The 114,418-nt window shown below is 37.9% G+C and overlaps 2 protein-coding genes across 4 annotated transcripts; one reads left to right on the top strand and one right to left on the bottom strand.

Annotated features, from left to right (window-relative positions):
• Positions 1–9,248: 9,248 nt before the first annotated feature.
• Positions 9,249–36,391, bottom strand: TRMT10A (tRNA methyltransferase 10A). Of its 3 annotated transcripts, none has more exons than XM_019962407.2 (8): positions 36,234–36,391; positions 29,018–29,214; positions 24,796–24,958; positions 20,641–20,712; positions 19,505–19,579; positions 16,772–16,921; positions 14,242–14,347; positions 9,249–12,766 (listed from the first exon to the last, which is right to left on the bottom strand). In XM_019962407.2, exons 2-8 carry the CDS (start codon positions 29,200–29,202, stop codon positions 12,501–12,503), a joined length of 1,017 nt encoding a protein of 338 aa, XP_019817966.1. In that variant the 5' UTR covers positions 29,203–29,214; positions 36,234–36,391; the 3' UTR covers positions 9,249–12,500. The 3 variants fall into 3 exon arrangements, with proteins under 3 accessions (XP_019817966.1, XP_070647265.1, XP_019817965.1); XM_070791164.1 differs by lacking the exon at positions 36,234–36,391 and adding an exon at positions 35,637–36,007; XM_019962406.2 differs by lacking the exon at positions 36,234–36,391 and adding an exon at positions 32,816–35,624.
• An 11,379-nt stretch (positions 36,392–47,770) lies between these two features.
• MTTP (microsomal triglyceride transfer protein) lies at positions 47,771–104,517 on the top strand. The gene is made up of 18 exons (XM_019962404.2): positions 47,771–47,926; positions 54,502–54,689; positions 56,055–56,198; positions 63,000–63,107; positions 65,463–65,579; positions 65,870–66,009; positions 68,056–68,206; positions 70,960–71,117; positions 78,938–79,106; positions 80,086–80,193; positions 83,403–83,615; positions 85,285–85,496; positions 87,185–87,282; positions 87,384–87,505; positions 88,882–89,109; positions 98,095–98,219; positions 101,292–101,462; positions 103,031–104,517. Exons 1-18 carry the CDS (start codon positions 47,866–47,868, stop codon positions 103,200–103,202), a joined length of 2,685 nt encoding a protein of 894 aa, XP_019817963.2. The 5' UTR covers positions 47,771–47,865; the 3' UTR covers positions 103,203–104,517.
• The last annotated feature ends 9,901 nt before the right edge of the window (positions 104,518–114,418 follow it).

Here is a 114,418-nt window from a genome sequence, read left to right as displayed (position 1 = left end):
CCAACCTAGATGGCATAATCGGAGAAGGCAATGGCACCCCACTCCAGTACTCTTGCCTGGAAAATCCCATGGACGGAGGGGCCTGGTAGGCTGCAGTAGGTGGGGTCGCTAAGAGTTGGACACGACTGAGCGACTTCACTTTCAGTTTTCACTTTCCACTTTCATGCATTGGAGAAGGAAATGGCAACCCACTTCGGTGTTCTTGCCTGGAGAATCCCAGGGATGGGGGAGCCTGGTGGGCTGCCGTCTACGGGGTTGCACAGAGTCGGCCATGACTGAAGCGACTTAGCAGCAGCAGTAGCAGACAGCGTATTAAAAACCAGAGACATTACTTTGCCAACAAAGGTCCGTCTAAGTCAAGGCTATGGTTTTTTCAGTGTTCATGTATGGATGTGATAGTTGGACTATAAAGAAAGCTGAGCACTGAAGAATTGATGCTTTTGAACTGTGGTATTGGAGAAGACTCTTGAGAGTCCCTTGGACTGCAAGAAGATCCAACCAGTCCATCCTATAGGAGATCAGTCCTGGGTGTTCACTGGAAGGACTGATGTTGAAGCTGAAACTCCAATACTTTGGCCACCTGATGCAAATTGCTGACTCATTTGAAAAGACCCTGATGCTGGGAAAGATTGAGGGCAGGAGGAGAAGGGGATGAGAGAGGATGAGATGGTTGGATGGAATCACTGACTCAATGGACATGAGTTTGAGTAAATTCTGGGAGTTGGTGATGGACAGGGAGGCCTGGTGTGCTGCGGTTCATGGGGTCACAAAGAGTCAGACACGACTGAGCGACTGAACTGAACCGAGGGCCATGCTATGTTCTTCTTTCACTGTATTGCTGAATTCTATCTACCAATTAGCCAATCTTTTGTTTAGAATGTTGGCTGTGATATTGAAAACAAAAAATATTCTTATAAATTTCGTGTGTGTATGCATGCTTGCACACAATCTTAATACTAACACATACCGCATTTACTGTGTGTCAGGAATCATTCTAAACACTTTAGTTATAGTAACTTATTTAATTTTCGCAGTAACTATTTGAGATCACTATTATTGATATCCTCCCCCTTTTTTTTTTTTTAAATAAGAAAACTAAGGCTCTGAGAGTTGTACTCACTGGAATGAGACAGAACAGTTGTAACAAATGTCATCATTCAAATACAACAGAGGTTTTTTCTGCATGTGTCTGAAGTGTGTGTTTTCAACCAGCAGATGACTTCACTTCACTTGGTGATTCACAGGCCCTTTATCCTTCCACCTTGTGCCTCTACCATCATCAAGGTTTCACTGTTAACTTCACCTTCCTGGAAAGAGAGGAAAAAGTAAAAGTGGAAGAAAGTATTAACTTCCAATAGCTGCTATAGTAAATTACCACAACTTAACTGGTAAGCCAACACATATTTAAATTCTTAAAATTCCAGGGCTGAGGTCCTAAATAGATCTCCTTGGGCTAAAACCAAGGTGTTGGGAGGGCTTCACTTCTTTTGGAGGCTTTAGGGGGGAATCTGTTTCCTTGTTTTTTCCAACCTCTAGTAGGTACCCACACTCCCTGGCTCATGACTCCCTCTGTCTTTAAAGCCAGCAGGGGCTGGTTGAAGTCTTTCTTGTAACACATCACTGATACTGACTCTTCAGCTTCCCCCTCTTCCACTGTTAAGGATCCTATGGTTACACAGAGCCTGTCTGCTATCCAGGTTATCCAAGATAATCTTAAAGTCAAATAATTAGCAATTTAATTCCCCTTTACCATGTAACACCATAGGTTCCAGGAATTAGGATCTCTGGGAGAACATTATTCTGCTTCCACAGGGAGGGGACATCTGCTTCAAGTCTTGGTCTTGAAATGGGAATTGTTACTTCTGGTCACCTTCCATGGTTGAGAATTAGTCTAGCTGAAAGGAGGCTGAGAAAATTATTAAGCAGGAATCGTATTTCCAGCTACAACTATATTCTGTGGTGGACAGTTAACTCTGACACAAAAGTGACTGGTTTAAAGTGTAGCTGGAATCTATTTGCTTAACCAGTAGGCACTACTAATACGTATCAAGACTATGCTCCTTCATTAAATTCATTTCAAAGCTTGCTCTCTCTCTCTCTCTTTCCTGTCAGGGAGAGGTTGCAATAGCATTGTAGATTCCTTTTCCTTGCAAACTTAAGTAAAATTTGGGCTTCCCTGGTGGCTCAGAGCGTAAAGAATCTGCCTGCAGTGTAGGAGATGTGGGTTTGATCCCTCAGTCAGGAAGATCCTCTGGAGGAGGAAATGGCAACCCACTACAGTATTCTTGCCTGGAGAATTCCATGGACAGAAGAGCCTGGTGGGCTATAGCCCATGGGGTCACAAAGAGTCAGACACAACTTAGTGAGTAATACTTTCACACTTTAGTAAAATTCACCTATCAGACCATGTAGGTTTGGTGTCTTGGGAGTGGTAGTCCTTTGACAATTTTATTTCTTCTGTGATAACTGGTCAGTTTATATTTTCTGTATTTTGGAGAATCAATGTAATACAGCACATTAACAAAATCAAGGACAAAAATCACACCATTATTTCAATCAATGCAGAAAAAAATCTAACAAAATTCAACACCTTTTCATGAACAAAACGTTTCAACAAGCAAGGAATTCACGGAAAGCTACCTCAACATGCTGCTGCTGTTGCTAAGTCGCGTCAGTCGTGTCCGACTCTGTGCAACACCATAGACGGCAGCCCACCAGGCTTCCCCGTCCCTGGGATTCTCCCAGCAAGAACACTGGAGTGGGTTGCCATTTCCTTCTCCAATGCATGAAAGCAAAAAATGAAAGTGAAGTCGCTCAGTCGTGTCCGACTCTGGCCACCCCATGGACTACAGCCTACCAGGCTCCTCCGTCCATGGGATTTTCCAGGCAAAAGTACTGGAGTGGGGTGCCATTGCCTTCTCTGTACCTCAACATAACAGAAGCCATATGTGAAAAGCCCATAGCTAACATGGAATTCAACAAGGGAAAGTCTGACAACTTTTCCTTGAAGATCAGGACCAAGGCAAAGATGTCCATTCTAACTACTTCTATTCAACATAGTCCTGGAAATTCTAACCAGAGCAATCCAGACAAGATATAAAAGGTATACAAACTGGAAAAGAATAAGGGGAAGAATATAATTAAAATGATTTATTTGCAGATGATATGATCTTATATGTAAAAAACCTTAAAGATTCCACATACAAAAAAAATCCCCTTTAGAACTAACAAATTCAGCAAAGTTGAAGATGTAAAATCAACACTTAAAAATCAGTTGCATTCTGATACACTACAATGACCAAATCAAAAAGAAAATTAAGGGGAAAAAAATCCCACGTCCTATAGCATTAGCAAGGATAAAATACTTAGAAAAAAAATTAACCAAGGAGGTGAAAGACTTATACACTGAAAGATAAAAGACAATGCTAGGAGAGATTAAAGAAGAAAGGAAAAAAATGGAAAGACACTCCACATGTATTGACTGAAAGACAATAATGCTAAACTGTCCGTACTACTCAAAAAGATCAACAGATTCAGTGCAATCTCTGTCAAACTCTCAATGACACTTCTTATAGAAATAGAAGAAAAACTGTAAAATTCATATGGAATTTTAAAGGACCCTGAATAACCAGAACAATCTTAAAAAAAAAAAAGGCAGCTAGCAAGCCTCAGACTCTTTGATTTCAAAACATATTACAAAGCAACAATAGTTAAGACAGGGTAATACTGGCATAAAGATAAGCATACAGACCAATAGAAAAGAATAGAGGGCCCAGAAATAAACTTGCATACATGGCCAGATGATTTTCAACAAAGGGCTGAGACTACAATGGGAGACAAATGATGTTGGGAAAACCGGATATCCATATGCAAAGGTATAAAGTTACCTTATACTTTATAAAAAATTAACTCATTTGATTAAAGACCTAAATGTATGAAGCTATGAGTCAAAAATAAATAAATAAATAAATAAATAAATAAATAAATAAATGTAAGACCTAAAACTATTAAGCTCCTAGAAGAAAACAGGGGAAAAACTTTAGGACATTCAATTCAGCAGTGATTTCTTGGATATGATACCTAAAACACAGGCAATAAAATTAAAAGATAAATGGGACTCCATCAAATTTTAGAACTCCATGGCACAAGAAACAACATAGTGAAAAGGCAACCTATGGGATGGGAGAAAATATTTCCAAATTATATATTTGATAAGGGATTAATATCTAGAAAATGTAAGGAAATTTTATAACTCAATGATAGAAAAGAAACCAATTTTAAAATAAGCAAAGGACTTGATTAGACATTTCTCCAAATAAAATTTTACAAATGGCCAATAAATATGTGAAAAAATGTTCAACATCACTAATCATTAGAGATGATCACAATGAGATATCCCTTCTTTTTTTTTTTTTTTTTATACCCATCAGAATGGCCACTATCAGAAGAACAGAAAATAAGTTTTGGTGAGATACAGAGAAGTTGGAATGCTCACACATTGTTGATGGGAATGTAAAATGGTACGTCTATCATGGAAAACAGTATAGATTCCTCAAAAAATGGAATTAACATACAATTCACTAATCCCATTTGTGGGCATATATGGAAAAGAAATGAAAGCAGGATTCAAAGAGACAGATGTACACTCATGTTCATCACAGCATTATTCAAAATAGCCAAGAGGTGGAAGCAATCCAAATATTCATGAACAGATGAATGATAAAGAAAATGTAGTACAATGGAATACTGTGCAGCCTAAGAAATTCTGTCACATACTATAACTTGCATGAACCTTGAGGACATTATGCTAAGTGAAGAACCAGTCATAAAAGGACAATATTGTATGACTCCACCATATGAAGTATCTAAAGTAGTCAAAATGATAGAAAGATAGTTACCAAGGACTGGTGGGAAGGAGGAAGGGAAATTAGTGAGTATAGAGTTTCAGTGTTGCATGATGAATATGTTCTAGAAAGCGATTCCCCAACAATGTGACTATACTGGGTTGGCCAAAAAGCTCACTAGGGTTTTTCTATATAATCTCACTAAACCATACACTTAAATTCGATGTTATATGTTTATCATAACAAAAACCTAAAGTGGAAAATATATGACTTGAACAGCATAGTTAACAAACTTCATAAAATGAGTGTTCCCTCATTTTTAGTTCTCTACAAAGAATCTGTGTAAAATAGGTATTTGCTTTTGGTATGTCTCACAGATATTCCCATAAAACATTTGGTCCTGGATTTTATGATACTAAATCAAATTACTTAGAATTATAAAATTATTTATGGTACTAAATATTTTTTGGTGATTTTAATTTTTATAAGTCATTTCACATAAACTTTCATGTGTATTGACACAAAGTAGTTTATAATTCCCATTTGTTTACGATTTAATATCTCCATCATTTCTATACTGTCTTGTCTCCTTAAAGTTTTCTTCTTTAAAAGAGTATTATTTTTTTTAAAAAATTGTTGCCTTCAGCCTCTTAACTGTATGTTTGTTTTACTTTTAATGCTGATTTTATCGTTTCCCTCTTTCAACTTTGAATTTTATTCTGTTCTTTTATAACTTGTTAAATTAAATGCATGGCTCAATAATGCTAGTCCTTCTTTTTCTAACTTAATGGGCTATAAATTTTCCTCTAAACTGTTTTACTACATTCCACAAGTTTTAATACAGATTGTTTCATTAAATTTACTTTTAAATATTTTCTAATTTTTTCTTCTGTAACCTATAAGCTGTTTTGATAAGCCTTTTCAAAAAAAATTTCTCAAACATATGCTTTTTAAACTTGTTGTATTTTTTTTAATGATTTATAATTTAATCGCATTGTGATCAAATAATATGATAGGCAAAAATGATCCACAATAATTTTCTTGTGGGTAGCTTTGAGGGTTAGCATATGGTCAATGTTATAAATGTTCCATACAACTTGAAAATAATGTGAATTTTAAAGTCGTTAGATACACAGGTATATCCATTAAACCAAGCTTGTTAATTGTGTTATTCAAATCTTACATATCCCATCTAATTTTTCTCTTCATGCTTATTTTCTAACTATTATGGTAGATGATGTAGTTCTGTGGTCTTTGTAATTTTGTTCACTTTGATTCATGCATTTTGAAATGACGTGTAAATGTAGTTTAGAATTTTATAATTAAGTTATAAGAAATTATCTGCAATATTGTTTTTTATGGTTCTAGGTTGCAAGCCTTTCCTCTTGTCACACAAGTTTATTTTCTACTTTTACTGTTATTAGAGAAGTTGCCTATATTATTTTTACTTTTGAAATTACTTTCCTTTGTGATTTAACAGATACTTTTATGAATGTCCCTTATGCACTGGAAAACTTTTCACCTATAGAACTGGATATATATCAATTATATCTCTTATTAATTCTAGCATTTACATCTTCCATAAATTTATATTTTGTCTGCCTGAGCTATCATGTATTGCAAAGAATGAATTAAATTCTCCTTATACAACTGCATTTCTTAATATTTCATATAATTCTCAGTTTACTTTCAATGAATTTGAATATTATGCTACCTGGTGCACAGATATTCATAACTATGATATGTTCACTAAGGATTACTTTCTTGAACACTACAACATGCCTTTCTTTTGCTTGTTTCACTGTAAAGTGTTGAACCTTGCACCCAATGTTAAAACTGTGACTTCTGTCTTCCTTTTTATTATTACCCTGATACGCTTCTATTTTAACATTGCTGAGTAAACTTACTAATACAGCAAATACAGCATAAGTAATAAAGTAAATACAGTAAATACAGCATAAGTTTAGGTTTTGAGTTTTTAAAATCTCATCTGAGTGACTTTAGACCATATCTGGTGATGGGACAGACAGATATTGTCTTGTGTGGTCACTGTTTTATGTTAGTACTGTTTTTTCAATGTTTCCTAAAGCAACTCTGACTTCCATACTTTGATAAATGTTCGTTCTAATAATTTAGAAAGTTTGAATATTCAGAATCTTATCAATTCAAAATCCTTAAAGCAAAGCCTAAAACAAAGGGTTTTATTATTCCTTTTGGGGGGCAGGCAATGTCAAAAAGGAAGAGTGAGAAATGAAGAAAATGAGACAAGAAGTGAAGGGATGTCAATATGAGAAGGTATTATCAAGTTAGCTGCTGTTTGGTTTCAAACCAGTTGACTGCTTAACCCTAAGGGATAGGCTAAATGGGATAACATTCCCATTTTACAAATCAGGACTCTTGAGACCTAAAAAGGTTGAATAACTTGCCCAAAGTCACACAACTATCATGTTGCAGTGGGGAGATTTAAACTAACTCTTTCCACTAATTGTATTATCTCTTGATTCTGTCACTGGTTCTCCCCTTCCTATTTAAGTGCCTACTATATGTGTCTAGCAAGAAGCCAAGAAAACAGAGATAAACATCTCTTGCTAACTGCAAGAAATTTCAGTGAGCGTTCTAGAACACTGCTGTCATTAATTCTAATCTCTGCCATTCTTTTTTCTTATTTATTCACTTTTTACAACAGTTGTCTGTACTATTCTTGGCGCTGTATGGACAATTCTTGCCTTCTATCTATATCATCTCAGTGACCATTCCCAGCTATAAGGTGAAATAATATATAATTTTACCTTCTAATTATAATTGGTGGGTTTCATAATTGTTCATTCACCTCTTAAAGCATTCCTAAAAGGAATCTTCAGAATGGCTTTCTTTTGGCTTTTCCAAAGCCAAATTAAAATTCTCCATAGTGCAAACACTCTGATCTCTGGAGAAACAGTCTCAACAATGTCCTTTCCCTTAAACAGGAGCTTGCTTTATAAAGACCATGCATTTTTAAAGAAATGAAATGAGAAAGCAGCCAAGATGGCGGAGTAGAAAGACCTTGAGTTCACCTCTTTTTAGGAGCACACCAAAATCACATCTGCATAACAATCACTGATGAAAAAGACTGGAAGCTACCAGAACTAAACACATCAAGAAGGAACCACAAGAGGGCCAGGAGGGGCAGATTCACAATATAATCAAATCCCATACCCTCCAGGTGAGTGACCCACAAACTGGGGAATAATTAGGCTGTAGAGGTTCTTGCACAGGAGAGTTCTGAGCCCCACATCAGACTCCTCAGCCTGGAGTCCGGCACTGGGAAGATGAGTTCCCTGAACGTCTGGCTTTGAAGAAGGAGCAGGGCATGCAGTCAAGAGCCCTATAGGACTGGAGGAAATAGAGACTTTACTCCTAAAAGGCACACACAAAGTCTTAAGCACACTGGGACCCAGAGCAAAAGCAGCAATTTGATAGGAGCCTGGGCCAGACCAACCTGCTGGTTTCGACCAGTCTCCTGGAGAGGCAGGGGTGGCTGTGGCTCACACTGGGGGCACAGACACTGGTGATGGACACACTGGGGAACATCCAGCCTGGTGAACACTGTTGCTGTTGACAGTTAACATCTTGGCTCATTAGCACCAAGACCATCAGATCCATCCAATAGCCTGTGGACTTCAGTGCTAAGATGCTTCAGGTCAAACAACAAATTGGGCAGGGACATAGCCCCACCCAACACAAATAGGCTTCCTAGAGAACACTCAGCCCAAGCCTCTGGACTCACCTCTAGACACTGCCCAGCCCACCAGAGGGCCAAGACAAATCAAAATCAAACAAACAAAAAAAACCCAATCAAAAACGTACAGATAATCTAAATAAACATGTCTCCAAAGAAGATATACAATAGCCAATAGGCATGTGAAGAGATGTTCACATTGCTAATTATTAGAGAAAAGCAAATCAAAACTACAATAAGTTATCACCTCACATCAGGCAAAATGGCCATCATCAAAAAGTCGACAAATAAACGCTGGAGAGCATGTGGAGAAAAGAGAACCCTCCTACACTGTAAGCTGGGCATGTAAATTGGCACAGCCCACTATGGAGAACCGTATGGAGGTTTCTTAAAAAACTAAAAATAGTTACCTTAGAACTCACCAATCACACTCCTGGGCACATTTCCAGAAAAGACAAAAACTCTTAATTCAAAAGATACATGCACTCCAGTGTTTGCTGCAGCACTATTTACAATAGCCGAGACACACAAGCAACCTAAATGACCGCTGACAAATGAACAGATAAAGAAAATGTGGTGTGTGTGTGTGTATATATTTAACACAATGGAATGTTAAAACAGAATGAAATAATGCCATTTGTAACAACACTGATGGACCCAGAGATTACCATACTAAGTCAAGTAAATCAGATAAAGACAAATATCACATCACTTACATGTGAAATCTAAAAAGTTATACAAATGAATTTATTTACAAAACAGAAACAGACACAGAAAGCAAAATTAAGTTACCAAAGGGCAAAGTGGGGGATGAGATACGTTAGGAATTTGAGATTAACAGATACACACTACTCCATACAATATAGATAAACAAGGACTTACTATGTAGCATAGGGAACAATATTCAATATCTTCTAATCACCTATAGTGGAAAAGAACCTGAGAAGGAATAAAAAATATATTTTATAAATATAGTGTGTATGCATAACCGGATCACCTTGTGATACACCCAAAATCTTGTAAATCAACTAAACTTCAATAAAAATAAACTTTTAAAAATTAAAAAAAAAAAATGAGAGAAAATCCAATTATTTCAGCAGACATATCTCATTTTGATGCATTTAAATACTAACTAAATTCCCCACCTTTACTATGTTCCAATACAAGTGACTTTAATATTACTTAAGTTTTTAAATAAAGTACCTCAGATAAACCAAAACAATTTTGAGAACATAGTAAAATAAGAAAAACTTACAATTATTTAAATAAAAACAAAATTTTAAATATCTCAGAAATTAGTCATTTCTAATTGTCATCTTCACCTTCTTGTCATCAGCAATCCAAATTAGATATGGACTTGGAGTGAACAGAATTGTATCCACCCAAAAGATATAGTTCAAATCCTAATATATGATACCTGTGGATGTGAACTTATTTGAAAACAGTTTTTGTAGATAAAATCAAGTTAAAATGAAGTCACAGTGGATAATGGAGAACCCTAATCCAATCACTGGTATCCTTAAAAGGACACAATAGAAGCACAAAAGACAGAGGGCAGAAGTCCATGTGATGACAAAGATTTAGGTGATGCAGTTTCAAGCCAAGGAACGCCAAGGATCGCTGGCAACCACCGACAGCTAGAAGCAGCCAGGAAGGAATCTTCACTAGCCTTCTGAGGGAGTATGAGCCAACCAACACCCTGATTCTGGACTATCAGTCTCCAGAACTATAAGAGTACATGTCTTTTGAGAATAAACTACTGTTGTTTTAAAATAAACTACTGTTGTTTTAAAATAAACTACTGTTGTTGGCAGTATTTTGTTACGGCAGCCCTGGAAACAAATGTAGGGCTTATATAATTAGTGAAAATTAAACTACATGGTGCTTGTAATGACCTTTCCCCACTTTTCAATATCAAACTGAGCCTTATTCCATATGGAATGATTTAAATTATAAGCCTAACATTTCATGCTACTAACTATACTTAGAAAAACCTGTAACTTTGAAAAACACAACTTAAGACACAAGCTCTATTCTTCTACAACTGTGGGGGCTTTTCTTTATTTACATACATTTCTCACAGACCTTTAAATGGGTTACTGTAATAGATTACTAAGAATAAAGCAACAAAAGAGACAGTGAATGTCAATATTAAATTCAGTGAATTTTCGATCAAATATGTATATAATCTGAGATGCCAATAAGTAAAAAAAAAACAGAAACTTAATTTATCCAAACCTAGTAACTAAGGCTTCTGAAGTGTTACTTTAGCTGTGACAAAGAATAATCACGTTAAATATAACTGCTCTACATTTACTGGCAGGAACTAAAACATCTACTAGCTCCACCATCTCTTGCCAATGCCCTCATATAAATGTTTGGTTATAGATATTTACATTTCATGAAATTTAAATTCCTTAGTGTTTTTCAGCACATTCACACAAATAATATAGATATGGCAACTCAATCCTATCATCAATAACAGAATTATACATGATGTGGACAGACACATGTATATACAATTATACACATATTTTCATACATGCTTATAGTATTTACAGAAACATATTTACATTAGCTTAAATATTATTATACGATAGACAGATGCACATATAAAGTTAACTTTATTTGCTTAAGAACCAACATTATTTTAAAGAAGTACATATGGAAAGAAAAGGATAGCTGCCAAGGGCTACTTTTTTAAGAGCTGTTTCTTTTTAAATTTGGGTAATGACAAAAATGGATCACTACGCCTTTTTTAAAAATAAGTTTATGTATTTATATTTGATTGGGCTGGGTCTTCACTGCTACATGTGGGCTTTCTCTAGTTGCTGTGCATGGGTTTCTCATTGAAGTGGCTTCGCTTCTGGAGCACAGGCACTAGAGCACGTGGGCTTCAGCAGCTGCAGCTTGAGGGCTCTGGAGCGCAGGCACAGTAGAGTGCACGTGCTTAGTTACCCAAGGCATGTGGAATTTTCTCAGACCAGGGGTCGAACCCGTGTCCCCTGCATTGGAAGGTGGATTCTTAAGCACTGGACCACCAGGGAAATCCATCAACAGCTTTTTAAAATAATCTAGCCTGAAAAATGGGCTTCTCTGGTGGCTGAAAAATTAATTTTGTAATTGAAATCATTTACCTTGATTATTTAAATTAAGAAAATATATTAAAGTCTTAAGTCCTCAGTGCTTGCCTTAGAACCACAAAATGCATCACACACACACAAAAGGATAGAGATGGGTCCATATTCCAAAAGACATCAATGTTTGAATATAATTCAAACAAATTCAATCGAATCCAGGAATACTGGAATGGGTTACCTTTTCCTTCTCCAGGGGATCTTCCTGACCCAGGGATTAAACTCACGTCTTCTGCACTGGCAGGTGGATTCTTTACCACTGAGCCACCACAGAAGCCCCTTATCAATCCAATACTTCTTTCTTCCTAAAATCACTATATTCCTTTGAAATAATTAAAGTGAATATAAAAGCTGCAAATAGAAGGTAATTTCCCATTCAGAAAATTTTGTTAGACTTAAAGGAGATTTAGGATACTTGCCTCCACAAATAAGTAGGCAATAAATCAGAAAGACACTGATATAAACATATAGTAATAAAACTGAAAGGTCTGAAGGCACATTCTGAAGAACACAATCTTGTAAATAAAAGAACATAGATTTACTAATAGGGTAATATTCTCAAGTAATGCTTGTTTGAGGCTTAGAAAATTTTTTATTTTACATATTTAACTCTTATGCAAAAACAAAAAAATGCTTTCTTATGAGTACTTTTTATCACTTAATTCAAAAAGTTAAAAAAAAATTCACAACAGAAATAAAAGAAAATGAAATTTCTTTCCAATTCAAATATTCTGTGAAACACCTCACTTTCTCCTGATTATTCCTTAAACTTAAGGAAAAAAAAAAAAAAAAAAAGTGGTATTAGTGTGGTACAGAGTTCACTGTAGATTCAGTGCTATTTTCTTTATCCTGCTTTTCTTCCTCGTGCGTTGAATCTAGTTCATGCCTATTTTCCTCCTCACTGGAATCACTGTTTAATCCACCTTCAACTCTGGCGAATTTCTTGTCATGTGAACAACTTTCACAGGCTTGGTCTGTGGGAACAGCTCCTTTCCTTTGGGGTAAAATAGTGAAAAATGCTTCTTGCCAGTCTCTTGTCTCCAGGTATTCCAAAATAATCTCAAACACTGCAACGAAGACAAACTCCGTTTGTTTCTTAGCCTAGCTCATCACAATGCTGTATACTTTAAAATACATTGCTTTTGTGTTAAGAGTGCTAGCATGTCCTAATAACTACTTTGTTCTTATTACTTTCTTCTCCTGTATTAGCTGTCAGAGCTAATATGTCCCAAGGCTCTCAAGGCTGCTACTTTGTAGCTTTTCCTCATATCCTTTCTTAACCACTCAGAGGTTTATCATTATCCATTGTCAATTATAATTAATAGACAGAGGACCCCTCTTTGGTTTCCTTCTTATTCTTCATTCCTTCCATATCTCTATCCTTTATATGCAAACAAACAAACAAACAAAAAAGGTGGGGGAGAGCTACCATTAATCTAAATTTCTTCTAGCTTTCCACTCACTCTGGGGAGTGTCTTGTCTCCCTTTTTTTTTTTTTTAAATACTGTCCCGCCAAGTTCTTCTCACTTTTAACACATTGATGAAAGGGTAAATTTGGATTACTTTATGATAGAAAAGGAATCCATTATATATCAAAAGTCTTGGAAGAGGTTCATTCCTTGAATCAATAAATTCATTTCTATAACTCCCTAGAGCCTGCTACAGAGAAATTTAAAAAACCCAATTAATAGTTGTGTACTAACAAAAATCTCTACTAAAAAACATTTCAAAAAGCAAAACTCCAGGCAAAGACTTAAGTCTGAGGATATCTATTATAATATTCACAGCATATTATAAATATTATAATATTTACTATAATGTAGTAAAAAGAAAAACATGTCAACAGAATGGCTGTATTATTGTATTGATATATTCAGATGAAGAAAAAGTTACACAGCCATTAACAATGATTCAATAAATATAAACGGAGGGAAAACACCCCACATTTGTAACATTTTATGTAATAGAGTAAGAATCCAATTATATAATAAAGGATATATATGCATAGGAACGGAGAAGGCAATGGCACCCCACTCCAGTACTTTTGCCTGGAAAATCCATGGACGGAGGAGCCTGGAAGGCTGCAGTCCATGGGGTCGCTGAGAGTCGGACACAACTGAGAGACTTCACTTTCACTTTTCACTTTCATGCATTGGAGGAGGAAATGGCAACCCACTCCAGTGTTCTTGCTGGGAGAATCCCAGGGACGGGGAAGCCTGGTGGGCTGCCGTCTATGGGGTCGCACAGAGTCGGACACGACTGAAGTGACTTAGCAGCATGCATAGGAAAAGAACTTGGAGAAACACCAAAAAGTTACTATGAAGTATTTCTGGGTAGTGAAATAACACCTACTTATTTTTCTTTACACTTTTTTATACCTTCAAAACTTTCTAAAATATGCATGTATCAGTCAAACAAATCATAAATGACTACATTTTAATTTTCCAAAGGTATATATTTTCTATTTTTACAAAATGTGAATAGAAGGTTATTTTTCAGTGTTCACTCAGGTAAATTTTTAGCTTATAAGCTTATGGCTTACCATGATTAACTGCCAAAACTTTTCTACTATTCATCTTCACAAAATTCCCAAGGGGAAGCTGTGCATGATCAATTCCATGATCTGATGCTTGTTTATACGTGAGTCCCTAAAACAAAGACATCATCACCTGGACTAGAACATTATATTATTTAAACTTAAGTCTATGACAGAATAAATAATTTTTAGGAAAGACTTTAGTTCAGAGAATGTAATCTGAATTTGTGTGTGTATATTTAACAGCTAATTTGAAAACATTCTCTTGATAATAAGTATAGTCAGAATGTTGCTGGTATTTATTTTAACCAAACGAGGAAACCAAAGACATTAAGCTGTCTATCCTGTCACAAAGTTCGTCAGTGGCAGAACCAAAGGAAAAACCTGGCTCATGCCTCCTGACTCAAGCAGCTTCTCATCACTCCACACTGCCTTATTCTCAGCTTATTCAAACTGAATTCTTATAGAAGCATCATCACTCTTCTCATGAATCTGAAAGATAGAACTGTTTCAATTATATAGCACTAAGAGGCACAAGTGGCAAAAACTGATGAGATAAAAACCTGAATGAAAAAAATTTCCTATTGTCCATAAATTTTATTTTTTCATTTCTGTCAATTAAAAGAATGCTGAATTATGGGGGAAAAAAAAAAAAAAACCCAAAACCCAAAACCCAACCTTAGCATGGTAGCATGGTAGAATAAAAAGCTTTAGAAAGGAAATCAACTTAAATCCTGTCTTAGGACTTTGCTTTAATGAAATGTAAACATTTTAGAAATTCTATTAATGTTACACTTAATTTATGTGTGAGAAACAGAAAAGTAAACAAATAATACAACTTTCAGTGGAACAATACTTACTGGATGCATGAATTTCAACTTAAAAAAAAACGCTGAGTATGAATTTTCTTCCCAAAATTAAAATCCTTAAAGCCTGGGTCTAATCAGGACTAAAAGAGCCCAAAGACATAACACAGGAGGAAAAAGAGCTAAATTTCTTAACTAATAATTTGCATTTTCAAAAAATAATCATTCATTTATTGGCCACTCCATGCTACACAGCTTGTGGGATCTTATAGTTCCCCAAACAGATTAAACCCAGGCCCTTGGCAGCAAGAGCACAGAGTCCTAACCACAGGACTGCCAGAGGAATTACCAATAGTCTGGATATTTTAAAGGCCAATATTTGATAATAGATCAAGTCAGGTCTTTTTGAAAACAAAATTGTTTTACTTCAGAGAAACATACAACATCAAAGAAAAAAACTAGTTCTACAGAAATAAGAAAACAGAATTTTTCTAAGGAAAAAATAGGCTAAAGATCATTCTGATAAAATTCCCTACGATGCTATAGAGCTGTACTGCCCAACTATAGCCACATGTAACTATTTAAACTTATTATAATTTTTAAAAACTCAATTTCTCAATCATACTATGTACAACTCATGCTCAACAGCCAATGGGTTACCATACTGCAACACGATGATATAAATACTTCCAACAATGCATAAAATTTTCCTGCACAGTGGTGCTATATGAGAATAATGAATTACTGTGTATTATTCTGCTGACAACATTTCAGCAGATACTTAGCTAAATAAGTTGAGCTTAACTTAGCACAATGCAACATAACTGGAAAAATACAAAATAATGTTTTCTTTTAGAAAGTGTATTTCTATAATTTTTCTTTTTTTTATTATTATTTTTTTTTACTTTACAATATTGTATTGGTTTTGCCATACATCAACATGCATCTGCCACAGTGTACACATGTTCCCCATCCTGAACCCCCCTCCCACCTCCCTCCCCATACCATCCCTCTGGGTCATCCCAGTGCACTAGCCCCAAGCTTCCTGTATCCTGCATCGAACCTGGACTGGCGATTCATTTCTTATATGATATTATACATGTTTTAATGCCATTCTCCCAAATCATCACCCCCTTCCTCTCCGACAGAGTCCAAAAGACTGTTCTACACATCTGTGTCTCTTTTGTAACTTTTCATTTGAATGAGGGTAAGGAGGTGGGAAGAGACAAAGTACAAATTAAAGAGGACAGAAAACACATCCCATATAATTACATATTTGAAAATGGGCGTAAGTTTACCAATTTGGATATAAATTTTGGTATAAATTAATATAAATTTTACCAGCAGCCTAGAAATTGATTAGCAAAAGCAGCATTTATCAATACAGAAAATCATTTAAGCACGTGGGCTCCAGAGCAATCTGGAGTTTCAAGTGTCTACTACCTATTATTATTGATTTTAGATTTAATTTTAATATGCCTCTGGTTCCTCATCTGTAAACTGTGTGTACTAACAGCACTGACTTCACTGGGTTGCAGTAAGGATAAAGCAAGCTAACATATGTGAAATGCTTTGCTTAGCTAGAAAGGTGACCAAAATATCACTGTACTCAATAAACATAAGCACTCAGTACTTACTATCAAGAAAATTAACATTACTATCAAGAACACTGGTACAGCAATTTTTTCAAGTATGAGCAAAAGCAAAAATAAAAACTTAATAGTATGTACCTTGTGATGGTTGTGATCTACTAATCCTCCAATCACATAGGCCTTTGATTCATCTAATTCCTTTAATATATTAGGTGAATCTGATGTAAGATAAATCAGGTCTTCTTTCTGTATGAATTCACTATAGTGCTCTGGTTTGATATGGATATCCTTTAAAACACAAAGAGAAAGATGCTATTAATAGGATTTTGTGAAAATTGGCTAAAAATGATTATTTTCTTTTCCCTAGACAAACCCACCCAAAAAACATATGACAGGAAGTCTGAAAGAATATTTTAACAATGTCTTATTTAGAACCTATCACTCGAACATCTTTTCACCTCACATCTCAATTATTTAAGTAGCCTCCTGATGCTATTTCCACCTCTAGCCTCAGATCCCTCCAATTTACTTCCTCACATGGCTGGGGGGCTCGTTTTCTGAAAACACTATTCTCAATGTTTCATATTTATCTGTAGGTTATAATTCAAGCTCCTTAACTTAGTAACTCTCACCTCAATACAGCACCAATCTATCTTGCTAACTTTCTGTTCCAACAAAACAAATGCATTTGTTATATATTTGCTCACATTGTTCTCCAGCCAAAGAATGCCTTCTCCAATTACTTCCTTCTCCATTTATATGAATCATCAAAAAGAAAGGGCTTACAGATTTAATAATTTTCATGTATCGACTTCCACAAAAATAGACATTTGAAATCTTCTTTACCAAAACTATCAGGTCAGAGGTACAGGCTGAACAACAGTAGGCAGAATTTTGCAAATTGCACCAAAAGAAAAAAGGAAGATACATCACAAGGTTTAGATGGCACGTCTCAATAATTTTTGTGGAAATAAAAAAATGAAGCAGGAGACCTCTCACATAAGTGTATATAGCCTATTGATTAATAAGCAGCCATTTTTCTGGAAAATGATATACGATAAATATGATGCCTATGCTTAATAAAGGCCCCAAGAGGAATGTGCATAATTAGAAACTTGTGAACTCATATGTCTCTGGAAAACTGGTGGTATAAAGTAATAAATTTTACAAGCTATAACTGAAATAACTGAAAGTACGCCTACTCTAACTCATTACAGTATTTCTTAGGAAAACAGGCATGAACATAAAACTTGGTAAATTTACTATACTTTAGAACTTAAAAAGACTTTTGAAAATGTTTTATACTACAGACTATTAATAAAATAAAAAATGCAGTCATTATAGGATTAATGAGTGAGACAGGGAAAGTCTGTCACAATGAAAACTGGCTTGGAGAAAGGGAAAAAGTATAAGAATAACCCACCACTTCTCTGAGTAGAATAGGATTAAGGTTCCTTAGGGATTGGTACTAAAGCCAATCTATACATCTGTGTCTCTTTTGCTGTCTCGCATACAGGGTTATCGTTACCATCTTTCTAAATTCCATATATATGCATTAGTATACTGTATTGGTGTTTTTCTTTCTGGCTTACTTCACTCTGTATAATAGGCTCCAGTTTCATCCACCTCATTAGAACTGATTCAAATGTATTCTTTTTAATGGCTGAGTAATACTCCATTGTGTATATGTACCACTGCTTTCTTATCCATTCATCTGCTGATGGACATCTAGGTTGCTTCCATGTCCTGGCTATTATAAACAGTGCTGCGATGAACATTGGGGTACACGTGTCTCTTTCAATTCTGGTTTCCTCGGTATGTATGCCCAGAAGTGGGATTGCTGGGTCAAATGACAGAGTAGTTTAGTTCAATAGAAAAAAAAACATGTGAGCCACATACGTAATTTGAATCCTTCTAGTAGCCACATTAAAAAACAAATGACAAGGGGCTTCCCTAGTGGTCCCATGGTTAAGAATCCACCTTGCAATGCAGGGTACATAAGTTTGATCCCTGGTCTGGGAAGATCCCACATGCTGTGGAACAACTAAGCCCATGCACCATGACTACTGAGCCCCAAAGCTGCAACTACTGAAGCCCTAGTGCCTAGAGCCTGTGCCCTGCAACGAGAGACGCCACAGTGATGAGAAGCCTGCACACTGCAACTGGACAGTAGCCCCCGCTCACCACAACCAGAGAAAGCCTGGGCCCAGCAACGAAGGCCCAGCACGGCCAAAAATAAATAAATAAGAAAATTTAAAAAGTGACAAGAAATACTTGAAATTAATTTTAACAATACATTGTATTCAACACAATATACCTTAAATGTTATCATTTAACTTATAATAAATGTGTTTTTTTCATTTTAAGCAGATATCTTACATTCTTTCTCTGTTTTGTACTATCTTTGAAACCCAGTGTTTATTTGACATTTATAGCACATCTCAAATCACCAGTCACACTTCAAGAGTTCAATAGCCATGTGTGGATAGTGGACATCAGAGGGTATAGAACAGATTTAGGAGAAAACAAATACATTTCCAAATTTTAGAGTGACTTCACTCTTATAAATAATGTATAGCTAGTTTGCTGGGTTGAGATTGCATATAGACCTTTAATTCTTTCTTTTTTCAAAAAATATGTTTTAAAGTTGGCAGTAAAATAGCAAGTGAGATTTCATGAAAGAAGGTACAAACTATATCTCAAGTCTCTTAGCGTCTCTCCTTGGTAAACTTAGACTTAGGTACAGTGGTACACAGGGTTTGGAGCTGCTGACTCATATTTGTTAGCACTATGTAGAACTCAGGTAAAAAATGTAGACCTTTAAGCCTAAAAATACTTTGTATTATATGAGAGTTAATCGATTTTAGTTACCTTCCAGTTGACCCATCCTTTGTCATTTTCATCCATATTCTTTTTCAGCTGGCCTCCATGGCTTGTCAAATAAAACTGATAAAGAGATTGGCAGGCATAGAAAGAGAGACTGAAAGACTATTAAAGCCAATATTTTATTTCCTCTCTCACTAATTTGACTATCAATGAAACACAAAATATTTTCATTCTGGACAAAAATTAATTTATGACATTAATTTAAAAATTAATTTATGGCTTTAAACATGACAAGATTTATCTTTGATAGAAATGTGTATTTTTGTGCATCTCCTAACCCACTAACTTCTGTATTCCACTTACATTTTCATTCCATTTTCTAAGCAGTTATAATCTGCCTCTTGTTTAATGATCACTTTTCTATAAAATTCCTGCTTCCATGTCATTTCCCTTCCCCTTCTTTTGCCACTACTGTTATTTTTTACTAGTCCAAAGTCTTCATAATTTTGCTTTGACTTTAAACCCTGAAACCTATTTGAAATCTAATCAAGGGTGAAAATAATCTAAAGTGTGAAAATATAATATTACTATCACTTGATAAAAAGAAAATATCTAACCACAATTTTAACAAGATTTTCTAGTTTTTAACATCAGTGAGTCAGAGTTAATTTTTAGCGCACTTAGAATTAAAACAATAAGAAAAATGACCCTACTCTTACGAGCAGTCAATTAGTCTCACAAATCACTCCCTCAATCCTTCAAAATTATCAGTGACTCAAAATCCTTTTAAGTAGAGAAAATCTGGCCAACAGGCACAATGGCACGTATCAGCCTGGGGCAGTTCCCCTACTCCCCAGAAAGGAAGGATTGAGAGCTGAGAAACTGGTATGAAAATATGCGTGTGTCCTTTAATGACGATGGTCAACTATACAACAATGAACAGGTCAAGATGTATAGGACTGATGACTGGGTACAGTGTGTTTGAAAATAATATATGAAAAACATTTAAAATATTCTCTTTTTGTAGAAAAATAGAACATTTTCCCAAAGAGACATTTAGCTTATTAAAAAATATTACCTGTAACACTCATTCTTGTAAAGGCAATCAGGATTATGTATGCATTTTCTGAAGGAAGATATAAAAGGAAACTGGAAGTTTGTTTTAAATTTCTCAAACATACCTGCACAGGGTGCAGTGCTCGTCGATTTTCTGCATAACATCGTTGAATCTGCTTATGAAGTTTCTTAATGTCCTATAAAAGAGTGCAATTTTTAAAGTAATATTTTCAAAATTACCTGTGGCCATTTCATAATCTGAGTGGAACAGAATAAGCAGGAAGGATAACTAGATAGGTACATTTCTTCTTTAGAAATATAAGTCCTTTCTGACTAATTTCCATTCAATTTCCTAACATATTATTTAAATAATTAATATAAGTCAATACTCTGTAAGTGACCCATAATTTCATATTTTGTATCCACTTAAAATATAAGTTCACGAAAACTTTCACTCTTCTTAGGAGACAACAAAAGAAAAAAATAAAACTCTTAGAGCCATAGTATTAAAATTTTCACAAGTTAAAAAAGTTTAGAAAGTAATTAAAACATAGTAGCATTGTTTAAACAACCAAGTTTCTCAGACTATTAAATAATCCTCTTAAGCCAATCATATTTTTCCCATTTCTTTCAGTTAGGATTAATAACAAAACCCCCTACAGCTCTTTACAATTAGTATGCAGTTACTGAGTTTCATAATCTATTACAGTACCTGTCTTTCCCTCTGTCTATACATATACATATAAATAAAAGCAAGTTATTAGCTATTTAATACTTTAATTTAGGGCCACAGATTTTGAAAAGCTTAACTTAGGAAGCATTTTTTAAGGAAAAAATTTAAAAAACAATTTTTTTAAAATCTAAAAGTTGGTTTTTTTTCTGGCCACTCTGTGCAGCATGTGGGATCTTAGCTCCCTAAGCAGGGATCAAACCTGTGCCCCTCCACATTGGAAGTGAGGAGTTTTAACCACTGGACCACCAGGCAAGTCCCAACTTAGTATGTAAAGCTGGTTTGGTGGTGCTGACTTCTCTTAGCTTTTGCTTGTCTGTAAAGCTTTTGATTTCTCCGCTGAATCTGAATGAGAGCCCTACTGGGTAGAATATACATTCCTATACTCTAACAACAGAAGATGAGAAAGAGAAATCAAGGAAAGAGTCCCATTTACCATCTCATCAAAAAGAATAAAATACCAGGAATTAACCTACCCAAGGAGGGAAAAGACCTGGACGCAGAAAACGAGAAGATACTGATGACAGACATCAAAGATGTGTGACACAAACAGATGGAGAGATAGTATACCATGTTCTTTGATTGGAAGAATCCATACTGTGAAAATGACTACACTCCCCAAAGTAATCTACAAATTCAATGCAATCCCTATTGAATTACCAATGGCATTTGCCACAGAACTAGAACCAAAAAATTTTACCATTTGCATGGAAAAACGAAAGATCCTGGAGAGCCAAAACAATCTTGAGAAGGAAATATAGGGCTGGTGGAATCAGGCTCCCTGACTTCAGGTTATACTACAAAGAAAGCTACAGTCATCAAAACTGTATGGCACTGGCACAAAGACAGACATAGTGATTGATGGAACAGGACAGAAAGCCCAGAAATAAACCCATGCATCCATCATCAACTCATCTATGACAAAGGAAGCAAGAGTACATGATGGAGGGAAGACAGTCCCTTCCATATGTGGTGCTGGGAAAACTGAATAGCTACAAGAAAAAGAATAAAATAGAACACTTCCTAAAAACATACACAAAAATAAACTCAAAATGGATTAAAGAGCTAAATGTAAGGCCAGGTAGTATAAAACTCCTAGAGGAAAATATTGACAGAACACTCTTTGACATAAATCACAGCAAGATCTTTTCCAATCCACCTCCTAAAGTAATGAAAATAGAAACAAAAATAAACAAATAGGACCTAATTAAGCTTAAACACTTTTGCACAGCAAAGGAAACCATAAACAAAAAAGGTAACCCTCAGAATGGGAGAAAATATTTGCAAAAGAAGCAATTGACGAGGGATTAATCTCCAAAAAAAATAGAACGGCTCTTGCAGCTCAATATCAAAACAAACAACTCAAAAGATGGGCAGAAGATCTAAACTGACATTTCTCCAAAGAAGACATACAGATGGCTAAAAAGCACATGAAAAGATGCTCAACATCACTAATTATTAGAGAAATGCAAATCAAAACTACAATGAGGTATCATCTCACACCTGTCAGAATGGCCATCATCAAAAAATCTACAAACAATAAACACTGAAGAGGATGTAGAGAAAAAGAAATCCTCCTACACTGTTGGTGGGAACATGAACTGGAATAGCTACTATGGAGAATAGTATGGAGGTTCCTTAAAAAACTAAAAATAGAATTACCATATGATCCAGCAATCCCATTCCTGAGCATACATTCAGAGAAAACCATAATTCAAAAATATACATATATCCCAATGTTCACTGCGGCACTATTTACAATTACAATAGGACATGCAAGCAACGTAAATATACTTCATCAGATGAATGAATAAAGACGATGTGGTACATACATACAATGGAATGTTACTCAGCCATAAAAGGAAAGAAATTGGGTCTTTTGTAGTGATGTGAATGAACCTAGAGTCTGTCATACAGAGTGAAGTAAGAAAAAGAGAAAAACAAATATATTAATGCATATATGTGGAATCTAGAAAAATGGCACTGACAAACCTATTTGCAGGGCAGGAATAGAAGACACAGATATAAAAAATGGACTTGTGGACACAGGGGGAAGGAGAGGGTGAAACTGAAAGAGTATGCACGACCACATGTAAAACGAGTACCTAGTGGGAAGCTGTCGTGTAAACACAAGGAGCTCAGCCCAGTGTTCTGTGATGACGTAGACAGGCGGGATGGACGGTTCAAGAGGGAGGGGATATACACATACATATAGCTGATTCACACTGTTGTACACTAGAAACCAATACAACATTTTACAGTGATTATACTCCAGTTAAGAAAAAAAAGAAGACATGGTACATTTATATAATGGAATACTACTCAGCCATAAGAAAAGAAATAATGCTATTTACAGCAGCACGGATGGACTTAAAGAGACTATCATACTAAGTGAAGTGAGTCAGGCAGAAAGACAAATGTGTGTCACTTCTATGTGAATCTAAAAATATGACATAAGTGGACTTATCCACAAAACAGAAACAGACAGACAGAGAACAGACTTGTGCTTGCCAAGGGGTGAGAGAGAGATAACTGGGGATCTGGGATTTAGCAGATGCAAACTACTACACACAGAATGGATAACAACAAGGTACAACCGTATAGCACAGCAAACTATATTCAATATCTTGTAATCATAATGGAAAAGAATATGAGAAAGGATAAATGTGTGTATATATATACATATATATAAATGCATAACTGAGTCACTTTACAATAGAAACTAACACAACATTGTAAATCAACTATACTTCAATAAAATAGTTTAAAAAACACATACACACAGGAAACCAACAAAATAGCCTAGAGATGGAAGCAACATAAATGTCCACTGACAACAGATGAATGAATAAATAAAAAGTGGTTTATATATACACTAAAATAGTGTTCAAGCTTAAAACGTAAGGGAATCCTGACACACACTACAATGCAGGGGCTTCCTAAGGGGTGCGGTGGTAAAGAACCCGCCAGTCAATGTGGGAGACATGGGCTCCATCCTTGGGTCAGAAGATCCCCTGGAGTAAGAAATGGCCACCCACTCCGTTATTCTCGCCTGGGAAATCCCATGGACAGAGGAGCCTGGTGGGCTACAGTCCATGGGGTTACAGAGAGTTAGACATGACTGAACAACTGAGCACAGAACAGTGAAGACATAATGCTCAGTGAAAAAAATCTGTCACGAAAGTAGGATTCCACTTATATAAGATACACAGAGTAGACAAATTCATAGAGACAGAAAGTAGAATGGCGATGCCAAGGGCTCAGGGAAGGGGAATGGAAATGGTTGTTCAATGGGTATAGAGTTTTAGTTTTGTAAGATGAAAAAGAGTTCTGGAGATTGGCTGCACAACATAAGTGTACTTAGCGCTATTGAACTGTACACTTAAAAGTGGTTAAGATGGTAAACTTTGTTATGTACATTAAAAACCACAATTAAGAAAAAAAGATGCATTTTAGTACATAAATTATATCAAAGTAATATTACATATTAAAGCAAGAGTTATTAAACCTAGTTCAGCTACAGGATTTTTCTGACAATGATTCATGATACCTTTAATACCATCAAGCTGTCAAAACTGCAGTCAATGATAAGGCGGAGTGGGCTGTGAACAACATCTCTTCGAATACGTTTTCTGTCACTTCCATCTGAATTTGACTCAGGTTGACATTGTCGCTCTAATTGCTTTCTCTTGCGTTTTTCCTTCCGTTTTTGTCTAAAATTAGTAGAAAACAACTTTTTGTTATTTGGATATTTACAAAACTTTTCTAAACAAAAAAAAAATTATTTTAAAATCAGTAGGCTAAATCATAAAAAACTGCTACTTCTGTGGATCAAAAATTGTCAAATACCAGAAATTTTAGATAGTCTAAAAGTTTTACATAATAAATGAGTCTGCAAAAGCAAAATATTTTTTACACAGATCTGAACTATAAGTTCATTTATTATTGGTAGCACGTTATATGGGGCTTCCCTGGTAACTCAGCTGGTAAAGAATCCACCTGCAATGCAGGAAACCTGGGTTCAAGGTTCGATCCCTGGGCTGGGAAGATCCCCTGAAGGAGGGCATGGCAACCCACTCTAGTATTCTTGTCTGGAAAATTCCAATTTCAGAGGAGCCTGGTGGGCTACAGTTCATGGGTTCACTAAGAGTCAGACACAACTGAGTGATTAAGTACAGCACAGCACACAGCCCATTATATGTACTTAGAAAACTTAAAATACTGAGTTTGAGAGTTATAAAAAATTTTACTTTTATCATTTCCCTACATGATTTTCAAGCAACAATTATAACCATATGTAAAAAAAAGTAAAATTGTTATTCAACATAGATTCAGATATCCTAGCCACAGCAGGCAAAAGAAAAAGAAATAAAATGAATCCAAATTGGAAAAGTAAACTGTCATTGTTTCCAGATAACACAATGTTGTATACAAAAAATCCTAAGGATGCTAAAAGAAAATAACTGGAGCTCAACAATGAATTTGGTAAAGTTGTAGGATACAAAATTAATACACAGAAATCCATTGCATTTCTACACACAACAAACATCAAAAAGAGAAATTAAGGAAACAGTCCCATTTTACCATCTCATCAAAAAGAATAAAATGCCAGGAATAAACCAACCTAAGGAGACAAAAGACCTAAACTCTGAAAACTATAAAACACTGATGAAAGAAACTGGAGATTACACAAAGATATACCGTGTTCTTGGATTAGAAGAATTAATATTGGGAAAATGACCATATTATGCAAGCAATCTATAGATTCGGTGCAATTCGTATCAAAATATCAATGGCATTTTTCACAGAACTAGAACAAAATTTTCTGAAGCTTGTATGGAAACACAGAAGACCCTGAATAGCCAAAATAATCCTGAGAAAAAAGGATGAAGCTGGAGGAATCATCTTCCCTGACTTCAGACAATACTACAAAGCTATAATCATCAAAACAGCATCACACTGGCACAAAAATAGAGGCACATACATCAATGAAACAGAAAGCCCAGAAACATGTCAATTAATTAATATCAATTAATCTATGATGAAGAAAAGAGTACAGGAAGGAGGAAAGACAGTCTCTTCAGTAAACGGTCTTGGGAAAACTGAATAGCTACAAGGAAAAGAATGAAACTAGAACACTCCCTAACACCATACACGAAAATAAACTCAAAATGGATTAAAGACCTAAATATAAGGCCAGATACTATAAAGCTCTTAAGAGAAAAATATAGGCAGAAAACTCTGACATACATCACAGCAAGATCTTTTCTGATCCACCTCCTAGAGTAACAAAAATAAACATAAAAATAAACTTAAAAGCTTTTGCACAGGAAAAGAAACCATCAACAAAATTAAAATACAACATATGGGCAGGGAGTAAATATTTTCAAATGATGTAACTAACAAGAATTTGCTTCCAAAATAAACAAAAAGCTCATACAGCTTAATATTAAAATAGAACAAAACAAAACTGAACAACCCAAACGAAAATGGAGCAGAAGACCTAAACAGACATTTCTCTAAAGAAAATATACAGATGGCCAATAGGCACATAAAAAGGAGCTCAATGTTGCTTTGGAGAAATGCAAATCAAACTACAATGAACTATCATATCACCTCACACCAGTCAGTATGGCCATCATCAAAATGTCTATGAATAACAACTGCTAGAGGATGAAGAGAAAAGGGAGCCCTCCTACATTGTTGTTGAGAATGTGAATTTGTGCAGCCACTACAGAAAACAGTATAAAGATTCCTTAAAAAACTGAAAATAGAGTTACCATATGGTCCAGCAATCCCACTCCTGGGCATATAGCCAAAGAAAACTCTAATTAAAAAAGATACATACACCCCCAACATTCATAGAAGCACTGTTTACAAAAACCAAGACACAGAAGCATCTAAATGTTCACTGACGAATGGAGAAAGAAGACGTGGTATATATACACAATGCAATGTTACCCAGCTATAAGCAAGAATGAAATAATGCCATTTGCAGCAGCATGGATGGATCTAGAGATTATCATAAGTGAAGTAACTCAGACAAATATGTTAGCACTTACATGTGGAATCTAAAAAAAGTGATATAAATAAAGTTATTTACAAAACAGCAGTAGACACACAGACACAGAAAAGAAACTTATGGTTATAAGAGTGGATAGTAAGGGCGTAGGAAGAAAAGTTAGGAGTTTGGGATTAACATACACATTCTGTGCTCAGTCACTTCAGTTGTGTCCAACTCACTGCAACCCTAAGGACTGTAGTCTGCCAGGCTCCTCTGTCCATGGGATTCTCCAGGCAAGAATACTGGAGTGGGTTGCCATGCCCTTCTCCAGGGGATCTTCCCAACCCAGGGATCAAACCCATGTCTTACACATGTTCTGCATTGGCAGTCGGGTTCTTTACCATTAGCACCACCAACAAGGACCTACTGTATCACACAAGGAACTATATTCAATGTTTTGTAATTATCTATAATGGAAAAGAATCTGAAAAAGTATGTATGTATATGTATATATGGGGCTTCCCTGGTGGCTCAGATGGTAAAGAATCTGCACAGAATATGGTAGACCCAAGTTTGACCCCTGGGTCGGGAAGATCCCCTGGAGAAGGAAATGGCAACTCACTCCAGTACTCTTGCCTGGAGAATTCCATGGACAGAGGAGCATGGCGGACCACACTCCATGGGGTCGCACAGTTGGATACAACTGAGCAACTAACATATTCACTTTTTCATATATATATATTTCACATATATATATATGTGAATTAACTATGAAAAATAAAGTGTTAGTTGCTCAGTCGTGTCTGACTTTTTGTGACCCCATGGACTGCAGTGCGCCAGGCTCCTCTGTCTGTGGAATTCTTCCAGTCAAGAATACTAGAGTGGGTAGCCATTCCCTTCTCCAAGGGATCTTCCTAACCCAGGGATCAAACCCAGGTTTCCTGCATTGCAGGCGGATTCTTTACCCTCTGAGCTACCAGGGAAGCCCATAAAAATAAAATGAAGAAAAAAGTGTTAGTTACTCAGTAGTGCCTGACTCTTTGCAACCCCATGGACTGCAGCCCACCAGGCTCCTCTGTCCATGGAATTCTCCAGGCAAGAACACTGGAGTGGGTAGCCATTCCCTTCTCCAGGGAATCTTCCCAACCCAGGGATCAAACCCAGGTCTCTCACATTGCAGGCAGATTCTTTATCATCTGAGCCACCAGGGAAGCTCTTCAATAAAAATAAAAGTTCTTTTTTAAGAAAAAGCTGCTCCCATTTTTTTAAAAGTAAAATTATGAAAAAAAAAAAAACCTCAGGTTTTTCTCTCATCTACATCAACAATTAATTTTCTAATAAATTTTATCTTTCTACAATAACAGCTTAAGCCTAACTGCTCTTACCAAAACCTGTAATAGTTCTAGCAAAATCAATGTTAGGCCCAAACTTGACCTTTCTGAGATGATTATTTTTGTTCCATATCTAGGACATGGATGCTAACTATATCCTTTTTATAAACTGGTTACTTTAGAAATTGGGGTGCTACTCACAATATGTGTGGGTGAGAAAAGTGTATTGTGTAAATTCAGCAACACTGCTAAAAAAAAGAAAACAATTTAAAACAGTTTTAGTAGCCAACTGACAAAGTGAGCTAACAATATGTACAGTCCCAATTTAATTAACATAATTACTATTGCATAATTATGTAACTGCATAATTACTATATTGAAGGTTCAACATTCCATATCTCTAAATAGGGGTAGAATATATGCATTTTTATACATACTTGCGGAGTTCTCGTTGTTCTTCCCATTGTTTCTGTTTCATTAGCTTCTTCATTTGCCGTTTAGATATTGGTTGAAACCTTTCACTTGATCCGGGCTTCTGATTTTGCTCTCCATCTTCACTTAAGTTTTTCTGTCTTTCAACATTACAAGTCTCACTAAATGCTGGCAACATTTCAGATGACATTATTTGATGCCTCTGAAAAATTGAAAAGCAACTCTGACATGAACAGATGATTTACAACCAAAAAAAAAAAGTAAAAAAAAAAGACCAAAGGATGCAATTAAAATGAAACCATATTAGTAATGAAAAAAGTGCAAATTTAGGCAATCAATCGTCATTTACTGGCAAAGATCATTTGATGAAATGGGCTATTTTCATACACTATTGGCAGCACAGAACAATTTTCCCAGAAGACTACTCAGACCTGTACGTTTGAAGAGATTTAAAATGTTGATACTCTTTCTTACAATAATTTATTTCCTTAGAATTCCTGTAAATTAATTAGAAATATAAACAAAATTAATAGAAAAGAATACATGTATTACTGCTATTTTTAACAATAAAAAATTAGAATATCACCAAATGGGGACTAAATATAAATTACAGTTCACCTATAACACTGGATTGGAATACTAAGCAGCCAAGAAAAATGTTTCTCAATATTATTTAGTGATAAAGGGAAATAATTATGTTAAATAAGAAAATCAAAACAAAAAATGTTCAATTTTCTTTATATATATATATGTGTATATATATACACACACACACACACACACACACACACATATACACACATGTTTTAATTCTGACCCACCCATGGCTTTCTGCATTTTCCAAATTTTATATAATGAAAATATAGTTTTATAAAAGAAAAACATTATTTTTTTTAAAGATATGGAAGGCACATTTTTGTACTTGTTTTTAATACTGTCATACAGGAAAAGTGCTAATTTCACTATCTGGGTGGACACTCAACAATTGATTTTTGACACAAGGTGTGCTATACATTTCTAAATTTTGGACAGTACAGAAAACAAATTGAGTTGCCCCCCAACATATTTCATTATAAATATGTAATTATAAATTTTTCACTTAAGTCACAGCTGAAAAACAAAATATGTAAACTGACTCTGTAATCAGTTTACATAATATGTAAACTGACTCTGTAACTCAGGGCCATCTAAAACATCTTATTTAGATTTAACCACCCACTCTGGTAGCTCAGTTGGCAAAGAATCTACCTGCAGTGTAGGAGACCCAGGTTCGATCTGTGTGTCAGGAAGATCCCCTGGAGAAGGAAATGGCAACCCACTCCAGTATTCTTGCCTGGAAAGTAAAGTCCCACAGACAGAGGATTCTGGCGAGCCACACTCCATGGGGTCGCAAGAGTCAGACACGACTTAGCAACTAAACTACAACCCACATCTTTACATCCACTGTTTAGAGCTAAACTTGCCTTTAGAGCAGGGAAAATGATAGAAATACTGAAATATCTTTTCTCTTTAATTATTAACACCATAGCTTAAGAATATGTGTTCTTTATCCCTATCAAAGACTAAGCATGAAGTCTGCAATATTCTATCAGTCTTACACAAAAATGGGTAGTTCTTCCCTTTCACAGGGATAGCTAACAAGTCTGTGCAGAGAAGCCAACATCTAAAAGGAAAAAGAACAATCGCCACAATTCAGAGACTGGAAAGAAAAGAACTTCACAGAACATAATTTGAGCAGCAGTTTCATTACATGGTTCTTGCCTTCTTTAAACATGCAATGATGTAATAGGACATATGGGGTACCTAAGAAAAGTTAGAAAGTTTATCAAATTTTGACTGCAAGACAAGAAATTTTAAGATGTATGATTTAGGGGCTAGAGCAAAGCCCTGACATGTTACTTCACTGCAAAATTACTAAGAGGGGGAAGAATCATCTAGGAATACAAGAGTTCACAAGTTTTCTTTATGCCACCAACCACTTTTTTCCACTGGATCATAGAAAAAACAAGAGAGTTCCAGAAAAACATCTATTTCTGCTTTATTGACTATGCCAAAGCCTTTGACTGTGTGGATCACAGCAAACCATGAGAAATTCTGAAAGACATGGGAATACCAGGCCACCTGACCTGCCTCTTGAGAAACCTGTATGCAGGTCAGGAAGCAACAGGTACAACTGGACATAGAACAGACTGGTTCCAAATAGGAAAAGGAGTACATCAAGGCTGTATATTGTCACCCTGCTTATTTAACTTATATGCAGAGTACATCATGAGAAACGCTGGGCTGGAGGAAGCACAAGCTGGAATCAAGATTGCTGGGAGAAATATTAATAACCTCAGATATGCAGATGACACCACCCTTATGGCAGAGAGTGAAGAACTAAAGAGCCTCTTGATGAAAGTGAAAGAGAAGAGTGAAAAAGTTGGCTTAAAGCTCAACATCAGAAAACTAAGATCATGGCATCTGGTCCCATCACTTCATGGCAAATAGATGGGAAACAGTAGCTGACTTTATTTTTCTGGGCTCCAAAATCACTGCAGATGGTGACTGCAGCCATGAAATTAAAAGACGCTTACTCCTCGGAAGGAAAGTTATGACCAATCTAGATAGCATATTAAAAAGCAGAGACATTACTTTGCCAATAAAGGTCCATCTAGTCAAGGCTATGGTTTTTCCAGTGGTCATGTATGGATGTGAGAGTTGGACTGTGAAGAAAGCTGAGCGCCCAAGAATTGATGCTTTTGAACTGTGATGTTGGAGAAGACTCTTGAGGGTCCCTTGGACTGCAAGGAGATCCAACTGGTCCATCCTATAGGAGATCAGTCCTGGGTGTTCACTGGAAGGACTGATGTTGAAGCTGAAACTCCAATACTTTGGCCACCTCATGCAAAGAGCTGACTCATTGGAAAAGACCCTGATGCTGGGAAAGACTGAGGGCAGGAGGAGAGGGGGATGACAGAGGATGAGATGGTTGGATGGCATCACTGACTCAATGGACATGGGTTTGGGTGAACTCTGGGAGTTGGTGATGGACAGGGAGGCCTGGTGTGCTGCGATTCATGGGGTGGCAAGGAGTCAGACACGACTGAGAGACTGAACTGAAACACTTCTTTTAAAGGAGATCATCTCCTAGAAATGACAACTCAACTTTGACTCTCCACTGGAAAGTTCACTCGGCAGGGCTAACATCTGCTTTTGCCCAACGTTACACTGGCAACGCTAACACAGTGCCAAGCACTTCGTAGACGCTTATTACGTACAGGTAGAACGAATAAATGAGTGAGTGTGATATTATAAAGGGCTTCTAAAGGCAATGAAAATTGTAACATCAAACATTTATTAATTCTTACTATACTTAATAAAAAAGTTATTATCTAATTTACTCTCTTAAAAACCCTACACACAGAAGTCGCTCAGTCGTGTCTGACTCTTTGCGACCCCATGGTTTGTAGCCCACCAGTCTCCTTGGTCCATGGGATTTTCCAGGCATGAATACTGGAATGGGTTGCCGTTTCCTTCTCCATAAAAAAAAACCCTAAGGGGAAGTCATATATGCCTACTTTGCAAAGGAAGAGGTACAAAGATTACTTGCCCAAAGTTACAAAGCTCTTATATAATTCCTAAGAAACAAGGCACCTACAGCAAATGTTGCACAAAATAGGTCCGCAAATACTTGTTGAATGAAGTAATGGAGCGAAGATTCAAGCCCACATCCAACTCTACTGTATTCTAGAAATCCAAAGTCTTATTTAGAAAATGGGAATTTCCAAACAATGTTAAAGAGCTGTGTTGCTTTCACCCACCTGCTGTTGAAAGGCTCGGGGAAGACCTGTGTCACCAAAAGGTAATGGACGGGAAAAACCCTTTGGTTCTACTTGTATGCCAGTGCACCAAAAAAAAAAAAAAAAAAACAATCGGGAAACTTCCTAGAGATCACTGCCAAAAGTTTATGTCTGTGACATCCTGCCTTCCAAGCTTGCAACACATGACAATGGCAGATAAAATATTAAAAGGGGAAACAAAAAAAGTATAGCTTTTCTCAAAATTAAGAACAAGGTCTGCTGTGTTAAAACAGCTGAGAGTTTTCCTATCTTTAAAGAGAAAAATAATAACACAAGACAGAGGATGGGAGACAGATGGGAGGCAATTTAAGATGAACCCTTACACTGGTGTTAGGGGTGAGGCTCCTCTTTCCAAGAAAAAATGCCTAACAACAGGTAAAATTAAAGATAGCTTATACAAAGCTGACTACTTGGGGGAAACAGACACCAGCCTTTTGGCTACAACCTGGGCCCAGATATGAGGTGACATATGAACGTACAATATGACCGAAATTCTCAATCACAGATATAGGCTCTGCTATTGGTCTGAAGCACTGAAAAGGGTCATGGGGTGGAAGGAACCACAAAATCAGTAGCAGACAGAGGTAGTTTGGAAAGGAAAGCTATAATTCCATTCCAGATGAGTCTGCAAAGCAAAATTATAAAAGGACAGGAAATGAGGGAAAAAAAGAGTTAATGAAGAGTAATAACCATAAAAACAAAAATTGAGAAATTGATACACAAAAACGGGCATAAAAATAGCAAAACAAGAATTCATTAAAAAAAAAAAAAAGGACCAATTTGGAAACCAGGAAGTGAAGTCATAAAAATTTCAACATACGAGGCAAACTCCAGATTACTTGGAGTCCAAGAGGTAATTGATGAATTAGAAGACAACCTCACAATCTGATTCGGAGTTCAGACAGAAAAATAAAATGAAAAAAATCGTATGTCTGAGCATTTAAAAAATGTGAGTAACAGCTTGAGAGAAACATAGGCCAAAAAGGTAACTGGAGGTAAATGTAGAACCTTGAGCACATTAATTAACTTTTTTTAATCTAGAAAATAAGGTTACTACTCAAGAAACAGGAGACAGAGGGAACACAGTAAGCCTGAAAAGATAAGAAAAATTTTAAACATGAATTGTGATTCCGAGGATCACTTTTATTTCCTTTCCAAAAATAAACACATGAATAAAAATTAGCAATGAATATATCCAAAACAATATAGAAAACATAAGCTAAACCTGCCCCTTAAGCTAAATGTGCGGGTTTCCCAGGTGGCACTAGTGGTAAAAAAAAAAAACTAAAAAAACCTGCCGGCCAACACACCATGGGTTCCATCCCTGGTCAGGAAGATTCCCTGGACGAGTGCATGGCAACCTACTTCAGTATCCTTGCCTGGAGAATCCTCGCACAGAGGAAACTGGGCTACAGTCCACAGGGTCGCAAACTGTCGGACACAACTGAAGCGACTTGGCATGGAGGAACACAAGCCAAACGTGCAGACTTTAAGGCACAATTAAAAATCAGAGGAAACAAATTGCTTTCTTCATGAAATTGATTAATATTGTAGGAGAGAATATTTCTATCATCAGTGGCATCGGTTTTCACTAGTTTCCTACTATGATCAAAAGAGCAAGTGTTGATTGGCTCTAGACTGTGAAAATTTTAATATAACAAAGTACAGTAAAATTTTACAACTCATGCACACCAGGGGGAGCTTTCGCCTTTCCCAAGAAGTCCAAGTTAAATTTAATTTGCTTATCATTGCATACTAATATTTTTAAAAAGCCTATCAAATACAAAGGTCATGAGCTTGTCAATATCATTATCACTGCTATTTTAAAAGTTATTTTCAATTAAGAAAAAGGAATGTAGTAAAAGAAAAGTTTTTAAAGCTTTGAATAAGCTAGATACATTGCAGGGAATGATGCAATGATCAAGCATCAAATGATGCTAGATTGAGATCCTTTCATTATTGCTTTCAACACACTTTACAAAGACATATACCAACTCCTACTGCCTGTAACATACGGTAAGCATTTAACTATGCACTAGTTTGTTCAGATTAACCTGTTAAGTAAAATATAAACACCATGGCAGAGTTTGCATTCGTCCCTCACATGCAGTGCTATTCACTGCACATTTTAATTCATTCACCAGGTTCAACCAACTTTGTAGCAATTACAGAAATAATTGTGCCAAATTTAGTTTACTTGAGCACTGAATTTTTTTAAATGGTTCGTTTAGTTAGATATAGATTATCTGGTGGTTTTATGAAACTATGGATAAAGATGACTAAGGCAATTTTGTGTGGGATAGATTAAAAAAATTGTATCTCTATTATCCTTGTATTTCCACTTCTCAGCACAACTCCTGGCAGGGAGATTACACATTATGAGTGTGACTGGCCGAAAGTTTAAAAAAAAAAAAAATCATGGCTTTATTGATTGGGCTAAAGTCTTAATTTATAACACAGCCTCCTTTCCAGAAACATCCAAAGGAATGTCGAAATAACCGCAGAACGGAATTAAATGACCTAACGGTGGTAAAGAAGGAATATCCTTTTTTAAAACGCGAGGGCCAGATTTGCAATAACGACTCGGTTCAGCTGTGAGGTCCCTTAGGCAGAGGCCTGGGCCATGATGGGGAAAGGCGGAGGATTTATAACAAACAAAAAAGCGAGAAATGTGCTGTTGCTATCCTCTGTGTACCTCTAGAAAAATTCCTGAATTTAAACACAAAATGTTTCAGGGAAATTCAGTAACACCTTGGACTTCTTAAAATAGTCCTCAGCTCACCACGGTGGGGCCTAACAGCACCTGCAGCAACTTTCCCCTGGCCTCTCGCCACATTTCACAGCGCTCAGAGACATCAGCCCTCGTAGGAAAAATGAGGAAAATGAGGAAAAACGAGGTTTAAAGACGAAAAGCGACTTGCCCACGGTCACTTTCCAGTAAGTGGCACAACCACAACTCGTTTTCCGGCCTTTCAGAGTCCAGATTTCCCTCTCCCTTCATTCTTGGGAAGCGAACACACTTCACATACTAGGACCGTATCTTGACCCCAAACAGAAGTCGACAGCAAGAGGTCCTATACTAGTGACCAGAGCCGAGCCCGACTCTCGCCTCCATGTCTCAAATGCGTGGACGCATTCCAGAGGCGGGGTTAATTTGCAGCCGACGAATCAGAAAGCTGTTTGGCGAGCCGAAGGGGCGCGCTCTCTCTGACGACACTTCCTTCCGGAGCTGGGTCTTTGCTACCATTTTCCATTATCCCACTTACCTCTTGCCCGGAAGCCCTATTGCTAGTGGAAGGCGGGATCGGCACGCGCTCCTTTTGCTCCCGGATTATATCAAAAGGTAGATGAGCGCAAGCCTCCGCGCCAAGACACTTACCGAACAGAGGAGTTGTCGGGAAATCTGATAACCTCTCAGAAGGCTTTTTGTAGTGGTCTTTACCACTCGAGAAGGTCCTCTTTCGGAAACTTCAACTCCCAGAGGCAGAGCCGGTAGCTACACGTAGAAGGCTACGGAGGTTACGTCTTACGTCAGCCCACTGCGCCAACTCCGGACCCGCAGTGGGAGAAAGGGGCGGGGTTTGTGTGGGGCGGGGTCTGGGGTTAGCGTTTCTGGAGTGGGAGGTGTTTGAGTAATAATACCTGTTTTTCCAATTCAAGGCAGGCATACACCTGCCGGCATTTATTCATTTATCCTCGTGGGCATGGCGAGGGATGTTAAGACATTCCTACTCTTAAAAATGACCAACACTAATAAAGGGCTTATAATTCTTCCACGTTTGAGATGAGAAGAAAGCATCTCTTGCCTAAATTATTTGTATTTATAATACAGGAGGTTTTCAGTATCACATAATTTTACACAACTCAAGTGGAAAATTAGATTTTAAAAGTGAATCAAGCTCCCAGTAAGAGGTAATTAAATCTAGAATGTTTACGCCTTTTCTACCTTACAACCATAAATCTTACTCTCCATTCATTCTTTGAGCTGTTTTTCATATACTGTTTTGTAAGACATCGGGTGACGTTTCATTGTTTATAATGCCTGACTTTCCTATGTAATCTTTTTGATATATATATAGATCAAGTCACCTGAGGGAGAGCTGTAACCTAATCTGGTTGATGGTCATTTTCTGTTTAGTTTTTAATTTGGTCCTACTTCTAATAAGTGATTATTGCAGAATTCGAAGATAAGAATGATGTTTGAATCAGTGAATAGAAGACTGCCCTCTCAGTATGGAAAGAACTCTGGAGTGATTTATACTTGATATTTGGAAACATTCTAACATGTTTAAAGGTTTCTGTGAATAGGAAATTAAATTCCAGATTTGACTTTTCTGAAAGAATTAAAATTTCTGTAAATTTAGTTACAAAACTGAAATCACTCTTGCTTTAAACCGTCGAATTTTACTTGAAAAACTGTAACTGCAACATGGTTGTAGGGCACTCTTTGTTTCCTCATTATGTCAAGTCGAAAAGATCTTTTAACTAAGAATTGGCAAGGAAGTCTGGATCCATTTCTGATCTGTTAGTAGGGCATCTTTTTTCAGCTACCTCCATATCAGGCCAAAGAGTAGCTGAGGGAGGATTAGTAATTGGATATTTAGCCCTTCACATGTAGGTCATTAAGCTCAGGCTGGCATAGTGATGTGCCAGAACTTTCAACAGCTGTTCAGTTGCCCCTCAGGGATCTGTTTTATGAATAATTATATATTTTTCAGGGCTAATACCTGATAGCCTTATTAAAACAAAAATTTTAAGTTACTTACATGTTTTCTTTTGACATAGCCCTTTTTATAGTCATAGGATGTGAATTTTAAAATGATTCTAGTATCATCCAAAGCAAGCACTAGCAAAAAATGGACAATTTAACCAAACATACAGAAAGCATATAGAAAATACAGGAAGGCAAAAACCATAATATGAAACAGTATTATTTTCATTAATTTGTAAAACTCATTTATTTATTTGACATACTTATTGAGTCCCATGTTTTTCTGTCTTAGTATTGTTGATACAAAGATAACTAAATCGTGATCTTTGTTCTTGAGGAATCCTTAGTCTAGTGGGAGAGCTGGTGTTAAATATCATACAGTATAATGTACTTGAGATGCCTGTACATGGAAAGGAGCAACTAAATGTTCCTGGAGGTGAGTGACATAGTTTCAGAAACTGAATAATTTGTTCTATCTTAGAAAGTAAATAGAAGTTCTCCAGTTATCAAGATGGAAAAGTATTTTAAATATTGGGAACAGTGAAAACAAAGGCATGTCATAGTTTGGTACATGACTGATAAGCAGTGGGTAGGATGAGAAAGGAGGAGGAAAGACTGACCCTAAGGGTTTTTCTAATTTAGACAACTGTGTTAGCCCCTCAGTCATGTCTGACTCTTTGTGACCCCAGGGACTGCAGCCTGCCAGGATCCTCTGCCCTTGGGATTTTCCAGGAAAGAATACTGGTGGGTTGCCATTTCCTTTTCCAGGGGATCTTCCCAATTCAGGGATTGAACCTGGGTCTCCTGCATTGCGGGCAGATTCTTTACCATCTGAGTTCTAATTTGGACAACTGTAGGAATGTAATTCTGTTAACTGGATCATTTGGCAAATAGTAGAAGAAAATTAGGTTTTTAAAAAATTAGTTTGGTTTTGAATATATGGGTTCTGGGGAGTCTGCAGAACATCTAAGTAGAAACAGATCTAGAAATTATCAGCACATATTTGGTATTTCAAGCCAACATCAGAGGTTGAAATCAGAGATGCTAGATCATAGGTTACAAACCTTTAATGTCTATTATGACTAGAAGGTAAATGGCACAAGCTGCCTAGAAGAAAAGTGCCACAAGCCTGAGAGCATAGTCTCTGTTTAATCAGGGAACAAGTTCCAAGTAGTGGGCCTAATGCCATCAGAGCTCAATTTTTTAAGAGCAGCCAGAGGTCTGGTCTTCTATATGAAATCTGATTTTTAAGTGTTGGTAACTTATTTTGTTTGTTTTTAAGTACTAAGCAAAGCATGTCTTGGACCACATTTAGACAGCAGCCAGTTTGTTAAATTGGACTGTAGATCACAGGTCCCCAACCCTCAGGGCCATGGACCAGTTAGGAACCAGGCTGCACGGCAGGAGGTGAAGGGTGGTAGCAAGCAAAACTTCATGTACGGCGCCCAGTGGCTCACATTATCACCTGAACCAATTCCCCCTCGGTCCCCCTCCCACCACCACCATCCATGGAAAAATGGTCTTCCACAAAACTGGTCTTTGGTGCCAAAGAGGTTAGAGACTGCTGCTATAGATTGTAGAGAAGAGGGCTACAGATAAAATCAGAATGTTAGGACACAAATATGGTAATAAATAAAGTGATGAGCTCCTCCAAGATGCTTGGCCTGAAAACATAGAGCAGTCATCACAAATTATTTTAAGCCTAGTTCTGATGTTTTATACGTATGATAGTACTCTTCAGCAGGTTGGGGTGGTATGGGAATAGAGTTATACTTGTAGGTATATTAATTTGAGGCTAAGCAAAAAAAAAAAAAAAAGGCCTATTTTAAATGACATGAAAGGTATCTAAAAGGCAGAATCAACCTATCATCTGTAATCATTTCAACTTGCATTTGGATTGCCTTCAAAAATATAGAAAAAGCTTGTAAAAATGTTTTTAAAAATACCGTATCCCCCACCATCCTGAGTAATATGTGAATATTGAAGACTATAGGAAGACGACTGGAGACAGTGTGGTCTGAATCTCCTCATAAAACAGATAGAGCATCTAGGATAGCAAAACGACAGTAATTACAAGAACAAATCATGGCTACAACAAGAAAGAATCCTTTTAAAGTTCAAAATGTGAACAGGTGGGAGCAAACCTCCAACTTAATATCAGAATCTGCGTAAGAGGAAATAGTGGGAAGACAACAGAGTAGCCAAAGGCCATGAGAACCTCTGACTGCCAGCAGGTATTCACTGACAAGCAAGGGAGATCAATATGAAATTAGCAGCAGAACTGACAGACTCTAATTTCAGAGTGAATACAGACGGATGAGCAGGAAGGTCTGAAGGTGCTCATGGGGTGTGGGGGGGTCTATGAATTCTCAAAACTTAATAAACCTGAGCTTCCTTCTTGGAAAAGAGCCCAACACTAAGGGGAAACTTCTGGGAGTAGAATTCCAAATTAGATAAGAGACCATAGAAGCAGAGAGAAAAGGTCCAGATGACAGTGGGAGAAGAGAAGACAGAGCTAAGAAATGACCAGAATATAAAAGTGTCGTTTTATGAAAACATCAGAAAAGGAAGCTCTGGAAGCTAGAAAATCTATCCTACACACACCTGTCTCTTAAAACTATAGAATAGCTTATTTAAAGTAAAAATGTGCCATGAAAAGAATTATAATTGAATTCTATGTAAAGCTGTTATAATAAAAATATGAAACAGCAAAAAAGATGAAAACTGTAACCCAATATTTCAAAACAAGGGAAATTTTTTTAAATGCTAGAAGATAGAACAACATAAACCAGAAAAACTCAGAAATAATGTGATTGGAGAAAAGATTTGAAGAGGAGTAACAGAACTCAGAAAATATGAAATATAAAAAGTACATAACATACTGAAAGTGTGAGCAAATATAAGAGGAAAAGGAAATAGAAGTAAAACTGTTCTCAAGTGACGTGATTGTCTATGAAAAACATCCCCAAAAAACAAAAACTACTCATGGAATTAATAATTGATTATAGCAAGGTCACAAATGACGAGGTTAATTTAGGAAAGTTCCTGTCTACCATCGATGAACAGTTGGAACTTAAAATTCAAGAAAACATTAACACCAAAAACAAAGGTATGCATCTAACAAAATATACAGGATCTATATGAGTGAAACTACAAAACTGATGAAAGAAAGATCTAAATAAATACAAGATTCTGAGTACATGGATTAAAAGACAATATTGTAGGGACAAGCTCAGGTCTTGCTTTCCCATACCATTTTCCAATAAAAGGGACCAGAGCTCCTTGGAGAAAGGGCTGACTCTAGGATTGGGGTAAAAACATACAAGATGAGCCTGGAGCATGTTGTAGGACCAGAAATGAAGGAAATGCTTGAACACACACACACATACAAAGATGGGATATGTCAAAGGAACATAGGAGCCAACTGAATGAGCTCCTGATGGCTAAAGCTGGAACAATTGTAGAAATAAATTTAAAAGTCATATTGGATTATAACCCCAAATATAAAATAAATAGTTGTTCTTTTGCTGTTATAAATCATAAATAAATATGGAGGAAGAGATCAATCCCTCATGCAAAGAAACTCCAAATAATTTATATAGATGCTCCATCCTCAAGGAGGAGGAATATAACTCCTTAATCTTTAGGTATGAGCTGCCCATAGCACTTCCTTCCAGAGAGTTCAGTATGGAAGAGAAGGTTTTAAAAAAGTAACTTTATAGTGGAGAAGTCTGACAACATTTGTCAGGTGATCAAGGTCAACATCAACAGTGATAAATCATACCTTTGATATAGTATGATGAAATGGCACCTCTATGGTCTTCCTCCAAACCTACAAGCCAACTCATCATAAGAAAAAATATTCCATAAAACTAATAAAGGAGCATTTTATAAAACACCTGTCCTGATCCTACAAAACATGTCAAAGCTGTCAATGCCATCAAAAATGGGGAAAATCATGATATGTGGAATCTAAAAAAGGAAGGGGGCAAAGGAACTTACCTATAAAATAGAAAGAAAGTTACAGATATAGAAACCAAACGTATGGTTACTGGGGGGGGGGGGGGGAGGAGGGGGACAGGGATAAACTGGAGGATTGGGATTTACATACACACTATTATATATAAAATAGGTAACTAACAAGGACCAGCTGTGTAGCACAGGGAACTCAACTCAGTACTCTGTAATGGTCTATTTGGGAAGAGAATCTGAAAAAGAGTGGATATATGTGTAACAGACTCACTTTGCTATGCACTGGAAACTAACACAACATTGTAAATAGTCCCAGAAATTTTTTAACTGAAGAAAATTAGAGAAACTCATAGCTAAGAAACGCCTAAAGGTACATGACAACTAATTTTAATGTAACCTGGATAGAATCTTGGAACAGAAAAAAGCGTTCAGATCAGATCAGATCAGTCGCTCAGTCGTGTCCGACTCTTTGCGACCCCATGAATCGCAGCACACCAGGCCTCCCTGTCCATCACCAACTCCCGGAGTTCACTGAGACACACGTCCATTGAGTCAGTGATGCTATCCAGCCATCTCATCCTCTGTCGTCCCCTTCTCCTCCTGCCCCCAATCCCTCCCAGCATCAGAGTCTTTTCCAATGAGTCAACTCTTCTCATGAGGTGGCCAAAGTACTGGAGTTTCAGCTTTAGCATCATTCCTTCCAAAGAAATCCCAGGGCTGATCTCCTTCAGAATGGACTGGTTGAATCTCCTTGCAGTCCAAGGGACTCTCAAGAGTCTTCTCCAACACCACACTTCAAAAGCATCAATTCTTTGGCGCTCAGCCTTCTTCACAGTCCAACTCTCACATCCATACATGACCACAGCAAAAACCATGGCCTTGACTAGACGAACCTTTAACATTAGATTAAAACTAAGGAAATCTGAATAGAGTATGGGTTTTAGTTACTATGTCAATTATTAATAAATATACCACATTAGTGTAAGATATTAATAATGACAACTGGGTACAGTGTATATGGGAAATCTCTGGAATGTCTTAGTAAAAAAAATGATTCTGATCAAAATTTAAGCTTTGTTTTCTTTACAATAGTTCATTGAAAGAAAGCCATCAGTTTTCTTCCTAAATGCTAGAAATTCAGTTTGTGACCAAAAATAAAGTTAGGCTCCTCTTAGGGTGAATATTATTGACCCACAACGAGTTTTTGGTTGTTGTCAAATACATGTGTGTGGAGGTGTGGGAGGTAAAGGTAGAGTTTGTTTAATAACTCCATTATGCAAAAATGATTATCCTTTTTGCAAGTCTTGGATTCCATATATTTCAAAACTGTATCGTTTATTCTTTTTAAGGAAAAGCATTTTCCTCAGTGCATTTTTTCTTTTATTAAAGAGAATTCTTAAACAATACCTTTAAAAATAGTATATGTATTCTCATATAATTTTTGCTTAGTATAAAAGAGAGCATCACTTTATGAGACTACAGTCCCTAAATTAGGACTGGAATTGACATATACATATTACTATATATAAAATAGTTAGCTAATAAGAACCTACTGTATAGAACAGAGAATTCTACTCAATAATCTGTAAAGGTCTATGGGAGAAAGATCTAAAAAAGGGTCAGTCAGTTCAGTTCAGTCACCCAGTCATGTCCGACTCTTTGCGACCCCATGAATCGCAGCACGCCAGGCCTCCCTGTCCATCACCAACTCCCGGAGTTCACTCAGACTCACCTCCATCGAGTCAGCAATGCCATCCAGCCATCTCATCCTCTATCATCCCCTTCTCCTCCTGCCCCCAATCCCTCCCAGCATCAGAGTCGTTTCCAATGAGTCAACTCTTCGCATCAGGTGGCCAAAGTACTGGAGTTTCAGCTTTAGCATCATTCCTTCCAAAGAAATCCCAGGGCTGATCTCCTTTAGAATGGACTGTTTGGATCTCCTTGCAGTCCAAGGGACTCTCAAGAGTCTTCTCCGACACCACAGTTCAAAAGCATCAATTCTTCGGCACTCAGCTTTCTTCACAGTCCAACTCTCACATCCATACATGACCACTGGAAAAACCATAGCCTTGACTAGATGGATCTTTGTTGGCAAAATAATGTCTCTGCTTTTGAATACGCTATCTAGGTTGGTCATAACTTTCCTTCCAAGGAGTAAGCGTCTTTTAATTTCATGGCTGCAGTCACCATCTGCAGTGATTTTGGAGCCCAGAAAAATAAAGTCTGACACCGTTTCCACTGTTTTCCCATCTATTTCCCATGAAGTGATGGGACCGGATGCCATGATCTTCGTTTTCTGAATGTTGAGCTTTAAGCCAACTTTTTCACTCTCCACTTTCACTTTCATCAAGAGGCTTTTAAGTTCCTCTTCACTTTCTGCCATAAGGGTGGTGTCATCTGCATATCTGAGGTTATTGCTATTTCTCCCAGCAATGTGGATTCCAGCTTGTGCTTCTTCCAGCCCAGCGTTTCTCATGATGTACTCTGCATATAAGTTAAATAAGCAGGGTGACAGTAGATATGTGTATATGTGTAACTGATTAACACAACATTGTAAATCAACTCTGCTCCAATAAAAATTAAAAAACAGACAAATTGAGAAAGTATTAACTGACAAAAGGCAAAGACAAAAACTACAGTCCTCTCAGTATCTGTGTGGGATTGGTTCCAGGATCCCCACAGTCAGCAAACTCTGTAGATGTTCAAGTCCCTTACAGTTGTCCCTCCTGGGTATCCCCTGGTTCCTCATCTGCTGATGCAAAGGGTGGACTGTATTCCTTACCTACCAAAAATATTTTTTGCAGGATTCCTTGAGAATGCTAATTCCCTCATTGAATTGAAAATACTAGTAGAATTTATTATGACCACTTAGGGATAACTTGAAGAGTCCCTTTAAAAAGTTTTTTTCATTAGTGTTGCTTCTTTCTAGGACAAAGTAAAGTCTGTCTTTACTTCCCTCCATAGATAGCTATCATACATTTTGACTTAACTATATCTAGAAGGGTCGGAGAAGGCAATGGCACCCCACTCCAGTACTCTTGCCTGGAAAATCCCATGGACGGAGGAGCCTGGTGGGCTGCAGTCAATGGGATCACTAAGAGTCGGACACGACTGAGCGACTTCACTTTTACTTTTCACTTTCATGCATTGGAGAAGGAAATGGCAACCCACTCCAGTGTTCTTGCCTGGAGAATCCCAGGGATGGGGAAACCTGGTGGGCTGCCGTCTATGGGGTCGCACAGAGTCAGACGCGACTGAAGCGACTTAGCAGCAGCATATCTAGAAGGGTAATACATTTCCTTTCAGCCTTTAGTGGGGTAAAGTTCATTCATCTTCTAATCTAGGAAATGAGTTAACTCCTAGCAACCTCTGATACTTATTAGAAACACAACTGTACTTTGGAATTAGTTAGCCGTTTTTATTTCATAGTCTCTTATTATCACTGCCAAATAGAATAGCAGATATTCCATACTGCCATGTACTTACCAATGGATTTCATTGAAGAGCATTGTTTTAAAATCTATTACTTGATTGTGACCTGACTAGCACAGATCAGTTTTTTCCCGGAGACAATCTGTTCAGCCTGGAACGTCTAACCACAGCAATTTAGCTACCTGTTAGCCTCCACACAAAAGTGTGATGGACTTATTAAAAGACAGTCTGAATTGATAATTCTATGTCATACCTAATAAATCAATTTTCTACCTCCTATCTCTAATATTGTTTAAGTAAAGGAGAAATTGGATTTAGGTTTCAATGTTTGTTTTTCTATGATCCTTAAATCATTTTACTAAATTAATCTGAATGTCATTTTGCTAACATGTGAAATAATGGTTGTTCAGCTATACTACAAAACGTTCAGTGCTTGGCATAGTGTATTAACCTAGTAATTGTACCATAGATGGCAAGCTCTTATTTTTGTATCTTGCTGTGCTTCTCCATTGCTTCACATGCTGTGTAAATAGCTGATTTGCACATGATAAGATTTGGAGGTATCTCCCACAGTATTATAAAATGTCACTTTGCTTGGTCAACAGACTAACCAAGGAGAATGCCTCTCCTTTGGTATACAGAATTCACTGGATATGAAAAGGCTTTGGCAATCTTATTTCATCTCTGAAACTATCTTAAGAAGTCTTTCAAATATCTTTGTAAAAAGTTAAGGATGATGGTTTTTATTACCAATAGAAGTAGCCTTATTTGAACATCCTATATTTAAATGACTACTTAATACAGTGACTCATAGGTGCTTTCTAGTGGAAAGCAAGTGCTCAAATGAAACAAATTTTGTTAGGCAATAGTGATATGCTTTTAACTGGTTAGACTCTGGTAAACACCTGACAACGAATAGTACTTTAACCGAATAGACACGTGTCATGCACCACATAGTCGAACCACAAGCATGTAGCTGTAAACCTCAAATGAAAACAAAAGGCTGTTCTCATAAAATTTAAAATAGTCCTTAATCTAAACAAAAAAGTGTGTAACGTTTAAATGGCTATAGTGGCTTCATATCACTATACATGCAATGCAGAAATTGTGGGACTACATTGAAATCTATTCAAATGTAAAGCAATAAAGCACTTTCACGTTATCTCGTATTTATAATACCTACCATTCATAAAAACTTATATTTCTTCAACAGTTATTTTTCTAAGAGGACAACTTATTATTTTCTATTTACCCCAGGACAACTTATTATTTATAACTTTAAAGTGAAAGTAATAACCAAATATTTTATTTTTGTATAGGTACTTTAGCCATGATTTATATATAAAACATGATAGCAAATGAAGTTTTAATCTCAATAGAGGATAAAGACAAACAATTTTCACATTTCAGTTCTTTATAAAAAATATACATATTTCAAAAGGAAGTATGCTTAACTTTGAGATTTTATATTTTAGATTTCATCTTGTGGCCCTATCAAGTTGACTATCTTTACCTGTGTTGTCTAGAAGATTTAAGCTTAAGGTTAGGGTTCTAGAAAAGGGTTTGGAGAGAGATGAGGTTAGATTTAAGAACCCGTTATGCTTAAACCTGGCCATACTGCTGCTGTTTATGCTAGGTCATGTCTGATTCTATGACCCCAGAGACTGTAGCCCATCAGGCTCCTCTGTCCATGAAATTTCCCAGGCAAGAATACTGGAATGGGTTGCCATTTCTTTCTCCAGGGGATCTTTCTGACCCAGGTCTCTGGCTTGGCCAAGAGGTGAATTCTTTACCATTGAGCCAGCAGGGAAGCCCCAAACATGGCCATAAGAATTTTCAATTTTATTTGAAAAATCCCTTTACCAACATATTATTCCTTCCTTTGCCAAAGCATCCCCACATGGTTTCCAAATCACCTCATCTTAGTAGGTTTTATTCATAGCAAGTTTCTCTTGCTGAAGTTTACAAGAGCAGAGCTGGTTTAGTTAGTGTGGTCTTAGCCATTCTAGGGTATTCACTTTAATTCTAGAGAAGTGTCCTAATTAATTTTCTGTTGCAGAAGTAGTAAGGACTGGAATCCCCTTTCTGAATTTCTGCCTAGAACTGGAATCCAGAAAGCACAGGGAACTCCAGCCAGCCAGTCTGAGGATCCAGACAATTGTTTATTGTCATAGCTATAGCTAGAGGTCTACTATCATAAACTCAGTTGCCCGCTAGTGTGTTAATGGTCGACAATGCTGATTCACACGTAAGAAGAATCATCTAGTTTTAAGAAATGAATGTTGAATCTATTCTAACATTATTTTGAAGTGATTGGTGGTGGTACAAGTTAAAATTTTAAAATTCAAATTCTAAAATTTAGAGTGATTTTTTTAATAATAGCATACCCATGGTATAAAAAATTTCAGATGACCATACAAGAGAATAAAATTCCATCAAGTTTTCCTGAGTTCGCAAATCCTCACCACCCTCCCACATCAAATGGTAAATGTGAAGACAGGCATTTAATGATATAGGCATGTTGATGATTATGTGCTGAGCAGAAAAGTATCATCCCCAGTTTTCCTAGATTGCCCCTCTGTGCTTCTGAATTTACAGGATGGCAACTGGTTTAGTTTAGCTCTCAAAAGTGAAAATTTTCTTGATTTTTCTTATTGAGTAAAAAAGTAAAAGAATGAGAGACTGAAAACTATAGCCCACCTAAGTTTAATCATTAATAGTGAGCCCTTCTGTGAACTTAGGTCCTGATTTTGGAGTTTGGAATCTGACCTTTCTTCCAAAGATAAACATTGTTGCAGGTTCTGAGAAGGGTCACTCCCTTGCTGCCATTGAAAGAGTCCACTTCTCAGAGACTTCTAGCTGGGAACTGAATGCATTAAAGGGTAGCTGAATCAATATGATTCTTCTCGCTGTGCTTTTTCTCTGCTTCATTTCCTCATATTCAGCTTCTGTTAAAGGTAAGTTTGTGTTGCCTTCTGCTAAACTTTAATTTTAATCGTTCAGGGGGAAAAGTGTGTGTATGTGTAATGAAAGAATTCTTAACTAAGTGATCCTCAAACCCATGTAGCTTTAGAATGCTGGTGAAGGCATGACTGGGTTGGAATGAAAACTAAATTCGAATTCCTACATACATTAAGAAAACAGAGGTTCCTTTTAGTTTCAGTCCTTCAGACTAGCATGCTTCTTGCTTCATTCTCTCATTCATGGTTTATTTTTAAAGGGGAGAAAAAAGATGCCAACTATTGTTATCTGCTGCTGCTGGTCACTCAATGAATGCAGCTCCTTCATTTGAATTGTAAAAGTAGATTTTAAAAAACCAGTTCTTAAATTTCCTTCTAGTTGCCTAGCAATGTGACATCAAAAAGAATTAGACTCAATGAAAAAGGCATTTAACTTACCAAAGGATTATGAATGAAATGGTAAAGCCTGTATTTTATTCTATAATCATTCAAAAAAGATAAGATTATCATAGTTGGTGGATTATAGAAAATAAAACTCCATGACATAGATTTGAGAGATAACATTTATCTTTGGAAAAATAGTGTTGCTCATTATAGTTTCTATTTTAAGATAATATCTATTTAAAAACATACAAATTGCTAACTTTCAGAGCAAACAAACTTTTGAGTAACGATTTCAAAAAGCTGTATGAAATATATTAATATGTAATCTTGTTTTAAATCAGCTAATTTATGCATGCCTTGAATTTCTAAATATTGGGCCTGTAAAATGATCGCTTTTTAGAATCTCTTAAGAGGACTCTCCATCAAAGTCAGTTGCCCTATTATAAAACAGCATGGTAGTGTCCAATTTTAATAACTGTGTACGCTAAGCAACTGATATAAAGCAATTCACTTGTAAGCTTCTAAAATCCTCTTGAGATAACTGTGGCTTTTTTTAATAAGGTAAAGTTTGTCTCAAAATTTTTTGCATGGAAAATTTCCACATGAGGAAAAGAGACAATTTTTGCTATTGGAACAATAAATTTGGGGGGGGACTAAATTATTTCACCTAAGCAAATTACACTTCAGATTCTTTAAAGATTATACATATATTTATATGCATATATATATATATATATATATATAACTATTTTCTAAAATGTTTGGTAAAGATACGGCCCTTACTTGGATGAAAGAAAATTTTAATGAGAAAAAATAAAGGTTTGTAAATTATATCTGACAGAGAATTGTGAAACAGCTTGTATTTTATCTGTCAAATACTGCTAAATATTCATAATATGACCAATTTATGCACCATGAGATCAAACCTAATACCATGATTATTTTGAGAAAAATGATTGAGCTATTGTGGGCTTCTCTCTTTTCCCTTACCTACATAGAATATTGGATAACTTGATGTTTTCAAATACATGCATTTGTAAAGATTTAAATACACACATATACACATACAGAAATGACATACAGGAAAATATGACTGAGAACATAATAGATAGCTACAGTTTGTTGTAAGTTCAGTGACAAATCCAGAATTTTAGAAACTGAAGCTTATACAATTTAGGCTCCATTTTTGAGAAAAAAGTAATCTACATTTTCACAAAAAATATTTTACTTTTGCAAATATTACTGAAAAAAAGATTGACATGTATGCATAACACTAGGGTCCCCTTCTAAGATCTTGGAAAAGGCCTGGGCAAGTGGGGGCTGCAAAGCTTAAGTGTTATTAGTGTTGTGATACAAGCTGTTTGTGCCAAATATCGTGAATAAAAAATATAGGACTTGGCAACTTTCTCTTACCCAGATGGGTAACTTCTTATATTATGGTGCTTTCTTCACTCAGTTGGGTCCGATTCTTTGCAACCCCATAGACTGTAGCCCACCAAGCACCTCTGTCCATGGGATTTCCCAGGCAAGGATACTGGAGTGGGGTGCCATTACCTTTCCCAGGGGATCTTCCCAACCTAGGAATTGAACTCTAGTCTCTTGTGTCTCCTGCACTGGCAGGTGGATTTTTTACCACTAGTGCCACTTGGGAAGCTGTGTATTACAGTATCATGGTTTAATAATCATAGATTCATTGTCCTTTAAAATGATTGATATTTAATAAGCGAACTAGTTGTGAAGAGTTTACTTTAAAATCAGGCCATTATAAATTTGGGATGTTATGCATCACTTCAAAACTCATCTCAAAGTTAATTATCGATGCAATTATTTAGCAAATCTCCAGATCTGGGTGGATGTTGAGAGCAGATTGGACTGTAAAGAGAATGAAGAAGGAGTTAGTAGAGAGAAGAGATACGCTGACTCAGTGTTTGGAAGACTCTTGTTTCCTCTTTTTCTAAATAATATTTTGTAATTGTGGGTCTATTCTCACTACCTTCTTTGGGTTTTCTTCATAATGCTTTTCCTTTCGATAATCCACCCATATGTACACTTTCTACTTAATCTTGTTACCTCTAAACCTGAACTGTTCCTTCACACGAGTCTTTATTTCCTGGCCTGACTATACTTTTCAGTCCATTCACAACAACCATCTTCCATTTTTTCCCTCCCTTATCCTTCATCCTACTCTTTTCTTTCCAGCCTTCTGGGTTTCTGTTGGATTCCTGCTGCTGCTGCTGCTAGGTCGCTTCAGTCATGTCCGACTCTGTGCGACCCCATAGATGGCAGCCCACCAGGCTCCCCCGTCCCTGGGATTCTCCAGGCAAGAACACTGGAGTGGGTTGCCATTTCCTTCTCCAATGCATGAAAGTGAAGAGTGAAAGGGAAGTCGCTCAGTCGTGTCCGACTCTTAGTGACCCCATGGACTGCAGCCCACCATGCTCCTCTGTCCATGGGATTTTCCAGGCAAGAGTACTGGAGTGGGGTGCCATGGCCTTCTCCAAAGTCCCCTTATCTTTCATCCTTATCATTAATGCAGGTCTCTTCAAGCCTCACCTTTACTAGCTTATTTCTATTTTGTCTTTTTGCTTAAGTCAATTAGCTGTTATATTGATCTGAGTTTAATAAAAGAATACTTGAAGATATTTTTTAAAAAGTTTAAAATTAAAAGCTTTTTTCTTTTTGTGGTAGTAAAAATATATCTCTCAAAGGAACACATTGAAAAGGTACAGACTCCTTTGGGGGCTAAAAATTGATTTGCTCATTTAATCTACCATCAAGTCCTGTTGCCCTTCTGCATACTCTACAGAGCAACACCCGAAGACAGAAATTTAGTCAAGATATATAAATGGAACATGCCCCCACTTGCCAGTATTGCTGGATCTCTTAGTAACATAAACAGAGAAATACTTATCAAAGAGGAAAGGACAGCCGGGACAACACTTCAGCACCATCCACTTATTTAAAGGATGTATCTTTAAATCCTTTTTAGGATGTATCTCCTATTGAAAGAGGTAGGAAAAGTTGTAGAACAAAGCCATTCTTTCCTCTACTTTATCACTTCCAAGTCATCGTCAGGAACTGAAATATATTGTCCCTTTTCACATTCTTTGGACCAGTCAAGTAAAAACAAACAAACAAACAAAAAACTCAACATGACAGTTTGGAAGGCTTTGGCATTAAAGAGAAACTTTTCATAGTTATTTTAATCAGAAGCCACTTCAGGTTGTCCGCAAAACTTGAATTTTAGTATATTCCTACATCAAATTCCGCATTGTATCTGCTACATTGAGTTAAACGTGGAGTCAGCTTTTCTTAACTGCCCTATAGTGCTTACCTATCAGAATTGCTGTAAGGGTAGATAAGGCAACAAGTATTTCCTTTTTGCCCTTTGTGGAGTTTGATAGGTGTCATAAAAAAGAAGGCCTCTTTGACCAAAATATCTTCCTGGTCAGAAAGCCGGTGTTTGAATCTGCTGCAGTATCCCCAGTTTGGGGAGGCTGGAGAGACTCACAGACTTTGTTTCCTTCAAGGTTTTTCCTGCCTTTGTCTGCCTTCCTTATCTCATACCTGAGGTTCTGCCTGACTTGGTGTTTGGACACAGCCTGTTTTCATGTACGCATTTAGGTACCCACTCTGTTACTTCCTTCTGGCTTTTCTGTTAAAATCCTCATCCCCTTTCATTGAAGTTTTGTCAGATCATGTAACTTCACCACCCAAAACTTTGCAATAGTTTTTCATCTCAGTCGAATTCTAAGTCTATGCAAATACCTTCCCCCCTCACCCACCATCTCCCAGCCACTCATGGGTGCCTATTTGACCTCATCTTTTTCAGCTTTGTCTTTTACCCAATCCCAGAGTCTTTGGCCTCTCTGTTGTTCCTCCATTACTCCTCTGGGAACTCTCCTCAGGGTCTTTGAACTTGTTCTCCCTTCTGTGGGGGGATGGAGTGGAGTGTGGGGGTGAGAAATGGGAGGAAGAAGGGGTGGGCAGTGCCCTCTCCACAGATATCCAAGTGACTAGCCTAATGTCCTCGCCCAGAATATTACCTTCTCAATAAAGATTTTCCCCTCAGCATCCCCATTTCCTTTCTTATTTCATTTTTCTTCATTAGCATTTCTAATATTCTTTATAATTTACTTATGTACTTTTCCAATGAGTCAACCCTTCGCATGAGGTGGCCAAAATACTGGAGTTTCAGCTTTAGCATCAGTCCTTCCAATGAATATTCAGGACTGATCTCCTTTAGAATGGACTGGTTGGATCTCCTTGCAGTCCAAGGAACTCTCAAGAGTCTTCTCCAACACCACAGTTCAAAAGCATCAATTCTTCGGCATTCAGCTTTCTTCACAGTCCAACTCTCACATCCGCATGTGACCACTGGAAAACTATAGCCTTGACTAGACGGACCTTTGTTGGCAAAGTAATGTCTCTGCTTTTTAATATGCTATCTAGGTTGGTGGGGGTTTGGGGGCAGGAGGAAAAGGGGACGACAGAGGATGAGATGGCTGGATGGCATCACCAACTCGATGGACATGGGTTTGGGTGAACTCCGGGAATTGGTGATGGACAGGGAGGCCTGGCGTGCTGCAATTCATGGGATCGCAAAGAGTCGGACACGACTGAGCAACTGAACTGAACTGAACTATGTACTTGCTTTTTTATTGCCCTTCCCCCCTCATTTAAATGTAAATGCTGCAAAGATAGACCTGTTGTCTGCTTGTTAACTGGTATAGCCCCAGAACCTAGAAAAGTGCTGACTACCCAGTAGGTGCTCAGTACATCCTTGTTGAATGAATGAATGAATTCCTAGCTCACTCCCCAGGAATGGAATAGGTCAACCTAAAGGTTTATATGTATAGTGTAGGTAAGAACATGGTCTCTGGATCCAGACAGGGTGTTAGAGGCTTCACCACTAATTTCCTGAGTGATCTTGGGTAAATTGTATAATCTCTGTATCTCTTTGATTTCCTCATCTATAAAATCAGGCTAATAACAGTACCTACCCCATTAGATTTTTATGAGGATTAAATAAGTTAATATGTAGGAAAGACTTAGAACAGATAGTAAGGAGATTTTCTTAGTTTTTGACTTTTCAAGTAATTTTACCTCCTTTCTCAGCTGCCTCACTTCTCTCCTACTCATCTCAGCCTCGTTTTCTGTCCCTCTCCCATATGCATATTTTCTGTGGGGGGAAAAGAGACATGGTTGCTTGTTACAGTTAACTAGTCAATTCTGCCCGGTTAGCCCTGACGAAAAATGCCTACTGAAATCTTTTTTTACTCTTTCCTGAGAGCTATGAATAGAAGATTTATCAAAAGACTTTGTATGACCTCAGTTCATCTTTGGGAAAGACTGGATGCTACTCTTTTATGTTTTCTTTGGGTTAAGATATACTGTTTGGAAAGTGTATGAACTCCTCCATATATCTTTTTTTTTGGTTATGATGCTGACTTGTATTCTATTTGACATTAAACGTTAAGTTGTCCCTTCCAAATTAAAGCCTGTGCTGGATTTTATGTAGGAAAACATCATTTTATTCAGCAACAACTAATTTAAATTTACACATGTGTTGCCTTGAAATGTACTTTAATACTGAAAGTTTGCTAATTTAATTAATAGGATAAATTACCTTGAAGGGATATTTTTTAAATGTTCAAAATATCCAATGTAAGGGACTACCATCTAACTGCTAAAATTTCTTTGGCTTTGACCTGTTGTATTTTAAATATGTTAATTGCAAATTATCAAGCAATCTCTGGCTGAACTTCTACTTGAAATCAAATTTTATTATTTGATTTAAAGAAAGCTGGGCAGGGAGAGGGGAAGAAATAATATACATATAAGTTAAAGCAATACGATGATATTTATTTAAAAATATTCTATAGTTCAACCAAGGCAATATTTAGATAATCAGATTATTATTTAAAGATACAAACTAAGTTTTCTGAAATGGAAGCTTATTTCTTTGTTAGTTGTTGTTTTTGTTGTTGTTCAACCAATAATTTCAGCAGATGAAGAAGTAGAACCATGTTTCACTTAGCAAAGATTTACTCCCCTTAACAAATATAAGCTCCCACTGGGTACCACTGTGCTGGAGAAGGAATGTGTTGATGATAAGATAGCATAGTCCCTGGCCTGCTGGGTGCCTTACAACTAAGACTTGACTTGTATCACTGTCTTTTTTACAGGTCACACAACTGGTCTCTCATTAAATAATGACCGACTATACAAACTCACATACTCCACTGAAGTTTTTCTCGATCGGGGCAAAGGAAACCTCCAAGACAGTGTGGGCTACCGAATTTCATCCAATGTGGATGTCGCTTTACTGTGGAGGAGTCCTGATGGTGATGATAACCAACTGATCCAAATTACGGTGGGTATTTTCTACCAGAGAGATGCAAAGATTAGATGTTAGCAAAGTTTTTGAGACGTGTACCATTCAGTAGCACTTGTTTGTGCTGTTGGTCATATGTTCATTGAATATTATCCATCACTAAAATAAGTAGATATACAGTTTTGAAGTTTTGCTAATCAAAAATTATCTGATCTTTCCAAATTATTGAAGCAGGCAAATGAAGGTGTCTACTGGTAACTGAAGTATTATGTTCAGTTCTATATGTCATATTTTGTTGTTGTCCAGTAGCTCAGTTGTGTCTGACTGTGATCCCATGGACTGCAGCATGCCAGGCTGTTAATATGTCATGTTAATAGGTACAATAAACTAGAATCCATTTGAAATGTTCTGCATGTAAGGAGTGTAGAATCAATGTCATATGAAAAGCAATTGAGACCACTCTAAGTGAAGGAGGAGACAAATTGTGACCTTCTAGCTTTCCTGTGTTCCTTGATCTGACAGGTGGAATCACCAATGAGGGAGTAACTTATTCTGCTTTCTTCCTGATGACAGAACCAGGTGCTTCCCTGAATGGCAGTGTTTAGTCAGTTATGATGCTTTAGATTTATGTGTTGACAAAGAAGGTCAAATTAGATGGCCTTTGGGGCCTCTTCCAAATTTAATATATGATTCCACATTTGCTTTCAAGGACCTAAAAGCAATAGATTTCTTTAGTAAAGTCAGTTCTCCTTCTACATGTCAGTGTGAAACAGGTACCAGGACCAAGATTTTCCTCATTGTAACTGGTAAGTAGTTGGTAATATACTTTATAATGAGGTATCATTGCAATACATTTATCAAGTGATCTTTGCTTCTTTGGTTGTCTCTAATAGCTGTGTGTGTTTTCCAAGTTGGATCAAAACTTTATCATCCACCTCCCCATTTCTCAGTAGAACAGTATTCTGCAGAAAACATTCTGTAGCTCTGTGTTCAGTAATCAGATTGTTAATGCTTAATTTTGTATGTATAGATGAGGTACAATGGGGCAGGATACCTTTCAAACAAAAGTTACAGAAAGTGAAGAGAGTAGGCAGATAGCAACAGTTCAAAACAAATGAAGAGAGTGAAAACAACATTAAAGAGCCATATTCCAGCCACAGTTACTATAAACCTGAAGTCGCAGGTTCCTTTAATGTCAGTATTTTTACCTAATTCAAAAATCTAAGTTTTGAATACCTTCTCCTTTCTTTTAAAGATGATGGCTAGGTACTGTGAATCATGTGTTGAATAACAGAAGAAATTATGGCCAACCCTGTTTATTGCTTTACCATTTTATTTTCTAGGAAACTCTGATGGAAACAGGTATAGGAAGTTTTTCTAATAGGTTTCTTTCCGTGATTCCAGATGAAAGATGTAAACCTTGAAAATGTGAATCAACAGAGAGGAGAGAAGAGCATTTTCAAAGGAAAAAAGTCATCTCAAATCATAAGAAAGGAAAACTTGGAAGCAATGCAAAGACCTGTGCTCCTTCATCTAATTCATGGAAAGGTAAACGAGATTTTTGGAGTTCCACATGTTTTTTTCCCCCCAACTTCATATTTTTCTTCCTTAGGTAGATATTAATATTATTTTAGGTGATCATGGTGTCACTACTTTTGTGAAAATGGAGTTTTTTAAAAATAACTAATAAATGGAAGTCACAAATTAAATGTTTCAGAAGTAAGTCAAGGCATTGGATTCACTTATATTACCTAGCCATTTATATTCCCTATTTTTATGAGAAATCTTTATAGTAGAATCAAGTATTTGTTTATTGATGAGAGACAGTATTAAAAGGTACATTCATTATTAAATTAGAAAGGATTAAAAAGCTACTGTAACACAATAGGTCATCATAGATGAATGGATAAATTCAGGAAAGTAGGCAAATTATAAGAATGAAATGATCTAAATTAGATAAGTGATATGCATTTGTCATAAGAGTATCAATAACTGGCTCAAGTACAAAATTGAAGCTTTTGAAGGGACATGGCATTTCTAAGATAGAGTTGATTAAAAAAACACATTTAGAGATTATTTTAAAGTTATGACTTTGAAGAGCATTTTATATACTAAAGTAATGAATGAGCACTATATGTTGGAAATTTGCTCTGAAAATTCTGTAAATGTGATTACTACAATTTGAGTCTCATCTCTTAAAATTATCTTAGTATTTTTGGAATTGAAACACAATTGTGATCTGTGAATTTTCAGGCATTAAATATGGGTTTATGAAGAGTATAGATATTATATTGACATGTTAAAACATACTATATTAGTAAAGATGAAAGCTTACTTTCAGGAATTAATGTAGAAAAACAGAAAGGGACCATTAAAACTTAAAATCTCTAAAATTTCTCTAGATCAAAAATTTCCAGATTCAAACTAAAAATGAAAACAAGTACTTTAAAATACAAATTTAAGACATGTAATATGTTGCTATTCCTGATGCTCATTTTTAGTAAAGTACTAAAAAGGGATTCTCAAGAAGGATTATTGTATCATCACTCTCTTACAACCAAATATGAATCACCATTTCAGGAATGCTTTTCTCTCCCTTCTCTACTTGTGAAATATTAATACTTATTATGCTTCAAGCTTTGCTTACAGGCCTTTTCTTTTGTAACATTCACACCCTTTTAACCAGCTGGAAATAACTATCCCTCTTTAGAAACTTCTTAGCACATTATAGCTCACTCATAGCCCTTATCACTCTCCTTTTGACCATTTGTGTTCATTGCTAGATGATAGGTTTTGGTGAAGAAACTTGTTTTTCCTCTTTATATTCCAGCCCTTCTACTCTCTTCCTGCGCAAAGCAGTCAGAACCAAGTCTTACACTGACTGATTTGGTGTTCTGGAAGCCTTTCCCAACCCCTATGCTCCCCTGAGCCTACCCAGGTATTGCTAGTGGTAAAGAACCTGCCTGTCAATGCAGGAGACATAAGAGATGTGGGTTCGATCCCTGTCGGGAAGATCCCCTGGAGGAGGGCATGGCAACCCACTCCAGTATTCTTGCCTGGGTAATTTCATGGACAGAGGAGCCTGACAGGCTACAGTCCATGGGGTCACAAAAGAGTTAGATACAATTTAGCTAAAACATACTTAACCCTTAATACCTGTACTGACCGAAGGTATTACATGAATTTTCTCTTTTATCTCCATAACAGCCCTGGGAAGCAGGTGCTGCTTTTTCATCCTCTTGTAATAGATGAGGAAATCAAAGTTAAGAGAAGGAAAGAAACTTGCCTGCTGCTGCTGCTGCTGCTAAGTCGCTTCAGTCGTATCCGACTCTGTGTGACCCCATAAGACGGCAGCCCACCAGGCTCCCCTGTCCCCGGGATTCTCCAGATAAGAATACTGGAGTGGGTTGCCATTTCCTTCTCCAATGCATGAAAGTGAAAAGTGGAAGTGAAGTCGCTCAGTCATATCCAACTCTTAGAGACCCCATGGACTGCAGCCTGTCAGGCTCCTCCATCCATGGGATTTTCCAAGCAAGAGTATTGGAGTGGGGTGCCATTGCCTAGGGTCAAACAATTAGCAAGTGGTGGAGCTGGGATTTAAAAGAGAGGGTCTGTGTGGAAACGTCTGTGTTTTTACTGTCTTTTCTAGCTGGAAAGTATTTGGGGGAAAAAACCACGTCTCTGGTTGCTTTGTAGTCTTCTTGTCACTCTTCACTGTATGTATTAACTCAGTTGATTTTCATATGGCCCAACTTTGTAAACAACAGGAAATACTGGTATTTTTTTCTTTGGCATTCCATTGTGGCAACATGCTTGAGCCATAACTTATTAATTGCATTTATAATCTAAGTGTGAAATGTTAGTCACTCAGTTGTGTCCAATTCTTTGTGACCCCATGGATTGTAGCCCACCGGGCTCCTCTGTCAATAGAATTCTCCAGGCAAGAATCCTGGAGTTGGTAGCCATTCCCTTCTCAAGGGGTTCTTCTCAATCCAGGGATCAAACCCAAGTCTCCCACTTTGCAGGTGATTCTTTACCATCTGAGCCACCAGGGACGCCCAAACCAGTCAGGGCTAAAGGAAATCAGCCTTTCCTTTCGTTGAAAGGAAATCCTTCTTTGATTGAAAGGATGCTGAAGCTGAAGCTCCAACACTTTGGCTAAACCACAACCAATCATTTTATAGCCCTGCGGGTGGCAGTTGAGTACAAAGTCTTTGGTTGGACTCAGTGCCTCCCTGTACAAAGGCTGGGATGGAGCTGCCACATCATTATTTCAGTGACCCCAACGTGTCATTTCTGCAGGAGCTGTTTCCTGTGATACAAGTTAAAGTACATTGTGGTATCTTTCATTTATATGATAAAGTACTTGTTGGAAAAAACATGACCCTGGAGATAAAGAAGCCACGTGGAATTTTTAGCCACTTCACTGTCAGAAATATCATTATTTTAACTATCACATCATCTTACTATGGGAGAAATTATGAAAGGAAAGTCTCTACTGCTGATTGGCAGTTTTCTCAGAGAGTATTTTCTATCCCAGACTCAATTTAAGTTTTACTCCCTGAAATTTCTTTGATCTCAAGGTTTCTCACCAGCATGTATTTTTGTCTTCTCAGAGTCCAAATTCACATTATAAAAGATATCCCATGAAAACACACAGATGCATGTTTATTGCACATATGTTTTTTTCCATCTTCCCTTACTTAAATGTTTGGGTATGACTCTAATTTATTTACAAATTAAGTTGGAAACATGACAGTTTTCTACTTAAGACTGACGTGCAAAAGATGGCTCGTTACCACATGGATTCTTTTTTGGCCTGAAATGCTAATCCAATTAACTGGAATATTACCAGATTTCTATTTCTGGTTTTTACTCAGTATTGATTGAATTATGTGGCTGCTGAGTCTGCCCTTCATTTTTGTTGTCCTTAGGCATTGATTTGCTCTCTGAATCTGGCAGCGTGGCTCCTGTATCCACACCCAACCTCCAAAAGAAAAGTGACACCTTGAAAGCCTCCTAATTCTTTGTGTACTTCTTCACTTGTCTGTTTTACAAGGTACCATTTCCTAGCTATGCTCTTTCTTAGGTACATATGAAAGAGACATACATGGCTTCAGCTAAGAAAGTAGACCAAAGAAAGTGACTAATCTCTGTTTGCTGTGATCCTTTTTGTTCAGTTTTGCTCTTTGGCCGGTTAATTAAGTTTTGCTTTCTCTTTTTCGTAATGAATGTGTAAATTGAAGGAATGTATAGAAGCATTTTTTTCTTTAAAAAATATGAATAATCCCTACTGATTTCTAGGGGAAATTGGCCCTCAAAGTTTGGCCAAAAGAAGCACTGCATCTCCTTCGTCACAACCCACCCTTATCCCTCTATGTTTAGTTTCCTTGGGTTGACGGCTTACTTTGTGATGACTATGCTGCTCTTTGGAAGCTTCAGGGACTGTGAATTTAGATAAGAGTCCTGTGCTCTTGGATATTCAGAGCTCATTTCAGAACTGAATGAAGTAATCAGATTTATGGCCTGAATATAGTAAAACTTACTCAGTTCCTGTTGTGAAATAATGAATTTAAGATTGTGTCAGCCACATGGATTAAACTTCAAAGTTCTGACTTTATTATTTTCTTAATTACCAAAAGTCCACTTTATTCTAACAGTTTTGACATTTATGGACACAAGTGCTCTCTTCCCTCTGGGTCTCAGTGGTCTGCAACTAAAGGGAGGGAATGTAGGCCCCAAAGGTTAGCAGGCACATGAAAGGAAAAAGAGACTTGTTGTCTTTTCTAGTGCTATGGAGACAATAAAAACTAATAGGAGGAATGAAAAAGAATTTTCTGTCTCACACTTTGTGTTGTTCAGCCTGCCAGGAAAAAAAGTCTGTCACACCGTTTTCTTAGGGATATAGCAGTCAAGATCAGAAGAAGGAGTAGGAGGGGAGCATTTAATCTTATATGTGAAGATTAAATCTGTCAACTGGGTTCCTGAAATTTTAGGGAAAACTTTATAAGCAATTCAGGCATATTTTATAGCTTGGAAGCAAACTGAGGGTACCGATCAAGTACAAGTATGGTAGTACTTTTCCTACTTAACGGATCCTCTCACTTTCTGAGGTATTTAAGGCTCAGGCCTAAAATGTCCCAGACCGTAGGCATGTGCATATTGCTACCGAGCCCTTCTGACTGTGTATGGGCTCAAGAAATCCAGTTAGGATCCTTTAATAGTCCTGATATTTGGAGATTAAGTACTCCCAAATATTTGCAAGGAAAGTTACACTCTAATTCCTCAAAGGTAAGAAGACCTAGTTTACAAAATAGAGCATCAGAAACTCAACCTTGGTTCTGAGAAATTGTCAGTGATTTGTTTGAGAATATGATACCGTGGATTTCCAGACGTTGAGGTCACTATTCCAGTTCCCTTTTAACCTGGACAAACACAATCCCAACATTTATAGGTTCATCCAGTGTAATGACTAAAATTGATTGCCGGATAAAGTACCCAGTAAATCTGTCCCTAGGCAAAATATATGTAGAAAATAAAAATAGAAAATTTGAGTTTGAATTATTAGGCAAAATATTTTCATCTAAGGTATGAGGGAGTTTTCATGTACACTAAATTGTTCAGATTGGTATTAATTAAATTTATTGCATAATGACTGAGCTTTCAGTTTTACTTGAGAAGTCATGGTTGGTTTTTTTTTTTTTTTTTTTTCATGGTTGGTTTTAAAGAGAGATAGGAAGGCATTCAGGATATTTCTGGTAGACATGCATCTATAATTACCATAAACTTTGGGAATTTTTATAGGGAAGCTATATCCATCCTCTCCATTTCTAAATCATGTGATGTGTTTGAAGTCAATACAGGGTAAAAAATGACAGCCTGCTTTCCAGAAAATTCTTTGTATTTTTATCCTTGTTTCTTAAACATGAGCTAAATGGTCAAAATGGTATGAGACATAGTTATTGTCTCTGTGCCTGTAAATGTCAAGGATGAAACAAAGCTAAGATAAGCCGTTTATTATTGTAGCCAAATCACAGTCCCCTTCCTCATTCTAGCCTTTTTCCTGCTTTCTGAAGAGAAACTCAAAGCAGTACCTGTGGCAGGCTATGCAGTGTTAGCACCCTAAACCTCAAATCTTCCAACCTTCTATGTCTCCTCATAGCCAAGGCCAACAGGAATGCTCTGCAGGGCCAATGAACATCAGTCTTGTGGAATTTTGTCCATGGGCATTTTGGCCACGTGTGGGCCCTTATCATAGCCCTTAGAGGCCATGCTGTCTCAGGATTCTCAAGCATGGTGATTGCCATTCTCTACAAGAATCTATTTTTGTGCTGCTGCTGCTGCTAAGTCGCTTCAGTCGTGTCCGACTCTGTGCGACCCCATAGACGTCAGCCCACCAGGCTCTCCCATCCCTGGGATTCTCCAGGCAAGAACACTGGAGTGGGTTGCCATTTCCCTCTCCAATGCATGAAAGCGAAAATTGAAAGGGAAGTCTCTCAGTCATGTCCGACTCTTAGCGACCCTATGGACTGCAGCCTACCAGGCTCCTCCGTCCATGGGATTTTCCAGGCAAGAGTACTGGAGTGGGGTGCCATTGCCTTCTCCCCTATTTCTGAGATGTTACTTTGAAACTTGATTAGTTTTTTTAATTCTGTTTATATATTTTTGACTGTGATGAAGACTTGATTTTTGTCTTCGCTGCTCTAAGCGGGAATTCTCTAGTTGCAGGGGCTGCTGTTCTGTGAGGTGCAGGTTCCTCATTGTGGTGGCTTCTCTTGTTGCGGAGCATGGGCTTTAAGTGCATGGGTTTCAATAGTTGTCGCATGTGAGCTCAGCAGTTGTGGCACTCCAGCTTAGTTATTCTGAGGTATGTGGGATCTTCTTGGACCAGGAATCAAACCCATGTCCCCTGCGTTGGCAGGCAGGTTCTTAACCACTGGACCACCAGGGAAGTCCAAACATTGGTTAATTTTTGTTCCAAGCAGAATTATAGCTAGGGAATATGTTGACATGCTTGAAGAGAATGTTCCTGATTTCTCTTTCTTGGGCAATCCTTGTTTTCACAGAAACCCCATCCTGTATCAGTGCTTTTTTTCCTTTTCTATGTTATTCCCATCATAGCCAAAGCCTTCATTATCAACCTCCTGAAATGTCATATTTTGGTGGTCTAGCCTTTTGAAATGTAAATGGCTTCTTTTCACAAAAAAAGAAGTCCCAGCTTTAAACTAACAGATCTCTTTCTCCCAGAATTGATAGGAGTGAGAATCTAACCTTTCCTGCTATTTATTTAACCAAGTCTCGTAAATGATCCATTTCTGCTCTATTTATGTTTGTTCTTTTTTCACCTAGATCAAAGAGTTCTACTCATATCAAAATGAACCAGCAGCCATAGAAAATCTCAAGAGAGGCCTGGCTAGCCTATTTCAGATGCAGTTAAGCTCTGGAACTACCAATGAGGTACTTAGTAATATTATTAAGCATCTAGAATCTTATTTGTTAATGTAGTTACTAAAATTGTTTATATGGCTTTCTATTTGGAGAAATTTAGTAAAAAAAAAAAAATTACTCCTATGGTAATGATTAGAAAAGGTGAGTTGGGTAGTTGTCTCATTTACATATGAAACAAATCATCCTTTACCCCAATTTGTATTTGAAGACAGGGGAAAGGAAGTTAGAAACAGTTATACTAAGGAGACCAATAGAGTGACTGAATGATCAGTTCAGTTCAGTTCAGTTGCTCAGTCATTTCTGACTCTTTCTGACCCCATGGACTGCAGCACACCAGGCTTCCCTGTCCAAACCAACTCCTGGAGCTTACTCAAACTCATGTCCATTAAGTTGGTGATGCCATCCAACCATCTCATCCTCTGCCATCCCCTTCTCCCCCTGCCTTCAATCTTTCCCAGCATCAGGGTCTTTTCAGATGGTCAGTTCTTCGCATCAGGTGGCCAAAGTATTGCAGTTTCAGCATCAGCATCAGTCCTTCCAATGAATATTCAGGACTGATTTCCTTTAGGATTGACTGGTTGGATCTCCTTGCTGTCCAAGGGACTCTCAAGAGTCTTCTCCAACACCACAGTTCAAAAGCATCAATTCTTCTACACTCAGCTTTCTTTATAGTCCAACTCTCGCTTCCATACATGACTACTGGAAAAGCCTTAGCTTTGAGTAGACAGACCTTTGTTGGCAAAGTAATGTCTCTGCTTTTTAATATGCTGTCTAGATTGGTCATAACTTTTCTTCCAAGGAGCAAGTGTCTTTTAATTTCATGGCTGAATGATAGAGACCCAAAAAACTTTGGAGAACATTCCAGTGACCTCACTGTGCATCCCTATTCCATAAGGAAGTTATAATACCTGGATTATAACTTCCTGGATTCACTGCAGAGATTCTGGTTCAGTAGATTAGCATCTGTATTTTAATAGTTTTCTCAGCTAATGTAGGTGCAGTCAGTTTGAGAAACTACTAGTCTGTATGAACCCTTCCATTTAATAGATGAAAACAAAGGTGAAACGACAGAAGTTTAGTGGCTCCCCAAGTATTATATCTAAAGCAGAGCTGAGTCCAAGTTTTCTTGTCTGAATTCAGCCAGTTCATGAGCTGGTAAGAAAATCTGATGGCAAGTCTGGGCCAAGAGAATGCTGGTTAGCTTGCTGAAAAGACTGAGGGTAGAAAGACTGGCTTGTAGAGGCCAAAGGGACGCCTCAGAGAAGCTATACAGAGTCAGTATTGAGATGTATTTGCCTACATTCAAATTATTGATGTGCCTTATGGTGAGCTGAATTAATGCCACAGGTTTTAAAGGACTTAGCTCATCAAAGCATGGGTGTGTTTGCATGTATACATACACACACACACACACACAGCCTACACATAGTATTAAAAGTCAACTCCCCTCACCCCATAATTACCCATTTGAGTGATTTTGACTATGACTAGGTCATTTTTGGGGGTTCCAAAATCACTGCAGATGGTTACTGCAGCCATGAAATTAAAAGACGCTTGCTCCTTAGAAGAAAAGTTATGACCAATCTAGACAGCATATTAAAAAGCAGAAACATCACTTTTCCCACAAGGTCTGTCTAGTCAAAGCTATGATTTTTCCAGTAGTCACGTATGGATGTGAGAGTTGGGCTACAAAGAAAGCTGAGCGTCGAAGAATTGATGCTTTTGAAGTGTGGTGTTGGAGAAGACTGTTGAGAGTCCCTTAGACAGCAAGGAGATCCAACAAGTCCATCCTAGAGGAAATCAGTCCTGAATATTCATTGGAAGGACTGATGCTGATGCTGATACTGCAATACTTTGGCCTGATGCAAAGAAATGACTCATTTGAAAAGACTCTGATACTGGGAAAGATTGAAGGCGGGAGGAGAAGGGGATGACAGAGGATGAGATGGTTGGATGGCATCACCAACTCAATGGACATAGTTTAAGTAAGCTCCAGGAACTGGTGATGGACAGGGAAGCCTGGTGTGCTGCAGTCCATGGGGTTGCAAAGAGTCGAACGTGACTGAGCAACTGAACTGAACTGAACTGAGGCCATCTGTCCAATTCCTATTAGACATTAGAGAGAAGTAGGAAATCATTTATTATTCCTGGGGCAATAAGAATGTGCTCATAAGACTCAAAGAGGATGGAAAGGAATCCACATGCTGCAGGAAACACTGAATTCTTCTGTCTTCCTATCTTGTCAGAGAAAGGAATCCTGCATGATGTATTAGAACCCCAATTTTTAAGCTACTTCCCACTGGAATTCAAATGGTTCATATGAGAATCCCATCTGAAACATTGTATTTTGGCTTTTCTTTTTAGGTAGACATCTCTGGAGATTGTAAAGTGACCTACCAGGCTCATCAAGACAAAGTGACCAAAATTAAGGCTTTGGATTCATGCAAAATAGAGAGGGCTGGATTTACGACCCCACATCAGGTATGCTGCCTATCACTTTCTTTGAGGCAACCAAGTTCTTTTTGTAGAGACGATTCAGAAATAATAGGTGAATAAAGCAGCAATATAATTTGGGAACACTTGTAATTTTTAGTTTAGGGTATAGTATTATATAATATCAAATGAATGGATTTATTTTAATATATTGTAGGTTTGTGTGTTGAAGGAATATGAAGGGGGTGTTCTTGTAAAGATGAAAAGATAATTTGCTATTTGGCTTGATTCAAAGATAAAAGGCTGATTGCTTGTTACAACCACATTTATTTATTTAGGTCTTGGGTGTCACTTCGAAAGCCACATCTGTCACTACCTATAAGATAGAAGACAGCTTTGTTGTAGCTGTGCTCTCAGAAGAGATACGTGCTTTAAGGCTCAATTTTCTACAATCAATAGCAGGCAAAATAGTATCGAGGTAAGATAATGCTTAAATTTTCTTTACTGTTATTTAATGTATTATTAAAATTTAAAAATATATATGCATATATATACATGCACATGAATTAATATATTTATTGCTTCCTCATTTTGACTGTGAGCTCCTTTAGAACAATTATTATGTCTTGTTCATCTTTATTTTTCATATTGTCTATAATAATATGTGGCATGAAGTAAATACTTAATGTTTTAAAATAGGACTTCATTAAAAATAAATTGTTTATTGAATAAAATTTAAATTTTTAAAAGGCAAACACTTTGATTCATTCTTATTTATTTTCTGATTTCTCTATCAAATGCTTTTAATGTTTAGATTAAAAAAGTGGCATTGTGTATTCTCTCCTCAAGATTATTTTTTTGTCATTGTTGTTAATAAACACAAAAATGTTCTATCGTAAAGTGATATGACAGAATTTTTGCTGTGATTTATAGTACTTACATATTCAAGACTGTTATTTCAATTTGAGAAAATTTCTCTGGTCAGCATAGTTCCCACAGGCTAAAGGACTAAAATTTCAAATCTAAGAGTATGTCTTATTTTCAGATTTTAATTTAGAATAACACATCCTAGCATTAAATGTAAGTTATATCTTCTGCTGTTATTTCTCAAATATTTCTTCTGAAGTAACCCTAATGTCAGAGGTAAATGGTTAAAATCTTGGTAGAAATGCCTCAAACCACAAATGCTTGAAATTTTATTGAAGTCTCCTCTGGATTAGAACCTTGCATTCTACTTTGTACCACATCCATCTTGTTTTCATATAAAATTAATATTTTAAATTTAGGTTTATCAGGATTCCATTGTTCTATAACACACCACTCCAAACTTAGTAGTATAAAAAGCAGCAATCACTTTATTATTTTCTCTCATACTCGTGACACTTGCCTTGATCCTGCCTTGCTTGGTGTGTGCTGTGCGGTTGCAGAGCTGGTTCAGAGGCTGCTCCCTCACCTATCTAGTGTCTGGGCTGGAGATTCACACTCCTTAGGCTCCTTATGCATCTCTCTTGATCTCCATGGGGCCTCTCAACATGGTAGCTTCAGTAGCCAGACTTCTTACATGGTAAGAAGGTATGTGCTGCTAGCATGCCAGATGAAAGCTGAATTCCCTTTTGTGATTTATTGTTGTTCAGCCACCCAGTCGTGTCTGACTCTTTGCAACCCCGTGGACTGCAGTACGCCAAGCCTCTCTGTCCCTCACCATCTCCTGAAGTTTGCCCAAGTTCATGTCCGTTGCATCATTGATACCATCCAGCCATCTCATCCTCTGATGCCCTCTTCTTCTGCCCTCAATCTTTTGCAGCATCAGGGACTTTAGCGATGAGTCAGCTGTTCACGTCAGATGACCAAAATACTGGAGTTTCAGCTTCAGCATCTATCTTTCCAATGAGTATTCTGGGTTGATTTCTCTTAAGATTGACTGGTTTGATCTTGCAATCCAAGAGTCTCTGAAGAGTCTTCTCCAACATAAAAGGACTTAGCCTTACAAGCCATATATTGAAACTTCTAGTGTTCTCTACAAGTCCTGGCAGTCACAGAGTCCTGCCCAGGTTTAAGGAGAGGGATGTAGACTCCACCTTTTGAAGGGAGAGAGGCAAGCTACTGAAAGAGCATATCAGATTATTGAGGCCATATTTACAAAACAAGATTTCCTAATTGTCTTAGTAAGTGACATGTGGTTGTCCTGAAGATATCATTTTTCAGAGAACTGGGCTAAAGCCCAAAGAAGTGACATCATATATCTTGCTCAGCATCCAGGCAAATTTTCTTTCGTGTAGTCTCTTGTCATAATATTTTGAAATCCCAGGCTTAAACTTTCAAACCTTTGAATAAAATTGTTGCTCCAGAAAAGTTTCATAATTATCTTGAGGTTTCTGTTACTGCTGGAGATCTCTCAGTTTGAAAGACATGGCCTTACAGAATTTGAATACATTAGTATCGTTTGCCAAAAGAATGACAATTAATAGCTTGTTCACTCAAAAGAAGGCCGTTGATGTGGTATTTCTCTTCCCTGGTTATGCAGGCAGAAACTGGAGCTGAAAACCACGGAAGCAAGCGTGAGACTGAAGCCAGGAAAGCAGGTTGCAGCCATCATTAAAGCAGTCGATTCAAAGTACACGGCCATTCCCATTGTGGGGCAGGTCTTCCAGAGCAAGTGCAAAGGATGCCCTTCTGTAAGTGTGAGCCACAGCGCTATGTGGCCAAATCATGGAATAATCACGGCCTACAATTCTGTTTTCCTTTTGTCTCCAATGGAAGCTTCAGTTAATTTATAAGGAAAGTTTACAAAGAACTTCAGCCACCACTGAGTTATAATAGCAGTAGCCTAATAATATGCTATAATAATTAACAAATGACTACCACATCCACTTATTTCAAATAAAAAATGTTATGACTTGAAGGCAGCTTCCTCAAAGAAGACCTCAGAATGCAGTGGGGATAAGCCTGATGAAGTTAGGGGAAGCATACAGCATTGAGAGCATAGACAGTGGCCTGAATCCTGAAAGTTCTGCCTCTCGGGAGTAATATGTCCAGGCTTCTCAGGTGGATCAGTGGGTAAAGAATCCACCTGCAATACAGAAGATGCAAGAGATATGAGTTGGATCACTAGGTCGGGAAGATCCCCTGGAGGAAGACATGGCAACCTACTCCAGTATTCATGCCTGGGAAATCCCATGGACAGAGAAGCCTGGTGGACAAAAGTCCATGGGGTTGCAAAGAGTAGGACACAACTGAAACAGCTGAGCACACACACAGTAATATGTCCACAGGTGAAATGTTTTACTGAGCTCAGTGTTCTGAGAGCTGCTAGGAGGACTAGAAATGGATACCAAGCTCTTCACCTAAATCAGGAACACTTATTTACCACACCCCAACCTCTCCTACTGTTACAGCCAGAAATGAGCGCACCCCCAAGGCTAAGTGTGTGAGTGTGTGTGTCTGTGTGTGCAGGTATGAGTGTATCTGTATGTATTTGTGAGTGTGTGTGTAATATTTTTAATCTAATAAAGAATAATTTCTTTTGTTGCACAAATCAGTTGTGATGTATGGCCACAGATATGACTCTGGGTTCCAGCATGTCCTAATACTTAACCCTTGGCTTCAAGCTCTATTTGTAGCTACCAGAAGATGCTCTTCCCTTGGCCATTATTAGTGTTCAAAAAAGTGGAATCATCAAGAGCTAATACCAGAATTTGCTTAAAGTGCAAGGCACTAATTCCTTATTAGTTTCTCAAATATATCAAAATTGAGTGAAGGGGAAAACAAAATGAGACAAAAATGATTGTTCTCAAACCTTGTTTCTTCTTTTTTCCCCACAAATTATCTAATATTCCAGTGTCATTTTCTAATGTCATATGAGATGGAAATTATTTAGAAAGGTGACTAATGAAACCAATGATCTTTTCTTATTCTGTTAATTTCTCTCCCCATAGTTATCAAATATTATGAGCCATCTAAGATTTCTCAAAACTATTTCTTCATTATTATAGGAAAGATAGGAAAATAATTCTTCATTATTACAGGAAAGATAGGAAAATAATTCTTCATTATTATGTCAGTATAATGTCACCATTGCAACTCTTTAAAGAAAAAAATTCTGACTTAACACTGATGTGATCTCTGCCCTCAGAAACGACCCAGTAAATCTAGCTAAGTACAACTGGAATATTTTTTTGGACTATCCTCTTAAGATTAGATGACCAAAAGGGATTTGAAGAAGAGCAAAATGTGTATCCGTTGTTATTGGAAGGAATGAATAATTTAAAAACTGGTAGCATGCAGATTATGCAGAGTTAAGATTTAACTCTGTGGGATTTAACACATTTTTTTACAACTAGGGGAGAAGTGGTAAACTATGAAAAATAAGGTTTTGAACTTTTTTCTAAGCCAAAAGATGTTATTGATTAGAACTATTTACTGTTTTTAAAATCACAGCAGCATAACAGTAGTGTATATGAGGATTCAGTCCAGTTCAGTCGCTCAGTCGTGTCTGACTCTTTGTGACCCCGTGAATTGCAGCCTGCCAGGCCTCCCTGTCCATCGCCAACCCCCAGAGTTCACTCAGACTCACGTCCATCGAGTCGGTGATGCCATCCAGCCATCTCATCCTCTGTCGTCCCCTTCTCCTCCTGCCCCCAATCCCTCCCAGCATCAGGGTCTTTTCCAGTGAGTCAACTCTTTCACAGCAGGTGGCCAACGTATTGGAGTTTCAGCTTTAGCATCAGTCCTTCCAATGAACACCCAGGACTGATCTCCTTTAGGATGGACTGGTTGGATCTCCTTGCAGTGCAAAGAACTAAGAGTCTTCTCCAACACCACAGTTCAAAAGCATCAATTCCTTTATCTAAATGCCACTCCACTTAACACGGATATATGAAATGAACAGTTCAGATCTCAGCAAGATGATGTTTTACTATTATTAGTATTTCATACAAACCATAAAATAAAGAGAATAAGGAGATCAAATTATTATAAAAACTGGTTTTCAATAAGGTTTCAGTTCATAAGAAACATGACACAATTCTTCAGCAGTTCTGATGATTTTTCCCAACAAAATATCCTGTTGTTAATGAAAATTCAACATAATTTCACTATGGTAGTCAAAGCCTGGCTTCAGATGTAACACCGTTTTGTAACCATGGAATGACCTATATGCCCAGAATCTTGAGGTCATTTGAGCTAAGTACTAATCGACAAGTCCTCTTGAGGAGGACTTGCGCACTGATCAACAGGCCTCTGTATTTGCCTCTGAGAGTCATAGGAACGTGATAGGGGCAGGGGCAATCAGATATATTGAGGTAAGATAAAAAGAGCTTCTTTTGCTTGTCAGATACAAGGAAACATTTATTTCTGGAGAGAACATTCTTTAGAAACACAGATGTTCAGAATTATGAGTGTGGTCTGGGCCTGTGGCCGTGTTTTGCAGCTCTCAGAGCACTGGCAGTCCATCAGAAAACACCTGCAGCCTGACAACCTCTCCAAGGCTGAGGCTGTCAGAAGCTTCCTGGCCTTCATCAAGCACCTCAGGACGGCAAAGAAAGAAGAGATCCTCCAAATTCTAAAGGCAGAAAACAAGGAAGTACTGTAAGTTCCCTGAACATTTCCTGGGGTTGTCTGTAATAAAGTGTTTCTGGGTTGCTGTTTATTAAGCAGGTAAGATCCCTTTTTTGAATCAGCTGCCTCACCTTCAAACCAGTTGTTTTGCTATTTCACATTTGCATTGAACAGTTATACCTCAGTGCAGTAACTCAATGGTTAATTGGCCAGAAAAGCAAGTTTTCAGCAGTGACTCAGAGTGAATATTTTATTTTGAACATTTTGTTCTTCATGAGTGTAAATCAGGTCTAGATTGGTACACAGATAGGGGGATGGTAGGACTGTGATGTGATACCACAGTGCAGGCGCTGCCACACTCTGGTGAAATTGTGTTCCCAGAGCTATTAATTGACACTCAGAAAGAGTTCAGAATTGATTATAAAAACAAACAGACAAACAAAAACAGTTATGTTTTTTCTATTAAAAATGAGCTTTCATTAAAGATACAGTGATGATTGTCATAGAAGCCTTGTTTTGAAGAGAAAATTGAGAACTGAGATTAACAGCAAAAAGAATCCAGAGAAAAGAAATATGTACATCATTTGAGTATTCATTGGAAGAGTGCCTTATTTTACATCCACAATAAAGAGAGTTGACAATTCTCAAACTTACTTTGTAAATACCAATACAAATACACTTTCTAAATAGAAGTGTTTTGGTCTGTAAAACAAAATTTATCTGCAACTACAAATTCAACTGTTTTACACTAATTATCCTAATTGATGGTATAGAACATGGCTCAATTAGTTTGACAAACAGTGGAAACTAGCCATTAAAATAGTCAAAAGTATAAAATGGCCAAGTTACACCCCTTCCCCCACACATACAACACACACAGCAACAGTGGTCACTGAGTTCAAAGGACTTGATTACTCAAGAATAAGAGAATATAGCTTTTTTCTGGAGAAGATTGTTTATTCTTGATTGTACTGTTATTGACTTGACTTAGGTCATTAAAAAATTGATATGAATTCCATATGACTAACTACAAGTTAGTTGGATACTCTCTTCAAAAATAAACATTTAAACTGAGTTAAATATATGCAAAATTATAAATTCTCAGACTCTGTTTTAATCATAGAACTTAAAGATATATTTTAGAGTGACTTATCTTTTTGTCAAAAAAAAAATTACTGACAAAAACAGTGCAAAATTTGGCTGTTAACTTTAAACAGAGATTACACTAAACCTTAGACTTATTTGTATACTAAAAATCTTATGGTGGCAATAATTTGTATGATTTCATGATACATTTTCTAAATCAGGTTATTTACCTGATAATATTTTCAATATTGTATCATATCATAGGAAATAAACATGTAACATTGTATAGTAGAAAAGATATTCAGTTCAGTTCAGTTCAGTTGCTCAGTTGTGTCCGACTCTTTGTGACCCCATGAATCGCAGCACGCCAGGCCTCCCTGTCCATCACCGACTCCTGGAGTTCACTCAAACTCATGTCCATCGAGTCCATGATCCATCCAGCCATGTCATCCTCTGTCATCCCCTTCTCTCCCTGCCCCCAATCCCTCCCAGCATCAGGGTCTTTTCCAATGAGTCAACTCTTTGCATGAGGTGGCCAAAGTACTGGAGTTTCAGCTTTAGCATCATTCCTTCCAAAGAAATCCCAGGGCTGATCTCCTTTAGGATGAACTGGTTGGACCTCCTTGCAGTCCAAGAGACTCTCAAGAGTCTTCTCCAACACCACAGTTCAAAAGCGTCAATTCTTCAGCGCTCAGCTTTCTTCACAGTCCAACTCTCACATCCATACATGACCACAGGAAAAACCATAGCCTTGACTAGACGAACCTTTGTTGGCAAAGTAATGTCTCTGCTTTTCAATATGCTATCTAGGTTGGTCATAACTTTCCTTCCAAGGAGTAAGTGTCTTTTAATTTCATGACTGCAATCACCATCTGCAGTGATTCTAGAGCCCCCCAAAATAAAGTCTGACACTGTTTCCACTGTTTCCCCATCTATTTCCCATGAAGTGATGGGACCAGATGCCATGATCTTCATTTTCTGAATGTTGAGCTTTAAGCCAACTTTTTCACTCTCTTCTTTCACTTTCATCAAGAGGCTTTTTAGTTCCTCTTCACTTTCTGCCATAAGGGTGGTGTCATCTGCATATCTGAGGTTATTGATATTTCTCCCGGCAGTCTTGAAAAGCTCTTCAGTTCAGTTCAGTTCAGTTGCTCAGTCATGTCCGACTCTTTGCAACCCCATGAATTGCAGCATGCCAGGCCTCCCTTTCCATCACCAACTCCCGGAGTTCACTGAGACTCACATCCATCGAGTCAGTGATGCCATCCAGCCATCTCATCCTCTGTCGTTCCCTTCTCCTGACCCCAATCCCTCCCAGCATCAGAGTCGTTTCCAATGAGTCAACTCTTCACATGAGGTGGCCAAAGTACTGGAGTTTCAGCTTTAGCATCATTCCTTCCAAAGAAATCCCAGGGCTGATCTCCTTCAGAATGGACTGGTTGGATCTCCTTGTAGTCCAAGGCACTCTCAAGAGTCTTCTCCAACACCACAGTTCAAAAGCATCAATTCTTTGGCCCTCAGCTTTCTTCACAGTCCAACTTTTACATCCATACATGACCACTGGAAAAACCATAGCCTTGACTAGATGGACCTTTGTTGGCAAAGTAATGTCTCTGCTTTGAATGTGCTATCTAGGTTGGTCATAGCTTTCCTTCCAAGGAGTAAGCGTCTTTTAATTTCATGGCTGCAATCACCATATTAGGATGAACTAAAATCATAAGACCTAGTTTTAAATTCTGACTTCCAAAATCATATAACCTTTAAGTAAGTCATATACATTCAGTCTCCCTGAGCCTCATTTTCAACATTCATAAAATACAGAGAATTCCTTCTGTTTATTGTAGTATAGTGAAAGTCAGGATGGTGGAATGTAACATTTCCCAGTTTCATTATGTGTATCCTATGGCTTTCAGGTTATTAACAAGTACACCAAGAGGAAAGGCTCCTGTGAGCAATTGAGTTTGAAAAACACTGGGGAAAAACACATCAAATAGTTCTCTTTATTGCAGCAATATCTGGCATCTTTAATCTGATAATATTACATATAAGTTTCCTTAAATATGTTCCAAACTTACATGACCTTGAAAATCCCTCTTCTTAAAGCATTTTGTAGGATTAGTATTACATGAAAACACTTTAGAAAACACTGTAATTAAGACCCCAGTATTCCAGAGTCAGAAAAAACTGAGTTCCAATCCTAGCTCTATTTTTACCAGCTATGGGACCTTGAACAAATGATTTGATACCTCTGAGTCTGTTTCCTTATGTATAGGGAGAATATTAGTGTTAAACTGACAGAGATGTTCAGTGAGCTGATGGTATTAATAACAGCATGTATTTATTGAGCGTATACAATGTGCCAAGCACTATTCTAAGTGTTTTACACAGATCATGTGATTTAATCCTCCTGACAACCCTAAAATAACTGCTCTTCATAGCCCCATGTTACAGATAAAGAAGTTAAAGCAAAAAGAGGTTCAGTTCAATTCAGTCAGTCAGTCATGTCCGACTCTTTGCGAGCCCATGGACTGCTGCATGCTAGCCTTCCCTGTCCTTTGCCAACTACCAGAGCTTGCCCAAACTCATGTCCATTGAGTTGGTGATGCCATCTGCCATCCAAGCATCTCATTCTTTGTCATCCCCTTCTCTTCCTGCCTTCAATCTTTCCCAGCATCAGGGTCTTTTCCATTGAGTCAGTTCTTTGCATCAGGTGGCCAAAGTGTTAGAGTTTCAGCTTCAGAATCAGTCCTTCCAATAAATATTCAGGAGTGATTTCTTTAGGATGGACTGGTTGGATCTCCTTGCAGTCCAAGGGACTCTCAAGAGTCTTCTCCAACACCACACTTCAAAAGCATCAATTCTTTGGTGCTCAGCTTTCTTTATGGTCCAACTCTCACATCCATACATGACTACTGGAAAAGCCATAGCTTTGACTAGATGAACCTTTGTTGGCAAAGTAATGTCTCTACTTTTTAATATGCTATCTAGGTTGATCATAGCTTTTCTTCCAAGGAGCAAGCGTCTTTTAATTTCATGACTGCAGTCACCATCTGCAATGATTTTGGAGCCCAAGAAAATAAAGTCTGTCACTGTTTCCACTGCTTCCCCATCTGTTTGCCATGAAGTGATGGAACCAGATGCCATGATCTCAGTTTTTTGAATGTTGAGTTTTAAGCCAACTTTTTCACTCTTCTCTTTCACTTTCATCAAGAGGCTTTTTAGTTCTTCTCTGTCTGCCATAAGGGTGGTGTCATCTGCATATCTGAGGTTATTGATATTTCTCCTGGCAATCTTGATTCCAGCTTGTGCTTCCTCCAGCCCAGCATTTCTCATGATGTACTCTGCATATAAGTTAAATAAGCAGGGTGTTAATATACAGCCTTGATATACTCTTTTCCCAATTTGGAAAAGAGGTTGCATACCTAAAACTGCTAGTCAGTGTTTGCAATAATAACACTTAATAAGTATTATCTCTCTCTCAGTCTGTTCCATTCCATGACGTTTTGTTAGGGCCAAAATGGTATAGTACAAGAATATCTTTTTTAAAATATGTGTATATGTAATGCATTAGATACGTGTATGTATTTGTTATGCAGATGTGAAATGAAATATATACAGACATCTTATGTTCATTAGTATAGCAACTAGTTTCAGAAATATTATCATCCCAAGACTCAACCAATCAGAGATTCTTGATGAGTAGATGATGTAACTAGCACTTTCCTTCAGGAGTTTCACTCTACTAACAACTAATTGTTGTGATTGAACTTGAACCATGCTTGTGTGCATGCTAAATCGCTTGTTGTGTCTGACGCTTTGTGATTCTGTGGACTGTAGCCCACCAGGCTCCTCTGTCCATGGGATTCTCCAAGCAGGATTCCCCAGGAGGGTGGGTTGCCATGCCCTCCTCCAGGGGATCTTTCTGACCCCAGGGTCGAACCCGCCTCTCTTACCTCTCCTGCACTGGCAGGCAGCGTCTCTACCACTAGCACCACCTGGGAAGTCTGAACTTGAACTGCACCATGGTGCTTTTTATTTTTTATTATTTTTTTATTTTGGCTTTTTTTTTTTTTTTTTGCTTTTTATTTTTTAAAAAAATGAGCAGAAATTTCTTTCTTGGGTATAAATGAAAGTTAAAAGAATGTCCCATCTTTCCACTGAATGATACTACCTTAGTTATACATTTAAGAAATGTATATAGTTGCAAAGCTAATTAGAAAAAGAATCGATTTGGGAGACCATAGCTTTTACATATTACTTATGGAGAAAAGAATTTGAACCTAATTTGTAATATTATTTATATAATTTTATTTGCAAACCTCCAAATTATATTTGGCTTAGGGTAGAGTGGAAGTGAGAAATAGATTTAAGGGCCTAGATTTGATAGATAGAGTGCCTGATGAGCTATGGAATGAGGTTCGTGACATTGTACAGAAGACAGGGATCAAGACCATCCCCAAGGAAAAGAAATGCAAAAAGCAAAATGGCTGTCTGGGGAGGCCTTACAAATAGCTATGAAAAGAGGAGAAGCGAAAAGCAAAGGAGAAAAGGAAAGATATAAACATCTGAATGCAGAGTTCCAAAGAACAGCAAGAAGAGATAAGAAAGCCTTCTTCAGTGATCAGTGCAAAAAAAACAGAGGAAAACAACAGAATGGGAAAGACTAGGGATCTCTTCAAGAAAATCAGAGATACCAAAGGAACATTTCATGCAAAGATGGGCTCGATAAAGGACAGAAATGGTATGGACCTAACAGAAGCAGAAGATATTAAGAAGAGGTGGCAAGAATACAGAAGAACTGTACAAAAAAGATCTTCACGACCCAGATAATCATGATGGTGTGATCACTGACCTAGAGCCAGACATCCTGGAATGTGAAGTTAAGTGGGCCTTAGAAAGCATCACTACGAACAAAGCTAGTGGAGGTGATAGAATTCCAGTTGAGCTATTCCAAATCCTGAAAGATGATGCTGTGAAAGTGCTGCACTCAATATGCCAGCAAATATGGAAAACTCAGCAGTGGCCACAAGACTGGAAAAGGTCAGTTTTCATTCCAGTCCCAAAGAAAGGCAATGCCAAAGAATGCTCAAACTACTGCACAATTGCACTCATCTCACACGCTAGTAAAGTAATGCTTAATTCTCCAAGCCAGGCTTCAGCAATATGTGAACCGTGATCTTCCTGATGTTCAAGCTGGTTTTAGAAAAGGCAGAGGAACCAGAGATCAAATTACCAACATCCGCTGGATCGTGGAAAAAGCAAGAGAGTTCCAGAAAAACATCCATTTCTGCTTTATTGACTATGCCAAAGCCTTTGACTGTGTGGATCACAATAAACTGTGGAAAATTCTTCAAGAGATGGGATACCAGACCACCTGACCTGCCTCTTGAGAAATTTGTATGCAGGTCAGGAAGCAACAGTTAGAACTGGACATGGAACAACAGACTGATTCCAAATAGGAAAAGGAGTACTTAAAGGCTGTATATTGTCACCCTGCTTATTTAACTTCTATGCAGAGTACATCATGAGAAACGCTGGACTGTAAGAAACACAAGCTGGAATCAAGATTTCCGGGAGAAATATCAATAACCTCAGATATGCAGATGACACCACCCTTATGGCAGAAAGTGAAGAGGAACTCAAAAGCCTCTTGGTGAAGGTGAAAGTGGAGAGTGAAAAAGTTGGCTTAAAGCTCAACATTCAGAAAATGAAGATCATGGCATCCAGTCCCATCACTTCATGGGAAATAGATGGGGAAACAGTGGAAACAGTGTCAGACTTTATTTTTCCGGGCTCCAAAATCACTACAGATGGTGACTGCAGCCATGAAATTAAAAGACGCTTACTCCTTGGAAGGAAAGTTATGACCAACCTAGATAGCATATTCAAAAGCAGAGACATTACTTTGCCAACAAAGGTTCATCTAGTCAAGGCTATGGTTTTTCCTGTGGTCATGTATGGATGTGAGAGTTGGACTGTGAAGAAGGCTGAGCGCCAAAGAATTGATGCTTTTGAAGTGTGGTGTTGGAGAAGACTCTTGAGAGTCCCTTGGACTGCAAGGAGATCCAACCCGTCCATTCTGAAGGAGATCAGCCCTGGGATTTCTTTGGAAGGAATGATGCTAAAGCTGAAACTCCAGTACTTTGGCCACCTGATGCAAAGAGTTGACTCATTGGAAAAGACTCTGATGCTGGGAGGGATTGGGGGCAGGAGGAGAAGGGGACGACAGAGGATGAGATGGCTGGATGGCATCACTGACTCGATGGACATGAATCTGAGTGAACTCCGGGAGTTGGTGATGGACAGGGAGGCCTGGCGTGCTGCGATTCATGGGGTCGCAAAGAGTTGGACACGACTGAGCGACTGATCTGATCTGATCTCAATACAGTAAGATTAATCTGTATATTCTGAGGGTACATTAAGTGAGAAAGAAGGGAGTTAAGAGAGAGGCTTAAAATAAAATGGGGTAGTGTCTTTCAGAGAAATCCATCACTTTTCTTTTGTTTAAATAAAAAATTTTCACTTCTTTAGGAAACTCAAACCAGTGGGGTCTATGGTGCTACTGCTAAGTTGCTTCAGTCGTGTCCAACTCTGTGCGACCCCATAGACGGCAGCCCACCAGGCTCCCCCGTCCCTGGGATTCTCCAGGCAAGAACAATGGAGTGGGTTGCCATTTCCTTCTCCAATGGGTCTATGAATGGTAGCAATTCAAATAATTTATTAAGCACCCTAAAATTGATATCTATGACTGTTTTCTGTTTTAGACCCCAGCTAGTGGATGCTGTCACCTCTGCTCAGACACCAGACTCATTAGACGCCATTTTGGACTTTCTGGATTTCAAAAGCACCGAGAGCGTTATCCTCCAGGAAAGGTTTCTCTATGCCTGTGCATTTGCCTCACATCCTGATGAAGAACTCCTGAGAGCCCTCATTGTAAGTCAGATGGACACTGCCAAAATTAAAGCTCTCAGCTGATCTTCGGAATCTAAGCAGTAATTAAAAGTTGCCAGCATCAGAATAAAAGCTGAAACTAGAACCTTCTGATTATTCATATTTAAATTCTATTAGACTGTTTTCTTTCATTAATCACTAATTGTAGAGTAGATTATTTCACAAAGTAGAATATTTCACATAGTGTATCTTTGCAATTTCTCTAGATAACTTAAGCTATGTTTAATGGAAATTTAAAGATTATATTCACCTATTATGTAATGTGACATAGGACAAAATTTCAATTTCAGTCTTGGTTATACTTCACAATTTGACTTTAAAAGATTTATTTTGACTTCAAAAATCTTGGTGCTATTTTATGTACAGTACATTGTATAACATATAATCATTATATGTTATGTATTGGGTTGGCCAAAAAGTTCCTTTGGGATTTTCAATACATTATTACTGAAAAACCCCAATGAACCGTTTCACCAACCCAATACATATTAATTCTTCTGTTACTGAAAAATTATATTGGAAGCAAAATCTAGAGTTCTCTTGGACCCAGGGTTTAAAAACAGAAAGTGCACTTATTCACTTATGATTTAGGGGAATAATTCATAATTTTTTTGGAAAATAGGCTTGTTTGAAAATCCGATAGCATTAGTGAAGTCCCTCGTTACCCACACGTACAATTTTACAGACCATTTTTTCGATTCACTGATGCAGTGAATATAATCCATAAACCTCTCAGGAATTCACAGATCTATGTTAAAAATACCTAGAAAGACTTTACCAACTCTTCCATTCAAAGCTAGATAGTGAATTTATGTGTCCCCAAAGCAAAATTCAGAGTTTGAAATCTAGAAATATGGAAACAGTTTCTTTAGGCTTTGGCTACTTTGTTTCTTACTGAAAAATATTCCATGAAAATGTTTAAATGTTTTGGTTATCTGTTTTATCCCTGTTTGGCTAATAGAGTAAGTTCAAAGGTTCTTTTGGAAGCAATGACATCAGAGAATCTGTTATGATCATCATCGGGGCCCTTGTCAGGAAGTTGTGTCAGAACCAAGGCTGCAAACTGAAAGTAAGTGCAAATCCAGTCTAAGTCACTGTATATATAGCTCCAAACCATCCTGTTTAACACTCACATGCTGTCCACAACTGGTGTTCCTATTTCCCCTCACCCTACTCTATTTTCACCACCTGCAACCCACTCCAGTTTTCTTGCCTGGAGAATCCCAGAGACAGGGGAGCCTGGTGGGCTGCCGTCTCTGGGGTCGCACAGAGTTGGACACGACTGAAGCGACTTAGCAGCAGCAGCAGCAGCATGGCAATTATTGCTGTTGAACATACTTTATAATTCAGTTAATTATTACATGGATTATTTATTCTGTCTCCCACTGAAATATAAGTTCACTGCAGAAATGGATCTATGTTCATTCCACACCAATTTCTTAAAATGGTGCCTGGTATATAGGTGATGTTCAGTAAGTGCTTGCTGAAAGTGAATAGTCCAAGAATCCCGCATCAAGAAATATTTATTGAGTACCCACTGTGTACTGTACTCAACTTTGAATGATGTATATATGTATATATGGTAAAGTTCTTATTCTTCAATATTAGATTCTAAGGCTACCTCCTAGGGCAGACTATTATCTATAGTAAGTATGGTTTGCAGTTTTTGAGTTTTTATGGGAGAAATTTAATTACTTCTAACTACTTTAGAACTTTATATTTTATTTTTAATTTCATTTCCTCAAAGCTTCTCCACTTGCCTGAGTGGACTATCAATTTTAACATCTTCCTCATTAAATTATGACAAAACACTCACTTTTAAGCACAACTAAATATGGAAAATCTAAATGAGTTAATATCCAACTCAACTCATCTTTCTGTAAGGCAAATAGGTTAAAGATGTTAAATACATACAAATATAACCTTTTTTCCATCCATGTTTATTATATAGCCAGCTTTCAGTCAGCATTTTACTTCTATTTCTGTTTCCCATTAATATTTGTTTTTGCTTACATTTTGATCTCACTGCATCCTAATTTCTTTTCTCCCCCAAATTTCTATTTGGAAAAAATTCAGACCTATGAAAAAGTTGTGAGGATAGTGCAATTCCATGAATATTTGTATACCTACAAATATACCTACATTATAATTCATATAAATATATGAAATAGGAACATGATTTGAAAGTCAAATATTCATCTAAATTTGGCAGTTGTTAATGTATTGTCCTATTTGAATTATCTTATTTCATTTTATATTATTTTGGTTGAACCCTTTGAGAGTAAGTTGCATGCATCTGACATTTTACCCCTGAAGACTTTTACTTCTCATTACTTGAAGGTCATTGCATCTAGGCTCTTACAATGGACAGAATACATGTATTTATACTTATTAAATTGTGAGTTCATACTGCTACCTCTAATTCTAATCCAGTTCTACAGGGTTCTTTCTCTCCTTCCATCATTCCATAATTATATCTTCCTTCTCCCACAGTGAGAACCTTGGTTCTCAAGAACATCAATACTGTGATTCATTTGCTCAGTCCTAAAGCATGCACAAAATAGCTTTGAAATTGTTACACGAATATCACTACAAAAAACAAACTACCTTAAGTAAAGTTCAAGACTTCACAATCTTTTTGTCTTTAGAATATATTACACTAAAGGTGTATAATCAGAGTACTATGCTCAAACATTACTTGGGTTAATTCTTTTTTATTCTCTTTTGTTTAGTTATGTTATTAATCTGATATTTATTCATGTTCATTAGATTTTGTTTGAATTCAGTTTTAGCATCCTTTCATCCTTGTTAACTCCATTTCTTGAATATATGAAATAGGAACATGATTTGAAAGTCAAAACTTGATTTTAAAAATATCCTCAAAGAGGTCTCATTCCCTTTCCTACCCTTCCACCCATTCTTACCTACTTTTTCTACATAAGTGGTATCATTAGTTTGGGGTTCTCTTTCCTGTCTCTTTTTGCAACAGTAAGCAGGTGTACACACACATTCTTATTCCTTTTTTCTTAGACAAACTATAAACTCCTGTATACATTCTCTTGTATCTTGTTTTTTCCACTTAACAACATATTCTGGACATCAGCCCATACTGGTTCACAGAGATCTTTCTCCTCCCTTTCACAGCTGCCTAGCACTCCATGTGTGTTAGCCTGAGACACTGCGGTTTATTCTCCCATGTATGGTCATTAGGTGATGTCCACTGCTTCTGCTCTTTACAAATAATATTTAAATGGATAATCTTGGGCACATTTTCTCTTATTTTTGGAGCTATAGCTTCAGGGCTAGGGTACTGGATCAAAATGCAGATCTGTTAGCTTTTGCCAAATTATCTTCCACGGGATTTGTAACATTTTAGGTTCCCACTAGGATGCCTATTTCCCAATAGGCTCAATAACAATGTATGTTATCAAACTTTTGGGTTTTTAGAGTTCAGTCTGATAGTTGAGAAATAGCACTTCTTTATTACATTTAAGCTTTAGCATCTTCATTCTATTTGAGAGTCTTTTATGTCTTCGCTACCCCCCATCTCTCCCATTGTGTGTGTGTGTGTGTGTGTGTACCTGAAGCCTATAGATGACACTGAGCCCCTAAAACATACCTAGTAACAAAGGTAAAATAGAGCCTATTTCTAATTTACTTTTCCATTAAACTATTAACTAGTAAGTTAATAGTTTCTAGGCCAGAAAACATAAGGCCTTTCCTGATTAAAGAATATGTTTGCAAAGTACCTGCTACACAGAAGGCATTCAAGAAAGGTTTTTTGAAGTGTGTCAGCGTTAATGAAATTTGGAATTGAGTGGAAATGAGCACTCTTTAAACAGTTAGAACAAGACCTTACAGTTGAGTCCTAAGTGCTATCACCATAGTTAATACAAAAGTAAAGGTGAGTGCCACCAGTTAGGCACCTCCTAACCATTATTTAGAATTTCAATGAATGGGTAATTCTAGGAATAATTGATCACAAGGGAATTTTTAAAATGACTTTATACATTCAGAATGTGTTTAAAAGTAAATATGCCCATTGTTAATTATACTCATTGTTTGTTGCAGATATGTTAATGTGTGTATTTAAAAAATAACAATACCTTTATCAAGCTTTACTTTTTCATTTTCATTGCGTGCCTCGGTCAAGCAACCAGTGCAAAATGTTGTAAAACTTTAGGCTGTTGTCTTGGACACAAGAGTGAAGCCAATCTTACCCAAGCTTTGTTTCATGTGTGGTTACACACATGTCTGATGTAGAATGTGTTCTTTTAGGGAGTAATAGAAGCCAAAAAGTTAATCTTGGGAGGACTTGAAAAAGCAGAGAAAAAAGAGGACATCGTGATGTACCTGCTGGCTCTGAAGAACGCCCGGCTTCCAGAAGGCATCCCGCTCCTTCTGAAGTACACAGAGACAGGAGAAGGGCCCATTAGCCACCTTGCCGCCACCACACTCCAGAGATATGATGTCCCTTTCATAACTGATGAGGTAAGTTCTCCAAGAATATTTTCAACCTTCACAAAAGGGAAAAAAAAAAGCATGCCTAATCATGAGTCAAATGCAAACTTCTCTGAAGTCACCCTATTCCCCCCCCAAACTAAGAATTTCTTTTTCCTGTTTAGAAATAACTTCAATTGGATTTAAGTCGGTTCTGAAGTAGCCTCACATTTTGAGTAGATAATGCCCTATATCATGAAGCATAAATATTGAAGCACCTTCTCTTACTTTAAGAAACAAATTCTTCTCTGAAATATCTTTATTTCCCTGGTGGCTCAGACAGTAAAGAATCTGCCTGCAATGCAGGAGACCCAGGTTCGATCCCTGGGTAGGGAAGATCTCCCTGGAGAAGGAAATGGCTAACCACTCCAGTATTGTTGCCTGGGAAATCTCGCAGACAGAGGAACCTGATGGGTTACAGTCCATGGGGTTGCAGAATCAGACATGACTGAGTGATTAACACACACACACACACACACACCCCACAAGTTTTAAGACGCTCTTAAATTGTTTGACATGGGAATAACCTGGCTTAAGTCTGACCATTCAGGAAGCCATCCAAATTAAAAATTTTTTTAGGACAGAGAATGTTTACAAAGTGTAAGATAAACTGCCTGCTCAGAATGATGCTCTAAGTTTGCAGCTACATTTGTTGATAGGCTATGAAGTGTGATAATTAGGGTCATGAGTGTTTGAGACAGATAGATTCTGGCTCAGTCTCTTCTTAGTTGTCTTTGTTTTGATGAGTTTCTTAATTCCTATGTACCCGAAAACAAGGTTAACATTTGAGAGAGAGAACAAGGCAGAGGGGAGTAGAATTGAAAGAAATACCTAGTGTAGAACCCCTATTGTTAGGTGATGCTAGTGACTAATGAAATTAGTTGTTGCCACAGGATGTAATTATTTTGATGAATTTTCTTCAGTATTAACATTTTGTAAAAAAAAAAAGAAGAAGAAAATCCTCTATTATAACCTATGGCCTTTGGATGATAATGATGATCAGTATAGATTCATCAAATGTAATACACGTACCACTGAGATGCAGGATGTTGATAGAGGGGAGGTTGTGTGGAAGGGGGAGTGGGAAGGGATGGAGATCAGGAGGTATATAGGAATGCTATACCTGCAGCTCAGTGTTTCTGTGAACCTAAGATTTCTCTAAAAAATAGTCTATTAATTTTAAAAAGATGGAAAATTCTGAGGCATTTCATTGTAAGGAATATAGGTTCATATAGTCATCTCTCTCCAGAGGTCCCTTGTCGTGTAGCAGTAGTACCTTTGAAAAATCTATGTCTGTTAGGTAATACTATGATATGCTGCATAGCAATCAAGACTCAAAAATCTCAGTTTCTCACATCTCGGCTTCTCATCCATGCTATGGCTAATCCATGCTAAGGGAAAATGTGGCCATGAACTCACTATAGTAGTAGATGAAAGAGAGGGATAAGATATATCAGCACTTAACTGCCTCAGCCCAGAAGTCACCCACAGAAATTCTGCTTATGGTTTGTTAGCCAGAACTATGGCCCCACCCTAAGTCAAAGAAATCTGGGAAATATAGAGGCACATGTCTATTTTTATGAGCATGAACTCTTCCTGCCACGGTATAAATTCATGAGATGAGATGTGTGCTAACCAAGCTTGAACATCTTGTCTACAGGTAAAGAAGACTATGAACAGGATATACCACCAGAATCGTAAAATACATGAAAAAACTGTGCGTACTACTGCAGCTGCCATCATTTTAAAAAACAATCCATCCTACATGGAAGTAAAAAACATCCTGCTCTCTATTGGGGAACTTCCCAAAGAAATGAATAAGTACATGCTCTCCATTGTCCAAGACATCCTACGTTTTGAAACACCTGCAAGGTAGGGAACAGCGCCCCTCTCTCTGCTTATCCAAGCTCGTTTGTATAATGATGTGATACACATGTGGCTAATAATAACGGTGTGGTCTTTATGCTGGGTTATGTTGCATAAAACCAAAGAGTTTGCCAAATTTCCCATAAGAGAAGTATTTAGCAGGCCAGATTAAACTTCGCCTTGGCACTATGATTTGGAACTCTGGATATGGTTTTTTTCACTCTAGGTCTCCTGTTCGGTCTGGTAATATCATATTGCCAAATGTTAGTAATGTTTTAAAATCCAACTACATTTTCAGTAGCACTGAAATCTTCTCTCAGCCTTACTTCATCCCTGGAGCAAAGCAGAAGAGAGCTAATCACTCACTCACATGCAGTCCCTGTGAATATTTGAGGACTGCTCTTTACATTTTCTTCTCCATGCTAAAATCATATCACCTAGTGATTCTGGGGTGAACCCTGTAAGGCAACATTCTTCTTCTTCCTCTCAATAATGTTCTACATCAGACCTAGGTACAGATTTCTTTGGTGGATTATTTTCTTTTTTTGCTGTGCTGTTTAAATTTTATTATTACTGATGCAATTAATGTTAAGTAGTCAGGAATGGCAATAAGAGTGAAAGTCTCTTGGTCGTGTCCAACTCTTTGGGACCCCATGTACTATACAGTCCATGGAATTCTCCAGGCCAGAATACTAGAGTGGGTAGCCTTTCCCTTCTCCAGGGTATCTTCCCAACCCAGGGATCAAACTCAGGTATCCCAGGTCTCCCATATTGCGGGCAGATTCTTTACCAGCTGAGCTACAGGGAAGCCCAAGGATACTGAAGTCCATAGCCTATCCCTTAGAAGGTTAAGCCTTACTTAGAAAGAGATGCTCAGGCTTCCCAGGGGGCGCTAGTAGTAAAGAACCTGCCTGCCAATGCAGGAGATGAAAGAGATATGGTTTCAATCCCTGGATTGGGAAAATCCCCTGGAGAAGGGCATGGCAACCCACTCCAGTGTCCTTACCTGAAGAATTCCATGGACAGAGGAGCGTGGTGTGTTATAGTCCATAGGGTTGCAAAGAGTCAGACACGACTGAAGTAACTTAGCACACACATTGTGTTTTACTGGGATGTTTCTTTTTCTTTTCTTTTTTCTTTTTTATGGCCATGCTGAGTGGTTTGTGAGATCTCAGTTTCCTGACCAGGGATCGAACCCGTGTCCCTTATGGTGGAAGCTCATGAAGTCCTAACTGTTGCACCACCAGAGAAGTCCCTTGTGAAGTATCGCTTTAATTGAACATTAGACAACACTAGAGGGTATAGGAAAACATTTAAAGAAAGATTGGGCAGCCTCTCCAGTTTGGTACAATTTTCCTTAAAGGTATATACTATTTGACAATAGAACCACAATGATTCAAAGAACGTGTTGTTTTCCACTTCTGAGTTGTGTCCATCACTCAGCTTCAACCATCTCATAGCTGGGTGTCCTCACCTTGCTGTCATGTTGATACCAAACTAAACTTCAGATATCTGAGGAATGAAGGGGAAAACCCTCATCCTGATGCTGACACTCCAGCTGGCACCTCCCTAGTCTTGGAGTGGCACGAGGAAAATTTGGCCCCTTCTTTTTTCCACTGAGGATTTGGGTTCCTTCCAAATCTGACTTGGGAAACAGCCATCACAATGCAGCTTTTTCCTTTTTTGTGTTATAGCAAAATGGTCCGTCAAGTTCTGAAGGAAATGGTCGCTCATAATTACGATCGTTTCTCCAAGAGTGGGTCCTCCTCTGCATATACTGGCTACGTAGAACGTACGTAACCCAGAAAGGGGTTCTCCCTCCCTGCCCCATGCCCTGCTCAGTGTTGCTGTGACTGTTGTTAAATTTGCGGATTTTTTTGTTGGTGTCATTAGGGACTTCCCATTCGGCATCTACTTACAGCCTTGACATTCTTTACTCTGGTTCTGGCATTCTAAGGAGAAGTAATCTGAACATCTTTCAGTATATTGAGAAAACTCCTCTTCATGGTATCCAGGTATCTCATTTTTTCATTAATTTTGCTTATTTGACTATGTAAGCAGTTAGTGTGAAGTAGGATAAAATATATACTAATGATATAACACTGTAGAATGTGTAAATTAATCATGGATCTATCATGTCATCCTGATTCCATCATCTGCAAGAGGCTGTGTGGTTTATGGTCCCAGAGAGTTTCAAATATGCAAACATCCATATTTTTTCAAAGGTACAAATGTTCACAAAATTGAAATCATGCCAGTATTTCTCACATATGTTTTGCAAAAATATTTTATTTTTACTCGTAGATATGTATACTCCTTGGAGCTCCAGATATTTAATTCTAGAATCTATTTCCTTCTCTTGGTGTTTCTATGGAGAGAGTGATTCTTCATAATGCAAGCTCTCATAATAGAATATGGTTCTCCGAAGAGTTGATCTAATTTTTCTAATACTTCTAAGACAGAAAAGAGTAAAGTGGAGACATTTGACAACTGGCTGACTTCCATCCCTTTAGTTTTACCCCAAATTTGGTGACAATCTTTAAAGGCTTCCTAATTTCAAAATATACTCTCTTTTTAGTTTTTATGCGTATCAAAACTATAATCTTCTAAATAAGCTCACTTTATCTTTAGAAATGATTTAGTGTTCTATAAACTTGAGTTCTTATCAATATTGCATTACTACACTGTTTAACAGGACTCTAGTCAGAAACCATGCCTCTGTCCTGAGGAATCACCATCTGTTTTCTGATATGCACTCTGAAATGCCAAACGCCCATGGCTAGGGCCCTGGGTGTGGAGGACAGAGAATATGTAGGATTCCTATGTCTGGTAGATCTCAGGGTGTGAACCTGCTCTCGATGTTCAACGTCTCTTCTTTTACTGGAAAAGGTTTTATGTGGAAGGTTGTGAGTCATGGCTTAGAGAGTTGCACACCCTCTCATAGCACAGACTTGGGCCAACTGTGCCAACATCTCTCCACCTCGTTTTCAGGGGCTCCCTGAGACAGGCAATCCACTGTGTATGACAATTCTGCAGAAACTGTCTCTAGGATGACGCCATTAAATGGAAAGTTCCTGTTCTTTGCAGTCAGACAGAAGAGGTTTGAGACCTATCTCTACCATCTGAGTGTTTTTTCAGGCTTCATCTACAAAATGGATACAATCACATGTACCTCCAAATGTGGCTGTGAGAATTAAATGAAGAAAACAAAGAAGAAAGAAGAAAACAAACTCATATTCAGGCACAGAGCTGTTTTTGTTTTATTTTTTGCCTATTTTTTTGCAGCTGCAGGCAACTTTTGGAACCCCAGGAAAGTTGTAGGTATAGCTCATCCTCTTGTACAGAACGGGCGGGGAACTAATGCCATGAATGCTATATCCGTTTTCCCTAGGTGGTCATTGAAGCCCAAGGACTGGAGGCATTAATTGCAGCCACTCCTGATGAGGGGGAAGAGAACCTTGACTCCTATGCTGGCTTGTCAGCTCTCCTCTTTGATGTTCAGCTCAGACCTGTCACTTTTTTCAACGGGTACAGTGATTTGATGTCCAAAATGCTGTCAGCATCTAGTGACCCTATGAGTGTGGTGAAAGGACTTCTTCTGCTAATAGATCATTCCCAGGTAATTCAGTCTGCACATGAATATTGAATATACTAGTCACATTTTATATACATGGAGGATACAAGATAAAGTTCCACTCACCTTGGAGCTCACATTCTAAGCATTCGACCCTCTTGGCATTATTGTCCTTTCTCCTTACCTACAGGAAAATGGGTTTTCTTTTGCCTGTATTATCTGATTAAGACGTCGTCTCACTGTTGAGGCAAAAGAGGAACTACTCAACATGAATGTAATACAATGTCATTATATCTCAGTAAAACTAAAAGTGGGGGAAGGAAACTGGTAGGAACAGAAAAAAGAAACTATGGAGAAAATAACTTAGGATTCAACAGAGGAGAGATGGCCTTATTTCTTTCACTTGGCTTTCTTGGGTACAAATATGATATTTTTTTCTGAACACAAGCACTGAACTACAAGGCTTCATAAGTTACTGATGACATTTAACATGATGACATTGGTAAAGATTCAAGTAGTGCATCATCCCTACCATATCAGCAGAGGCACAAGCAATCACTGACACCAACCACATGTTTAATGGACACTCTTTGCCCCACATTCTCATGTTCACAGAACCTTACAAAGGTCCATTCATTGTTAAAGAATAAGAGTACTTTCATTCACTTGACCTGCATTATTCAGAATAGTTTTCAGTTTTCTTCACTCCTAATCTTATATTACTGTACTAAGATATGACAATAGTATATTCTGTATGGTAAGATTTAGGTGACCAGGTTACTGTAGGGTGGGAATGGTCTGTTTCATGGAATTTTCTCAGAAACAGAAGAGGGTTAATCTGAATAACCTTTGAGTTTGAGTGTGTTTAATGCTTAATTTTTTTTTTCTTTAATAACTTGACATTTCCGGTCTTACTAAGCATCAGTTCAGTTCAGTTCAGTTCAGTCGCTCAGTCGTGTCCGACTCTTTGCAACCCCATGAATCACAGCACACCAGGCCTCCCTGTCTATCACCGTCTCCCGGAGTTCACTCAAACTCACTTCCATGGAGTCAGTGATGCCATACAGCCATCTCATCCTCTGTCGTCCCCTTTTCCTCCTGCCCCCAATCCCTCCCAGCATCAGAGTCTTTTCCAATAAGTCAACTCTTCGCATGAGGTGGCCAAAGTACTGGAATTTCAGCTTTAGCATCATTCCTTCCAAAGAACAGCCAGGGCTGATCTCCTTTAGAATGGACTGGTTGGATCTCCTTGCAGTCCAAGGGACTCTCAAGAGTCTTCTCCAACACCACAGTTCAAAAGCATCAATTCTTTGGCGCATAGCAATATAAAAATGGAATATTTGCTAAAAAGAGGATCTTATGAAAAATCCTTAAAGTGATCACTTGCACTCTAACTTGTATTTTTGAGTTGAAGAAGTATGCGGAGATTGGATTAAAATGTACAGACTATAGGACTTTCTGGGGAAGTTTGCTTTTGTGGTTTATTCAGAAGTAATAGCCTAGGTTTGACTTTTGCCTCCACTAGTTACCTTCTGGAATGGGCAAATTTAACTCAGATAACCATTATATCTACTACTGTGGGCAAGAATCCCTTAAATGGAGTAGCCATCATAATCAACAAGAGTCCAAAATTCAGTACTTGGATGCAATCTCAAAAACAACAGAATGATCTCTGTTTGTTTCCAAGGCAAACCATTCAATATCACAGTACTCCAAGTCTATGCCCTGACCAGTAGCGCTGAAGAAGTTGAGGTTGAATGGTTCTATGAAGACCTACAAGAGCTTCTAGAACTAACACCCAAAAAAGATGTCCTTTTCATTACAGGGGACTGGAATGCAAAACTAGGAAGTCAAGATATACCTGGAGTAACAGGCAAATTTGGTCTTGGAATACAGAATGAAGCAGGGCAAAGGCTAAGAGAGTTTTGCCAAGAGAATGCACTGGTCATAGCAAACACCCTCTTCTAACAACACAAGAGAAAACTACACATGGACATCACCAGATGGTCAATACCAAAATCATATTTATTATATTCTTTGCAGCCAAAGATGGAGAAGCTCTATACAGTCAGCAAAAACAAGACTGGGAGCTGACTGTGGCTCAGATCATGAACTTCTTATTGCCAAATTCAGGCTTAAATTGAAAAAAGTAGGGAAAACCACTAGACCACTCAGGTATGACCTAAATCAAATCCATTACAATTATACAGTGGAAATGAGAAATAGATTTAAGGGAATAGATCTGATAGAGTGTCTGATGAACTATGGATGGAGGTTCATGACATTGTACAGGAGACAGGGATCAAGACCATCCATAAGAAAAAGATATCTAAAAAAGCAAAATGGCTGTCTGAGGAGGCCTTACAAATATCTGTGAAAAGAAGAGAAGCGAAAAGCAAAGAGGAAAGGAAAAATATACCCATTTGAATGCAGAGTTCCAAAGAACAGCAAGGAGAGATAAGCAAGACTTCCTCAGTGATAAATGCAAAGAAATAGAGGAAAACAATAGAATGGGAAAGACTGGAGATCTCTTCAAGAAAATTAGAAATACCGAGGGAACATTTCATGCAAAGATGGGCACAATAAAGAACAAAAATGGTATGGACCTAACAGAAGCAGAAGATATTAAGAAGAGGTGGCAAGAATACACAGAAGAACTGTACAAAAAAGATCTTCATGACCCAGATAATCACGATGGTGTGATCACTCATCTACAACCAGGCATCCTGGAATGTGAAGTCAAGTGGGCCTTAGGAAGCATCACTACAAACAAAGCTAGTGGAGGTGATGGAATTCCAGTTGAGCTATTTCAAATTATAAAAGATGATGCTGTGAAAGTGCTGCACTCAATATGCCAGCAAATTTGGAAAACTCAGCAGTGGCCACAGGACTGGAAAAGGTCCGTTTTCATTCCAACCCCAAAGAAAGGCAATGCCAAAGAATGCTCAAACTACCACACAATTGCACTCAATTGCTAGCCAAGTAATGCTCAAAATTCTTCAAGCCAGGCTTCAACAGTATGTGAACCATGAATTTCCACATATTCAAGCTGGTTTTAAGAAAGACAGAGGAATCAGAGATCAAATTGCCAACATCCATTGGATTATTGAAAAATCTAGAGAGTTCCAGAAAAACATCTATTTCTGCTTTATTGACTATGCCAAAGCCTTTGACTGTGTGGATCACAATAAACTGGAAAATTCTTCAAGAGATGGGAATACCAGACCACCTGACCTGCCTCCTGAGAAATCTGTATGCAGGTCAAGAAGCAAAAGTTAGAACTGGACATGGAACAACAGACTCGTTCTAAATAGGGAAAGGAGTACATCAAGGCTGTATATTGTCACCCTGCTTATTTAACTTATATGCAGAGTACATCATGAGAAACGCTGGGCTAGATGAAGCACAAACTGGAATCAAGATTGCTGGGTGAAATATCAATAATCTCAGATATGCAGATGACACCACCCTTATGGCAGACAGCGAAGAAGAACTAAAGAGCCTCTTGATGAAAGTGAAAGAGAAGAGTGAAAAAGTTGGCTTAAAACTCAACATTCAGAAAACTAAGATCATGACATCTGATCCCATCACTTCACGGGAAATAGTTGGGGAAACAGTGGAAACAGTGACAGACTTTATTTTGGGGGGCAAAATAAAGTCAAAATCACTGCAGATGGTGACTACAGCTATGAAATTAAAAGACGCTTACTCCTTGGAAGGAAAGTTATGACCAACCTAGACAGCATATTAAAAAGCAGAGACATTACTTTGCCAACAAAGGTCCGTGTAGTCAAAGCTGTGGTTTTTCCAGTAGACATGTATGGGTGTAAGAGTTGGACTTTAAAGAAAGCTGAGCACCTGAGAATTGATGCTTTTGAAGTGTGGTGTTGGAGAAGACTCTTGAGAGTCCCTTGGACTGCAAGGAGATCCAACCAGTCCATCCTAAAGGAAATCAGTCCTGAATATTCATTGGAAGGACTAACGCTAAAGCTGAAACTCCAATTCTTTGGCCACCTGATGTGAAGAACTGACTCATTTGAAAAGACCCTGATGCTCTGAAAGATTGGAGGTGGGAGGAGAGGGGATGACAGAGGATGAGATGGTTGGATGGCATCACTGACTCGATGGACATGAGTTTGAGTAAACTCTGGGAGCTGGAGATGGAGAGGGAAGCCTGGTGTGCTGCATTCCATGGGGTTGCAAAGAATCAGACACTACTGAGCGACTGAACTTAACTGAATTGAACTGAGTTACCTCCTGTGTACTCTTGGGAAGTTATTTCATAGCTTTATACCAGGAATTCCTACACATAAAGTAAGGTTTTTGGAACAGATGGTTCAATTTTTTTATTAGCTTTGTTCTTTGCTGGATAACTCAAGGATTTTGATGTGTTGGGTTTTGTTTTTGAAATCAAAAATTTTAAGATCTGTAAGTGACCTGAAGTATCAGATTTCCTAAAAATCCACCCAAACATCATTGGTTGCGACTAGAAATTAATTCCCTTTCTTTATTATTCTTCATAACAGTTCAGGATAGCTATAGATAACAACAACAACAACAAAAACTTAATTTAGGGTAGTTTGACCAAATAGTTTGATTTTTATCATGTAAAAAATATTTAGAAGTAGATAGTCCAGGGTTGATATGGCAACCTTAGGTATTATTAGGATGCAGGTTCTTTTTCCATCTTTACTTGTGGCTTTTAACCTCATCTTGCCACCTCAAGATTCTCAGATGGCTGTTGTACTTCCAGCACTAATTTCTCATTCCAGGAAGGGAGAGGGAAGGGTAAGGGGCAGCAGAGTCTGACTCTTTTCAAGAACTATCCTACAAGCCCTATCTATTTCTAAAAAATAAAACCATATGCAAATAGAAGTCCTTTGTTGTGATCAAAACTGTGTCATATGGCTCTCTAGCTGCAAGAGAAGCTGGTAAATATAGTTTTTTTGGTGGTTGTACCAACACTCTGAACAAAACTGTGTTTCTCTTACTATGAATGAAAAGAAGAAAACAAGCAATGCCTCTAATACCCCTTAATTCTCAAAATCACACATGAAAAATTGTTCTCAAATTAATCAGAGAACTGCACATCATTACACTGCACATTTCCATTAAAGTATTACCTGTGGGAGATAATCTTTTTTTTTTAGTTGGGGGGCTGTGGTGGGGCTTTGTTGCTGCACATGGGCTTTCTCTAGGTATGCAGGCTTCTGACTATGGTGGCTTCTCTTGTTGCAGAGTGCAGCAAGACTAGGCACACAGACTTCAACAGTTGCAGCACGTGGGCTCAGTAGTTGTGGCTCATGGGCTTAGTTGGTCCACAGTGTGTGGGATTTTCCCAGACCAGAGATCAAACTGGTGTCCCCAGCATTGCAAGGTTGATTCTTAACCCCTGGACCACCAGGAAAGTGCTGGGGAAATCTATTCATAATGAAAGAATCTCTGAAGAAGTCCTAAGAGTGCTGAGAAAGTAGTTCACAATTTAAGATGCAGGAATAATCACAGTTCAATATCATCTATATGTACTCACCTTCCCATCAGCAATGCTTAATGTCTGAATCAGATATTAAAGTTGATGCAAACATAAATAGTAATCTAGACCAGGGTTGGGAAACAATTTATGTAAAGGGAAAAAAGTAAATAGTTCAGGCTCTGTGAGACATATGGTCTTAACCATTGTAGAGTGACAATAGCTATAAATGATATATTAACATATGAGTGCATCAGGGTTCCAATAAAGTTTTATTTACAAAAGTAGTCAGTGGGCCAGGTCTGCCTGCAGTCCATAGTTTGCCAACCCCTGATCTAGATTATCTTTATGGTTTTTCTTTTTAAAAAACAATATTTTACTGAAGTATAGTTGGTTTAAAATGTTGTGTAAGTTTCTACCATACAGCAAAGTGATTAAGTTATTGTATTTTTTTTATTAATTAAGCTAGGGCATCACAGGCATATTCTAAGAGAAAGATCTTCACTTAGCTATTAAACATAGCCCCGTGGCAGTGTATTTTAAATTGAAGTATTTTGCAGATCTCAATTTATTATAGAAATGAGCTGTTTGAGTCTCCCTGGCTCTGCAGAGTGCTCCAGTAATGCAATTCCAGCTTGAGAGGCACATACCACTCTAGGTCAAGTGCTGACATTGCAGGAAATTTTGGCAGTTGAGGGACTGTCACAGCCACCAGGGCAGATGGAATTACTCTGTACTCTCTCTCTCTCTTTTGGCTAATTGGATTACTCTTCAGAGAAGGATGTTTGATAAAGTCAGATTAATAGGGGGATCCTCTTTAGCCAGCAAGGAACATACTTTCCTGAATGGAAGCAATGGGATGAGTTATCAAAACATAGGTGTCTGAGCTATAAGAAACACCTTTAGGACCAAAAGTAAAAGATCAAAGGGGTCCTATTAGCTACAAATACAAAGCTCCAGTATCTTGTTCTTCTAGTTCATGGACAAGAATTAAATATGCACTCTGAGTCAAATAGGACATAAACCTATTGCTGTTTTAGTCACTAAATCATGTCCGACTCTTTTGTGATGCCATGGTCTGTAGAACACCAGGCTCCTCAGTCCATGGGGTTTCCCAGGCAAGACTACTGGAGTGGTTTGTCATTGCCTACTCCAAGGGGTCTTCCTGACCCAAAGATTGAACCCAAGTCTCCTGCCTTAGAAGGCGGGTGCTTTACTGCTGAGCCACCAGGGAAGCCCATAAGCCTGTACTTTATCTTTTTTTGCCATATTTCTTAGAACAGGCCTCCTTGCACAGTAGGAGACAAGTGAGAGTTATGATTCTGTGATAGTCATGTATGGTAGTAGAAAAGTCTCCCCACTAGAGACCATCTGGATTATCAGTCTAGCTCCACAGGTAGCCTTCAAGCCTCATTTTTCTTTTCAATCTTCAGATATAATGCCAACCATGGAAGATTTGTATGGAAATGAAATGAGATACGAAATATAGAGCTTCAAGGGGCACAACAGATACTCAAAAACCATTAGTTCTACTTATTTACATCCCTCAAAAAGTAAAACCACTGGGCTGTGTGATTTAGTCCCTTTCATGAAGGAAAGCGTGGTTTGTCCTTCTACTGGGGTCAGTGGTCTATCCTGAACATATTCGTCTGTGATTATATGTAAGAACTCTTCTTTGATCCCTTTGCATGAGAGATGGAATCTTCCCAGAAAGCCAAGGCTCTCCTCAAAACCCACACTGCAGTGGAAATGCTCTCTCCCCACAAAAGGAACATTGTCTAATAGCCGTGAAATGTTCTTTCCCATGGTGCATGGTGTGTTTTGACATCCACGTAATGTATGGTCAGTGGGAAAACCAAAGTCTATGTCATAGACCTCTGCTGAGTTGGGTGGACTAACAAGATTATAGCTTTCAATTGGAAATATAGAATATGACCCAAAGAAAGAAATACTTCTGAGGCAGGGCACACCGTAGGGCCCATTTGGAAGCAATTACCATCATGGTACAAATGCAGAATTTGTATCTTGGTTCTGCAGTTCATAGGATGGGTTACAATTTGAACATGATTATTTGTTTTTTTTTCAGGATAATTTGTTTTCCTTCATACTAGTTATGATGCCTGAGACAACCCCTGCATCCTTCCACAACCACATTTTGTTCTAGACTTAATGTAGCAACAGGTATCCTTAGGGCTGTCTCCTAATGTGTGTGTCCTGAGCTCTGTGTCAAGAATCTCATGTTTTCATCTGAATATCTTTCAGACCAAAAGTAGTTTCATGCCACAATCAGACTTTTTTAGTAAACCTATTTCTATGACTGAGACTCTTGCCACTCTTTTTGAAAGTTGGAGAAAATCCAGGGAGATTAATGACCAACACAATCCTCTCTAGAAATTAAAATTGCAGCATTAACAGTTGATGAAAGCATGGTTTGTTTGGTCTGAGTAGGGTAGTTACATAAAGAAGTTAGTCATGCTGCCAGTTGCCACGAATCTAAGATCTTCGGAGGAATATAAAAATTAAGAGTATTGAGCCTTTTTTGAAGAACTGTTGTCATTTCCAACATTGTCCCCGGGCAATCTGATTCCAGCCCAGCTGAAGAAGTTTTCAGCCAACATCACCCCATCTAGTGTACACAGAAATTGCAAGACTTAAAAGGTATATGCTGGCAATCGGTATAAAACAGTGGGCTTCAGACAACTACAAAGCTGCTGAGGATGGACTATGTTTCTACGTGATTGCTGTCACTCTGGAATATGCTGTGTGGTTCATGGTGATCTTTTATGTTATATTGATGTCATTCCAAACTTCAAATAGTAGGGTATTAAGTCTTAGTTAAGTTACCCTGCCTTTCTTTCCCTGCTTTCCTTTCCTAGGCAATTCATAGAATTTGTATACTGCACCAGCAGTTTTTATCTTTCCTTACATTTGCCAGCAAGATGCAGTTTACTTTGACACAGCACATAACTACAGACGTGCTAAAAGACTTCTGGAAATCATTTATCCCAGCCCTCATCCCCACCCTAAAGCCAATGCTGGATTTCCGAGGGAGATGGCTTCATTTTTCCTAGTCTGGTGGCTCTCAAATTTGGGTACATCAGAATCACACGAGGTCTTGTTAAAACACAGATCCCTGGGCACCACCCTCAGAGTTTCTAATTCAGTAGATAGGGAGCTTGCATTCCTAACACGTTCCACAGATGCTCCTGCTACTCATCAGAGAAGCACACTTTGAAAACCATATTCCTCCCAAAGTGAGGCAACGGTTGAGAGAAAGCACCTTTCTCAACTGACACTTTACTTGTTTATTATTTTAATTGATTAAATAATGTAGCATTATCAGTAATCTACTTCCAGTGATCAAGATTAGAATGTGTTTCCCAGCCTAGAGAAAGACTTCAACATTAACACAACTCCAGTGGTATTGCAGGAGGAATGTGCTATTAGGGGCTGGCTAAATTGTGCTGCTGCTTCTCCTCCCCTCTCCCTTCACCTTCCCCTTTCCCCTCTTCCTCCTTCCCTTTCTCCTTCTAACTATTATTACATATTTTTGTTTCTAGGAGCTTCAGCTGCAATCTGGACTTAAGGCCAATATGGATGTTCAAGGTGGTCTAGCTATTGATATTACAGGTGCCATGGAGTTTAGTCTATGGTATCGTGAATCTAAAACCCGAGTGAAAAATCGGTAAGCATTTGTATAGTACTCTATGAAAAGAACCACAGATATTTCTTTTTTAATTTTATTGAAGTATAGTTGATTTACAATGTTAATTTCTGCTATATAGCAAACTGATTCAGTTTTATTGATACATATATATGTTGTTTTTCATATTCTTTTCCATTATGGTTTATCATAGAATATTGAATATAGTTCCCTGTGCTATATAGTAGGACCTTGTTATTTATCCATTCTATATATAATAATTTGCCACTTCTAATAGCAAACTCCCAGTCCTTCCCTTTGCCATCCCACTCCCCCTTGGCAACCACAAGTCTGTTCTCTATATGCAGAGATATGTTTTTGGAATCCTTTAACCTTCCAACCCCTCAAAATCTATGCTTTCTATTTGTAATCATTAAATCATAGAGTAGGGAGTAACCATGGGAAGTCATTCTTACCATAGATCCTCATGAGCAGGTAGGTATCTAATACAACTTAGAGAAGGATCTTTTTGCTTTTAAAGACATCCATGGACACCTTGCCCAGTGGGTGAGACATCCATCTTCTCTTGGTATTCCACTTTCAGTTCAGTTCAGTTGCTCAGTCGTGTCCAGCACTTTATGACCCTATGGACTGCAGCATGCCAGGCTTCCCTGTCCATCACCAACTCCTGGGGCTTGCTCAAACTCATGACCATCAAGTCGGTGATGCCATCCAACCATCTCATTCTCTGTCATCCCCTTCTCCTGCCTTCAGTCTTTCCCAAAATCAGGGTCTTTTCCAAGGAGTCAGTTCTTCGCATAAGGGGGACAAAGTATTGGAGCTTCAGCATCAGTCCTTCCAATGAATATTCAGGACTGATTTCCTTTAGGATTGACTGGTTTGATCTCTTTGAAGTCCAAGGGACTCTCAAGAGTCTTCTCCAAAACCACAGTTCAAAAGCATCAATTCTTCAGTGCTCGGCTTTCTTTATGGTCCAACTCTCACATCCATACATGACTACTGGAAAAACCAAAGCTTTAACTAGACAGACCTTTGTTTTGCTTTTTAATACGCTGTCTAGGTTGGTCATAGCTTTTCTTCCAAGGAGCAAGTATCTTTTAATTTCATGGCTGCAGTCATAAAATTAGCAGGGTAACAAAATATTCCACTTTAGTAGTTGACAATGCTGTCAGAAAACTTTACTTTTAAGCAAATTATTTTAGCTTATCCCTCTTGTTGAGATTTAAAATCTTTCTTCTTTTGCTGTCTTCAGTGGAGAAAAATAAAAAGATGATCACTTTTGTGCAGAATTTAAGTCTTAAATATTCTGAGTCCTTTAAGTGTATTTATCAGTGTTCATTTTTCTAAACAGAATTTCCTCAGGTCATTTAGCTTTTTTAATTGACCCATCAGATCAAATGAAAGCATTTTATTTTGACCTTAAAGCATCTTTGAACTAGCATTATAATCAAAAGAATTTTTCTTCTGTTTGTTATAGTATTGAAGAAAAGAAAATGAAAAATGAAATTGATTTTTACATTTTTGGATATTTAAAAATACAGTGGGGCAGAAGTGAGATAGGAGTGCTAAAATTAGATTTTTAAAATTTATTTTGAACAATGGGTGAAAGAATTGAGAAAAATCAAAAGGTAGCACACTTAACATGAAAGATGACCTTCAGGGTTACTGAAAGGAACCAAAGAATGAGAAATGGGAGAAGCTTTCAGAGGGATAAGCAATATAATTTAGGGCTTCCCACCAAATCAGTCATCATTCTCCTCTTTTTCATGTATTTTCTGGATAGAAGTTTTCCCAAATTAAACTGAGTTGAATTATTTGCGTAAGGAAGTCAACAACAGCAATGCCAAAAAAATAGCTGGCTTTTTAAAAGGGACACAATATCCCTAAGTGTCTGCCAGTGTCCACATTATAGCCAATTCATCTTTAGTTTTCCATTTGCTCATTTAAAGATGATCTAAGCCTTTGTTGCGGAGAAGGCAATGGCACCCCACTCCAGTACTCTTACCTGGAAAATCCCATGGACGGAGGGGCCTGGTGGGCTGCAGTCCATGGGGTCGCTAGAAGTCAGACACGACTGAGCAACTTCACTTAATTTTTTCACTTTCATGCATTGGAGGAGGAAATGGCAACCCACTCCAGTGTTCTTGCCTGGAGAATCCCAGGGACAGGGGAACCTGGTGGACTGCCGTCTATGGGGTCGCACAGAGTCGGACACGACTGACGCGACTTAGCAGCAGCAGCAGCAGCAAGCCTTTGTTGAGTGTAAGATGTGAGAAGGTATGGTAAAGGATTCAGGGATTTAAATGCTCCCACCTCCGACCTACTTTTCACTGGCAACAACAGCAAGTGTGCTGTGAGTAGGACGGCAAACATTAGTAGGTCTATCAAAAGAGTGTAAAGTACAACTCATATTTCATCTGAAGTCTGCAATTAAATTAGAGTGGTCCCAGAAGTAAGCCTTCTAGAATTGCATATCCTCTTCATTTTCCCCCAAGACTTTATCCTACTCAGTCCAGTCTGTCTAGGTGATCATTGGAGAACCTATGATATCTGTCCTTTCTGAGCCATGCAATGTACATGCTGTAGGAATTGTTCTTCATGATACTATATATTTTTTAAAAATACCTTGGCAACCATAGACTTCTGTCACCAAAGACCTTTTAGAGAAAGTAATGAAATGAATTAAAATAACTACATAGAAGCCAAAAGAGAGATAAGTACCAAGAAAATTGTTGTAAACATCCACTGTCCTCTGGGTGAGCTTAGATTTTAAGATAATCAGTTATTTCTGACTTTCTGAAAGGACCAGATCCCAGGCATCTTTTCCTCTTGGCTCTTGGTATGCCCTTATCAAACATTAATGCCAGATAGACATTTCATTCCCACATTTAGAACTGAAGGCTGGGAGAGGACTCAGAGGTAAGGCAAATTTTCACTGCCCAATTCCTAGAACTATCCAGGCTCTGGTACCAACAGAATTCTAAGCAAATTTAGGTCACCTTTCCAGTTATCAATGTCAGAAATTCAGACCCCATGGTCTGTTAGTTCAGCTCAGTTAAATGTGATTCATGGATTATTTTGCTCAATTTTTAGGGTAAGTGTGTTAATAACTGGTGGCATCACGGTGGACTCCTCTTTTGTGAAAGCTGGCTTGGAAATTGGTGCAGAAACAGAAGCAGGCTTGGAGTTTATCTCCACGGTGCAGTTTTCTCAGTACCCATTTTTAGTTTGTCTGCAGATGGACAAGGAAGATGTTCCATACAGGTAAGAAACAGGACTTACAGAATGTTCCAGGGACATCAAGAGTTCACCAGGAACTTGCACCCAATTTTGAGCATTCCACAGAAATTAAAGGAAAATGGTAAAACCCAGTGAGACATGAATTTTCTTTAAATGAATAAAGAATAATTGATAAGACTAAAAAAAAATGTCAGTTTCTAGCATGCCAAGAAACTGTAATGACAAGTTCATTTGATTCTGGAGATAATATCATATTCTAGCCCAGAAATAATTTATCAAGGCAACAAAGAGATTTGATTTAGTGTAAGTTTCCACATAGTTTCAGCAAAAACACTAGATACGTGTTTACTATCAGCTGTTTTCACAGTTTTCTCTTGGATAGAAAGCTCAAAACAGAACATCTGACAATCATTTACCATGGCTTAAAAGCCCAAATGAATTCACAAGTTTTATGTAATCCATATAACAGCAACTTGACCTGGTTTAAGTTTCTCTCAAGCTTAAGTGTTGGGGATTTTGAATTTTAAAAAACATGCTTTTATTAGAGTACTTGTGTGTGTATGCTCAGTCTCTCAGTTGTGTTCAGCTCTTTGCAACCCCATGAACTATAGCTTGCCAGGCTCCTCTGTCTGTGGAATTCTCCAGGCAAGAACACTGGAATGGGTAGACATTGCCTTCTCCTGAGGATCTCCTGAGGATCAAACTCAGGTCTTTTACATTACAAGCAGATTCTTTACCATCTGAGCCACCAGGGAAGCTTCCCTGAGGCTATTAAGCAGTTGTTAATTTATATTAACTTATGTCTAGAATGGACTTCCCTGGTGGCTCAGAAGATTAAGAATCCGCCTGCCAATGCAGTAGACCTGGGTTCAATCCTTGGGTCAGGAAGATCCCCTGGAGAAGGGAAAGGCTACCCTCTCTAGTATTCTTGCCTAGAAAATCCAATGGTCAGAGGAGCCTGGCGGACTACAGTCCATGGGATCACGAAGAGTTGGACATGAATGAGTGACTAACACACACACACACACACGCACGCAAGCACGCACGCATGCACATGTCTAGAATAAACCTCCATTAACACATTAAAAAGAAAATCAACCTTCCAGTGGTCAAAATGCAGTGACCAGCAGCCCAGGCACAAGGCTAACTGATCTGGTTCCACATTTCACTTGGCCCAGAGCTCTGGGGGTGTTTCCCTGTCAGCATTGTTGGCTTAAACCCAGATGGATTTGCTCCTTACTAAAAGGGGTATACCCCAAAGGCAGGGCCCCTGGAATGAGGGATGGGAGACATAGCAAGGCCTACAAAGCTTAGCAGCATCTCCAAAAATCTGAGAGGCATTTGGTCTTTCATGCCAGAAAAATGAGTGGCAGGACTCTCATATCCCAGGCCTGTGAAGTGTATCTGTTAGCGGGAAAAGAAATGGGAAGAAAAAAATCACCACATTCGTGGGAACGAAAGCTTTGGTACTGACGTCCTTTCTCAATTGGCTTTGACTCAGAAGCTTGAAGTGTTCATTCAATAACTGGGCTCTGATGGGTGTGGTGTGACTTTAATATGTGTGTGATTTTGTTATTGTTGTTGTTATGCAGGCAATTTGAGACAAAATATGAAAGGCTGTCCACAGGCAGAGGTTACGTTTCTCGGAAGAGAAAAGAAAGCCTAATAGGAGGATGTGAATTCCCGCTGCACCAAGAGAACTCTGACATGTGCAAGGTGGTGTTTGCTCCTCAACCAGAGAGCAGTTCCAGTGGTTGGTTTTGAAACTGATGGGGGCTGTTTCATTAGACTTCATCTCGCCAGAAGGGATAAGACGTGACATGCCTAAGTATTGCTCTCTGAGAGCACAGTGTTTACATATTTACCTGTATTTAAGAGTTTTGTAGAACGTGATGAAAAACCTCACATAATTAAGTTTGGGCCTGAATCATTTGATACCACCTACAGGGTCATTCTGAGCCACTCTCTGTGATACTTTAGTAGCGTTCTGTTTTCCTGCATCTCTCTCAAATCACATTTACTACTGTGAAACTAGTTCTGCCCTAAGAAGAAACCATTGTTTAAAAAAAAAAACACCTACACACACTAGGGGGGAGCACAGTTTTGTTTCAAAAATGTTCAATCACTGTATGAAGTCCTTGGTAAAATCTTGCATGGCTTGTCTCTACCAAACATGCCCAATCAGGAAAGTGGACCTTTTTGTTGCTGTTTTTAGGGGGCATAAGGGAAAAGGGACACGACTTTTAAAGGCTTCTGTCAACTATGTTCAAGAATTAATATTTATCTCTTCTACTGTTAGTTTTATTGAGCCTTGAGGTAGGAGGCACACAGAATTGACACGTACCATCTCATCTCTGTGCTGGCCACATCGATTGCTAGAAGAAAGCCTGTCAGGCCTCTGCCTCCTGCCTTACAAAAACGTCAGACTGAGCTTATCAGAATTAGAAATACTAACTTCAGGAACTCCATTTTACTTTTTTTGTGTTGTGTCTCTTTGAGACTTCAGTATGGTCCACTGTCCTTTATAAGGAAGATCATCAAATAGTCATCATTTTTTATCTTTTCATCAGTTGTTTTGTGGTGGAAGTTCCAGTCTGTTGGACTATAATCTACAAAAGCTAGGAGAACTTAATAATACTTTAAGAAACTGATGGATTTGGATTCTAAAATATGAAATCAAGAAAAGAATGTCTCTATCTGTACAAATTAAAAGAAACATTAAAAGAGACATCTCTTACATCTCCTGTATTGGCAGGTGAGTTCTTTACTACTAGCGATCAGTACTTTACTCTTTTTACTGTTGAATAATATCCCGTTATATAAATATGCCATTTATCAGTTGATAGACATTTGGATAGTTTTCACCTTTTCATATGTTAACCATTTCAAGTATTTACTAATAAAAAGACACATGTGTTAGTGACAGGATCCAAACAGATAACAGGTGCTCACTTGTCCATAAAACACACACACACACACACACACACACTATGGGATTTATGGAAGTTTAAGTAGCCCACCATTAGTTGTAAATTTAAGATGATATGTGATGAAATAAATATGTGGAATTCCTACTGAATTGCTTTTGTCTTCTGTTACTTAGTTGTTGTCGTTCAGTCGCTAAATCATGTCCAACTCTTTGCAACCCCAAGCAGCACGCCAGGCTTCCCTGTCTTTACTATCTCCAGGAGTTTGTTCAGACTAGTGTCCATTGAGTCAATGATGCCATCCAGCCATCCATTAATTTGAGCACCATATTTATCTGTTACCGTCACTTTCTGAGCACAGACACACCTACAACAGAGCCTCTACAGCTCTACAGAATAGGCCAGGTGCTCTAATGAGTGGTCAGAACCCTTTGGAAAATACACTGCTGGAAACAGCAGCAGTCAGAAGCTCTTAAAAACAAGCTCTAAGCCCAGTTTTTTAAAACTTTGGACCAGCACACTTATTGTGTTATTGAGAAAAGAAAAAAGACTAAAAAGCAAGAGGGTTTTGGGGGGTACTGGTAGTGGTGGTGGCATTGGCCTTGGAGGAAACATTCTATAGAGATTCTGTTGTTGCGGCAAAAGCAAGTTGATGCAGAGCACTGAGCTCAAGATGTTGGGAGCTAAGAAACCTCGGCTATGTGATGCTTGGCAAATCCCAGCTACTTCTGTGATAACAGCCTGTGTGGGGTGTGTGTGTGTGTGCAGGCTCAGTCGTGTCCAACTCTTTGTGATCCCATGTATGGTAGCCTGCCAGTTTCCTCTGTCCATTGGATTTTTCAAGCAAAAATACTGGAGTGGGTTGCCATGCCCTCCTCCAGGGGATCTTCCTGATCCTGGGATTGAACCCACGACTCTTACATCTCCTACATTGGCAGGTGAGTTCTTTACCACTAGTGACCAATATTTGACTCTTTTTATGGTTGAATAATATTCCATTACATAAATATACCATTTAACAGTTGATGTTCATTTGGGTAGTTTTCACCTTTAGTTATCATGAGTAATTCTGTCATGAACTTTTGTCTACAAATTTTTGTGTGAGCATATGCTTTTATTTCTCTTGGGTATATGCCTCATAGTAGAATTGCTGGGTCAAACAGCAATTGTATGTTTTAGACTTTTAATAATTGCCAAATGTTTTTCACGTGACTACACCATTTTACATTTCCACCAGCAGTGTATAAGGTTTCTGATATCTCCTTATCTTCAACAACAATCTTACTGCCCTTTTTAAATTATAGCCATCCTAGTGGATGTGAAGTGGTACCTCACCATTGTTTTGATTTGTGTTTCCCTAATGACTAATGATGTTGAGCATTCTTCAGTGCACTTACTAGCCACTGCATATTATTACATCTTCTTTGGAGATATGTTTATTCAGATCCTTTGCCTTTTAAAAAATTGGATTATTTGTCTTTATTATTGAGTGGTAAGAATTCCTTATATATTTGGGGTGTAAGTCCCTTGTCAGATAAATAACTTCTGAAAATTTTTTCCATTCTGTGTGATGTCTTTTCACTCTCTTGATAATGTTCTTTGAAACACAAGAGTTTTTAATTGTAGTGAAACCCAAGTGATCTATTTTTCCTTTTGTTGCTTGTACTTTTGGTCACATCCAAGAAGCCACTGGAAGTCCAAGGTCACAAAGATTTACCCCTATGTTTTCTTCTAAGAGTTTCATGCTGCTGCTGCTGCTGCTGCTGCTAAGTCGCTTCAGTCGTGTCCGACTCTGTGTGACCCCAGAGACGACAGCCCACCAGGCTCCCCCATCCCTGGGATTCTCCAGGCAAGAACACTGGAGTGGGTTGCCATTTCCTTCTCTGAGAGTTTCATAGTTAGCTCTAAATTAAATATTTGATCTAGTTTGAATTAATCTTTATATATGATCTGCAGTAGGGAGTCCAAATTCATTCTTTTGTATGTGGACACCTGGTTGTCCCAACAGCATTTGTTGAAAGTATTTTTTTCCCCCACTACATTATCTTGACATCTTTGTTGAAAAGCAATTGACTGTAAGTGTAAAGGCTCACTTCTGGATTGTTTGTTTTATTCCATTAATCTGCATGTTATCTTTAGTCCAGTAGGATACTCTTTTCATTGTTGTTGCTTTATAGTAAGTTTTGAACTTGCAACCTGTGAGTCCACCTACTTTTTTTTTTTTATTTAACTTTACAATATTGTATTGGTTTTGCCATATATCAAAATGAATCTGCCACAGGTATACATGTGTTCCGCATCCTGAACCCTCCTCCCTCCTCCCTCCCCATACCATCCCTCTGGGTCGTCCCAGTGCACCAGCCCCAAGCATCCAGTATCGTGCATCGAACCTGGGCTGGCAACTCGTTTCATATATGATATTATACATATTTCAATGCCATTCTCCCAAATCATCCCACCCTCTCCTGTTCTGTACATCAGTGTCTCTTTTGCTGTCTCGTATACAGGGTTATTGTTACCATCTTTCTAAATTCCATATATATGCATTAGTATACTGTATTGCTGTTTTTCTTTCTGGCTTACTTCACTCTGTATAATAGGCTCCAGTTTCATCCACCTTATTAGAACTGATTCAAATGTATTCTTTTAACGGCTGAGTAATACTCCATTGTGTAGATGTACCATTGCTTTCTTATCCATTCATCTGCTGATGGACATCTAGGTTGATTCCATATCCTGGCTATTATAAACAGTGCTGCGATGAACATTGGGGTACACATGTCTCTTTCCCTTCTGGTTTCCTCAGTGTGTATGCCCAGCAGTGGGATTGCTGGATCATAAGGCAGTTCTATTTCCAGTTTTTTAAGGAATCTCCACACTGTTCTCCATAGTGGCTGTACTAGTTTGCGTTCCCACCAACAGTGTAAGAGGGTTCCCTTTTCTCCACACCCACTCCAGCATTTATTGCTTGTAGACTTTTGGATAGCATCCATTCTGACTGGTGTGAAATGGTACCTCATAGTGGTTTTGATTTGCATTTCTCTGATAATGAGTGATGTTGAACATCTTTTCATGTGTTTGTTAGCCATCTGTATGTCTTCTTTGGAGAAATGTCTATTTAGTTCTTTGGCCCATTTTTTGATTGGGTCATTTATTTTTCTTGAATTGAGCTGTAGGGGTTGCTTGTATATTTTTGAGATTAGTTGTTTATCTGTTGCTTCATTTGCTATTATTTTCTCTCATTCTGAAGGCTGTCTTTTCACCTTGATTATAGTTTCCTTTGTTGTGCAGAAGCTTTTAATTTTAATTAGGTCCCATTTGTTTATTTTTGCTTTTATTTCCAATATTCTGGGAGGTGGGTCATAGAGGATCCTGCTGTGATGTATGTTGGAGAGTGTTTTGCCTATGTTCTCTAGGAGTTTTATAGTTTCTGGTCTTACATTTAGATCTTTAATCCATTTTGAGTTTATTTTTGTGTATGGTGTTAGAAAGTGTTCTATTTTCATTCTTTTACAAGTGGTTGACCAGTTTTCCCAGCACCACTTGTTAAAGAGATTGTCTTTAGTCCATTGTATATTCTTGCCTCCTTTGTCAAAGATAAGGTCTCCATATGTGCGTGGAGTTATCTCTGGGCTTTCTATTTTGTTCCATTGATCTATATTTCTGTCTTTGTGCCAGTACCATACTATCTTGATGACTGTGGCTTTGTAGTAGAGCCTGAAGTCAGGCAGGTTGATTCTTCTAGTTCCATTCTTCTTTCTCAAGATAGCTTTGGCTATTCAAGGTTTTTTGTATTTCCATACAAATTATGAAATTATTTGTTCTAGCTCTGTGAAGAATACCGTTGGTAGCTTGATAGGGATTGCATTGAATCTATAAATTGCTTTGGGTAGTATACTCATTTTCACTATATTGATTCTTCCAATCCATGAACGTGGTATATTTCTCCATCTATTAGTGTCCTCTTTGATTTCTTTCACCAGTGTTTTATAGTTTTCTATATATAGGTCTTTAGTTTCTTTAGGTAGATATATTCCTAAGTATTTTATTCTTTTCATTGCAATGGTGAATGGAATTGTTTCCTTAATTTCTCTTTCTATTTTCTCATTATTAGTGTATAGGAAAGCAAGGGATTTCTGTGTGTTGATTTTATATCCTGCAACTTTACTATATTCATTGATTAGTTCTAGTAATTTTCTGGTGGAGTCTTTAGGGTTTTCTATGTAGAGGATCATGTCATCTGTAAAGAGTGAGTGTTTTACTTCTTGTTTTCCAATTTGGATTCCTTTTATTTCTTTTTCTGCTCTGATTGCTGTGGCCAAAACTTCCAAAACTATGTTGAATAGTAATGGTGAAAGTGGGCACCCTTGTCTTGTTCCTGACTTTAGAGGAAATGTTTTCAATTTTTCACCATTGAGGATAATGTTTGCTGTGGGTTTGTCATATATAGCTTTTATTATGTTGAGGTATGTTCCTTCTATTCCTGCTTTCTGGAGAGTTTTTATCATAAAAGGATGTTGAATTTTGTCAAAGGCTTTCTCTGCATCTATTGAGATAATCATATGGCTTTTATTTTTCAATTTGTTAATGTGGTGTTTTACATTGATTGATTTGCAGATATTGAAGAATCCTTGCATCCCTGGGATAAAGCCCACTTGGTCATGGTATATGATCTTTTTAATGTGTTGTTGGATTCTGATTGCTAGAATTTTGTTAAGGATTTTTGCATCTACGTTCATCAGTGATATTGGCCTGTAGTTTTCTTTTTTGGTGGCATTTTTGTCAGGTTTTGGGATTAGGGTGATGGTGGCCTCATAGAATGAGTTTGGAAGTTTACCTTCCTCTGCACTTTTCTGGAAGAGTTTGAGTAGGATAGGTGTTAGCTCTTCTCTAAATTTTTGGTAGAATTCAGCTGTGAAGCCGTCTGGACCTGGGCTTTTGTTTGTTGGAAGATTTCTGATTACAGTTTCAATTTCCGTGCTTGTGATGAGTCTGTTAAGATTTTCTATTTCTTCCTGGTCCATTTTTGGAAAGTTGTACTTTTCTAAGAATTTGTCCATTTCTTCCACGTTGTCCATTTTATTGCCATATAATTGCTGATAGTAGTCTCTTATGATCCTTTGTATTTCTGTGTTGTCTGTTGTGATCTCTCCATTTTCATTTCTAATTTTATTGATTTGATTTTTCTCCCTTTGTTTCTTGTATGAAAGGAGAAATTAAAAATAACACAATAATAGTGGGAGACTTTAATACCCCACTCACACCTATGGATAGATCACCTAAACAGAAAATTAACAAAGAAACACAAACTTTAAATGATACAATAGACCAGTTAGACCTAATTGATATCTATAGGACATTTCATCCCAAAACAATGAATTTCACCTTTTTCTCAAGCACACACGGAACCTTCTCCAGGATAGATCATATCCTGGGCCATAAATCTAGCCTTGGTAAATTCAGAAAAATTGAAATCATTCCAAGCATCTTTTCTGACCACAATGCAGTAAGATTAGATCTCAATTACAGGAGAAAAACTATTAAAAATAGCAACATATGGAGGCTGAACAACACGCTGCTGAATAACAAATCACAGAAGAAATCAAAAAAGAAATCAAAATTTATATAGAAATGAATGAAAATGAAAACACAACAACCCAAAACCTGTGGGACACTGTAAAAGCAGTCCTAAGGGGAGAGTTCATAGCAATACAGGCATACCTCAAGAAACAAGAAAAAAGTCAAATAAATAATCTAATTCTACACCTAAAGAAACTAGAAAAGGAAGAAATGAAGAACCCCAGGGTTAGTAGAAGGAAAGAAATCTTAAAAATTAGGGCAGAAATAAATGCAAAAGAAACAAAAGAGACCATAGTAAAAATCAACAAAGCCAAAAGCTGGTTCTTTGAAAGGATAAATAAAATTGACACACCTACTTTGTTCTTTCTCAAGATTGTTGTGGCTATCCTGAGTCCCTTGAGTTTCCATATGAATTTTAGGATTTAGCTTGTCAATTTCCACAAACACAGCTGGGATTCTGATAAGGATTATATTGAATCTGTGCATCAGTTCGAGAAGTATTACCATCTTAACAATATTAGATCTCCTGATCCATGAATGTGAGACACCTTTCCACTTACTGAAATCTTTTAAAATTTCTTTCAATGATGTTTTGTAATTTTCAAAATATAAGTTTTGCACTTCTTTTGTCAAATTTATTCCAAGTGTTCTATTATTTTTGATGCTATTGTGAATGGAATTGTTTTCTTTCATTTTTGAATTTTTCATTGCAAGTGTATAGAAATGCAATTTTTTGTATTTGATCATGTATCCTGCAACCCTGCTGAACTCACTTATTAGTTCTAATATCTTATGATAGATTCCTAAAGATTTTCTATATACAAGATCATATCATCTGTAAATAAAAACTGTTTTACTTCTTCCTTTCCAATGTAAATTGCTTTAATTTTCTTATTGCTTAAATGCCCTGGCTAGAACTTGGAGGCTGAACATTGAATGGAAGTAGTGAGTGTGGACATAGCGAAGATGGTGGTGCTAGTGACGATGGTGGTGGGGGTGAGAGCAATGAGGGATGATAACCCCAGAACGTGCAAGGAGGGCTCAAATCACTTGGTAATGCTCCAGCTCCATTTTCACTAATTAATTTACTTTAAAATTCATAAAAACCTATTTGAAAGCTTAAAACATATTTAAAATAGTCTAAATGTGCTCCTGTACAGGGAGGAGAGACAGAGTTCAAGATGTCCATCCTGTCCCTGGGCTTCCCACATGTTTCAGCTGGCTTCTGACATTAAGAGTCTGTTCTGGACTCAGGTTGATCAAATATTCACTGCACTTCCTGCACTAATTTAGTTGTCAACTGAGACAGTGGGGACAGCAGATGGGTGGAACCAGCAGGCTGTGGCTTGAAATTCCAGGTCTACAATCTGTTGGTTGAATGAATTGGGGCATATGACTCTATTTGTCCTCTTTAGAATAGGTATGATAATCCTACTTCACTGGGTGGTTTGACGAATTCCTTGAGATAATGAATATATATAGTGCTGAGCACACAGTGCTGTGCTTAGTCACTCAGTCGTGTCCAACTCTTTGCAACCCCATGGACTGTAGCCCACCAGGCTCCTCTGTCCATGGGATTTCCCAAGCAGGAATACTGGAGTGGATTGCCATTTCCTTCTCCAGGGGATCTTCCCAACCCAGGGATGAAACCCAGGTCTCTCACATTGCAGGCAGATCCTTTACCGACTGCGCCACCAAAGCACACAGTAGCATCTGATAGATGTTATTTTCCACTTTAATTAATGTTGTTTTTAGTATTAGAGATGTCATGAGCAATGTTCTTAGTCATCAATGATCAGTTTCAACAAAATGGTATTTGTTTCTACTTTCTACTTCTACCTTCCAACTAGTGAGATAGCACAGTGGTCAGGCTCCTCTAACTCTATGGCCAGGATATCTGAGCCTCTCACATGCAGCATCCGGAGAGTGGGAAGCAGGGAGGGCAGTTTGGAATAAGACCACATGATTTCTTTACCTTTCTTCAGCTACTACTTAACTAGGATTGGCTTCTCTTGTGTATCAGACTCCTTTACTATCCAGGACTTCTAAAACCCCCAGACGGAGTCAGGTCTGTTTGCAGCTTGAGTGTGCAGACAAGCAGTTCACACTCACAGAGCCTACTGCATGACTGCATATTCTATTTGATGAGGTTAGCTGCTGCCGCTGCTAAGTCGCCTGACCCCATAGACGGCAGCCCACCAGGCTCCCCCGTCCCTGGGATTCTCCAGGCAAGAACACTGGAGTGGGTTGCCATTTCCTTCTCCAATGCATGAAAGGGAAAAGTGAAAGTGAAGTCACTCAGTCGTGTCTGACTCTTTGCAACCCCATGGTCTGCAGCCTACCAGGCTCCTCCGTCCATGGGATTTTCCAGGCAAGAGTACTGGAGTGGGGTGCCATTGCCTTCAATAACTAATCATTTACCTTCCATAGTGGGATTAACATTAATCTAGAATGAGTTAGTAATCCTTTGCTACCCTCCTATTAATAAGAGTTTAATTTGTTCACAGTTGACTTGGAACATCACATAAACCTGTATGCTATTTTCATCCTTCTATTTTTACTAAAAAGATTCCTGCCATAATCTTCTAGGATTACATGTAAAAGTTTGGACCTTCTCTTTCCAGAATAGGATTTAGATTATATTACCTGATTCCTTTGTTGGTGAAAGTGAGTCACCTCCATTCTGTTTTGGGTTACCTATCCCCACCTTTTTAAACTTCTCCCACTCAATTTGCTTGAAGACCAACCATGTAAACACAGTCAAAAGTAAGATTTCCATGTGAGATGAATTAAATTATTGAGATACAAAGAGATGTTTGTGAGTGAAGATGTTCTAATATATTCCCCAATAATGGAAGAAGACATAAGCTTTTCAATAAAATCTGAGAGGACCTTGGTGAAGCCAAAGCACTTATGGGATGATCAGACAGTTCCCAAGACTTAATTATTTGTACTTCACCAAAGTCTTCCAAAGTCTCCCAGTTACCCATTCATCATTTTATACAGAACCTCTTAGGCACCATGCACTGCTCTAGGCACTTCATAGGTGGCCTATAATTTCATTCTCAAAATAATCCTATAAGGTAAAAACTGTAATTATACACCTTTCCTGTATGGAGAACTGAAGCACAGAGAGAGAGACTCAGGGCCTTGTGTAAGATCTCATAACCAGTAGAGAACACAGGATTAATCCGAGAGTCTCCCTCTAGCGTTCAAGCACATAATCATTGTCCTCTGCTACCTACCCAGGATTCAGTTTGAGCTCCTAAATCTGGAAGTGAGTTTCCTCTCCACACTTAAATTCAACGTTTCATTCCAGCTTCAACCACATGACTCTTCACAAACAGCACCCCTCATGTTCCTGCCACATATACTCTCCAAACACACCAACATCCAGCTATTCCAGTTCCTCATCTCTCACCCTTCGTTCTGCCCAAACGAATCTCCCTAAGCAGTTTCCATCGTATTTCCTGTGCATAGAAGCTGCCAATGACTGAACCACCTGCTTGCAGGTACTTAGTACGTCTACCACCCACCTGGGAATTAAAAAGGGTGAGCTTCTCAAGCTTAGATCCACACTTGGAGAGCCTTGCCCTAGAGAAAAAGAAGATACTTAAAGTCATAAGAAGACTCCCAGTCTCTTCTAAAGTGTGCAAACTGTATGTGTGTGTGTGTGTGTGTGTGTGTTTAGAAAGTGGGGTTATTGGGTGGGGGAGGGGTTGAAAGCAAGCATTTGTATCTTAGCAGTGAATACGTATTTCAGCAAATAACAAGGCGCTTCTCATCCCTCAGTCTTCAGGATAATTTTATACAAGTGAAGTGCTAAAATATGAAGTTTCTAAATAAGGTGTTTACATGTTTTGGGGTGGATTATAGGGAGATATCTGTGTCAAAAGTTTTAAGATTGTTCATGACCTTTTATTAGAGGACTTTGTCTCAAGGAAATCATCAGAGATGCTTGGAAAGATTTGTGTTCAAAGATGTCCATGGCAGCATTATTTTCACAGCCCAAAACCATAAGAACTAAGTGCTTAAAATATGAGATTAAGTAAACATGAAATAAGAAATAAGATATAGATGTTAAAAAACATTCCTTTAAAAATATTGGAAGTTAAAGAGGTAGGTTTATAAATTTATAGAAAAAATAGACTACAAAATAGCATGTAAAGTATCAAGTACACTTGCAAGTAATAATATTTGTTTCTGGAGGTATTTTGCTTAGTGATTAAGAATTTTCCCTACTTTTTAGTTTTTAGATTATTTTTACATTTCTAAATTTCCTTCAAAGAACATGTACTATTTTTATAAACAGAAGATATCCCAGTAAGTGGTTTGAGCATTTTTAAGCAAACTGTATAGGAGTGAACTTGAATTTTTCAGTAGCAAATGTGCTATAATGGAGAGGTATATTGTAGCAGTTTATATTTCTTTTTTTTGTCAGTAGTTAATATTTATTGAATGCAACTACAGGCT

This window comes from Bos indicus, chromosome 6 (assembly GCF_029378745.1).
Source record: "Bos indicus isolate NIAB-ARS_2022 breed Sahiwal x Tharparkar chromosome 6, NIAB-ARS_B.indTharparkar_mat_pri_1.0, whole genome shotgun sequence".
Lineage (NCBI taxonomy): Eukaryota > Metazoa > Chordata > Mammalia > Artiodactyla > Bovidae > Bos > Bos indicus.
This window is presented reverse-complemented; position numbering and strand designations above follow the sequence as displayed.

What these genes read in the sequence shown, in the direction of transcription:
- TRMT10A (XM_070791164.1), bottom strand. Translation starts at nt 35,690, where the DNA reads ATGTGGCGAGAGGCCAGGGGAAAGTTGCTGCAGGTGCTGTTAGGCCCC. An exon ending in TGCTGTTAGGCCCCACCGTG is followed by an intron (nt 29,215 to 35,636) that starts GTGAGCTGAGGA and finishes TCAATTTTTCAG; the next exon opens with AGGCATCAAATAATGTCATC. An exon ending in GAACAACGAGAACTCCGCAA is followed by an intron (nt 24,959 to 29,017) that starts GTATGTATAAAA and finishes TACTAATTTTAG; the next exon opens with ACAAAAACGGAAGGAAAAAC.
- MTTP (XM_019962404.2), top strand. Translation starts at nt 47,866, where the DNA reads ATGATTCTTCTCGCTGTGCTTTTTCTCTGCTTCATTTCCTCATATTCA. An exon ending in AGTGCAAAGGATGCCCTTCT is followed by an intron (nt 68,207 to 70,959) that starts GTAAGTGTGAGC and finishes CGTGTTTTGCAG; the next exon opens with CTCTCAGAGCACTGGCAGTC. An exon ending in CTCCTCTTCATGGTATCCAG is followed by an intron (nt 87,506 to 88,881) that starts GTATCTCATTTT and finishes CGTTTTCCCTAG; the next exon opens with GTGGTCATTGAAGCCCAAGG.